The 144,179-nt window shown below is 44.8% G+C and overlaps 1 protein-coding gene and 2 pseudogenes across 1 annotated transcript; all 3 read left to right on the plus strand.

Annotated features, from left to right (window-relative positions):
* Positions 1 to 20,425: 20,425 nt before the first annotated feature.
* On the plus strand, positions 20,426 to 111,274 carry LOC106731171 (annotated as a pseudogene).
* Positions 111,275 to 118,506: 7,232 nt separating this feature from the next.
* On the plus strand, positions 118,507 to 119,571 carry LOC102515924 (ral GTPase-activating protein subunit beta-like). The gene is given in 2 exon segments (XM_032466314.1): positions 118,507 to 119,199; positions 119,202 to 119,571. Coding segments are annotated over 2 exon segments (606 nt in total). The 5' UTR covers positions 118,507 to 118,937; the 3' UTR covers positions 119,546 to 119,571.
* Positions 119,572 to 140,648: 21,077 nt separating this feature from the next.
* Positions 140,649 to 142,029, plus strand: LOC102514105 (annotated as a pseudogene).
* The last annotated feature ends 2,150 nt before the right edge of the window (positions 142,030 to 144,179 follow it).

A 144,179-nucleotide genomic window follows, 5' to 3' on the forward strand; every position in this document is an offset into this window, starting at 1 on the left:
TTCCATCGTATCTTTTCACCTGCTTATGGGCCATTTGCATGTCTTGGGTGGAGAAAGGTCTGTTTAAGTCCTTTGGTCGTATTTAAAATTGGGTTGTTTCTTTCTGTCCAGGATGTGTAAAAGTTCTTGATACACACTGGATAAAGACTCATCAGATATGTCATGTGGAAATACTTTCTTCCGATGTGTGGGCTGTCTTTTCACTTTCTGGATTGCATCTTTTGATGCACAAGGATTTTCAATTTTCAATTCATTTTTTCCCTTTTGCTGCCTGTGCTTTGCCGTCAGAAGTAAGAAATCATTGCTAAACCCAAGGTTATGACAATGCCTCCCCGTGTTTTATTGGAGAGTTTACATGGTCATCCCTCAGCATCAGAAGTGTGAGCTTCCAACTTTGAGTTTCTCTTTTCAAATAGTTTTAGCTCTTTGGGGTCTTTTGAAATTCCATACCGTGGGGTATCCTATTCTGCTCCCCTTCACATGGACGTACCCCAATCTGCTTACACAGTCACCTACTGAAGACATCCTGATTCCTTTAAGGCTTAGGCACTAGGAGTGGGGCTTCCGTGCACAATAGCGTCCTTGTTTTTGTTAGGAATAGTTTTTCAAAGTAATTGTGTAAAAGCTGGAGGCATGATTGATGCATCTCAAGGTGTGAGACTTGTTCAGCTTTGGAAATTACTTCCAAACTGTGTTCTAGGAGGCGGTCTTTGAGTTCCAATCAGCAATGAAGGAAAGTTGCATTTGTTCCCTGTCCTCCAGTAGTGGGTATGGTCACCTTGCAGGGAGGGTAGCAATTCTAATAGGTGTGTAGTGCTGTCTTGTTGTTTTAATTAGTAATTCCCTAATAGTACATGGTGTTGATCATATTTTTGTCTACTTGTTTATTATTTGTATATCTTCTTTGCCAGACATCTGTCCAGATCTTTACCCATTTTCAATGGGGTTGTTTGTTTTATAGCTGTTTGTATAGTTTGAGTACAAATCTTTTATCAGATATGTATTTTTCAAGCATTTTTCTCCCAGCTTGTTGCTTGTCTTTTGACTTTCTGAATAAGCTATTTCACCAAGTAGAAATTTTTAAGTTGATGAAGTACATGTTATTAATTTTTTTTCCTTTGGGTCTTGGCTTTTTGTGTTGTTGAAAGTCAAAGATCATCATCCACATGACAAATGCACCGTCATGTAGGTTTTCTTCTATGCTTGCTTCTACAACCTTTACAGTTTTGCTTTTAGAACTTATCTAAGGATACTTTTGAGTGATTTTTGGTGTAACTTATAAAGTTTGTGTCTGTCTCCATTTCACTGCATATGATTTCTAACTGCTCCATCACTATTTTTTGAGAAATCATAGGATACTTGCTTCCATCAGTTTGCATTTCCAAAATGTACTGTATTCAGCAGGACTGCCAGCAGGGGCCGCAGCCTGCACTGGACTGGGAGTGGGTGCAGCTGCATTTCCCTGTTGGCCAGCAGAGGGTGATGCACCCTGCCTCTCTGACCAGGGCAGCACCTGCCTCTTCTGCCCTCAGACTTGGCTCCCTGCTCAGCTGCCAGGAGCCTGGTCTCCTCCAGACTCGCCAGGGATTCGATGTTATTGTAAATGGAACTGTTTTCTTAATTTCTCTCCCTGATGGTTCATTATTAGCGTATACGAACACAAGTGAATTTGTGTATTGATTTTGTATCCTGCAGCTTGACTGAATTCATTTATTAGTCCTAACAATCTTTTTTTGGTGGTTTGATGCAAAACAAACAAACAAACAAACAAACAAACAAAAAACAACCAGGAATTAGAAACACCACTGTTTCTACCACACCCAGGTCATCCACAACACCCAAGACATAGTGGCTGTTGGTACAATCTTCCCACAGGGCCTCTTCAAAACCACGTGGATTCCTTCAAGGGTGATGAGCATCACCAGACTGGGTGAGCAGAGGCTGGGTAGGGCTTGGCCTCTGTAACCAAGTTCATATCTTTTCTACTTTTCTGTCCTTTTATTGATATGGCTGTTTGGAAAAGGAATTTATTTTCCAGTAATTTCAAATCTATAGACAGTTTTCAATAGCGGTGCACAGTACTCACGTTGGCCACCTCATGCAAAGTACTCTGGTGTGTTTTACCCCAAAGAGGGACACTCTCCCAGGGAACCAGCACATAACCCCTAAGTGATGATTCTTCTAATTTCTTACAATAATCCACCCCACAGGTCCATTTCTTCTATCATCAGCTGCCCCAAATCTACGGAAATGTCTCTTTCCATTCTGATCCAGTGTTCTTTCTCTGAAACCCTGACTGGGACTTTCCCTCAAGTCATACCTTTGATGGATTTCAAGCAAAAGAGGAGCATGTGACCTGGGTGGCCTTTCCTGAATGGCGTCTTTCCCTGAGGAGGTGGTCAGTGTTCATCACCTTGTAACAAGTAACAGGACTTTATTTTTTTCTACTTTGATTAAAAACACATGACACTTACCACTTCAACCTTCTTATATATACAGTTCTGTGGCATTAACTACACCTACCGTGTTATAAAATAAAGTTCTCATTGCCCACCTCCCAAACTTTTTCATTTTCCCCAACTGAAATTGTATCCATTCAACACTGACTCCTCTCAGTTCCTCACAACCACATTCTTTCTGTCTGACTCATCTGCAGCCTTATGTACGCGGAATCATAGAACATGTCTTTCTATGACTGACTGATTTCACTTAGCACAGTTACTTCAGTAAGTTCATGCACCTTGTAGCAAGTGTCAGAATCGCCTTAGTTTTCAAGGCTGAATGGCATTCCCTTGTGTATAAATACCGCATTCCATTTATTCATTTCTTCATCAGTGGACACTTGGGTTGCTTCCACCTTTGTTACTATGAATGATGCGAGGACATGCATCTGTTCCAGCCCCTCCTTTCCAATATTTTGAGTGCGTGCCTTAAATGGAATTGACAGCTCATATGTGAACTCTGTGCTAAACTTTTTGAGGAGCTGCCATATTGTTGACTCCAGCATCTACATTATTTTACTTTGTTCATTCATATTACAGAATAATATGGCAGTTCACGGATGTCCTGCATTTTGCTCATTTATTTACCCATTGATGGACATTTCAATTGTTTCTACCTGTTGGCTATTGTGAACAGCGCTGCTATGAATACTCATGTACAACTTTTTGCTTGAACACTTGTTTCCAATTCTGTGCCATCTATCACTCGATGCGGAGTTGTTGAACCATGTAGTACTGTACATTTATCTTTTTGAGGGAATGTCAAAGTATTGTACCTGTAGGCTGCACCACTTTACATTTATTTCCACAAGCAGTATTTAAAGGTTCCTTTTGCTCTACATTGTTGCCAATATTCATTCTCTTTAAATTATTCTTCATTACAACAATTGTAGTGTGTTTGAATGGGAATTGTATTGTACTAATTTGCATCTCCATCATGACTACTGATGTTTGACATCTTTTCATGTCCTGTTGACCACTGTATGCCTTGTCTGGAGAAGAGTCTGGTCAAGTCCCTTGTGCATCTGAAAAATTGTGTCTTCTGTGTTTTTGTTGATGAGTTTCTTGATACATTCTGGATAACAGACTCATTAGATATATAATGTACAAATATTTTTTTACAATATGTAGGCTGTCTTTTCACATTCTGGATAATATTTTTGATGCAATAAAGTTTTTAACTCTGAGAAAATCCAATGTATCTGTTTGGTTTTTTCTTTCTTTTTTTCTTTCATGCCTGTGCTTTGGTCATGAAGACTCATTCACTGAGTTTACTTTAGAGATTGTGGAATCGTCCCTCAGTAGCCAATTTGCTAGGGTTTAGGTCTGTGATCCTAGTCCGTGGCAGGGTTTAGGGGTCAGGGTTTAAGGATATGGTCAGGATTGGTGAGCCAGGGTAGAGGGTGATGGTTACAAAGGGTCAGGGTCAGGGATTAGAGTTTAGGTGTCAGAGTTGAGGTCAAAAGTCCAAGTTGTTAGGTTTAGGTGGTTAGGGTTTTGGTTATGGGGTTGGGTTAGGGTTAGGTCTAAGCATAACCCACCCGCATGCCCCTTCCCCCTGTCCACCTCTCTGAGGCCTCCAGGATGCACAGCGTTCTCCCAGGGTCACACATGAATCAGATAAGTGAGCTGTGTCATTGTTTTTCTCCCCTAACCCGCCAAGTCCTGGTCTCAGAGAGAAAAATGAAATGTCTGTCCTTCTGACTGTTTCTGAAGGGTGTCAGAAGTCATGCAGGGTGTTTCTCTGTCCTCCCTCCCACCTGGAAAGGGTGCTGCTGGCCCCACTCTGCTCGAGGGATCCCAGTGTCCAGCACAGCTCTGACACAGGGCACTCAGAAGACATGTGCGGGTGTATTGAGGACTGGGTGCAGGGACCACTTGGCCCTCAGGGGCTGCCTTCTTGAGGGCTTATGGGACCCTCCTGGGACCTGATGAATCATTTGTCCCATCTGAGTGGGCATCAATAGAAAATCAAGTCTCAGACAGGAAGCCCTTAACCTCTGACCATCTAGGCAGGCACTTGTGGTTTCCCAGCTCAGGCCAGCCTGGGCCCTGTCAAGCCTCATGGCCAATTACTGAGCTGACCATGCTGCGGGGCAATTGAACAATGACCCAGGCAGTACTGACAGACCCGTGGCATGTTTACATGACCAACATCCATGTGGTTGAGAAAAGAGTCTCCTCCCTAACAGCCTCTTAACCTGCCGAGAAGGGCACTGGCCCTCCAGATGTTGAGGGCCATGACGACCATACAGCAGGTCATAACCCTGTAACTTCTGGGCCTTCCAGTTGTTACAAACTTTTCATACTTTATGGAATTCATTGCTTGCTCCATTCCAGCCTACAGATGGAGTAGTTTCCGTATTGCCAGCTACCACCACCGTGGGAAAGAACTTAAGAGTCCAGTATTTATAAATGGCACAATTTGCATCTATTCTACAGATTTTGTCCATTTCCATAGATAATTAGGTCAAGTGCATTCTGCCCCACCACCAAGAGTGAGTTTTTTCATACATCTCTTTTGTACTTCCTAAATGAATTAGACTCTTTGTCACATTCTCTGTTCCATCCTGTGACACTCTGATATCATTAAAAAAAAAAAAAGAACTAAATTTGAATACATTATGATTTACTTGTTGGGTAAAAAAAAAATATGTTTAGACCAATGCATAGTGGCAGGTGTCCATATCTACAGTATCATCTGGAATATTTCCAGCCCCCACCCCATGAACTGTTCACCATCTCTGTTTTGCCTGTTCCAGAATACCATATGAATTGAGCCATACAGCGTGTGGTCTCTGCAGACTGAATCCTGTCACTCAGCAGTATACATGTGCTGTTCATCTATGGTTGTTACATTGAGTGATGGCTTATTCCTTTCTATTTCTGAGTAGTATTTCATTGCATGTGTAGGGGAAGAAAAATGGCTTTCCCCTACCCTTCTATGTTCTTAATTGTGGACTCCCCCCTTCCCCCTGAAATAAAAGACATACATAATCTTACAGACAAATGCAAATACATATAATAGCTTTCTTTCCAAATTTCAACCATGAGTCAGTAAAACTGAGTCATGCAAAATCATCTGTTTATATAAAATAGTGGGCTCTGAATTGTGTTTCTGGCAGATGGAATAGGAAAGATTACTTGCTTAGTGAGAGCTACAGGTTTGTACTAATTTTTGTGGAGAAGACCCAAGATTGAGATTTACCCTGGTATGTGAATATTTATGGAGGCTGCAGACTAAATTCTAAACAAAGGATTTTTTGGAAATAACATGTGGCCATCCTGATGTTTCTTAAAAGCCAATCTGAGTGGATAAAATATCCAGTTAGTCTATAATTAGCCTTTCCCTCTCCAGTCTCAGGTGGTGATTTTAGTGGACTAAGTTATTTCAATGGCCAGGTGTGTAAAGGAAGAAAGCATTGTGATGTTGAGGGAGTGATGGGGAAGGAGATTTTCATTGCACTTACCAGGTGAAGAAAGAAATGTCTCCCATTTTATGACAGGAGGTATGAAGCACAATTAAAAGCAAGGCACCCTCAAGTTACAGATGTTTCCTTGGATGTTCTTGCTTAAAGGCCTGCTTCTCAGGACCTGGAGAGCACAGCTCTTGCCATCACAAGGGCCTGAGGAAGGATGTAAGCCTTTTAAGGGAGAAATTCTGGGGCATATTCCCTAGTGTCAGAGGTGTAGGGCAGTTACTATTTAAGTGTTTTCTTCTTTCTTGAGTGTAGGAGAGTTCTTTCCCCAATGCCCTGGCAGGAGAAGCAGGTGGAGGTGTTGAGGTCAGTAAGAAGGGTGGGTGGGCTTTGAATCACCCCCCTAGAGCCATGTTTCTGTTTATCTATAGATGAGGTTAGTAAAGCAAGAATGGTTGTTTTGAATTCTTCAGAGAATTACAAATGCTCCTCAATGATAAGTTCAAGAGGCCGACCTGCCCATCCAACCTCAACGTCTTGAATTTGCTTCTTCCTATCATGGAGGAGATTTCCAATGAAGATGCCAATCAGCAGATCCCTGTGTCCATATTTAGACCTGTGTGTGCCTTTGGGGTGTTCTCAAACATCCACCCACAGAGGCTCTGCGTGCTCTCTCTCTCTTTCAGAGCCCATAGTTCCCTTTTAGCCCAGTTGCTCTTAGCAGAGGAAGCCTCAAAAATACCTTGTCTTAAGCCGTGGATATCAGTCACCAACTGGACCAAGTTCTGCAAATGAGCACGCGGTCCTGGCAAAGGCTCTGGCCATTTGTGCTCTTGGTGAGGATTTTCTCCAGGCGGACCGTCTGGAGGGCTGCAAGGGGGTGGTTTACATACGTGTGGCAGGGTTGATGGTGTAAATGGGTTTTGATTTTTGCTCTGAATCTGATTTCTGTCCTTGTGTTTGTTAAGGAAGTGTTCTTAGGTGAGATGTGATTCTCCTTTTTTTTTTTTTCAATTTGATCATCCAAGAGGTAGGTATCTAGGAACAAAGAAACGGGTGGAGGCTAATAGCAGCCGGCATACACACCCCTAGAGCCACAATTTCCCACAGGCCATTATATCCACACTCCTAGAGAGACACACAGGCCTCAGCAGCCAGTGAAGTTCTCAGCAACAACTTGACTGTGCAGGATCGGCAGAAGGTGCACAGCCCTGAGACTGCCCCTTCAGGAGGGAAGGATGGAGTGGGGGTGAACCCATTGTCTGGGCATCTCAGTGTACTGCCATGTGAAAAGGGGCAGGTGACTCTTGGCATTCAACATAGCTCTGTAGAATAGAGAAAGGACACAAAATTCTAAGACATACCCATCAGAAGGGAGGGAGGGAAGTGGTGCTTGCACATAAAGCCCTGGCCTAGCAGGGCACTCCCCTAGGGAAAAGGAGCAGGTAGTTCTCAGCACCTTACACAGCTCTGTAGGATTAAGACAAGGCATACAGTCCTAAAACTATCTCCCCAAGAAAGAAGTGAAGGGAGCAGAGTGGACATATCTATAGAAAAAGTTTGATCAATCCCCAGAATTTCTAGCCGGCTTGTCTGGTGAAGGTCTTCCCCTTCCAGTGGCAGTGTGTGAAGCCTGGGAGGGGTGATTGCTTCTTCAAGTGTGCAGACGTCGGCACAGGAGAAAGGATCATGCAGGGTCAGGGGGACATGGTATCACCAAAGAAACAAAACAAAGTTCCAGTATCAGAGCCCCCAAAACAGAGATCTATTAATTGCCTGATGAAGATTTCAAAATAACCATCTTAAAAAAAAGCTCACTGAGCTATAAAAGAATGCAGATAGACAACCAGACAAAACAGAAAATTCATACATGATCATAATGCACATTTCAACAAAGAAACAGAAATCATACAAAATAACCCAAACACAAATTCTGGAGCAAAGAATGCAATGACTTCACCAAAAAATTCAGTAGAGAGCTTCAACAGCAGATGTGACCAAGCAGAAGAATCAAGTAGACTTGAAGACAGGTTGTCTGAAGTGCTCTGTTCACAGGAGCAAAAGTAAAAGGGAATGAAAAAGAGTGAACAAAGCCTACAGGACTTACAGGGCACAGTCACGATAAACAATAGGTAATGGGAGTTTCAGAAGAAGAAGGGAAAGGAGAAGAAAGCTTATTTAAAGAAATAATGGCTAAATTTTTCCCAAATCAGGGGTAGGAAAGTTACTTCTAGATTTATAGATCCCGAAAGACTCCAAATAATTTGAATGTAAAAGAGGTCTACACCGAGGCACATTAAAATTAAATTGTCAAAAGTTAAAAAGAGAATTTTCAGAACAGCAAAAGAAAAATGACTCATCAAATGCAATGAAACTCCATTAAGACCATCAGCAGACTTTTTAGCAGAATCCTGAAGGCCAGGAGAGAGCGGGATGATATATTTAAAAATGCTGAAAGAAATAATCTGCCAACCAAGCATACTACACCTGGCAAGACTGTCCTGTGCAATGAAGGAGAGAGAGACTTTCCCAGACAAACAAAACGTGAGTGTTTCTTACCACTAGACCTGCTGTACAAGCAGTGCTAAGGGGGTGGGTTGTCAAGCTCAAACAAAAGGACACTAAGCAACAACACAAAAGCAGAAGGAAGTATAAATTGTACTGGAAAAGGTAAATATATCAAGAAATACAGAACAGTGCAACACTGTCATGGTAGTGCAGTAAACACTTTTAACCCTAGTTGACAACTGTATTAAGAATAACTATAAGTACAATAATCAACTAATAATTACTTTAAATTTAAATGGATTAAACTCACAAATTAAAAGAAAATGAGTGACTGAATGGATAAAACAAAAAGCTGCACGTGTACACTGTGCATAAGAGACTCACCTTGGCTTTAAGAACACCCAAAGTTTGCACGTAAAGGGATAGAAAAAGGTAGTCATGCAAATGGTAACCGCAAGAGAGCAGGGGTGGCTATACTTCTAGGGGAAAAAATAAACTTAAGAAAATGCTACAGGAGATAAAGAAGATAATTATATAAAGATAAAAGGGTTTATTTAAAAGGAAGATATAACAATTATAAATATACAAACACCCATTCCATTCTTTGGTATATATCTGAAAAAAAAAAAAAAAGAAACCACTAATTTAAAAATCCCAATGTCCACAGCAACAGTATTTATAATAATCAAGATACGGAAGCAATCTGAGGGTCCATCAACAGATAAATAGGGAAAGAAGATACTGTGTGAATTGTGCGTGTGTGTGTGTGTGTGTGTGTGTGTGTATAAATAAATCACTACTCAGTCATAAAATATGCAGAACTGTTGCCATTTGCAGCAACATGGATGGACGTGGAGGGCGTCATGCTAAGTGAACTAAGTCAGACAGAGACAAGTGCTGTATGGTGTCACTTATATATGGAACCTAAAAAACAAACAAACTACTGAATATAACAAAAATGAAGTACACTCACAAATATAGAGAACAAATAAATGGTTATCAGGGGACGGGAGGGGAAATTTTGCAATGGGAGAGCAGGAGGAACAAACACCTGGTTTTAAGACAGGTTCAAGGATGTATTGAACAACATGCGGAACATGGCCAATATTTTTTACTAACTGTAAATGGAAAAGAACCTTTAAAATTATATAAAATATTTTTAATACAAGAAATATATACGCACCCAACACCAGAGCTCCCAAATATATAAAGCAGATCTAACGGGATAAATAGAAAGCCATACAATAATAGGAGGAGACTTGAATATTCCCCTTTCAATAATGGATGGGGCAACCAAAGGAAAATCAGTAAGGCAGCAGCAGAGGAGAACAGCACTGCAAACCAACGGCCCAGACAGCGGTACCCCGAGCATGCAACAGCAGCAGGGCGCACGTGCCCCTCAGGCACACGTGGACTCTCCAGCGGAAATCACCTTACAGTCTGCAAAACAAGTCTTAACAAATTGAAAAACATTGAAATAATTCCAAATGTCTTTTCTGACTGATGAATATTTTATTTTAATTAAAACAGCATTTTTATTATTTGAAAGGGAAATCCAGGGGAATTAAAGATGTGATGTGCAAAATGAAGCCCTTTTAGTAACTCTGCGCATGATCTCGGGATAGACGCTGCTGTTCCCCCTGTGACACCACAGCCAGGAGACAGAGGGGGGATGCTTAGCTCTTCCTGTGGCAAAACCAAAGCCAAGCAGATCAAAAAATAAGTAAAAGCCCAGAAAAACAGCTGGAAAGACAAACCACAACCTGGAAAAAGCGTTCATCATGACCCAAGGTTGGAGAAAGGTTTCACATCCCTGTGGTCCAAAAACCTCTCGAAACCCAGTGTTCTCAACAGAAACTGAACACACACGGGCAGTTTCAACAAGAGGCAGCGCAGGTGGCCAGTGTGTGCTAGATATGCTTGACCTGTCGGGTGAGGACACAGGCAGACGGACACACTGTGGGACAGCACTGGTCACCATCACACTGGCAGGACTTTAGCCTGGTGACAACCATCCCTGGTGACAATGTGAGGAGGCAGAGGCCCCAGCAGGTCCCCTGGAGGGAAGAGCAAACGGACGCTCCTCTCCAGGGGAACAGGGTGCAGGACGCATCAAAGGGCCACAGGCGCACCCATTCCCCAGCAGCACTGGTCCTTAGCGCTGATCCCACCAAAGTGCTTGCACAGCTTTCATGGAGGTTTTTCCTTCAGTCAGATGAATTCAAAATAATATGTCATCAAGGCATTTTCAGAAGTGACCTTCCCTGGGTCCTAACAATACACACACATAAATACAAACAAATACACATAAATATACACACATACATACAGGAAACAGACAGACTGAAACAAAGAGAAGCAGAGGGAGAGACAGAAACAGAGAGAGAGAGAGAGAGAGACAAGACAGAGAGAGAGGCACTGAGAGACAGACAGAGAAAATGAATGCTGGAGCTGGGAATGAGTGGAAGTCACGCACATTTTCGTAAGTCAGTCTACATGTCAGAACCTGGACCCAATGTCCATCGACCCTGCAGGGGAGAGTGTGGAGATCACACAAGGACATGTGTCTAGAAGGCAAAAAAGCAGGGAGCCATTGTGGGGCAGCCCACCCCAGAGGCCGAGATGGGACACTGGGCCTGAATCTGAACAAGACAGAATGACCTAGGAGGTTGTATGCCCGAGCGGACGGTGTCAGAGTTGTGTTCAATTTCAACCCCCCGACAGGGAGCTGGGAAGAAGACGGCAAGGAGGGCAACTTTCCCCAGAGCTCAGGGCGGACCATGGCCTGTGTGGGGTGCGCTCTGTGCTCTGCCAGCCTTATGTGGGGCCCTTCCTTTGCTGAATCTGTGCACGAGCTCCCCGTGATGCCAGCCTGTGGGGGGTGACTGTAGGTGTTTATGTGTCTAAGGCATGATGGCTTCTCCAGGAAACAGGGGACAGAATGATCCCCACTGTGCCGATGGGGTACTGGGGAGACCCTGAGAGGCAGGTGGCTTGTCCAGGGTGACAGCACTGCTGTGGGGGGAGCCGGGCCTGAACCCAGCTGTGTCCTCAGAGCTGGGGCCCTGGCTGCATCCAGGCCTCCGCAGGGTTCTGGGGAGGGGGGCTGGGTTGGTGTCACTGTGTGTGGACATGGCATGGGCTGGGAGGTGAGCCGTTGGCAGCCCAGAGAGGCCCTTGGGGAGCTTTGTGTAAGGAGGAGGCTTGGGGAAGGGGACCCCAGGAAGTGACCTCGCTTCCCTGGCAACAGAACCCAACAGAACTTAGAACCGAGGTCACCAGGCACCCACTCTGTCGAGAAGCCCCTACTCAGCTCACTTGGTTGGTGAACTCAGCTCAACTCAGTCATGTTCTGCTGCGTCCCAAAACCCCGAGGCCGCAGCCCCTGGAAGGCCCGCGGCGAGGGGCTGGGCCAGCGGTGCCGGCGCTGAGTCCAGTCTCACCCCAGGCGCCTCTGGCCTTTCGGCCACAGGGACCCAAAGGTAACCCAGGGAGGCCCGGGGCAGGCCCGCCCAGGCCGGTCCACCACTCAGACCCCACCTGGGTAGCCCCACATCCCCTTCCTCGCTGCTGGAGGTGGGCAGTCATGTTGGGGTGGGGTAGGGGGGCCCTGCCTCAAGCACGAGCAGGTCAGAGGCCTGGGGGGCCGGTCACGTCCGCACCCCGGGTCCCAGCTGGCGGGCTGGGCTGTGGCGAGCCTGGCAGGGCCCTGCTGCCCGAGTTGAAGCCTGTGCCCTCTGGCTGGGTCTCTTCCCTCCCAGGTGGCCGTCTGAGCTGACCAAGGTCCCAGTCCGATCTGGCAGCAGAGGGTCGAGCGGGCAGAAGCAGGCGTGGTCCTGGCCGGGCAGGGCTCTGAGACCTCCAGGCCGGGCTGGCTGCCGGTCACTGTCATTGCAGAGCCGGACACCGCAGGAGCCGCTGCGTGAGGACACCCACGCCGCCTCCCCGAGCGAGGGGCCGCTGCACGCTTCTCAGGGCCAGCACGAGCTCTGGGTGAGTCTGCACAAGGAGGGGTCCCCGCCACCACGACGGCCTCCTACCCCGAAACCGCCCAGGCGTCACGCCAGGGTCCTGCCCGTGGGTGACAGGCAGCTCGGCAGACCCGGCTCTGACCTGGAGCACCTCCCTGGGAGTCAGGTGGAGGACCGGGAGCCCACCGAGGCAGAGCCCGAAGGTGAGAAGGGCGGGGCTGGTGCATGTGCGTAGGTGAGGGAGGGCCGAGGGCTGGGCCACACAGGGAGGCGTCCCCAGAGGCTGCTGCTGGCACCAGAGCAAAGACTGGCCTCAGACCATCTGTCTGGAAGAATTCAGTCACAGAACACATCCTGTGGGTACTTGCTGGGTGGGAGCTGTCTGGAAAGCTCTGGGAAGATGTCTGTCCTTGAAGAGGCACATGGAAAGGGAGGCACGTGGGTAAATTTTTCCTCTCTCACAGCATGAGCACCTCCACAAGGCTGAAAGCTCTCTCCACTTCCAACAGTTACAGGTCCGCAGCAGGCGGGGGCAGGGGAAGATGCCAGAGACCAAAACCAGGACCATCAGGATCCAGCAGGAGACCCCGAGCTCCCTCCTGCTGCTCCTGCAGCTCGTGCTGCTCCTGAAGCTCCTGCACCTGCACCTGGACCGCTGGGCCACGGAGAACCAGTCCAGGCATCACCAGCCCCTGGGCCTGAGCCCCCTCTGTGCCCACCCACACCTTCTTCTCCAAAATCCTACCATCAGTCCCCTCCCCTACCCGAACTTGACTTCCCTTCCCCTGAAGATGTTTGTGTTTGGTTTTTCTTTACTTTCCTTTTTTTGTTTCACATCGATTATGGCATCTTTTATTTTGCTGTTTTAAGTTTTCTTTAATAAAATATAGATTTTTTTCCCCTTTTAAATTGTGCAATTCAGGAGCGTTAAGTGCATTCACAATGCTGTGCGACCATCACTACCATCTAATTTCACACTATTTCTTTCCTCAAAGTACAACCCTGGATCCAGAGCGCGCACTCCCCTCCCTCCCTCCCCAGCCCCTCTCAGCCCCGAGTCCTCTTCGTCTCTGGGGGTCTGTACCTCTCCTGGGTGTTCCCTGTCAATGAAACCATATGAAAGGTGGCTTTTTGTGCCTGCCCACATGTTTTAAGCTGGGGCTGGTGATTTTCTTTTGTTTTTACTTGAAGTAGCATTTTTATTATTTGAAAGGGAAATCCAGGGGAATTAAAGATGTGATGCACAAAATGAAGCCCTTTTAGTAACACTGTGCATAATCTCGGGGTAGACACTGCTGTTCTCCCTGTGACACCACAGCCAGAGGACAGAAGGGAGACGCTTAGCTCTTCCTGTGGCAAAAACAAAACCAAACAAATCAAAAAACAAGCCAAAGCCCAGAAAAACAGCTGGAAAGACACACCACAACCTGGAAAAAGCGTTCCTCATAACCCAAGGTTGGAGAAAGGTTTCATGTCCCTGTGGTCCAAAAACCTCTCGAAACCCAGTGTTCTCAACAGAAACCGCACACACACGGGCAGTTTCAACGAGAGGCAGCGCAGGTGGCCAGTGTGTGCTAGAGATGCTCGACCTCTCGGGTGAGAACACGGGCAGACGGACACAGTATGGGCAGCACTGGTCACCATCATGCTGGCAGGTCTTTAGCCTGCTGACAACCAGCCCTGGTGACAATGTGAGGAGGCAGAGGCCCCAGCAGGTCTCCTGGAGGGAAGAGCAAACAGATGCTCCTCTCCGGGGGAAAAGGGTACAGGACACATCGAAGGGCCACAGGTGCATCCCTGCCCCAAAAGTGCTGATCCTCTAGACGTCATCCCAGTAAAGTCCTTGCACAGCTGTTCAAAGATGTCTTTTCAAGGGTGTTCATCACAGCACTGGTTGAAACAGTGGGAATTAAAGCAACACTAGGTTGATGGAGAGGGAATGGTTTCCATCAGTTCTGGTTCACGTGGATGAATGAATGGTGTGCAGTTGGAAAAGTGGATGTCGGGTTTCTACCCGATGTCAAGGGAGGCCTCAAGGTGGAAGTATGCAGACCCACTCTCTGCATCCTGGGTCCCATCTGCACGACCACATATGTGTGAAATCAACATAGATGTAAATGAATCTGATTGTGAGTGTGTGAGAGACAGAGATAGAGAGATACATACTGAGAGACACAGAGACTGATAGATAAGCACCAAATCATTCATGACAGTCACCTCTGTGGGTGGGATTTACAAATCTCTTCTCTTCTCTTTTAGGCAATGTTTCAATTTTTTGTTATGTGTATTGCTCTACTAATTCTAAAAGGATTAAAATCCTATGTGAATGTGACCCATCCATTACTCATCTATGGAGTAATTGAAGTACATTAATCCTATATTTAAAAGATTTATTATGAGGACAATAAGCATTTATGAGAGTAAAATATGAATTCTACAGGAGTTAAGAATCTGTAAAGAATAAAGCCTTCTCAGGACTCAGTTCCAAGTCAGCTCCATGGCAGTAGAGGTTCTCCAGGATGTCGTGTCCGTTCTGCATCAGCATCCCACAGAGGTGAGGAAGTACCAGGCTTGGCCACTGAAGGCTGCAATAGGTGAGAGATTTTGTTGAGAGAAATTAAGACCTACATTCACAGAAAATAACCCCAAATTCATGGAGCGGACTACTAAGATGACAATAGTCCATGAATAGATCTAAGGATTCAAAGAATGCCTGCCCAAATCCCAGGTGGTGTTTTGCAGGAATTGACAATCAATCTGAAATTCACGTGGAAAATCCAGGGGCTCATAATAGATGAGTGAATCTTGAAAAAGAAGAACAAAGTTCGAGGAATGGAAAGTCAGATGGAACCCATGGCTGATACAAAGGCACTTTAAGCTGAAGATGCCTGAGATTCGATAGATGCAGAAGGAAACCTGTCATGGAAGCCAGTTCTTTCCTCTCCCTTTGCCCTATTAAGTTAGGTTGATAAAAAAGCCTTTAACTTGCACCATGTAACATGTAGTTACTTTTCTGGTTGGCTCCTGCGTGTGTATAAGTAAACTCTTTATCTTGTTCATCTCCTCTTTACTTCTGTGGACTCTTTGGGAGGGACTCTGGATGATGGGGACCTGCTCTTATCTCATCTTCTTTAGTGACATCTTTTGTCTGTTGCTATTAAGGACCTGGGAGTTGATGTTTCTGTATTTTATAGATAGTAGTGTGTATCTGTACCTGCTCCTGGGGCACGTATTGTCTTTCCTGCCAGCCGAGCCACAAAGGAGCGCGAGGCTCTGAGCACGGAGCAGCAGGTGAGCGAGGGGGCAGAGCTGCCAGCACGCCAGGATGGCTGAAGGCACCCAGCGAGGGTGAGTGGTGGGGGGCCGGGTGCGGCTCAGCCGGCCGGTGAGTCCCCTGGCCGGCAGGGCCGGTGGCACCTTCCCTGTGGCCTGGCACCAGAGCCACCATGTCGTTGGCCCTCGAGGAGATAGTCGAGTTTGACTGGGTGGCCATGAGGCCGCATGGGCTGGAGGAGCAGGAGAAGCACAGGTTTGTCTCTGTCGTCTCCCGGAATGAGACTGAGGCTAAGTTTGCCATAAGCTGCCACAACCAGCCGGCCCAGAGGCAGAGGAGCAGCATCCAGCATCAGGCGGGTGTGCAAGGGGGCGCCGAGCCTGGCGCACCCACATCCGACAGGACCTGCAGGCCGAGCTGCCCAGTGAGCAGGGGCCTGGCCCGAGGCCACTGCCTCGGTAACACCGGGCAGGAGCCTGGGGCCCCCGGAGGCTCCCGGCCTGGGCGGAGGGCAGCTCTCCTCGGAGCATGTGCAGCCTTCCAGGGTGCCCGCTGCCATGGAGTTTGGCAGGAAAGGAGGCGGAGAGTCCTCTCCAGAGCCCAGTGCGGGCCACGTCCAGCCCGGCCCGGAGTGCATCTGGAGGCAGTAGGTGGGGCGGGGGCCAGCCGCGATGGCGCCCTAGGAGGCCCCGGTGTTGTCAGTGCGGGTAGTGAGCGCCTGCGTGACGGTCACCGAGGAGACTGAGATGCTAGAAATGGTGAGGGAGGGCGAGGCGGACCGGGCATCGCTGGGCTCTTGGTGGCGGAGCAGCTGCCACATGGCAGGGAGCTGGAGTCCCTGGCGAGGAGCTGGGCTGGGCGCTTCCTTCAGCATCTGCGCGGCGCACCAGCACCCCAGCTCCGTGCGCTCGCAGCTGGAGCCATGCCTGCCGGTACTCCCCGCGGGGCTCTGGGGCGTGTGGACAGTGCTGTCCGGGGGCGCCCCAGAGATGACTGAGCAGGAGGTCCCCATTCTGCGTTACCAGCTCCAGGTCTCCCTGGGCCACGCACTGGACACCTCCAGCTGGAAGATCCTCTCCCAGGTGCTCTTCATAGAGACCCGTGACCCAGAGGGGTATTATGAAAGCCTTAGCGAGCTGCAGCAGAAGGGCTACAGAGAAGAGCTTCAGGGGGCCAGGGAGCACATCCAGGAGGTAAAGACCTAGTCTGGGCTCCAGTCATAGCTTTTGGTTACTCACTGCCGAAGGCTGGAGCCTAGGCCTAGGCTGTGCGCTTCTGGGACACTTGTTTTTCTAGACAAGGGAAAAGGAAAACCTGCTTGTGTATTTTCAATTTCTTGTCCACTAGATGGTGGATCACAGTCCCTTATCCTAACAACAGAGTTCTTTCTCACAGGTTTGCGTTTCTCTCACAAAGCCCACACTGGGCTTTACACGTGGAAAGTGCAAATTGGAAATCATCCAATACATTAAAAAAATTTTTTACAGCCTTCCCCTTGGAAAGCAGAAAGCTGAAATGACACGAGGGGGAAGGTTAGGAAGAGGAGATGAGAAGGGATGAGAAATGTGGGAATACACGGACTAGCAGAGCTAAGCTACACTACCCAGGAAGCCACGGGTGGGCCCACCACACCTATCACGTCTGTCTGGCTCCTGCAACTCTGTCATCCATGCATGACTCCCAGGACATCCATGCATGACTCCCAGGAGCGCAGAGAAGAAGGCCGTGGAGTCCCCAGCAGTGCAGCAGTGACTGCTCCCACCTGCCAGATTATCCTGGGAAACTGCGACCACACCAACCTGCACCTGGAGAGGTGAAAAGACACTACCCACTGTCCCCAGTTTTATTAATGAATTAAAAATTTCTTGTCCTGGGCTTACTGGCCAATAATTGTGCAGATGAGCTAAATCAAAGGAGAAATTTCTAAAGTTCGTGACTGGCTGTTTTTATGATGTGATATTCCTTGAATGATGTGGATTTCCTTCAAGGCTATTTGTTATCTCTTGTCATTTAGTGTTTCCAATGTTGTAAATACCTTGGAATGTTTACTTTGGGTAGTGACAACGATTGATAATGGCGCACTATTCGAAAGAATAGCTGGATAAAGACTTTGAATAGTTCATGAAATAGGTAAGTTTCTATTTCTAAAAGCTATATTGTAATCACATTTTTTTCATTATAGGTTACTACAAGATATTGAATATAATTTCCTGTGCTATATAGAAGAAATTTGCTGTTTATCTATTTTATATGTAGTAGGTAGTATCTGCAAATCTCAAACTCCCAATGTATCCCTTCCCACCAGTATACGTATGTATGTGTATGGCTGGAACGTTGTGCTGTGCACCAGAAATTGACACACATTGTAAACTGACTGTACTTCAACTTAAAAAACTATACTGTAAGTTTGTCTCATAAGCAACTCCTTCAGTTCTTGCTTTCATCTGCAAGATACAGTCAGTCTGTCACCAAGCTCTGTCACCTCTGTCTCAGGAATATATCTGTCATCCCTCTAGTTCTCTCCCTCTTTACTGCCACCATCCTAACCTAGGACACCGTCATCTCACCTAGGCCACTGAGACAGTTCCCAAGTACTGTCCCAGTGTTCCTTCACCACAGTGCAGCCAGCCTGGTCTGTGACATAAATCAGACTGTGTTCCTCCCTGATATAGAACACTCTGTTGGCCTCCCATCACATGAGAATAAAATCCAGACTCCTTGCGGTTTATAAAGCCCTGGATGGGTTTGCAAGCATCCAACTCGCTGACTTTATACCACTCTTCCCCCTTGTCCACTTGTGCTACAGTGGCCTTTCTTCTCCCCTAGACATGCCAAGCTCATTTCATGTTAGGAGCTTTGAACTAACTGTTCCCTCTGCCAATAATGCTGTTTGTTTCCCTGTTCTTTACCTGGTAGGTGAATATTTCTCTTTAAAAATCACTACCTGAGAGAGGTTATTTTCTGTTGATCCAGTAGAAGAGTAACCAAGTCACTTCTTAGTACACTGTGTCCTTCATTCTCTATGCAGCCCTTGGAACCACTCACTGTTTGACTTTTTCAGCTCGATTTTCTGCCTCCCGTAAGAATGAACGGTCCATGACATGATGGGTATTTTTTTTGTATTGAAGCATGGTTAATGTACAAGATTATATTAGTTTCAGGAGTACAACATAGTGGTTCTATATTTTTGTAGATTATACTCCATTTAAAGTTATTATAAAATGCTGGCTATATTCCTGTGCTGTACAACAAATCCTTGTAACATTTATTTTATACACAGTAGTTTCTACCTTTTAACAGCTACCAAAATTAGAAATGTAAAAATAAAAAAGACTAAATCTCCCCACCTAAAAATGAGAGTGTTAACAACCATTTACATAAATTAAAAATAAATGAAAATAAATGTTCATTAAAAAAAGTAGACTACAGTTTAAAAAAACTGTTTGCCTCCACTTCCTCTCAAAAACCCTTAAAATAACAAAGGAATAAAAAGTACAAAGAGAACAGGAGATGAAGTGACTACAGAGAGGAGATGTCAGGAAATTCTAGAAGATAGAACGTAGATAGACAAGGAGTAACTAAGGAAAAATGGAGCAAAACCTAAGTTCCTGCGGCACCGTCCAGCAATGCCCAGCCAACCCCTGATGTGAAACCCTAGAAAAGGTCAGAAATGAAGTCACTAGTCGCCCCCAAAGGCATGGGCACAGGGCAAAGTGGAAACCAGGCTTTTTCTCCTGTATGGACAGCCCAGGATCACCAGACATTTGACAGAAGTCTAAGATGAAAGCAAAAAAGAAAATTAACCTGGAGAAAACTGAGACAATACACAAGAAGAAAAGGATCACAGACTGTGTTAAAACTTTAAGATGGAAGGCACGGGATGGTTGGTTGTGCTCCTGAAGCTGAGTGTCACCTGTTGAGGAGCACGAAGAACGTGGCATCACTTTTGGTGATGTTCCTGCCAAACTGAAGGCTATTCCACAAAGTAACTGGCTGCAATCTTCAAAAGTATCAAGGTCATGAAAGTCAAAGGAAGACTGAAGAAACATTTCTGACTAAAGGACACTAAAGAAATGTGACAAATGCAATACACATTCTTTTTTGTTTGTTTTGTTTTGTTTTTTGTTTGTTTTGGGGGGGAGGTAATTAGGTTTCTTTATGTATTTTAAAATTAATTTATTTTTTATTGGAGGTACTGGGGATTGAACCCAGGACCTTGTGGACACTAAGCACCCAGTTTACTGCTGAACAACACATTCTGAAGTGTATCTTTTTTTTTTTTTTTTTTTTACTATAAAGGATATTACTGGGATGATTGATGAAATCTAATAAAGGTCTCAGGATTGGGTAATATGAATGATCTATGTTTAGTTCCTGATTTTGATGGTTGTGTTGTGATTATGTAGGAAGATGACCGAAGCACCCCATTAAGCCTTTGGGGGTGATGATAAAAAAAAGTTCTTTATATTGTACTTGGAATTCTGTAAGTTTCAGATGGCTTTAAACTAAAAAAAATAATACTTATTTGTGGTTTTAAAAGGGAAATGAATAACCATTCTTACACATGGGTCTAAAAAATTTAAAATGTCACTAATAAGATGTGTTTTGCAATGATGTAAGAGAGTAAAAGCCAACCATCTGGAGATCACCAATTCATTTATTAAAAATGATCCTGAAATTACATTGCTTTAATTTTTAAACTACAAGAAGCCAAAAGGAAAATTCTATGTATTACCGATATTTGCATGCCAAGCATTAGGGAAATTGCTATTCAAAACAAAAACCATAGTAGCAATTTCTCTGTTTTATAACATTGGCATTTCATCTCTGGGGTAGATGGGCTTCTTAAGAAAAACATCTTTAAGGGCGTTATGGACTGAATGTTCACAAGTTGAAATTCTATTCTGCCCCTCCACCCCCCTTCCTTCTCCTCCTTGCGAGGTGCTAAGAGGTGAGGCCTTCGGAAGGTGATTAGGATTAGACGAGGTCGTGAAGGTGGAGCCCTCCTGAATGGGATTAGTGTCCTTATAAGTGTCATCAGTCTGCACCGCTTTCCTTCCGCCCCTCTCTCTGGAGAGAGGGGGGAGCCCCGCCCTGAGCGAGCAGCACAGCGAGCTGAGCCGCCGCCGCCGCCGCCGCCAGGAGAGCGAGGACACCCGAGGACCCAGCTCCGGGCACTGGCCGCCGCGGAGACCTCGGACCTACCTGCGGCCAGCGGGAGCCGCGGCCGCCCCTCCGCCCCCACCTTCCCGGCGGCAGCGGCGGCGTAGGGAGCAGGCTGCACACGTCGGAGCCCGCGCCCCGCGGCGGGGGGGCAGGAGCGGCTGCCTCTGGCGGGACTAGTCAGCCACTCCGCGGTGAGAGGACGCCGCGGAGGGGCGGCAGCTTCTGTCTCGTCCAGAGGCGCGGGGCGAGGGACCCCCCACAAGGTGGAGGGAGGGGGTCGCAGCCGTAGCTACACGTGCGGGAGTCGGGAGCGGGGGCGGTGCCGAGCGGGGCGGCACCTCGGCCACCCGCCCACGGCCGTAGCATCTCGCCCTGGGGAATATGAGCCGGGACCCCCAGCTCGGCTACCCCGACCCCGGCCCCCGGTGTTGGGGGGGCTGATGTGAAGCGGCAGCCGGGGCGGCGGGGACAGCAGGCCCCGCGCCGCCGTCCTTTCCTTCCCTCCCCCCGCCCCTCCGCCCCCTCGGGGACTTCTCCCTCGGCCAGTGGCCGGCCCCCAGCTCCGCGGCAGGACTGCGGGGCAGGTCTGAGAGCGCCCTCCCCCGCCCCAGCCCCGAGGGCGGCGGGCCGGGTTGGGGCACCCGGGGGACCCGCGGCTTCTGCCCAGAGGAAACTACGGAAACGAAATCCGGAGCCTCCCAAACGTGACTGTCCGGGAACAAGTGGCCCGGGACGGGCCGAAGACCCAGCCTGAAGAGATCCAGGAAGAGGAGAGGAGGTAATTGGGGCCGCCGCCTCCTCTGCTCCGCGGGCGCGGAAGACACCCGGGTGGCCGCCCGGCTTAGCGGTACCAGCCCCGCTGCTTCCTCGGTAACGCGCGGGCCTAGCCGCAGCTGCCGCCTCGATCCCGGAGGAGGAAGGGAACCAGCCCACTTCCAGCGCTCCGCTCTTCTCTAACGTGTGAGTGGCCCCGGGAAGGGGAATTGGGGGTGAAGGGAGGGGGAGGAGGCCCGCGCATCCCGCGGAGTTTTGCCGACGTTTTCCCGGAGTGTGGGGAGTGTATAGGTGAGCGGGGAACCGAGTCCTCGCTGCGGGCAGAAGGCATCAGGCAGTCCTGTGTTTCGTAACCTTTTAGCTCTCTGTGCGTGTCATGTGCCAGCCTGCAGGTTTCTTTTCGAGGAGTTCTGTCTTTCCCCAGAGTGGACACTGGTAGGTTTCTAGACAGTAATTGGCAGAAGGAAACTGAGGAAGCCAGAGCGTGTGTGCGCACAGAGGACATCCCTGTGTATGTAGCTTTTCCTGGTACACCGGGTGGGAAACAGCGCTGTAGTTTTTGTTTCTGGGAAACTCTTACTTGGGCTCCCAAATGGGAGCCTCTGAAATTAAAATTCCTCCCCTTCTCTGCAGTCTTCCTTGAGAGTTTTTCTTTCAGTACAGGAGATTCTTACCCTCTTGTTTCCTGGGTGCAGTTCCTGCGTTATCAGGAGGACACGGTAACTGAGATCAATTACTCGGGAAATTCAGAGTTCTTAGGAATCACAACTGATTTGGGGGAGAGCATTTAGCACTTTAACCAGTTTATTAAAAAGTTATTAGACTTTTTCCTTACCCAAATGCTTTTTTTTTTTTTTGAGTAGCATGTTCCTAATCGATAGCACATTTTTATTGGTGGGATGACTTGTGACTTATTTGGGTTGTCTTCTCTATCAAATGAGGATGATTTTTTTCGCCTTGTGTTATTTTAAGAAGTTGTAGAATCTTTGATTTGTATTTTAGGTATCCTCTCAGAGTGCCAAATTACGGTGCAGGAAAATAATGAACATTTCGTATATTTATACAGACCTTAAGGATTAAGCATAGGGTGGCATTTTGTATAACAACATAGACAGTACTATACTGAGAATTACAGGCCCTCTGGGTGACGTGTGGGCTCACGTTCTTAAGCCACTGCTGAGAGAGGCTTTATGGAATAAATTTAAGTCGGGTTATCTGTGCTAAATTTCCCATTCCCGATCTTGATTACACTTATTTAAAACTTTCTCAAACACTTTTTATTCTGTACTTTTTTCTTCTGAAGTAATGAATTCTACAAATTTATTGGCCCATTTGTTTATTAACAATTCATATATTTTCCTCAAATCAGCCTCTTTAAAGTTCCAGGACGCATCCTGAGCTTGTGTTTTGAGAAATGCTAGAATGAGCTGGAGTTTGCCTTTTCCTGGTTTTGTAGATTCTCATTGTTCCTCTTTACTATCATCTTCCCTGACTCTGTGTCTGGTTTAAAATAATTTCTTCCATCCCTTTGATCACTTTGCCCTCCTCTGGAACTTCTCCAGGTGTCTTGTTCTTTATATGTCTTGTTCTTGTTATGCTTTTGTTAAGAACCTTAAATTCTTTTTAAAATAGGTGCTGACATTAAAAGTATTTTTGTAGTGGATGTAATGTTAGACGTGGAACCAAAGACAAATAATGCTAAATCCTACCTTGAGGAAGTCATGTAGCCCATGTTTCACAAAGATAGGAAGAGAAATCCAGTCTTGCATAGGCTGTTTTTTGGGGGAGGAACAGAGGACAAACCAACCAACTCATTTGAGTGTAAATTCTACTCCATCAGAGTTGCTTACTAAATTTAAGACTTTTATTGCTTTTACTATAGATTGGCTAAAATTCATGTCAGTGTTTTATTGCGTATTTATTTAGGAGCAAAGAAACAACAAAGTAATTGGGGGTCCCTGCCTTTGAGATGCTTTTACTTATGAATGGCAGAGACAATGATACACAGATTGCACAAAACTGTAGGGAAAGGGAAATGGACCAGTTTTTAATCTGTGACCACTATATGACAGAAAGTGATTGGTACATTATAGATGTAAGTATTTGTACATTTTTCATTGGGGAAATGTTGATATTGGACTACACAGAACATATTGGAGTGTCTGAGCCAGTGGAAGGTGTCTTTTAGGAAGAAAAAGGCTGGGAGAGATGTTTAAGACTTTTGGAACTGGAGGATGTGGGGAACAAAGGTAATTAGGAAGTTGGTTGATGGGAAATCACAGGGAAGTTGTTGAGTAGCTTAGGGTCTGTTTGTGCTTGTGTGGGTATGTGTTTACAGCTCAAAGAGCCAGCTGAGAACCATGTTCCTGAGAGGGTGGTTATGACCATTGAGGAGAAACTGTATTTTAAGCCAAGGCATTATACCTGGGTTAGGAGTTTGTTTTTCTAGGGAACCGACATTTTTATACCAGGGTCACTGAAGAGTGACGCAGATGGAGGGGTGAAAAGGAAGGTGCTTCCAATATCTTAGTGTCGTGCTCGTGGTTTCTTATAACAAGTCATTCAGAAATTGGGCAGTGGGCTTGGTTTTGGACATTACATTTTCGAGTTGAAGTTGGATACCGATGAAATCTCAAGACAGTAAAATTATGAGCAATATGCTGAAAATGTAGAATTGGGAGTCATTATCAAAGTATTAAAGTTTCTCAAGAGTGCTGATGGAGAGTCAAGAGCTGGAAAGTGGGTATTTTTACTTGGGGGCAGGGGACTCTGTTATTAGCAAAGATGAAGAAAGAACAGAGATGGATGGAACTCTCCCTAAAATAGGTGTTTTAAAAGTGAGTAAGTGCTGAAGTTGAAAAGGGAGGAACAGCCAGCCTCAGGACATATGGTTATTTTTGAAACTGCTAACAAGCTTTTTGTAGGCTGCGTAAGCCCCACGAGGTTAAGTTCAGAAGAATGTGTAGGATTTCACTGTTAAGGAGCTTACACATAAAAGGACAGGTCTGTCTCACCAGATTGACGTTTTTAAACTTCGCCCTTCATTATCGTTCTGAGCTTAGTCTCTAACGTGGCGAAGTGGGGCTCAAATAGCTGGCAGGGAAGGCCGCGCCCCCTGCGGCAGGTGGCCTCTGTCCTTGTGTCCCGTACACAGCGGAGGGCAGAGCCCCATGCTGGCACAGCAGTGCTGACAATGCCTTTAAAACTCTTTTTATTAAAATACAAACAAACAAAACCCAACTTGGCACTTAAAAAATCCTGACATCTTTGAAGCATGAAATGCTAGAAGACTGATTTTTTTTTTTAAATTTAAAACAATTTTTGAATTTTTGTGGTGAAGCCTGGAATTTGGTGTTGATTCCAGCAAGGAGTGAGGCCTGTGAGGCAGGGAGTCTGCACACCCACACCGCCTTGTGCTCCTTAATTTGAACTCACTGCCTCCCTAGTAGTTTTTTGGCCTCTTAGGAGTGACAGTTCACACGGCAGGGCCTTCTGGGGAAGAGCGGTTTACACGGGGAGCTAGAATAAGGTGGTTCAGGAACACATGCCATGTGGGTGCCTGCCTTCCTCACCCTCTGTTTTCCAAACTTTTTTTTATGCAAGTGAAATCATGGTTTGATGAACTTTAAAGGGCAGTCTTTTTGGGTTAACATAATTTACCAGTAAAGACAGCGGGAAAGGTGGGGCTCTGGTGGTTGGGAGTGGTAACCGCTCGTGCTTTGCCCTGGCAGCTTCGGGGTTGATATGGGATGATAAAGAGCCTTAGCGGTGTGCGTTTGTGTCTGTGTTTTGACACCAGGTGACCCCGCAGCCCACACGTAGGCTAGCAGCGGCCCAATTCACGTGCGTTGGAGATGGTTCTTGGAGAAGTCTTGTGTTGCCTCCGACATCTCCTGCAGAGGAGGGGTTAGCAAACTTTTTTTTGGCAGAGGGCCAATTAGTAAATATTTTAGATTTTGTGGACCACATGGTTCTGTCATGATGATTCAGTTCTGCTCTTGTGGTGCGAATGCAGCCACAGTCAATGTGCAGTGAATGAAGGTGACTGTGTGCTAGTAAAACCTTAGACGTCAAAACTGGAGGCTGGTTGGGTCTGGCTCGTAGTTTATAGGCCCTGATGTAGACAACTGCCAAGTCAGCTACGTGCAGTCTGAGCTTCACTACTACAGAGCTGAGACTGGCTGTTGTAGCGGGTCCCTGTTTTCTAAATGAGATGTGTTCTTGGGGGCCGTCTTAAAATGATTCTGCGTAAAGCATAGAGCCTGCTGTTCAGGTTACTGCTGCCTCCATAGTGTTGACAACTGTGGACCGAGGAGCAGGGGCAATGCCTTCTAGAATGGATGCAACCAAAGTCAGGGAGGGACTGCTTGCATTTCTTACTCAAAGATGCCAAACCATGAAAGATACTGCATAGTGACACAGCGGCTGTGTATCACGGCCAGAAGTATCTTTGGAGTGTCTGGAGAAACTTCTGGGTATAATCTTGAAAGGTTCTGAAAATAAGTTGTAAAGCATCTACTTCAGATGTAAAATTAGAAGTGTTTATGGTTTGTTTGAATTAGATGAAAATATTGGTCAAACTATAAGAACACTAAGTTTTTGGTTTCTTATAAACATTTTTTTATTGAGGTATAGTCATTTTACAATGTTGTGTCAAATTCCAGTGTAGAGCACAATTTTTCATTTATACATGAACATACATATATTCATCGTCACATTTTATTTTCGCTGTGAGCTATCACAAGATCTTGTATATATTTCCCTGTGCTATACAGTATAATCTTGTTTATCTATTCTACATATGCCTGTCAGTATCTACAAATTTTGAACCCCCAGTCTATCCCTTCCCACCCCTCTCCCCCTTGGCAACCACAAGTGTGTACTCTGTGTCTGTGAGTCTGTTTCTGTTTTGTAGTTATGTTCTTTTTTTTTTTTTTTTTTGGATTCCACATATGAGTGATCTCATATGGTATTTTTCTTTCACTTTCTGGCTTACTTCACTTAGCATGACATTCTCCAGGGACATCCATGTTGCTGCAGATGCCATTATGTTGGTGCTTGTGGCTGAGTAGTATTCCATTGTATAAATACACCACATCTTCTTTATCCAGTCACCTGTTGATGGGCGTTTGGGGTTGTTTCCGTATCTTGGCTGTCGTAAATACTGCTGCTGTGAACATTGGGGTGCAGGTGTCTTTTTGAATTAGGATTTCCTCTGGATATATGCCCAGGAGTGGGATTGCTGGGTCATAGGATAAACCTATTTTTAGTCTTTTGAGAAATCTTCATACTGTCCTCCAAAAGTGGCTGCACCAATCTGCACTCCCACCAACACTGTAGGAGGGTTTATTTCTCTCCACACTCCCTCCAGCATCGTTTGTAGACTTTTCAATGATGGCCATTCTGGCTGCTGTGAGGTGATATTTCACTGTAGTTTTGATCTGCATTTCTCTGACAATTAGTGATGCGGAGCATTTTTTCATGTGCCTATTGGCCATTTGTGTGTCTTCATTAGAGAATTGCTTGCCTAGGTCTTGTGCCTGTGTTTGGATTGGATTGCTTGCTTCTTTGATATTAAGGTGTATGAGCCACTTATATATTTTGGAAATTAGTCCCTTGTCAGTCACGTTATTTGCAAATATTTTCTCCCATTGTGTAGGTTGTCTTTTCATTTTGTTGATGGTGTCCTTAGTTGTGCAAAAGCTTTAAAGTTTAATTAGATCCTGTTTGTCTATTTTTGCTTTTATTTCCAATACTCCAGGAGTGGGTTGAAAAAAAATATATTGCTGTAATGTATGCCCATGAGTGTTGTGCCTATGTTTCTCTCTAGGAGTTTTATGGTGTCTGGCCTTATATTGAGGTCTTTAATTCATTTTGATTTTATTTTTGTACATGGTGTTAGAGAATGTTCTAATGTCAGTCTTTTACTGGTAGCTGTCCAGTTTTCCCAGCACCACTTATTGAAGAGACTGTCTTTCCTCCATTGTATCTTCTTCCCTCCTTTGTCACGGATGAATAGAACATAAGTGTGTGGGTTTATTTCTGGACTTTCTGTCCTGTTCCATTGATCTCTGTGTCTGTTTTTGTGCCAGTACCATACTGTTTTGATTACTGTAGCTTTGTAGTATAGCCTGAAGTCAGGGAGCATGATTCCTTCAGCTCCATTCTTCTTTTTCAAGATTGTTTTGGCTATTTAGGGTCTTTTGTGTTTCCATACAAATTTTTAACATTTTCTGTTGCAGCTCTGTGAAGAATGTCGTTGGTAATTTGATAGGGACTGCGCTGAATGTGTAAATTGCCTTGGGCATTATGGTCATTTAACAATATTGATTCTTCCAATCCAAGAACATGGTATATCTTTCCATTTGTTTATGTTGTCTTCAATTTCCTTCATCAGTGTCTTACAGTTTTCAGCATACAGGTCTTTTGCCCCCTTGGGTAGGTTTATTCCTCGATACTTTATTCTTTTTGGCATGATGGTAAATGGTATCGTTTCCTTAATTTCCTTTTCTGCTATTTCATTGTTAGTGTGTAGAAATGCAAATGACTTCTGTATATTAATTTCATATCCTGTAACTTTACCAAATTCATTGATGAGTTCTAGTAGTTTTCTGGTCGCTTCTTTAGGGTTTCCTATGTATAGTATCATGTCATCTGCAAACAGTGACAGTTTTATTTCTTCATTTCCAATTTGGATTCCTTTAATTTTTTTCTTATCTGATTGGTATGGCTAAGACTTCCCAAACTATGTTGAATAGAAGTGGTGGGAGTGGGCATCCTTGTCTTGTACCCGATCTTAGAGGGAATGCTTTCAGCCTTTCCCCATTAAGTATGATGTGAGCTGTGGCTTTGTCATAAACGGCCTTTATTATGTTGAGGTGTGTTCTGTCTATTCCCACCTTCTGGAGAGTTTTGATCATAAATGGATGTTGAATTGTATCAAAAGCTTTTTCTGCATCTACTGAGAGTATCATGTGGTTTTTAGTCTTCGGTTTGTTAATGTGGTGTATCACATTGATTGATCTGCAGGTATTGAAAACCCCCTGCATTCCTGGGATAAATCCCACTTGATCAAGGTGTATGGGCCTTTAGAGGGGGGCTCGTTTTCATTCACATTCATCTACCTGTAAGAATAAATTACCATACGCCTCTTACAGCTCAGAACTTAATAATCCATTGGAGCTTTGAGTGGAAACAAATACCCCATCACATGAGAAGTTTCCCTGAGTAGCCCTCTGTAGCCTGCCTTTACCGCTGAGAAGGAGAACATCGCCAAGCGCTGTTGTAAACCAGCATAGTTTACTGGGTTGTGTTTATAAAATAACTCAAACAACAGTTAAACATTTGAATATAGTTTTGAGTATTTTGGCTAAAACTAGGATAGGAAGCAGCTTTTGAATTGTGAAAAAATCCAGGGGTGAAGTTTCTGGAGGATTAGATGGATGTGCGTTGTCTGTCTACTTTTAGAAAATTTCTTCCCAGCCTATTTGTCTTCATTTGAGGAAAGTAAAAATATCTATAGGTGGCATTGGAATCACCTATTTTTGTATTTTAGCAAGATAAAAACCTTTAATAATTGTGTGGAAACTATTCACACTCTCACCTATTGTTTCTAGTTGTCTGGGTGGAAAGGAAAGGCCTGCTTAACCAGTGGTCAGGGAATCGTCATTCAGACAGGTACGGATGGACTTCATTTCATTCTTTTCTGATAATATAATAGCATTTAGTGATAGTGCTGACTGATGTTGACTTAAAAAATTACTGTCACGTATAGCCCAGTATTACACAGCATTGCATATTAATTTGAGTCATTGTCTTCCTCATAATGTAAAAATGAAAGGCAATTTAATGTCTGTGTAAGTTTTCTGTGGCGGTAGGGTCAGCCCCCCGCAGCCCCCGTTCTTCTGTAGAATGATTTCGCATTTCTCTGTAGTTTTATGCTGCTGTTTAGACCTTCTTGCAGTAAAGCTTGTCTTACTTTGCACTTGGCTGATGCTTTGTTACTGTCTGTCTTGCTCGGAAGAGCTCTAGGAATGATCTTTGCTCTGGAGGAAAATACGGTTATACCTTAGATTATTATTTATAATGTTAATCTGGCATTTAAAGAGTCTTTGTGTATTTTTAGATGCTGTGGAAAGTAGTATGGTGAGTTTAGATTTCAATATGAATACTCTTCATATATTGTGGGTGGCTTTATTAGCGGTTTTACTTGGAGATGATAATATGCACCATAACTCTAATTGCCTTTGTTGGCTGAAGGAGTTCATATTCAACCCTGTTAGAAATAAAAGTTAGGAAGGGACTTGGGCAGTTGCCATTTGAGTGCATCCTTCCTACAGCAGAGGGAATTGAAGTTCAGGAAGGTTAATTGCCCGAGGTCAACCAGCAAGCAAGTTCTGGAGCCAGATGCTGGTGTCTGTCTGACTCAGTGTCTCTGTTCCCTAACTTGCAATTTGGTGCATCTGAGAACAGGAGTGGGTGCCCCCCACCACCTTGGCCCTGCCAGCCCTTAGCCATGCAACTAACTCTGCTACTGTCTTGTTAATGATCGTCTTCTTAGACCTCAATGTTATTGTTTATGAAAACACTCTCAAAGATCTTTAAAAAAAATCCTCTTTTTGTGCTTAGTTTCTTTACAAATTTAAAAATATGATTATGTTCTTTTTGTGTTAAGTATCAGTGAGCTTTTTTTATTTTATAGGCACTTTCAAATTGAACATGTTTTTGATTCATGACAAAATTATTCAAAATCACAAGGAATCGAGGCCTCGTCCAAGGATGTCTCATTTGCCAGTAATGGAAATACTACTGTGGTGCTGGTTGACTATAAAAGTGTGACCATCGCGGTGGAGAGCGCGGTTCACATCTGTAATAGGAACTTCAGTGGCGTGAATTTTGATTTTACTCTTGTGACTGGTCCCAGCCAGGGTAAAACGCACTTCTGTGAAGATGGTCATGGAAACTCCTTCTGTTCACAAGGAACCGTGGATGACAGACTTGAGGGTTGCTTGGGGAGGTTACAGCCGACTGGCAGGAGGGACGAGGCTGGCGCCCTCTTGATGGCCCCGTGGGAAGAGAGCGCCTGGGAAGCCCAGTGTTCTCTCTGATCCTCACAGCAGCATAGTGGGTCTGATACCATTTTACTTAATTGAAATGTTGTCCTTGTAAAGCAGCAGTAAGTGTCACAGTCATATTGTCTGCCAGCAGGCGAGCTGTTGTTTGTGCAAGGAGCTGTGCTAAACACTTCGCACAGATTTTCACTGAAGCCTCACGGTGGTGTCCTGTGAGATAACTCCTCCTTCATCCCTGTTTTGCTGATGAGGAAACTGAGGCACAGAAAGGCGAAGTGACAGCTAATAAGTGACAGTTTAAGTAGAAGTCTGACCCAAGTTGGGCTGAATCTCAAGGTCATGCTCTTTCTATTCAAACAGGTTGTTCTTCCATTAATGTGGTGAGTAGTGAGAGCTTGTAGTGTTCTTTCTCCGTAAGAAAATGAAATATTTCTTTTAAAGGGGTAGGAATAGCACGCTATTGAATGTTCCCAATTACGTGAGTAATGGTATGTTTGAACTAGTGCGCTCTAATGTCCTAAAAAGTCCTCTCCCGTTCACAGGACTGCTCTCCTTTTGGCGTGTGCCAGTGGCCATGCAGGCGTGGTGACTCTCCTGGTGGAGTGAGGATGCCAGCTCAGTGCACAGGACAGCAGGAACAAGGACGGCCATCATGAAGGTGTGTAGCAGCCAGCCGTGTCCACGTGAGATGGATTCCATGTAACGACTTAAATAAAAAATGAATTGATCTGTTTTAAGTATAATGAACTGGTGGGACTTGTGGCATGTTGGCTTGGAATTCCTAGCGCTTACACTCTGTTTCTTGGCATGATGCCGACAGGCCGCACAGTGCGAGGCGGGGGAGTGTGTGGCCATCCTCGTCAAAAGTGGTGGCAACGTCAGCGCTGCAGACGTCAGCGGGAGCACTGCGCCCCAGTGCGCGGCAGCCCTTGCGAAGGCATTGCAGCAGAGCTGCTGCCCCACCATGCAGACATGGAGGCAATAAACAAGGTACAGCTCCACTACTTTGTTTACAAAATATTTGAAATGCAGGTTCCTTTTTAGCTACAGGTGTTTTATTTCTAATACGTATAAAAAAATTCATCAGTCCATTACCATGGAAACAACTCCAGAGCCAAGCCAAGGGCTAGAAAGCTGGTGCCCACAGAAAAGGCAGAGCTCTGCCTCCCAGCCCCTCCTCTACCCTGGAAGGAACAACTCCCCATCAGGAAGTGCCTGGGAGTGGGTGGTAGGTTCAGAGCCCACAGAAGACGAAGGCCTGGGGGGAGTGAAGTGATGGTGGGGGCTGGCTGCCTTCAGAGGCAGAGGGGCTACTGGGGAAGGCTGGGAGGAGGAAGGAGACCCAGTACCCAGCAGGGGAGCTGGGTGAGGGCATGTGGGCAGGGGAGGCAGCAGGCCACAGGCCCCGAGCACCCCAGGACCCCCAGTTCTAGGATTGGGGCAAGTGAGGTTCAGGTCATATTTGAGAGCCAGCGAGGGCGTTCAGTGGTGCTGGTGGCCACGTGGCCCGCCATGTCCGCCTTGGGGTCTCCCACACTCAGCCTGGTGCAGCGCCTCAGCTGGGGCTGTGGCTGCACGTGGGGAGCAGGTGAGGGCGAAGCCGGCTCTCCTGCTTTTGCACCCGAGGCTGTTGTGCAGAACGTGCCTCCACCTGAGGGAGGGCCGTGCCCAGCTGGGCAACGGGCCGTCTGGAGGACTGTGGGAAGGGCTGCTCGGCTTGCTTCACACGCTTGCCGTCAGGGCCCTGCTGACCTGGTCTCCTGTGATTGCCTGGGCCCAAGACACAGCCTCCAGGTGGCCCGGTCAGGAGGTCACTGCCCCTCTCAGATCCCACTGCTCTCCCCAGACAGCCTTCCCTGATCCACACACCCTAGTCACGCCCAGCCTGTGGCCTGTCCTCCGGCCTGCCCTGTCTCACCCCTCCCCGTCCTTCCGAGGCTCAGGGCAAACCCTGGCAGGTGTTGTGTATTTAAGAGGTCCCGTGTTGAATCATTTTCATAATAAGGGAATTGACACAAGTTACTTTATCTAAGTTTGCTGTCATCCTCCCTAAGGGAATAGGAGATTTATGGGATTGGTGTGGAATGAAGTATCTCCCAGTCACCTTAGGTCACCCCAGGCACAGGACTAGTCACTTGTTGTGTGAAGATGGTTGCCCTCCCTCCTCCAGGGACAAAACAATATCAGGTTCATGCCTGGGGCTCCCTGGTTAGGGCGGATGCTGAGAATTGGTCAGTAGACTGACTGAAGAGGGTGGCAGGACACCCATGGCCGTCCCTGTAGTGCGCACACATGGGAGAGCTGCACGCTTGGTGGAGGGAGGCCAGGAGAAAGGAAGTGAGCATGAATCAGGAGAGAAGTGAGGAAGGGAAGCAGTGTGCAGCGGAACAGAGAGGGAGGGCGGCCAGGTCATGCACAGAAATGCATGGCTGCCGTAGGAGGGGCGGGAGGACACAGGCCTTCATTCCTGGTTACGCATAGGGAATGTGATGGCTGGAAAAGTATAGGAGAGACAGAGACCCACTCACTCCCTGCAGAGGTGGAGCAACTGAGGGCCTGGGAGGACCATGGAGATGAAGACACAGGGGTCCTCAGGTGGGGCTGCACCATCCCAGGAGGGTCAGGGCCCCACATTCTCATTGTGACTCACCGTCTGCTCCCCTCTCCTGGCATCACCCCAGCATCCCGGCGTTGCTGCCCTTGGACACTGAACACTGCTTCGCAGACAAAGCAGATTCTGATCCGCAGAGCCTTAATCTCCATGTAATTGATTTCTCATTCATCTCTTTTTCATTTTCTATTTCTAATTCATAAACTCCTCTTTGTAGCTCTTCCTTAGCTCCTCTTTCCCCTTTCTGATAATTCTCCTCCTTTAGGAGCTGGTCCCGTGCAGGTACTTGGGGTGCCGGGACCTTGTAGAAAATCTTGTAGCCCACCCCCCCACTGCTCTCTCAGCATTGCCCTGGCTCCTGACCCCCTTGTGCACCGCTGAATCTGCCTACGCCCCCCCGAGTGGCCTGAGGAGGGGGCAGGTTGGTAGTCAGAAGGGCTGGACCCACCCTGCCGGAGGGACCCCAAGAATCTGGCTCCTCCCCGGACCCCCCATGTGGCTGTTTTCCTGCCCCGGGCGGCTCTGGACACGTGCAACTCCTCTCTTCCCCCCAGATGGCAGCACCTTCTCTCCTGTTCTTGTTAAGAGAAGCTCTCAGGGAGCAGCTGGTGGTGAAGAGGACCAGGAGGAGGCAATGTGAACATGGAGGCTGGGGAAGAAAGGTAAGGCACCCACGTGCTTGTGTTCTCGCCGCGTCCCTCACTGACTTGGTGGCCGGCAGGGGGAGCAAGCAGTGGAAGCACTGGGGCGGCTGCTGCTGAGCGTGAGCCGGGACGTGGCGACAGAGGAGGGTGGTTGTCACCGCAGGCGGCGCGAGGCGCTGTGCCGTCAGGCAGTGCAGGGCCGTGCTCCTTGTTCTCTCACGTTACAGTTTTCAAAGCTTTTAACAAAATTTCAGAAATTCTGCATCATAGTATTTAAAATTTGCTTTGCATCTTGCTTCTTTTTTTGTTTGCTTCTCTTTCAGGTCCCTCAGTCATTCATATATTAGATTATCCTCTGCTTTTGACACATCCATCAAATATTTTACAATTTCTTGTTTAGTTTCTTTTCCAGGAGAACTTCTCAGTAGTGTTTAATAGTTTCCTCCTTTTCATTTGCTTGTTCTACAAAACATTACTTATCACTTTGTTTTAGCTTAAATTTCATTTAAAAGTGATTTTTCAGTATTATCTTATTCTTTTCTGAGTTCCCAGGCCTTTGTTTCTAAGTTTTTAAAATTCTGATCTATGTTATCCTTTCATTCTTTTATCATTTTCTTTCTTCCCTTTTTTTCCAACCTTCAGTCTTTACTACCAGTCATGTCATCATGCATGAAAAGAGAACGGTCACTCCCGTGGAGAAGTTGCTAAACATTCGTGTAGGGCTTGCTTTTCTTTCTATTCCTTCTTTCTTGTAAGTGTATTTGACCTACAACACTGACGGCTTTAGGTGAACAGTTCTGGTTCGATATTTCTGCACATTAGAAAGTGATCGCCACAGTAAGACTAGTCACCGTCTGTCGTCGTGCAAAGTCGCCACAGTGTCAGTGACTATTTATATTCCCTATTTTGTACGTTTCAGATGCTGGACTCCTTTATTCTGTTACAGAAAGTTTGTGACCCCTGATCTGCCCCACCTGTTCATGACTCCCCCCTTCCCCCCTCTGCCAGCCACCTGTCTGTTTTCTGTATCGAAGAGTCTGTTACTGCCTTTTTATGTTTGGTCATTAGTTTTGCTTCTTAGATTCCACATGTAAGTGACATCACACGATGTTTGTCTTTCTCTGGCTTATGTCACTTAGCATAGTACCTTCTAGGTGGATCTGTGTTGTAGCAAGTGGCAAGATTTCATTCTCACATATGGCTGAATAAATTTCCATCACATATGGGTACCACCTTGTTTGAAGTGTTTTGTTGGCTTGTTCTTCAGTCTGATGCCTTTTTGCCAAAGTTACACTGACAAAGTTACAAGCCCTGTCTGTGTTCAACTACGTTTTTGTTATTGACGTTTGGCATCTTGTGAGGCACTTTTCCACTTCTCGGGGCATCAGGTTTGAGCAGCCAGCTTCGCCTGCTACTTGCTCTCGTCAGTTGCGCAAATGCCGTGGCTTTGTTTGTTGTTTCCCCGTCATGGTGTGTTACACGTCACTCTGCCCTGTGACCCCCACAGCCCTGAACGTCTTCAGTGTTCCTGAGGCTCCTGTTCTTCTGACTCAGACTCAGCTTCTGTCCTGGAGGAATTTGGGGGGAAGGCAAGGGAGCGCATAGTTGGCCCGCAGTTTTCTTTCGCTTTCTCCTGACTTCTAATAAATGCTGTAAGAAATATTACGAATCTTATTCTCTTTTTGTATCCTGAATCTTGCCCAGTAATAGGAAATATTAAATTGATAGATGTTAAATGAATAAAACTTCTATCTCAAGGTTAAAAATCAAAGTATAAACATTTCCTTGTGCAGTTCCTATCAAATTCATTTATCAAATCTTGAATATGACCAACTAAAGTTTTTTGTAAGTTACAATTCTCATCGCTTATCACTTTTTCAATGTTTCATTTCTGTGTGGCTTCATTTAACAAATATTTAAGGCTTTGAATAATCCTTATCTCACTTTTACTTAAAGGAAAGTGAAATTCTAGTACGTCCTTTTTCTTAAGTGCAAAGAGGAGGTCTCCAGAGTTCCTGCAGTTTACATGAATTTGTTGATGCTTAGAAGATCCTGTCCCACAGAGTAATTTTCCAACATGTAGTTTACTTTTGTTTGGTTGAAGATTATTCCTGTGGTCTTTTCAAAGGCTTGATGATTGAGTTTATGTATGTTTGTCACCAATATGTTTGTCTCCAATAACATTATGCATTTTTATACTTAACAAGTCTTTCTAAGCAGAAAACTGAACGTTCTGTATGAATTACTTGATAAACTGAAAACTTATCTTCAGTTAGGAATATGCCATTTTTATTTTGTTTGTTTATTTGAGATACAGTTGATTCATGATATTCAGCATGATTCAGGTGTCCAGCTCAGTATTTTTATAATTTATACTCCATTAAAAGTTACTATAAAGTAATGGGTGTAAGTCCCTGTGCTGTACAGAACACCCTTGTTGCTTGTGTGTTTTGTACGTAGTTGACTATATCTCTTAATTTCATACCCATATCTTGCCCTCCCTTTTGCCTTCCCTCTCCCTACTGGTAACCACTAGCTTGTTTTCTTTTTTGTGAATCTGTTTCTGTTTTGCCATATACATTCCTTAGTTTTATTTTTTAGATTTTACATGTATGTAATGTCACACTGTACCTGTATTTCTCTACCTGACTTATTTCCCTGAGCATGATACATCCATCCACAGTGCTGCAAACGGCAGAATTTTACTATCTCACTGCTGAGTCACATGCATCGTGTTTGTGTATATATACCATGGGTGGCTCATGCCCAAGAAAAGCCCAGACTCGCAGAAATGTTCCAGCAAAGCAGGAGCATTAAAGGCTGGTAGGGGAGGGGGGTCGCAGGGTACTCGATCAGCTCACGCATAATTCTCTGGTTGGTTGGTGTTGAGGTAACAGGGCAGTCAAAACTGTCAACCCCTAGGTGCCAGGATGTCTGGGGGCCACGTGCTCTTGATCACCAAGTAGTTAACTTCTTACCTTTGGTGATGGTTTTGAGCATCTGAGAAACTCAGGAGATCTACATGAGACACTGCATCTGCTATCTGGGTAACTCAGAGAGGAGCCACAGCAGAGGACACGGGCAAGGGGTCTGACCCTGGAAAGCCCCACAGGATAAAACAAAAGTAAATGAAAATCTTGACGTGTCTAAAATACCTTAGACAGAGTATATATTCATAAATAATGGATTAGGCTTAAGATACAGTTAATGTGAACTGGTAATACATTCCTCTGAAACAGGTATCAGTGAATGCCGTCTGAGTATATCTTATTTCTGTGCGAAACATATTTATCAGCCTCCACATATGTCTCTCTAATAAATAACAAAATGATAAGGATTATTTGTTTTATGCAAACCAAGTAATATATTTACTTTCTATAGAGTTTTTACCAGCTTACAAAATTTTCCCCCCAAATTCAATGTTGATAACATTGTTTCTAGTTGTTATTTCCAATATACATGTGTGAATATTGAGATTCATGGCTTGCCCAGTTTTTCACAATTAACCGCTACTAAAGAGCTAGTATTCAAATTTGTGTCCATTCACCATAAAGTGTTTGATTTTCCATTTTGTTTTCCACCCCAGTTTTTATCTGAGAGCCTGCATCAAACTGGTCTCAGTTAAGTATGTTGGATTGAAGTGGATTTATAGGGTTGGCTGAGTACAGAGAGAATAAAAAATGACTAGGCTAGTGACTAACTGAAAAAAGAAGGCAAAAAGATTGTAAAATCTCTTTAAGTTTTATTTCTTTATCTTTACATTTTAATTTCAGCTTTATTAAGGCATAATTGACCTCTAATTGTAGAATATTAATACGATGCTTTGAAGTACATATACACAGTAAAATAATTCTTTCCATCTAGTTAACACATCCATCACCTCAAATATTTATCCTTTTTTTCTCAGTGTGAACACATAGTTTCTGCCCTTAACAATCTCAGTTATACAATACGGTGTTACCAACGCTAGACACCATGTTTTACTTCAGCTCCTGAAACCTTACTCATATTATAGCTGAACGTTTCTATCGTTTTACCAAACACTCATGATTTCTCCACCCTCCAACCTTGGTAATCATTTTTCTTCTCTTTGTTTCTATGAATTTGACTTTTCTTTTTTAATAAAGATTCTACATATGTGTGATACCGTGGGGTCTGGCTTATTTTGATTAATGCCCCCAAGTTGCCACAAGACGACTGAGTAATAGCCCACTGAGTATGTGTGTTTGTGACTTCTTTATCCGCTCATCCTTGGACGGTCATTGAGTTTGTTTCCGTGTCTTGGCTGTTGGGTATAATGCTGCATGGACATGGCTGTGCAGACACCTCTTTGATACCCTGTTTTCATTTCCTATGGCTGTACACCCAGAGGCGGAACTGCTGGATCCCAAATTAGTTCTTGTTTTAATTTTTTTGAGGAGACTCCATACTGTTTTCCGTAAGGACTATTTCAGTTTACATTCCCAGCAGCAGTTTATCAGGATTATCTTATCCTAACAAATACTTGTAGTGCACTTTTTTTTAATTTTTGTTGAAGTACAGTCAGTTACAATGTGCCAGATGTCCCAGCGTTGCATATATATACATAATACTCATTTTGATATTCATTTTCATTAGAGGTTATTATAAGATATTGAATCTAATTCCCTGTGCTATACAGAAGAAATTTGTTTTTTTAAATCTATTTTTATATATAGTGGCTAATATTTGCAAATCTCAAACTCCCAAATTTATCCCTTGCCACTCCCTTTCCCCCAGTAACCATAAGATTTTTAATATGTCTGCAAGTCTGTTTCTGTTTTGTAAACGAGTTCATTAGTGTCCTCTTTATTTCTTTTTTTAGATTCTATATATGAGTGATATCATGGTATATTTCTTTTTCTGGCTTCACGTAGAATGACCATCTCTGGATCCATCCATGTTGTTGCAAATGGCATTGTTTTATTTTTTATGCCTGAGTAGTATTCCATTATAGAAATATATCACAACTTCTTTATCCAGTCATCTGTCAATGGATGTTTAAGTTGCTTTTGTGTCTTGGCTGTTGTATATAGTGCTGCTGTGAACATTGGGGTGCATGTATGTCTTTGAATTAGAGTTCCCTCTGGATATACACCCAGGGTGGGATTGCTGGATCAGACACGGTCTATTTTTAGTTTTTGGAGGAATCTCCTTACTGTTTTCCATAACGGCTGCACCAAACTACGTTCCCAGCAGCCGTGTAAGAGGGTTCTCTTCTCCACAGCCTCTCTAGCGTTTAGTATTTGTGGACTTTTTTAATGATGACAAACTTAATGTGTATTTTTGAATCTTCTGTCAAGCCAGCTGCTTCAAATATTTTCCTAAATTTAGAAAAGTGTACTATTTCCTAACGTCAGGTTTATACACACTCCTCCAGAGAGCAGGCACAGCAAACACACCACACCGCTTTCACTGAAGCAGGAGATGCCACCCTCGCAAAGACGGTACAGGAAAGGGGACTCACAGCTCAGCTCTTCTGAATGTACGTGTGCAAACCTGAAAGCAAATAGGAGAGGCCTAAATGCAGAAGTTTTTTAAAAGGGAAGAGACTGGAATTCCCAGGCAGGATTTCCATGGGTTGATGAAGACAGGGCCACTGTCAGCTTGAGTGTTGCCTGGGAGCGTGGTGAGAAGGGACAGTTACATGAGGTCAGTGGGAGAGTCTGTCTGTTGATCCCCAGAGTCCCGGGGTGGGGTCTTCCGGCTGAGGTCATGGAGGGCACCCTATCACAGGCCATGGTTCTCTGTCCCTGTCGCTCCCTGGTCTAGAGAAGGATGAGGAGTTTATAGAATAGAGCCTCGGTTTTGGTGAAGAGAGACTTGAACTCCTGCCCATTTTCTGACCAGCCTTTGTCCAGGCTACTCGATCAGGTGATCAGATCACAAGTTAGTGAGACGCTGAGTGTCACAGACTTAATTAACTAAGCCACGCAAACAGCAGCCCAGACGGCCACCTCCCCAGGGAATGCACGTTAACTGCTCATCCAGGGTCTGTCAGTTGCAGGGAAGAAACCTTGGCAGAGCAACCACGTCGGTTGAGAACGTCCTGAGCTCTGAGCCAACTGAAGAGCCAAACTGATGACTGGGTCACACAGTGGGGTCAACTGGTCACTCGGGGGGTGGTCAAATGATCACTCAGGTGTGATGTGTAAGGCTTAAGCAGGCGAGCTGGCTCTGAAACAAAACAAAAATCACAAGGGAAACAAAAAGTAAGTCATCACTGTAGGATCAGGCCAGCAAGAACGGCAGCTGCTGGCTTGCAAAAGACAACACCTGGCCGAGCGCAGTAGCACAGTGACCGTGGGCCAGGCAGACGAGCAAATGGACAGTGGCCCCACACCTTCTAAGCGCTAAAGGCCCCCCAATGCGTTAAAGGTCACCAATCAAAACTAACCACCACCCGTCTCCCCCCATGCCTGCGACCCCCACCCTAGCCCTTTTGCTTGACTGGTTGATAATTCAACAAAATGCCGAGGTTGTCAGGAGTTGGGGGGCGATCTGGGTCCAGTGCACTCCTGGCCTCGGATAGGCTGGTAGAAGCGCGGGCCCGGTCCCCTCCCGTCCTGAGCCCGTCTGCCTTGCGCCTGAACACTTGGCTCTCGGCTCTTTCTTCACTCCGCACACAAGCAACTGGGGATGCAAAGTCCAGGGAACCCACGCATGGTGGTCGTCAGAAAAAAAGATAGCTGACAGGTTTTTTAGGGTCCCCAGGTTTGTCGGGCTGGAGATGCTCAGAACCCGAGAAAGGCTTGATCACCCTCGGCCCAGCAGAGACACCTGAGCCTGACAAGTGGTGCCCCATGTGAGGAGCATCTTTCCGGCATCTCGCGATCTTGTGGCTTCTTTCCTTATGAGAATGGCCCGTTTCTTCCCTTCCCTTTGCCTTTTTCTGATAACTCTGGCCTGGCCCACTGGGCTTGCCTGTGGTGGCGCCAAGTTAGTCCTGACGCCCTTGGTGTCCGGACACTAGCCAGTTACAATTTGACCAAATTACGGGGTTGCACAAACAACAATGCAACCAACGCAACTGAAATCGACCCTAAAAATGGGAAATGTGACTTCCGGGCGGCCAGTAGCCCTGTTACAACCATTCTCTTAGTTTGCTGCCTGGGAAACGGCGGCTGTGCGGTTACCGGTGCTGTGGGGAAAACACTAAGCCATCCTGCTCCCCACAACAGCCCCAGCCCGTCATTCAGCCTCCCTGGCAGCCCACCCGGCGTCTAAGGCCCGAGCCCCATCCACAGGCCCTGCACTGCCCTCCAGACCAGCCTGAGGAACTGAGGCACTTTCTTCAGCTCACCCTCGGGAAAGCTCAGTCCACACCCCGATCTAGGGGGGCATGCACGACATGGGGTTTGCTGGAAAACGTGATAGCCAACAAGGACCGCTTGGGATATGGGAATTATGGAAAGGGAACAGCTGAGTCCTGGATGAAAACATTAAATACAAGGAGTGTTTCCCCAGTGAGGGTGCCCTGGAACCCTCCGACTGCCATAGAACAACCCAAATACTTAATAATGGGAAGGCGTAAAGATCTCCCACTACTGGCTCTGGCCAAGACCATGTGGGAGGAGACAAACCCCAGAGCCAACCTGGTGCCGGCTAGAGGCTGCGAGAGAACCTGGGAAGCTGGACCTCCCAGCTCCACGCCAAAGGAGGGAACCCAGGGAGCCCCCCCAAGAGCCATAGATCCAGAGGAATGGGATGGGGATATTTGGAATAATAACCCCAGTCCCTTCTGGAAGGTCCTTGCCACTCAGGCCTTTCCAGTCATCCAAGATGCCCAAGGCCTCCCACAGTGGGTACCTTGGAATACCCAGGCCTATAAAGACCTGAGGGAAACCAAGGAATATGGTCCAGGCAGCCCAGGGTGTGTACAAGTCCTCCGGGGCATCACAGATGCCACCAATCCCACCGGCCTGGATCTAAGGCACCTGCTCAGGGGAGTTCTCACGCCAGTGCAAATGGCGATGGCCACCAGTCTGATCCAGGAGCAAATCGAGCAATGGGTTGCTAGTCCAGCCAACACTCAACCATGAAAGGCAGCACAGTTGGGGGAAATGACCAGCGTGTGCACTCCCTCCCCAGTACAGCTCTTCGCCGATGTTATCAGGACCGGGTTATTGAGGCCATGGAGCGCTGGCCCCAGGGGGGTCTCCGGGAGGCTCTGGCCAAGGTCCTGTGAGGCCCCATGGAGGAGTATTCAACCTTCCTGGATAGGCTGCAAAAGGCGGCGGACCAGGTCACCTTCAACTCAGGGACCCAAGAGATTCTCATAGAGGAACTCTCAGTTACCAACGCCATCAAACCCATTCACAACACCTTTACTGCTCGAGGGCAAAAAAAAGGGAGCCTACCTGACAAAATTTGGGTAGCAAATGAGATCCATCCCGAGGCTGTGGCCCTCGCGGAGGCCCGAACAGCCACAGTGGCCAGGCAAGGTGTCCTGGGCCCAGAGGCCCTCAACCAAAAAGGCCTTGTTTTTATTGTGGGCAAGGTGGGCACTGGAAAAGTGAATGCCTTTGTAGGCACCAAGGCACAGGCAGAAAACCTATGCCTGACCCCACTGTCAGGCCAAAAACACCCTGCCCCATGTGCCAAAAACCTGGTCACTGGGCAGCCTTGTGCCCCGAGAGGCCGGCAAAAAACGGATAGCAGGAGGGCCAGTAAGTCCCCATGGCCCTCCCCCAGATGACTCAGAGGGAGAAGTCGTCATCTGCCATGGGGACACCCCTGCCGTAGCCCTCAAATGTCAAGCCCTGCGACCTGGCGCCCAAGCCCTGTGGCCCATTATGGATGGTGCCGACTGCTTTGATCTCTTCACAGCCATGATCAGAGACTGCCAGGAGCTGGGGTGGTCACCCCAGTCCCCCTGGGGGCCAGTCTGAATATCCCACCAGGGCTTATTGGCTGCGTTGATGTCAGGTGGCCAAAATGATATAATTTTGACACAGGAAACAATTGGCTACTCCCAGGGATTCGGACTGAGGTGATTCTCCAATAAAAAAATTACAATAATCTGGACTGGGACATGCGCACCAGGGATCACTGCCCAACTTGCAGTACTTGGCACTTCCCCCATCTGATGGGGTCAAGCCCAGACATTCCCGGTCCTGGACGTGGATCATCGACCTGTAATCAGAGTATGAGTTGCAGGCCAGGAAGTCTGAGGCCACCTCAATACAGGCGCCGACAGGTCGGTGGTCGGGAAGGACTTGGCTCATGGTACTGGCAAGCCACTGGATCCAGTAGAGGGGGCAGTGTGGGGAATTGGGGGCCTCATGGGACAACTACAAAAATTTTGAGCGCCTGTCACCATGGCCCTCCCAGACTATCAAATAAAGGAAGAGACATAGGACCCCATAATTGTCCCAGACCTGCTCCAAGTCATCATCGGCTGGGATGTCCTAGCAAAATGGGGCATTAAGATCAAAATTCTGGAGGTGGGAAACGAGTGGGGGACCCACTGAAGCTGACTCAGGGTGATCCCCTGACCCTGCCCGGTCGCCTGAGAATCATCTTAAACAACATTGGCTGGAGCCTATTGCTAAGCCCCTGGACACCACCAAGGCAGGACCAAAAATTCCCCAATGGCCCTTAAGTAGGGAGTGTCTGGCCACCATTAAGAACTTAGTCACAGAAAAATGGGGGGCAGGCCAAACTGAGCCCTCAGACTCACCATGGAACACTCCTTGGTTGGAACATTGCTTGCCACAACCTGGCCAGTCCCAAGAGGGCATCCCTTGGCTGGGGAGACCCCCTATGACCCACCCACATGTCTCAATACTAGACAGCAAGGTCGCCTTTTTCACAGTCCCCGTGAAAAAGGGGTACAGGCCTTCTCTTGCATTTATGGTTCCCACGGCCAACTGCGAGGGTCCAGCCCCACGCTCCCCATGGACTGTGTTTCTCCAGGGCATGGCTTTCTCTTCAGAAGGGTGCCAAAAGGCCCTGGCAACCATCCTTGACCCCTGGCGGGAACTGCACCCTCAGCGCATTGTGCTGGCCTGCATGGGTGATACCCTGCTGGCTAGCCAAAATGAGGGAAGCCACAGGACCTAATTGCTACCCTTAATTCCTGGGGCTTCCAAGTTCCAAAAAAGAAACATACAACATGACCCTCCATTCAAATGCCTGGGCTGGGAGCTTGCCGAAAAGTTCAAATGCCCCACCGTCACCCTTGCCAGAGCATCCAGTTTAGTGGCGCTCCAAGGCCTGCTAGGGGAACTCAACTGGAGACAACCTGCTGTTCCTGAGACAGTCTTTATAATGTAAACAAATAAAGTGTTCACCTGAGTTCCGTGAGTCATTATCAACAAGTATTGAACCTACAGGGGAAGGTCATGGGAATCCACTAGTTCGTGGTTGGCCAGGAAGAACCACCAGCATCCCGGGCACCCCCTTTGCAGCTGGTGTCTGCAGGGGGGTAGCGTGGTGAGACCGAGTCCTTAGCCCATGGAGTCTGCACCAAGTTCAGACAGCTCCTAAGCTGAATCGAACTGCTGGACATCCAGTCAGTGTCAGAGGACTGAATGATGTTGGAAAACACACACACACACTGGTGTTAGATGTAGTGTCAGATATTGGCACAATAACCAGCACGCTGCCCTAAGAACGAAGATAACTAGCACTGAGCTCTCACTGTGTTTTCTTCTTTTCTCTTCTAATCCTCAAGGTAGGATTAAGTGGACAAGCTGTTCGCAAGCCCACCAGGAAAACGCAGCTGGAGGGAGGCTGAAGGCGTTCTTTCACAGGGAATAACTAACGTGTCAGGTGCAGAATTCACAACAGTAAGAGTTTCCCATTGCTGCTCTAACAAGTGAGTGCAAACTCAGTGACTTGAGGCAGCACAAGTTTATTATCTTGCTGCTTGAAATCAAGGTGCCCCCAGGGCTGCATTCCTTCTGGGGCCAGAGGAGACAATCCGTTTCCTTGCCTTTTCCAGCTTCTAGAGACCACCTGCATCCTTCAGGGGGAAAAAAAAAGAGGTAGGACACATGAGAATGATGACGACAGGCCAGCTAGCAAATGAAAATAAAATCTGTTTTTTCCCAAATTTTGTGACTTTTTGTGGCATTTGCAATTGTTAAGTATTTGTTTTTTCTCATGCAAAATAAGTGTGTATATATATACACACACATATATATATTTGCATTTAATGTTGTTTTTATATTTTTATATCCTTTTCCTAAAAAGGGCCCTAGGTTGATTAATATCAGGAATCAGGTGACAAGTCCTGGACCTGCTCAGGAGAGCGCTGTGCTCCCCTGTTGCATCTTGAGGTCACGTCCCCTGCTGCTTTTACCAGGAGATCCCTGTAACGAATACTTTTCACAATCTGCCATGCCTGAAATGGTCTCACTCCTCTGCTGTGATACAGTCCTCCCTGACTGGTAACCCCTTCACCTGTCCACTTGCTGCCTGGTGGTCCGAGGACCAGATGGGGGGCCGTCTGTGCAGAGCTGCCTGCTCCTCCAGAGTGGAGGAGCTCCTCCTCTCTGGCTTCCTGGAGCCTGCCCTCCCCTCGCCTGGGCTCTGAGTGGGGCATCGCATGCTCTCCACACTGCAGGCCTGCACTCCTGAAGGCAGGGCGTTGCATCTGTCCTTATATAAACCTAGCACCATGCCCAGCACAGAGTAGGACTCACATTGTGGAGTGGGTGAACAGCTTCCCAAAGCTGGAAGGCCTGGGGTAGGCGGGAGAATGTTCAGGAACCCAGGGTTGCACGCAGGGCAGGCGTGGCCCGTGGAGGCCACGGACGTGAAGGCAGATGCCCGGGGAGAAGCAGAGGCCAGCTGCAAAGCCTAGTTTCCCAGGGCGACCTGGAGGAAGTAACATCAAAAATATATATATTTTTTTTTGGAATGTGCCCAAACCTGATAAGGAAGAAATAAAGATGGCTTTATTCTAATCAGCACTGCATATTATATATTTTGAGATGAGACATTTGAACAACCTTTAATTGGCAGGGGCCTGTGATTACCATTTTATAAAGAAAACTGCCGGTGACTTCCAGGACTGATGTATTTCTCTGTCCCGTTCCAGGCGATGTCCTGACCTGCTGGGACTGAGGGAGCGAGCCTGTGCCCAGGAGTGGGTGACTCCCGCCCCCTCCTGTCACCAAGTCCCTCTCCTTCATTAATCTGTCATTTTTCCATTTGGCCCTCTTCTCTGGTAAAGGAAAGGAGAAAAGCATTAGAAATAACATTCTAGTGTTTTAGAAGTTACAGGTAGATAACATTAAGCATCATGCTTTTTCTTGTGTTTTGTTAAAATGTTCCACGTGCTGCAGGCACTAATGGCCTATATAGGAATCATTAAATGCTCCAAATTATTAAAACAAATTATGAGCACAGGTGCTTCACAAGCATGGAGGTTTAAATTTGGGGACTTTATATATTTCTCACCTGTTACATTTACTGGTATTTCACACACATTAATTTCCCAGCTATTTCTGAATTATGTAAAATGGTGTTTTAGATGACATTGTAAGGATGTTTTTTTTCCTCTGCAGAAAGGAAAGATGATTAATGCAGTTACAAAGATGTTTATGAGAGACAGAAAAGTATTTCTTTGTGGGTGGGAAGTTGTTTCTCCAACCGTTCGGCAAATGTAGACACAATAAAACATCCAGACCAGGCACCAGGCAGGCCATGTGCATTACGCCCTCCTGAGCTGGAGTTTGTGGCAGGAGTTCCAGATAAAAAGAAGGCCCCAAAATCCCTGCAGGCCCCACCCCAGAGCATCCTGGTATGATCCCTTTCCTTACAGGAAAACAGTTTCCTAAAGAAAAATTACTTCCAACACTGAAAAGCTAACTCCAGGCCGGGATTTGGAAATATGAAATGTTCGAGTCAGAAGAGTTTTTACATTTCATCTAACCCAACTCTCCCATTTTACAGAGGAGGAATCAAAGGCCCAGGAAGGGAATCACTTTGCACAGTTTGTAAACGGGGCACCAGTGGAGTGGCTTCTGCGCTGGGGTTCTCTCTGCAGCAGTGTCACGGCGGCCCCCACGTCTGGCCGCCAGCCTGCAGCTGCTGCAGCGGGGCTCCATCACGTCCAGGGAAGCAAAGTTTGACTACAGTTTGGAACTACTGGCCCTTAGCAGGTGTGTGACTTCATAAAAGTTACTTAATCTCTTCGGCCTTGGTTTCCCATCCACCTGGGGCAGAAAGTCATTATTGTCTCCACCCCAGTGATCAGCGCCTGGGAGGGGCAGGGCATCTGGGCCTCGCAGGAGTGGCTTCAAGTAACGCGGCCTCTCTGACTCTATGGCTTACCTATTAGAATCTGCATTTTAAAATGTACCGTGAAGGGACATAATCTGTACATTAATGGGGATGGAAAGCAGAGAAGATAAGGGGAGAAAGGGCATGAAAGAGAATTATTTGTTTAGCAAGAGACTTTTTATTTTACCATTTTCACACAATAAACAGATCCACTTGGAAATTTTTCCTTGGGGTCCCGGAATTCAAACTACACATTGAGGAACTTTGGTAAATTTCTTCAAGTTGTTTGAGTTTCAATATCCCCATTACAATATTGGGATTGAAAAATACCTGGATGCTTTTAGGTTCTTTCCAAAATACAGTTGGGGCCTTTACAGAGAACATTCTCTATTGGGTATCATTGCCCGCATCACCGGGGGGCCTTGGCCCTGCTGGGGAGCACAGCTTCATCCTTCTCTCCTCAGTCCTTTGCCCAATAAACCAGTGTTAAAGGGAAGGGGGAACTAATCCCCATGGGCACCTGCATGTGCCACACCAGCCAGGCTCACATCCTGAATTTTATTTAAGGTTTTGAGTGTGTTCTCATCTTTGTGCAAACACGGCCTGTTACGTAGTCAGAAACCATCACTGGCTAGAAGCCTACCATCAAGGAGGTACGGGGCCTGCTCCCCTGCCCCACCGGTTGGTTCTGCACCGTGCATTGCTCCTGTCTCATCAGGAATGCCTCTGACCTTGCTGCTGCCTTTGCTCCGGGCTCCCGCAAGGGGCACCTCTGTCTGCGTGGCTCACTCTGCACTCACTGAGGTCTTGGCTCTAAGTCACCTTCTCATGTGAGCACTGCAGCCCTCAACACTGTGTTCCACTCTCCTTTCCACCTTTTGCACCCACACAGTGTTCAGAAGGGCCTCTGCTTCACAGCCTCTCGGGACCTGGGGAGGGGGCGTGTGAATGAACCACGTGCCCACAGGGAGGGATGCTGCAGTGTTTGGTGAACAGCACCAATGGTCACCATGACCTGGATCTAGCTGCCAAATACTTTGTCTGTCTCTTGCTCATCTGGAAAGACACACTCCTCCTTTCTTCAGTTGAGGCAACACAAAAGGTCCACCAGTCCCATCCCGAATGTCAAGGTGACCTGTATGTGTGCTGCTCTCCGTATCAAGTTTGAACATGGCTTTCCCTGATCCAGCATCCTCTAATAAACTAAAAAGGAAAGCTGCCTAATCCCTGCCCCATGTACAGTAAGGCTACAAGCACAGAGAAGGGCCAGGAAAGTCACCATCAGCCCGCTGGTTTGCAGCCATTCTGAGGTCCCGGTGGGCAGAGCCTGGGTGGGCTGTGCTCCCTGAGAGGAGAGCGTCTGATTAAGCGTTAATTCTGCTCCCAGAGGCCTCTCTCCCTGGCTCTCGACGCCCTTGTCCAGGAGTTTTCCTTTTCCACTAACTCTTCTGACGGTGGGAAAGTTGGCGCTGGAGAGTAAGCCTCCTTTGTGGTCCCATCATCTTTTCCAGGTCACTATCTGCCCGTTACAGATAAGAATGGCAAACGTACATCTATGTCTCAAATAGTCACAGACTTTCCTTCCTGACTTGAGGTCCTAGGTGGCAGTAGAACTCTCCAAAAACCTAGCCAGCCTCTTACCTCCTAGGCCAGTCTCACGTGAGCATGTTCACAGACCTTGTGTCAAAATAATTCTGAGATCCATGCCATGCCTTTAATTTTGCACACCACAGCCTCTGCCCGGCCCTTTGCTTTCCTCCCACTCTTACTCTTTCTCTTAAGTGCAGGTACCTTGGTCCTCTCAGCTTTCACTGGAAGAGCCACGCATTACTGTCTTGTCCAGTCAGTAGCAGTCAACGGATCAGACATGGCGGGTTTTCACCTTCATTGTTAGTTCAAGGCCCATCATCCCTGCCTGGAGCATGAGGTCCTCGAAGGCAGGAGCTCTCCTGTTGGCACAGTTCTGGGTCTTGAGTGGCTTGCCAGGCCTGACATAGTGCAACAAAGTGATGATGAGTGAGCAGGATGAGTCAGGAAAAGGCTGGGTCTGGTCAATTGAATTCCCTGTCTCAGAAGGTTTCTTTAAATGGAAACTCAGTGGAAAGGATAAACATGGGATTTGTGGAGAATTACTCAACTATGTAAAAGTACATACCACAGAGTACCCTGCGCCTAAGCCAGTCTCTCTGCCCATCCTGCACTGGGGTCAGGACAGTGCCCTCTGGACCCTGCCCTCCCACATCCGAGTCCTCTCTGTTCTAAGGGTGTCTGTCTCTCACTGACTTTGCAGCATCATATCTCCTTCCTGCACCTCCTGCCCTGCTCTTGATGCGGCCTCTCCTCATTCTGCTCCTTTTGCCTCAGGGCTTCCCCATCACTTTACCCAGTTTCCACTTCCCCGCTGGCTTAGCTCATCTGTTCCCAGGACCTTAAAAAGCCATATCCATGCCTGAGGATTCCCACATGTTATTTCTAACCCTGAACTTCCCTTCTAGGCACCAGATTCTTGGAGCCACCTGCCCGTGGGATATCTCCTCTTGAAAGCAGCATTTCAAATTCAGCATGCCTCAGTGGAAGGTGATTTTCCAACACCTCGGATAACGGCCCTGTGCCCTCCTGGCTCAGCGAACACCACCAGCAGCTTCCAAGCACACCTCCCTCCCCCCGCGTACAGGCTCATGAACTTTTAACTGCAGGTGATTTGTGGCAGTAAGGAGGATCTGTAACTCATATGGGAAACAAGTATCCACAGCACAAAGGTACAGATTCATAACCAAATAAGCAGGAGGTCAGAGAGTTTTAAAGTTTCAGGGAAATAACAGTTTTGGCAGGCTGGGAACAACAGCAGAAGAGGCCAGGAAAGGGAACTCTGCTGCTGAGTTAGTTACATTTAGAAAACTGGAGTTTAAAATGGCTGTTTCCTCGTCAGTCTTAAAGGGATATAAACAAGACTCTGAAATGAAGGTGAGCGTCAGCAAATGATAATAGAGACATGCTCGGTCCTGGGGTCCTTTATAGAAACTCTGACCCCAGGGTTGCCTACTTGGAAAGAGTCAATAAGCACATTTAGAGCAGCCACCATCTGCCTCGTCGAATGGGAGAGATGGCCAAATAGGAAATCCTCCCTGCAAGTGGATTAACTTGACAGTATACTTACTTAGGCAAATACATCGCTTTCAAAATGAAGGGAGGATTTAATTCCATCAAACAGATTGTAACAAGGACATAGGGACACAAGGACACCTTGTTTCAATATGTTTCCTCTCTTACTGGGGTTTATTTCTTGACACACTTAGGAATTCTACTAATGGAAATTCTCTCTGCTTCAGATAGTTAAAAGCAAAACAAAGTAACACAATACAAAAACAACCAATAGTCTCCTGCATGGAGGGTGCCCCTCCCTGTGGTGACCCCTAACCCTCCTGCCCACCACGTTGTGGCGGCGTGCCCGCTCCAGCTTTGCTTGGGGCCTTTGCTAGGTTGTCACTGGCTGAGCACGACAGTGATGCTTGGCTCTCTGGCAGGCTCACCATAAACGCAGAGCGCCCCTGCCGCTGCACACGTTCCCCAGGGATGCGGGCCCCTGCCGGCTGCTGCTCTCCAGCTGTGAGTGCGGACCTGGGTGTGGATGCCGTGTAAAGGAGCACTCAGCCTGCGCTGATCTTTAGCAGTCACATAGTTGACTGTAATATCCCTGCACAGCCAGAGAAAACAAATAGTGGTTTGGGGTCACATGGGTGTATTGACTCTAGAATTTATTACATAGGACCCGTGTTACAAAATAGGTAGCTGTGATAAATCCTTGAGCAACTTAACCATTTGTTATAATATTGAAGAACTCAGAAATTGATGAACATTTGACTTACCAAGACCCTTATGCTCATGAGTGGTGCGTATCACTTGGAAGTATACAAAATTCCTTGGCAGTACTTTTAGGTTTAATATCATCTTCAAGCCAGGTGATCTGTCTCTGAAATAAAAAGAAAAAATTTTACTTAAATTATATTTATATTTGTCTCATGACGCTATAGTAGATGTCATTTTCATAGTTTTTTATTCTCCAATAGTTTACTTATGATTGATAACAGAGCTAATGAGTAATCATTTACAAATTCTTAAAGACAATATCAAACGCTAAGCACAAGGATACATATAAAAGGAAACATCAAATTTGCTTATAAACTTTTCACACCTATGGGCTGGACCTTCCAGACGTTTTGACTATCCAGTTTATAACCTTTCCATTTGCTAGTTTCAGCCATTGCCCATTATCTCACCTGATACACCGGTGGTCGCAAAAGAACAGCCCGCAGGTTTTGATTGAATGTGAAGTGGCCGTAAAAGCCCGCTGAAGCCATGCTGTCACTGACAGCATGCCCTCATCGGGTGGCTCTAGTGCGTTACTTACAGCAATGTGGTTTTGCTTGGTTTTGTTTTTTAATGGAACTACTGGGGATTGAACCCAGGACCTTGCGCATGCTGAGCACGTGCTCTACCCCTGAGCTATACCTGCCCCTCTCCTCCGTATGTTGTTGTTTTTTTTTTTTTTACATGACTAAACAAGTTTCTTTAGAGCTGGAAGCCGGGGTCACACAGTTTGGGCCAGAGTGGCCAGGCAGTGCACATGATGTGAGCTTTGAAATCAGGGTAGATTCGAAAGTTCAGACTTAGGGCCTTCAAGGACCTTGAACCGTGGGGCCACTTTAGAGCCTCCATTATGACCCTGAAAGATAATGAATTTCAGAATCTCATTTTCCTCTCTGTTAAGTGGCAGGAATTACTCCTCAGTCCCCAGAAGTTGCAGTGGTTGTTGGTGCAGTGAAGTCCTGGGGTCCGGCCCCAGCATGCCAAGGGGAAACAGAGCCTCCTTTAGACTAGATTTGGCCCCTGTGTGGTCCGTCGCACCCCCAAACCTGGATTCCTGCCTTCTGGGGTTCAAGCCCAAACACTTGTTTCTAGGGGAAGAGTCGACAGCATCCTCTCCCTCACGCATTCCCAAGGCCAAGGGGTTCTGGTGCCAGAAGAAATGAGTCAAAGCAGTGGAAACCCCTGTCAATTCAGAGCTGGGCCCACCAGCATTCGGAGGAGGGGAGGGGAGGGGATGGGAAGGTGGAGATGGTCCTCCAGAGAACGGGGTGGGGTGGGCAGGGTGCTGCGAGTGTGGGATTGGGCAGCCACAAAGCAGCCTTGTGGCTAACTCACGCTCCATGTAGGAGTCTGAGAAATGTCAGGGAGATGATTTGAAGAGGCCGCAAGTTGGAGATGTAGCCTTAAGAGAATGGCTCAAGCACAAAACTATCAATTTATAAAAAGATGAAATTATATCCCAATATTATGCCTAATTTAAAAAAATTAACCCCAGATGATTCAAGGATTTAAACATTAAGATAGAAACGCCAGCATTCTTAGTGGAAAGGAGAGTGAACGTCTCTAGACCTCAAGGCAGGGAAGGATTTCTTAAGCAGAACAAGGAGTGCACTTACCATGAAGGCTGATGAATCTGACTATATTAAGATTAAGAACTTTATTCATCAAAAGACACCTTGGGGGAGGGTGTAGCTCAGTGGCACAGTGTGTGCTCAGCATGCACAAGGACCTGGGTTCAAGCCCCAGTACATTAAAAGATACATAAGAATCCCACTTGTTGGCATGTGAAGCTACTGAGCCCATAAAAACTGGCAACACCATGCCTCGCGGCCTCTCTCGCTCCCTCTCTCGCTCCCTTTTCTTCCCAGATAACACGCACTCTGTCTACAGAGTCTATATCTACTCTTACTTTAACCTGAGCGCACAACCGCCACATCTCATGGCCTTTCTCTAGCCTTCTGAAACATGCAGTATGTATCTCTCTAAATCAAAAAAAAGATAAATAAATAAGTAAATAAATAAATCTAACTACCTCCCTCCCCCAAAACAAACAAGACACCTTAAAGAAGGTGAAAAGCAATTTAAACTAAAAGATATTCACAATACATACAGTTGAAAAAAAATTAGTAAGAGACTGAGACTTACTTTATAACCCCAAGACCTTTTTTTACAACTTGCACGCGTTATTATGTTGATTTTTAACATTAAATTGGAGAAACAAAAAGATTCAGTAAAGTTAGATTCATTATCTCCTCTCAGATAACTGTTGGAGCCTAGGTGATGTAATGAGGGAATTCAGCGCATTAAAATTATCCCCTTTATGTAAATGACTGACACTCTCCATTTACAGGATTTAAAAAAAAAAGCAAACACATCATAACTAATTATAAGAACAAAACTGTTTGCATATCAGATGCCATTTATTCTAAACCAACTGCCAAAGAATATTTCTGCAAATGCACTGGAGAAAGTAGCAGAACATACATGGGAGACGCACACCAACTTCAGGACAATGACTCCCTGTGGGGACGGAAAGGAAAGATGTTTCAGTGGTATCTATTTTAAAGAAGAGAGTAGTGAGGCAACTGTGGAAAATGCTAACATTTTAAGTGGGAGGGGGTGGTACATGAGTCTTTGTTATACAACTGTTTTGAATGTGTGAAATTTTTCATAATTTAAATTGGGGGTGGGGGGTCCAGGGGGAGGTAATTAGGTTGGTTTATTTATTTACTTAACAGAAGTACTGGGGATCTGAACCCAGGGCCTCGTGCATGCTTAGCACGCGCTCTACCACTAAGCTATAGCCTCCTCCCCCGTAATTTAAATCCTTACTTTAAAATTAAGCACACTGGGGAGAAGTGTGCATCAACACTAGTTGTCTCAGGATATTGGAAACAGGATTTGTCTACACCAGCTCATTTTCTAGAATGACCAACTCTGATGTTTATATTTTAAAATTTGACACACCTGTATGAATGATTATGAATTGGTAACAAAGCAGAGAATCAGAAGATCACAGGTTGCAGAAGACACAAGATGTAGACTCCGTGAGCCTGCCCTCCACCTGCCCCACCTGCCGACCCTGCAGAAACCTTCATGCCAGCACTGATGGTGACTGCTGCCCCTTTCCCCCTTGGTAACCGTAAGTTTGTTCCCTATGTCTGTGAGTCTTTCTGTTTTCTAAGTAAGTTCATTTGTGTCTTTTTTTTTTTTTTTTGATTCCACATATAATGATACCATATGGGATTTTTCTTTTTCTTTCTGATTTGCTTCACTTAGAATGATGATCTCCAGGTCCACCCATGCTGCTGTAAAGGGCATTATTTTATTTACTTTTTATGGCTGAGTAGTATTCCATTGTGTACATATATCACATCTTTATCCATTCATCTGTCAATAGATATTTCAGGTTGTTTGCATGTCTTGGCTATTGTAAACAGTGCTGCTGCGAACACTGGGGTGCATGTGTCTTTTCAAATTATACTTTTCTCTGGATACATGCCCAGGAGTGGGATTATTTATTTATTTTTAATGCCAGTACTGGGTACTGAGCCCAGGACCTCGTGCTCGCTAAGCAGGCACTCTGCCACCGAGCTGTACCCTGCCCCTTTATTGACTTGAATTGTCTAAGAGACCATTGTCCAGCCCTGTCTCTTCTTTGTAGCAGTAGATTGAGAAGAGAGGCTGGTCGATGGCCAAGCCCACAGACATAGCCTGGTTACAGATCCCGGTGGAGGGAGTGAGGAAACTGCTTCTCTCTGTCATTCCTGAGACAGGGGTTACATTTATAAGAACAGTTTATCTCCACTTGAGGGCATTGATAATGCTTTTTTTTAATGTGTTAATAAAAACATTACCAATTGGAGACGGGGAGGGTATAACTCAAGTGGTAGAGCACATGCTTAGCATGCATGAGGTCCTGGCTTCAATCCCCAGTACCACCATAAAAAAAATAATAAATAAATGAATGAATAAATAAACCTAATTACCTTCCCCCACCAAAAAAAAAGTAAAAACAAAACAAAATATTACAAAGTGGTCAACAGGATCACGAATAGAGCAAATGAAAGCTTTTAAAAAAATTCTTGGGGGGAGGTAATTAAGTGTACTTATTTATTTTTTTAATGGAAGTTAAAACCCTGGCTCCACAGAAGGGCAGCAGTCACCACGGTAGTCTTTTACGGTTTGTGACAAAAGCAAAGCAAAAAGAATGACATCAACAACCAACAACAAAAAACACCCCAAACTCCCTGGCACTTTCATCATCCTGGGCAGCTTTATTCTCTGTAAATGGCCCTCTTTGTTGGACTTTTTCATTTATTAAAATATCTCCCCAGAGGGGAGAGGGTACAGCTCTGTGGTAGAGCACGTGCTTAGCTTGCATGAGGTTCTGGGTTCAATCCCCGGTACCTGTGTTAAATTTTTTTTTTAAATAATAGTAAGTATTTCCCCAGATTTCATTATCATCTTCATGGATCACAGTTTAGGAGACTGGTAGGGAGGGAGATTTACTTTCCCATTGCACCTAAAAAGGATATACTTTATTTAAAACAAAACTTTTCCTCGAACAAGAGGTGATTTTTTTTTTTAATGTGGTGAGTGTGCGTGCCACACTGTTCCCCGCATGTGCTAGGTAAGCCAACCACACTGCTAAAACAGAAGGGGGGAAACTCACGGATTTATAGCCTGCCTGTTACACAGAAGCCTATTACTCTGTTTAGGGATTAAAAAAGATACCTTGAGATTGGAGGATTAACTAAAAATGTCGTTGTCATTCAAATAGACTTTCTTCCTTTGTAGGAAGTGCACCAAGTTATCCAATTAATGTTGTATTTTAAACACACAAATACAAATATAAACAGTATGGAAAGATATAAGATGGCAAATAATACTCCCCTTTCTAACTTATCTTCATAACATACTCAAACTTTTTTTTCTTTCCCATATCTTGGCATATAGATTTAACTCATTCCTTTCAATTAAACTTTCTATTATGAAAAATAGATCAAAAGGAGGTAGAGAAACAGTGTAATGAGCCCAGTCTATCTATTGTTCAGCTTCAAAATAACCAGTAATCTTGTTTGTATTATATTTCCTACACTTAGATTGTTTAGAGGCAAAGTCTAGATGTCCCATTTCATTTGTAAATGTTTCCTGATCACCTTTGACCCTTGACCACACCAGGATTAGGAGAACCGACCCGCCGCACAGTGGAAAATCCACTGATAACTCAGAGTCACCCCTCTGTATACCAAGTTCCTCCCTGCCTGCCACTCAGCAGATGGAGTCAGCCAACTCCCAAGCTTACTTAATACTGAAAAAATCTACGCACAAGGGGACCTGTGCATTTCAAACCCGTGTTGTTAAAGGGTCGGCTGTATTTAATTTTACTACTAGATCTTAACGTTTTACAGCAGTGTGAGATTTATAGAAAAACTGAGCAGATAGGAGAGTTCCATATTATAGCTTCAGTTTTCCCTATCATTGCATCCTTTATAGAGTGTATTGTACACACTGGTAATAATCTTTAAAATCAACAACCAATAGTGACACATTATTATGAAGCAGTGCCTACTTATTCCCATTTCCTTAATTTTTACCATGTATTCGTTATCTGTTCTAGGACCCCCACGTTGCCTGTCATCATCACCACCTCCTTAGGCTCCTCTTGGTTGTGACATTTTCCCAGGCTTCTATAGGTTTTGATGACCTTGACAGATTTGAGGCGCACAGGATGCCCCTCGTGGAAATCGTGTAAGGTTTTCGCCATGATTGGAGTGGGATTATAGGTTCTAGGCAGGAAGATCAAAGAGGTCAAGGACCATTTTCATCACATCATGCAAGTTTTCCTCTCTCCAAACAAGTTGTTTCAGGTATTGGAGCATTCGTTTTCCGGAAAGAGGTGTTGAATGGTGGGGGCAGGCACTCAGCTGGGCTCAGGGTCCCACCGCCCGCTCCGTGAGCGGCTGCAGGTTCCCCCGTGGTGGGCAGGTGTGGTTCCTCGGGCTGGGGGAGACAGCCTGGGGAGAAGGGCCTTCTAGGAGACATGGAGGCTTTGAGGATGGTGGAGTCTTCCAAGGCCGCGTGGGTTCCGTTCTTCCGCCGCCCCGCTTCATCCCCTGCTCCCATTCCCGGATTCCCTCCACTTGGCACCCAAGGAGCCCCATCTGTGCAGCTGGCCAGAGACCCTGGCAAACTCCAGCCTAGCGGTCCTGGGGGTTGTTCCAGGCCCCTTAGCCCGCAGAGTTGGTGACTGACAGCGTCCCTGCTCGGGGATCGCTGGTTCAGAGAGGCGCTGGGACGCGGCGGCTGCGGTGGGACGCGGTGGCCCTGGGGGACGCGGCAGTTGCGGCGGCCCCTGGGGAAGCGGCGGCTGAGGTGGGACGCGGCGGCCGGCCCCGGGGATGCAGGTCTGGGGGCGCGTGAGGGGCGGGGCAGGCCGGGCAGGAGGAGGCCGCCCTCCCCAACTCCCTCCCTCCCTGCACCCCGCCACGGGCAGATGCTGCTCCCGGCACTGCTCCGGTGCCTGGGGCTTCCTCGCGCCCTAAGTCTGAGGTAGATTCGAGAGGACAGGCAAGTCACAAACCAGAGATCCTCTACGCAGAGCTGTGGATGCTGCCCGTGCTGTTCGGTGAGTGAGCCGGGAGCCCGCGCCCTCGGATGCCCGCAGGTCGCATCCGGTCTGGTGCCGCCCACGTCACTCCTCAAGGGTGGGTCTCTGTCGTGCCCCCGAAGTTCCCCAGAATCCTGGACCCTCCTTGGGCCAGTCTGGGCGGACTCCGACCCCGAAGGCCCCTTCCCTTCCTGACCCTGGGCCCCGAGGCTCAGCACCCCTCCCCTCCCCTCCGCAGGCCAGGACGGCGAACTGATCACAGCGCTCCACCGGTGGTTCGGGGTCTCACTCGCGGTGAGCGCGGTCCCAGGATGCGGAGTCCTGATCTTCATTATTGGACCGCCCTTCTACCAGTATCTTACAATGCTCCTCATCGTGGCGATGTCTTTCCAGCTTCGGATCGGCGACAACCGAGGTAGGGGTTTCAGGGGCCCCAGCAGGGAATGCTTCCTCTGCCCAGGAGCCCGGGAAGGTGGATTTCGCTCCCCGTATCTTTGCGGCTCATTTCAGTTCTTTAGTCTGAGGGCCTCGGGCAGTTTCGAAAACAGCCACCAAGTCTTAAAAACCCCCTGGGTGTGGGTCCGGGCTCCTGAGCAGGGAGAGCGAGAAGAGTTTGGGAAGGAGTCGGTGGCTAGACCCAAAGGTGAAAATCTAGCATATCTGTGCACTCTGGGGCGAGGGTCCTCGGAGCAGCATCTTTAGGGGATGTCTTCTGCGGAGTCTCTTGCAGGCCTGCCCTACCACTTAGATAACCAGGACAGCGGGTTTCCAAGCATAGTAGTCCCCGGACCAGCAGAATCAGCACCACCTGGGAGCTTGTTCGAGCTGCAAACTGGGGCGCCCACCCTGACCCATGGAATCGGAAACTAGGGGTGGCACCGAGTAATCTGTGTTTTAACACGCCCTCCAGGTAATTCTGATAAACACCGGAGTTTGAAAACCATAGTTCTGGGGTCATTTCCTCAAGGCCTGCACCCAACCAGCTGCTTTCTTTTTATTTCAGCCAGAGCCCGGGTAGACGGGTGCTAAAATCTGCGCGGGCCTCGGGGTGCTCGGTTTAAGGCTGCGGCCGGTCCTGAGTCCCTTATCCAGAGGTCGGCTGGTGGCGGACCTCACCACAGGGCGGCATTGCTGGTAGATGGAGGCCAGGAGGCTAAGGCTCCATGAAAGATGCGGATGACGATGGGAGTAGGGACCACCATCCTAAATTCTGTCACCTTCAAGTTATCACAAGCTCAAGCTTTTAAGGAAAGTTTCAGTGGTTTTATAGTAAATGATCTTTATTGATTTCGTCTTTTTTTGTTTTGTTTAAGAGAAAGCAAGTTTACTTAGAGAGACAGACACTCCATAGAGAGTGCCAGTGGTCTCAAGGCAAGGGAGAGAACAACCCATTGGTTTCATCTTGGTCAGTGTTCTTTCCAGGTTATGATGGGGAAAAGAAAAAAAGACAATTTCAAAAACTGGTTTCAGCTCCTCATAGTGTTAGGGGAGGGGGTGATGGAATCTGAGGAGTCCCCAGTACCCCGGCTCTGGAATCAAGGTGGCCTTTCCTGTCTGGGTCCCCACCAGGAAGAGGGGGGAGCATCAGGGAGGGGGATACCTGTTTGGGGGGATGCAGCCCAGCAGTCCAGGCAGGTGAAGGCAAACAACTGTTCCTTGGTTGGCATACCCCCCCACTCTCTGCTAGCTTTTCAAGAACAGTTCAGCTGCAGCTGTCAGCTCTTCGAAGCCAGTTTGGAGGGAATTGAATTTAAATGGAAACGCATGTGGAATATATCTAGTGGATGTGTTTGGTAAGCGAAGTTGATGCTCCTGGATGGTTAAACCTGGGTAATCTTTGAAGAGGTGGAGAAAAGAGAAATAGCTGGTGATGGAGAGGGCACTGAGTCAACAATGAGTTTATTTCCCCCTGTAGAACAGGGCTGGATGGTGGCTGGGTGTGATGCTGCGGAGGTAGAGGCTAACAACCGAGAGGCAGGTGGGGATGATAGCGGCCCTCAAGCCCTGTGAAAGCAAGAGGGAGGCAAACCCAGGGCCCTGGAGGAGGGGCCGGCTTCTGGAAGGAGGAGCATATGTAACAGGAGGCCCACAGGGCAGGACTCTGGGAGCCTTGTGGAGAGATTCCTTCTGCCTGAAGAGAAAAAATACTCACTCTCTCTTTTTTAATTGAAGTATAGTCAGTTTACAATGTGGTGTCAATTTCTTGTGTACAGTGTAATGTTTCAGTCATACACATACATACATACATATATTCTTTTTCATATTCTTTTTATTATAGTTTACTACAAGATATTAAATACAGTTCCCTGTGCTATATAGTAGGACCTTCGCTATTTTATATATGGTAGCAGTAACTGTAAATCTCAAACTCCCAATTTATCCCTTCCCACCCCCTTTCCCCTCAGTAACCATAAGCTTATTTTCCATGTCTGTGAGTCTTTCTGTTTTGTAAGTAACTTCATTTGTCTTTCCTTAAAGACTAAATACATAAGTGATAAAATATGGAATTTTTCTTTCTCTTTCTGACTTCACTTAGAATGAAGATCTCCAGGTCCATCCAAGTTGCTGCAGGCATTTTATTTTTTATGGCTGAGTAGTATTCCATTGTATATATACCACAACTTCTTTATCCAGTCACCTGTTGATGGACATTTAGATTGCTTCCATGTTTGACTATTGTAAATAGTGCTGCTATGAACGTTGGGGTTCATGTATCTTTTCAAATTATGGTTCCCTCTGGGTAAAACGCCCAGGAGTGGGATTGCTTTATCAAATGGTAAGTATATATTTAGCTTTTTTAGCAATTGCCCTACTGTTTTCCATAATGGCTGTACCAAACTGCCAAGAATACTCTTATTTACACCTTCCTTGAACTCTGATTACTTAATCTGTGACTATTAATCAACATTTCTCTAAGGAAGAAACGTTAAATACTTGTATACTGCTCTCACACCTGATAAACCAAAACTTACACTTTTACAAGTGTAATTTGCTCCAATTTTTAAATGAATGTATATATTGAATGAAACTTGTACAATTTAACTAAATCACAAATCTGATAGATTCTCTTAAATGCTAAAAGTGGCTAGAACATTTAAAAAATATATTTGCTAACATCTGAGAGCTTAAGTACCAGGTCCTGTTCAGCTTTAGATATGTGATATTATCAATATTCAAAATGTCCCCATGAGATAGATCCCCTGATTACAGCCTTGAAATTCAGACATGGAGAAACGAAGCAACTTGCTCACGGTCACACAGGCAGCTGGGACTGGAGTCCAGGGTCCCACGCCATGTGCCCTTTTATCATTGTAGTGAATACCAAATACATTGTAACAGTTTATTAAAACCAGTTAGAGAAATGCTAATATCTTTTATAGTAATCACTTCCTTGTTTCTGTTTGTAGCTTCATCATCTAAGCATTCGCTCCTGCACATTATATGTAAGTTTTACTTTATTTCTGAAAAAGTAGAAAAATACATATTGGATGATGTTGTGTCCATCACTTTATTCAGCATGGTTTATGAGATTGATCCATTTTATTGCCTGTAGTTGTGTTTCATTTATCTCCTTGTTGTGTAGTCTTTTTTTTCCTTTATTTTTTTTTATTTTTAATTGAAGTATAGTTGGTTTATAGTCCTGTGTTCCTTGTTGTGTAGTCTTTCACTGTATTTATGCTCGTATATATACATTTATATCACTAATCATTTATCCATCCTGAAATTGATGGGCTTTTGGGTTTTCTCCAGTTTGGGCTAGTGTAATGAATATGACACTGAACAGTCTTGTGTATGTTTCTGTATTTATCAGCTCAGGATACAATAACAGAATAACACGTTTATTTTCTCACGGTTCTGGAGATTAGAAGTTCAAGTTCCAGGGTGCCACTGTGGGTGGTTTCTGGAGTGACCTCTGTCCTTGGTCTGCAGATGGCTGCCTTCTCTCTGGGTCCAAATGGCCTTGGATGAGCTGAGGAGGAGGAGTGGAGGGGTGGGGAAGAGAGCGGTTCTGGTGTCTCATCCTAGAAGGACACCAGTCCTATTAGATTAAGGCTCTACCCTGAGGACTTTGCTTAACCTTAATTTGGCCCCCTCTCCAGGTACAACCCCACTGGGGGTGGGGCTTCTACAAAGGAACTTTGGGAAGGGATACAGCTCAGTCTGTAGCAGTCTCCCGGGGCACACGCATGTAGTTTTGCCTTTTGCATTTAAAATTTAACTTACAAGTGTACGGTGTTTTACTGTGCTTTGCTTTATTTCACTTTGAAGATACTGTGTTAGTTTACAAATTACAGATTTGTGGTAATCCTGCCTTGTCAGGTGATGGTCAGCAGTTTTTAGCAAGAAAATATTTTTTTTATTTTGGGGGGGGATTAGGTTTGTTTGTTTGTTTATGGAGGGACTTGGGATGGAACCCAGGCCCCGTGCATGCTAAGCACGAGCTCTACCACTGAGCTCTGCCCTCTTCCCACCAAACATACTGTTAAATTAAGGTGTGCATGTTGTTTTTTTAGACAACTCTCTTGCACATCTATAGACTACAGTGAAGTATAGGGGTCCCTTTTACATGCACTGGGAAGCCAAAACTTTGTGTGACTTGCTGTATTGCAACATTTGCTTTACCACATGGTCTGGAACTGAACTTGCAGTATTTCTGAGGTCTGCCTGTACCTTGAATTTAATAGAAAATTGTATTGAGTTAATTGCAGATTCCCATGCAGTTTTAAGAGATAGTCCAGAGGGGGAGGGGATAACTCCGTGGAAGAATGTGTGCCTAGCAAGCACGAGGTCCTGGGTTCAATCCTTAGTACCACCATTAAAAATCAATAAATAAAAATGCAATTACCTCCCCCCAAATAAAGTAATAAATAAAAATATAATAATAAAAATCCAGAAAGATTCTTTACACTTTTCCCAGCTTCACATAATGGTGACATTTTGAGGAAATGTTGTAAACCTTCACAACCAGGACATTGACACGGGCTTTCTTCCCTAGTTTCATTTGCACTCATTTGTGTGTGTGTGTGAATTAGGGTCTACACAATTTTCTCACCTATGTAGGTCTGTGTGTCCACCGTCACAGTCAGATCCTCGATGTTGCCTTCTTCATAACCCCAGCTGCTTCCTTGCCCCCTCTCAGCAGTTGACTTTTGTATGAGGTAGCATCACATTTGTTTCCATTTCTTTTTTAAGTGGTCTGTATTCAGTGGCCCTGGCATCCTTTACTCACAGGACCGCCCTCTGCCCCCTTCCCCGAAGCACCACCCCTGCTGTAAATCGTCTCCACGTGTGTATGAGTCCACCTTACGGTTCTTCCATTCATTGGCCTGTTTCTTCTCACATCGGAACCGCGCTGCCTTAATTACTACTGCACCTTTAAAAGGTGTTGCTGTCTAGTAGGAAAAGCTCTGTTTCTTGTTTTCCTTCTGCAAACATTGTCTTGGCTATTCTTGGCCCTTTCTACTTCTGACTAGTTTCCTAGGGGGGACGGTAGAGCTCAGTGGCAGAGCATGTGCTTAGCATGCACGATGTGCTGGGTTCAATCCCCAGTCCCACCATTAAAAATAGATAGACAAACCTAATTACCTTCCCCCCCTCCCTGAAACAAGAAAGCTGACTAGTTTCTGAATGAATTTTCCACAGCAGGACCAGTTAACATCTCATTCTCAGAGCTAGAGGGAACTCACACTGTCGTTTCTTCTCTCTCACAAAAGGGGGCTTCAAGGCAGCAGCTGTGTGTTCCCCATCAATGTTGTCATGTTCATCTGACAACAGGATGGTTCTTACAAACCTTTGGCTCTATAACCTCCTGCCATGAAATGAGGAGTGAAAAAGCCAAGCTATGTCAAGTTTAGATTCCCCCCTCCCCTTTTCTGAATGTAGAAACTAGTCATCTCTGGTGGAACTGAGCTGGGAGTGGCTGTTGGGAGCCTTGGGCCCTCTTGCCTCCCATGTATTGCAGTGGGTCCCAGGGTCAGCGTCTGATCTGCAGCGGTGCGGGAAGGGACAAAGCTCTCGGGCTGGAAGGGCCCTCCAGAATTGTCCTAAGTTGGGGCAGTAGGGCTGAGCCCAAAGCCCCTGCATCCATCCGTCGCTGGAGGTGGGGCTGCTCCTGAAGGGGGCAGGACCCTGGGCGGAGCCACCATCCTCAGAGGAGGTGATCCTTCTGACTGGCCTCAGAGCTGCTTCCTGGTACCTGTGCTGCCTGCAGCCCAGGGATGTGCTCTGGGATCCTGGAGGGTGGTCCTGGAGGCGCCGTTCACATCTACTTCTCAGGTGTGCACTGGGAGCAACAACTCCAGCGCCCCGGGGGGTCTCACTTCCTGGGATAAACTTACAATGGTTTATCTGTCTAAGGACTCATTGTCCCCTCCTGTTCTGTCTTTTGTAGGTTCCCCTAACCCTCATTTGGCGCCTCCGCTGGTCTCAGTGTCTTGCCTGGATGTATGACCCTGACCTTCATCCCGGAGAGGCCAGCATCCCCTTCTTGGGTCTTGCCTGCTGTACTTTTCCACGCAACCAACACAGGGCCGGAGAGCAGCAAGAGAAGGCCACGCAGAGCCCGAGACCGCACCCTTCCCTGCCCTCCCTGTCGACACCGAGTCTCCCTCCTCCCAGGCCTCGCGGTGAGTCATCCCTGTCCAGGTGCTGACCTGCAGATCCCAGAGGGCTCGGATAGCAGCTGGAGTGCCATGTGCCCTGGTAGAAGTGTTCTCACCTTTTTCAACCAGGGTGGGAAGCGGAGGCTGCAGGGACAGGAAGCACCAGGGCCTCACGTGGGTCGCTCGGTCAGAGTAGGGCCTCCTTTCACCTTTCTGCTCCTCTGCCCTGAGTTCTGTCGGTGATGGAGCGCTGCATACATGTGACTGACGTGAATATACACAGCTTCCTTGGGGAGGGCAGCTCAGTCCTGGGCTGACACTGGATCATTGGTGGAGGTGTGGTCCTAACAGCTGCTTGGTGCCAGATCATGTGATCAGACCCAGTGGGTCCCCTGGCCATGTTGCCCACTCCTGCTCTTTTTGACATAAAGTGGGTCCCTTGGTCTGAGGTGATACCATGTGCGACCCTGTATTGGTGGTTTCAACATTGTTTAGAGATGCTGGCTGAGGTCCTGTGGGCAGACTCGTATCTGTAAAGTGTCTATTCCCATCAGAATTAACTGCTACCCCTTTCAGGATAGAAGGGACTCCACTGGCATCAGCTTTGTTGATGCTGCGACAAACAGGGGAGAGTTACCCAATCGGAACTCGTTCTGCTCGCCGCACGACAGCCGAGGTGTTTGGGCAACGAATAGTGAGTTTATTTGCAAAGGCCGGCAGACCCAGAGGATGACAGACTAATGTCTTGGATAGCCATCCTGCTCCAGTCAGAATACAGGCTCATGTTATTCACAAAACAAAACAGGGGAGAGGGTGTGGTTGGTTGTTGCAAACTTCTTGCTGCAGGCATTCTTTGTTCTTTCAGCCATCCATGTGGGTCAGGTCATGCTGTCCTTGTAAACCTCCAACAAAACAAAGCTTATTCTGAGGTTTGCAACTTGCTCTCTCAATGTAAGTGCAGAAGAGCTACCGTCCTTAAAGGTCAGAGCCCCGAGAATAGGCTCTCCTGTAGACTTCAGGCTAAAGGCAACATTGTTTCACAAAATGTCCAGAGCTGGGAAGACTAAACCTGGAAAGCAGGGCAGGCACACTGGTTAAAATTAAAGGAACGGATCCAATGTAGAGTCAGATTTGTTCTCTATTACAGCACTAGGAAAGCATTTGCTAAACATTCACTCTTAAAACACTGGCTGTGATCCAGCATCCAAGTAGCCTGGGAATCAGCAGTTCTACACGTCTCTTGCACTACTCACCACAAGCTTCACTCACTGCATGTCACTTTTTTCAAGGAAAGAACAGTGTCTAAACATTCTTTCCTAGTGCTATTCAAAAGTCTTCATATATCTAATGTGGGGACATTCTTTTAAATGAGGAGGGATTGGCTTTGTCATTTATTGGCTGTGAAACCATTGGTTGTAACAACTTCTCATTAGCAAGAGCTCTGCTGCCTCAGGTCTTCCATTCAGTTAGCTGTGTGCGTCACTCACTGGGTGCAACGCTTCCCCTGAAAGACACTGTGCCTAAGAGGTCCTGCGTCCCAGCTGGTGACAGCAGCGCTCTGCCCACTGTGAAAGCAAGACTTCGAAGCCGTGCAGAAGGCGGTCTCATCTGTTCCCTGTAAGGGCACTGGGCATGGTGAGGTAGACAAGGGAACCTTTCAGAATTCTGAGAAAACAGCTTCTTTCCACCTGTTAAATGATTTAGTCCATGCTTTAAACTCTGGAAATAACAATATTTCTGTGAAAAAAACCTCTGAGCTTGAGATTTCTATTATGTAGCCAGCAAGAACATCTAAATATTGAAAATCTAGGAACAGGATTTTACATGCCCTGGAAAAGGCTTTCCCATCCATTCACTGATAAAACATCAGGTATGGCTAAGCACCCAAGCAGCCAGAGAAAATGAACCGTCCAGGGCTGTTAATCTATGCACTGCTAGCTTCATTCACAGTCTAACTTTTTGTGACTGACAGAATCGTCTCAACTTTCTTCCATAGAGTACTAGTAAGTCTATATGTGTGTGATACAGGAACAAATTTTTATGTGCAGAAAAAAGGCTTTCTCACCCATGGCCTTTAGAACACAGGCTGTAACTAGGCTTCTGATTAGAGAAAGATTACAGGGCCCGTATTCACTGGACTACATACATCCCTCACTGAGCATGACTTTCTTCATTGTAAGAGCATTATGTCTACAATTTCTCTCCTATAGGTGGTGACAACAGCTTCCAACACTGAAGACTTTGCATGCAAAGTGAAAAAATGTCCTTTGTATTTCCTGTCAGAACACTGGGTATAACAAAGCTTGAAGAAACCTAAGAAAATAGTTAAATTTTTTACTACATGCATGACTCTGAATCTATGAACTTTTCTGTGAAAGAACTCTGAGCTTCAGATTCCTACCGTGTAGTCAGTAAGAACATCTGTATGTTGGGAACATGGGGAGAGGACTTGGAAAGTCTTTCTCATCCATTCAGTGTTAAACGTCTCGATGTGACTCAGCATCCAAGTGGCCTGAGGAACAGCACTTTGGCAGGTCTGTTCAACAGTTCACCACGAGCCTCACACCGTAGGTGCCTTTTTTCTCCTGAAAGAGCACTATGTCTAAAATGTCTTTAGTTTAATTTTAACCAAGTCCGTATATACCTAATATGGGGGCAAGAATTTCCACTAGGGGAAGACTTTCTCACCTGTGGGCTCTCAGACATGGGGTACAGGGAAGCTTCTGAGGAGCAGGAGAGGCAATGCTGATCCAGGTCCTTATGCAGTTGGCATCATGCACCTCTCCTCGGGCATAATGTCAGTTCACTGAAAGAACGCGCGTCTGAAGTTCCTTTCATATAGCTAGGAGCAAGAGCTCTGAAACTCTAATGTGGAAGCAAAAGTTACACAGAGTGAAAGGATCTCACATGTTTCCTGGGTATAGTGAAGCTTGAAGAAACTTGAGAAAACAGTTTCTAGAAACCTGTTAAGAGATTCACTATATGTACGACTCTCTGGGCATAACAGCATTTCTGTGAAAGAACTCTGAGTTCACGATGCCCTCCACGTAGCTGCTAAGAACTTGCACACACAGAGAATGTGGAAACCGTGTGACACGCAGTCAGAAAGGCTTCAGCACCCATGAACTGTTACCACTCTCAGTATGACTCAGCGTCCAGCTGGAGGCTCCTACATGCTGGCTTGTAGGAATCTTAGGCACAGAGTCCTTCCAGAGAACTATTGTTAAATCCAGAGAGTCATCAGGTAGCGAATCTTTTAACAGATTTAAATGCTGTTTTCTCAAGTTCCTTTACTTCCGTACAGCCAGTGTCCTGAACGGAAGTAGAGGAGGCAACCGTTCAGCCTGTATGGGGAATCTTGCTTCCATATTACACTGTTTGTAGCTGTTTTTACTAGCTGTGTGAAAGACAGTTTTAGGAGAGATTTCTCCCAGTGAGCGCAAGTTATTCCCAGAGGGTGGTGCGTGTAGTCAGTTGAATAAAGAACCTGTAAGTAGCGCTTTTCTTGCTACTTAGAAGCTGCCCTGCACCCAGTGTTCTAACAGCTCAATGGACAACTAAATCCCTCTCACCGGCATGTAACAGCTTGTTGCATTATTAGTTATGCATTGCGCTTGTTATTACTCTGCAAGAGGGTGTTGACTTTGTGACTTTTCAGTGGCAGGAAGTACCCGCAGTGAGTGAGGCTGGCAGTGAACGCTGCATCAGACCCGCAGAACGAGTTTCCAAGGCCACCTGAAAGATGATTCACACCTTGGTTTTAAGAGGGAAGGTATGTGAAAGCTTTCCAAGTGCCTCAATGCTTTATTCCCATATTACATATAGAGAGATTCTGTTACTAGACACAGGAGAGAAACCATTGGCACATTGTTCTTTCTGAGAAACATTTTTATACACAGAGAGTCATGCACGTAGTAAGTCATTTAACAGATTCACAGAAGCTTATTTCTGATACTTCTTCAAGCTTTGGTATAAACCATTTTCTTACAGGCAAGAGATGAATGCTCCTTTCGCCCTGCACGTAAGGTCCTGATTCCGTGTTAGAGACAGACAGCTGTTAGCAGCGCTATGAAGGAAATGGTAGGCTCCGTGGCTCTTCCAGTGAATGGAGCTTATACCCAGTGAGTGATGTACACGCTCAACTGAACAGAGGACCTCGAGCAGCAGAGCTCTTCCTGCTACAGAGAAACCTCTTCGCTGTGCTCAGCCAGCCCCCAAGTGAGAAACTTCCTCATGTATGTGTAAAAGCTCGTTCCCTTATTAGATATACACAAGCTTGTTAGTTTGCACACATCTGTGTATAAATATGAAAAACTACACGCGTCCCCATACAGGCTGAAAGGCCCCTCGTCTACTTCCTTTTAGGACCCTGGCTACGGGGAAGCTTAAAGAAACCTGAGAAAACAGCATTTAAATCTGTTAAAAGATTCGCTACCTCATGACTCTAGAGTTAACAGTAGTTCTCTGGAAGGACTCTGTGCCTAGGATTTTTGCAAGCCAGCAGGTAAGAACCTCTAAGTATAAGGAACATGGGAGCGGGAGTTTACACGGACTCAGACCGTCCCTGCCGCCCACCCAGGGGCAGAGTTCTAGGCGTGAGCCAGCGCCCAGGCAGCGTGGGCATCAGTGATCCCACAGGCCTGTTGAACCACTCGCTGTCAGCCTGCGCATTTTTGTCCTTTTTTTCACCAAAAGGAGACTGTCTAAACCTACATTCATGGACTATTAGCAACTCTGTACTTACACTGAATGTGATAGCACGGCTTTACACGCACATGGAAAGGCTTGCTCATGTCAGGGCTGTTAGAGCCCTGGGCAGCGGGACGTGCCTGCGTAGCAAGGAAAGAAATGCTGCCACAGGCCCTTTATTCACTCACCTCATGCTTCACTCACTGGGCAAACTTCCTTCCACTGAAAGAAAACTCTGCCTAAGGTCTGTGTCATGGAGACACTAAGGACAGCTATTTGTATCTAATATGGGAGTAAGATTTTAGATGCAGGTTGGAAGGTGCTCTCACCTATTTTTTGTTAGAACACAGAATAGCAGTGTGAAGAAACCCAGGAAAACAGCTTCTATAAATCTGTTTAAATACTCACTGCATGCGAGACACTCTGGATACAACAGCGTCTCTCTGAAAGGACACTGTGCCTGTACTTTTACTGCGTAGCTAGTGACAGCATGTGTGTATAAGGTACATTCAAGCAAGACTTTCCTGAGAGGCTCTTGCACTATCTTCACCGTTAAAACCTGGCTCTGACTCAGCTTCCAGGAAACCCGAGAAGCAGTAGTTGGACAAGTCTGCCAAACACGTCACTACCAGCATCACTCACTGACACTAGCTCTGCTGAAGGAACGCCATGTCTAGACTTGTTCTGTAAAGTCCCACTAAGGCCACATATCTAATCCAGGTACAGTTTTTTACATGCAGATGAAGGGCTTTGTCATCCAAGGCTGCTTAACAACCTGGATGTAGCATAGCCTCTATGTAGCAGGAGAAGACCTACAGCCACCTGGTCCTTCACTCAGTCGACTGTGTGTATCACTCGCTGGTTATTTGATTCATTCACTACAAGAACACTGCACCTAAAATTTCTTTCCTACAGTTAGTTACAACAGGTGTGCCTGTCTATGTAGCATGAAAGACAGACCTCGCATGCAGAGTGATGGAGCTCACACCTATTGTCCGTAAGAACACTGCATATGGCAAAGCTTGGAGACGTCTGTAAAATCAGATTCTATAAATAATGTTAAGTGATTCACCTCGGGGATGACTATGTGTAACAGCATGTTTCTCCAAAAGAACGTTGTGTCTAAGTTTTCTGTCTATCTTGTTGTTTACGTTCACACAGGAAGACTTTCGTCTCCATTCACTGTTAAAAGTACATGCATCACTTACTGGGTACAGCTTCTCCCTGAAAGAACCTTGTGCCTAAATGTTCTTTCATATGGTTAGTTACAGCAGCTATACATCTGTATCTCTTTATATATACCTAGTGTGGAAACAAGACTTTTCATGCAGAGAGAAGGACGCTCTCATTCTCTGCTTCTTAGAACACCATGTATAGCAAAGCTTACAGAAGCCTTGGAAAGGAGTGTCCAGAGATTTCTTAATTTACAGGTGCATGACTCATTCTGTACAGCCATATAGCTCTGAAAGAACACTGTCTCCCATTTCTATCATGGGGCTCAAGACAACATCTATATATAATCAACATTTCAACGGGACTTTTTATACATACTATGAAAGGCCTTTACATCCATTCACTGTTAAAAGGTTTTGATATGACTCAGCTTCCAAGTAGGCTGAGAAAACCTAACTCTACAGGTCTGTTACACTACTTAATCCTCGCCTCACTTATTGTGTGTAACTTTCTGTCACTGAAAGAAACACTGTGTCTAAAACTACTTTTATAGATCGTTTAAGAAGTATGATTATCTATCTATCATCTATCTATCTATCTACATGGGAACAAGGGTTTACATGCATCTGGGCAGGCTTCCTCATCTATGGAGTGTTAGAATACAAGGTGCAGAAAAATGTCTAAGTTCCCTAACAAACACTACTTCTACACGTCCTTTTATCAGTTGACTGCCTGCCTCACTTACTGAGTGTAACTTCCTTTCCAGAGTGCAGGAACACTCTGACTAAAGTTTAAAGTTTCTTTCACATAACTAGTAGCAACAGCCATATGTATTTATGTGTCCCTGACACAGAAGGAAGACTTTACATGCATAGTGAAAGGGATTCTCTATTTTGTCTTAGAACAGTGGTTATAGACAAGCTTAAAGAAACCTAAGAAAACAGCTTTTTACAAATCTATTAAATATTTAGCAGATGCATGACCCTCTGAGCATAAGAATATTTCTCTGACAGAACACTGTGCCTAAGATTTCTATCTTGTGTTCTAGTAACACCACCTATGTGTAACTGCCAATTTAACCCTCCCTCCTGCCTTCTCCCTGATAACCGTGTTTGTTTTCTACATCTCTGAGTCTCTTTCTGTATTGCAAATGAGTTTATTTGTTATTCTTTTAGATTCCAGATATAAGTGATATCATATGATATTTGTCTTTGAGTTAATTTACTTAGTATGATAATCTCTAGGTCCATCTATGTTGCTGTAAATGACATTATTTCATTCCATGTTATGCCTGAGTAATATTCCATTGTGTATGTATACAGCATTTTCTTTACCCATTGATATGTCGATGGATGGTTGCTTCCATGTCCTGACTATTGTAAATAGTGCTGCTATGAACACTGGGGTGCATGTATCTCTTTGAATTAGAGTTTCATGTGGATATATGTCCAAGAGTGGGATTGCTGTATCATAGGGTAATCTATTTTCAGTTTTTTGAGGAATTTCCTTACTGTTTTCCATAATGGCTACACCAAACTACCTTCCCACCAGTGGGGTAAGAGGGTTCCCTTTCCTCCACACCCTCTCCAGCATTTATCATTCATGAACTTTTGAGTGATGTGCATTCTGACTGGTGTTTTGTAGTTTTGATTTCCATTTCTTTTGATAATTAGTGATACTGAGCGTTTTTTCAAGTGCCTATTGTGCATTTGTAGTATTCATTGGAGAAATGCTTGTTTAGATCTTCTGCCATTTTTGGTTGTTTGTTTTTTGTTATTAAATTTTATGAGCTGTTTATATATTTGGGAAATTAAGCCTTTGTCAGTCAAACATTTACAGATATTTTCTCCCATTCCACAGGGTGTCATTTTGTTTTGCTTATGGTTTCCTTTACTATGCAAAAGCTTATAAGTTCACTTAGGTCCCACTTGTTTATTTGTGCTTTTATTTCTATTGCTGGGGTAGACTGCCCTGGGAGAACATTGCTGAGATGTATGTCGGGTAATGTTTTGCCTATGTTTTCTTCCAAGTGGTGTATAGTGTCTTGTCTCCATGTTTGTCTTTAAGCCATTTTCAGTTTATTTCTGTGTAGGGCGTGAAGGGGTATTCTAACTTCATTGATCTAGAGGCAGCTGTCCAGTTTCCCAGCACCATTTGTTGAAGAGACTGTCTCTTCTCCATTGTATATTTTTGCCTCCTTCGTCATAGGACGCGGGAGCGCGCCCAGAGCATGTGGACGCTGGGCGGGAGCCGGGAGCTCCTGGACCAGCTCCCGGAGGAGGAACACGGCCTGGGGTCTGGGCCTCCACTTGCTGTCACTTCTGCTGCCGCTGCCGGGCAGTTAAGGGGGCGCTGGTGGGGGTGCGCAGGTCGGGGAGCCGGCGAGTGAGGCCTGGGCTGTGCAGCTGGGGAGGCGCACAGGGAGTGGCGCTTAGGTGAGGTCCAGGCCCCGTGTCCCCATGCGGACCCTGAGGCAGGTCCCAGGCCACTGCTCTGGTTGGGGTCCCCCCCTCCCCCAGATTGGTAATCACTGAATCCTGCGTCTTTCTTGCTGCAGCTCATATGTGGGTTTGGGAAAGTGGCTGAATTATTATGGCTGAATAATATTCCTCTGTGTGTGTGTGTGTGTTTGTGTGAGAATCACAGTTGTTATCCATTCATCCACTGATGGACACTCAGGTTATTTTCGTATCTTGGCTATTGTCAATAATGCTGCAATGAACATGCGGTGCAGTTATCACTTCATAGTGTTTTTATGTCCTTTGGACAAATACTCAGAAGTGGAATTGCTGGATCCCATGGATCTATTTTAATTTTTTAAGAACTCTCCATATTTCCATCATGGCTACACGAATTTACATTCCTATGAATAGTGCACCAGGGTTCCCTTTTCTCCACATCCTTGCCAAGTCTTATTATTTCTTGTTGTTTTGCTGACAGCCGTTCTGACATGTGTGAGGTGATCTCTCATTGTGGTTCTGATTTGCATTTCTCTGATGATAGTGATGTTTTGTCCCTTTTCACGTCCCTGTTAGCTGTCTGCATGTCTCTTTTGGAAAAATGGGTATTCAGATTTTCCATCAATTTGTAAATCAGATTGCTTGTTTTCCCTATGAAGTTGCACGAGTTCTTTATGTATTTTGAATATTCACTCCTTGTCAGAAATAGGATTTGCCAATCGTTTCTCCCATTCAGTAGGTTGCTTTTATTTTGCTGATGGTCTCCTTTGCTGTACAGAAGCCTTTTAGTTTGATGTAACCCCAGCTGTTTACTTTTGCTTTTGTTGCCTTTGCTTTGCAGTGTTTAACATTAAGTATCATCATCAGGACTGAAGTCAAGTTGTTTATGCTTAAGTTTTATTGTAGGAGTTTTTATGATTTTAGGTCTGATGCTGGATCGCTTCATGAATATGTGTGCATCCTGCTCAGGGGCCATGCTAATGTATCTTTCCAGTTTTAGTATTTGTGCTTTCCCTAAATGTGCACTTCCCACCAAGGGGAGATTTAAATTGACCTTATCCTCTGCTAGTCAAACTTGAAGAACATGGATTTGTAATCTCTCTTAGTGTCCCCTCTTTAAGCACAGGACTGAAGTTCAGAACCATTTTTCTAAAGAGACTGTTTCCCCCAACCGCATTCTGTAGTCTTCTCTATCCAAGGATGTGTGGGATATTGTTCCTGAGAACACTGAGGACAGGGTGACAGTCACAGCACTGTGACTGATTAGTTGAATCCTAAGAGAAAACTCTAGAATGTGCTTAGGGAAAGGTAGTCACTTTCACTAATTAGAAGAAAAACCATTGTAGATTCCTTGATGATGGCTGATCACTAAAAATATCAATATGATAAAACAGGCTATGTGCTTATTGGTCCCTCACAACATTCCTAGTAGACGAGCACCTTTGTTTTTTCTCTTTAGGGTACAGAATTAGCTTTATTCCTCTACTAATCTTTGGACAAATTTTCAAGATCCAGTTGCTGGTTCAGTGGAAAAGTTGACTTGGAGCAACTTAGAAATGTATAATGTGACTCTCACTTAAACAGTTTTGCATGTATGTTCATTAATGCGTTTTCATGAGATCTTACATGTTCAAGAACTTCCAGTTCATTTATATAACAATAAATCTTCAAAGAAAGTTTGAGCACAGCAAAGCAAATGCACTTTTGCATTGCTCACTCTTTTCAATATAAAGCTATGCTGAAAGAAATTTTCTGGAAGTACTTTTTGGTCTCTGGCTTGCCTGGTATTCATCTACAAGCATGTCCAATGTGTTGTTTGAAGATTTTTTTTCCTTTCTTAGCAATGAATACTATACCATTAATTATTTTCTTTTCCACGTGAAAGTTTATTTATAGTAATTACACAGTAAGAATAAAAAGGAAACGCTAGATAAACCTCACAAGATTTTGGTTTGAAGCTGATAGACCAAGGCCTGATGTGACGGGTGCACTTTGGAAGACTGAAGCTCTGAGCAAAATGCCCTGGAGGATAATCAAACTCTGGGAGAGAGGATAGTGTGTGTATGGGATGATGAATCTGTGACCTGTAAAACTGACTATAAATTTCAACCCTCAATCCAGCACTAGGAACGATTCTCCTTCCCTAATGGGCTTGCTGCCCTCTTATGAAATGACTGGTCCTACAAGCCCATTAAGGAGCATTGAGGCCTCTGGAAACGTAGTTCACACAAGAGAAGCAACTTACCCACGGGACTAAAGATCTGCTGGGAAAGGATAGAAGGACACATCTGGCCTAAATTAAAGCCCAGAGCCCATTAAAGAAATCAAAGCCCATTAAAGAAAGGGAAGAGGTGGCTGTAACCAGGGACTGTGGCAATGGGCACAGAGGAATAACCAGGACTCCTTAAATTACAGAATTGAAGCATGTCACTTGAAATACATAATGAATTGAGTTGATACTTGCATTAGATTATTTATGAGTGGAATTTTAACTCTAATTATTAGTGTATTAGATGTATATTTCCATTTCAATCAGTATATTTCTATTTATATTTTATTTCAATGTATATTTCTATTTCAATCTACTTCTATTTGACTTTTACATGGAATAATTTGTAAAAATAGAAACGAATTCAAAAGAACTCTTTAAAAAATAACTTTTAGATTTCCTTTAAAGGGACAAATGAATTAGACATCCTTAATCACTATTTCATATTATTTATATATTTTAAATTATAAGATACAAATGAAGATTTATGACATATATACACACAAGATACAAATAAATGTATCAATAATAGCAGTGGTGATAGGCATGTATACCCCTGATCAATGAAAATGAACATCCCCACACATCCACCACGTGCCTCTCCCTGATTGTGTTTCAGTTCCCACTTGGTTTTTGTGTTTCTTACCTCTAGACTAAGAATTGCTCTATGTATTCAGTATCATATATATCTTATTATATTTTACTCCCTGTGTAAAAAAAAATGTGAAATACTTCACTTCATATATTCCTAAATGATGGACTCTTTACTTTTCTATCTTTTAACTGTAGCTGGAAATTATGTTATTTTATCACTTCATTATTCAGCATTATCTTAGTGAGTTACATCCATGTTGGAATATGTAGAAGTAGTTTTCCATTTTCACTTCCTGAATGGAATGTTGTATGAATCTTCCATAGTGTATTTATCCATCCACCTATTCTTCCATGATGAGCACCTCGTGTGTTCCCAGTATTTCTGGTTTGCTTTGTGTTTGTGTGTGTGTATGACATAAACACAACTATAACATTTCTTACAGTATATGTTTATAGGGATATGTGCCAAGACTTTCTATACCCAGAGGTATAACTGCTGGAATGTAGAATATGTGCCCCCTGAACTTCAGTAGATAAAGACAATTTGCTTTCCTAACGTTGAAAAACTTTACAAGAATTTCCATTGTTCTTCATCCTTGCCAGCAGTTGGCATTGAACTTTTCATTTTTTGCTAAATTAATAGATGTAAGTTGATACTTTATTTTGATTTTGAATTTCCTCTTTCCTGATGCTAATGGTTTTGAGCAAATTTTCATGTATTTCCTCATCATTTGATTTGTTAATTTGTAAAATTCCTTTTCTTGTATGTAGCTGACTGATTTTTTCACTCCCCTGTAATATTGTTACAGATGTCCTTGTTAGATGAGTACAGCATTCTGCTGGAAGGGGTGTGGTTTACTTCCTCTAGCTGGTGGGCTTGGTCAGCCATTTGTTTTGGCCAGTGGTATATAAATGAAAGTAATGTGAATAACAACTTGAAGTGTGCTTGTGTGTCTGGGCTGGCCCACTAGAGCATTTGGCCAAGCCATGAGATTAAAAACTCCAAGTAGCCATTCTTTATACTATTTACCAGCTTGGACCCTAGAATGAAACACATAGTGTAGAGTTGCCCCAGCTGACCCGCAGACATGAGTGAGAAATAAGCACTTATTCTTGTGTGCCACTGAGGTCTGACACCTGCTTGTTGTGCAATATTATTAAGGCAATGACTAATAGACATCTGCCATTTTTTCTATTGGATTGGATGTCCTTTTCTTATGGATTTATGAGAATTCTTTATTTATTCTGAGTTTGAAATCTTTGTACTCCAAATTTGTTGCTTCTTTTCACTCTTTTTTTGATGTAAATATTTCTCCCCAGTTTTATTGAGGTATAATTGGCAAACACCACTATATAAACTTAAGATCTACAACATAATGATTTGACTTACATGTATCATGGAATAACACAGCAAATTTAATGTCCTTCATCTCATATAGATACAAAGAAGAAAAAAAATAATTTTCCTTTTGATGAGAACTCAGAATTTATGATCTTAAAAACTTTCATACATACCACACAAAAGTGTTAACTATACTCATCATGTTGTAAATTACATTCCTAGTTCTTATTCATCTTATAACTGAAAGTTTATTTTTAACCAAGTTCATTCATTTCTTCCTTTCCTTCACACATGGCCTCTGGTAACCACAAGTATGATCTCTTTTTTTTTTTTTTTTAATGAGTTAATTCATTTGTTTTAGATTCCACATGTAAGTAAATTAATGCAGTATTTGTCATTTTCTATCTGACCTATTTCACTTATCACAGTGCTCTCAAGGTCCATCCAAGTTGTCACAAATGCAGGATTTCCTCCTTTTTGATGGTTGATTAATATTCCATTAGGTAGATAGATAGATAGATAGATAGATAGATAGATAGATGATAGATAGATAGATAGATGATAGATAGATACATAGATGGATATCACCACTTCTTCATTCATTCATCTTTTGATGGACACTTAGGTCATTTCCATGTCTTGGCTCTGGTAAGTAATGCTACAATAAACATCGGGGTTCAGATATCTCTTTGACATAGTGTTTTCATTTCCTTCAGATACATACTCCAGAAGTGGAATAACCAGATCATATGGTTGTTCTATTTTTAATTTTTTGAGGAACTTTTATACTGTTTTCCATAGTGGTTGTGCTGGTATATGGTCCCACCACCAGTGCACAGCAGTTCCTTTTTTTTTTTCAAGTTCTCACCAGCATTTGTTATCTCATGTCTTTTTGACACTAGCCATTTCAACAGGTATGAAGTGATATCTCACTGTGGTTTTAATTTGCCTTTCTCTAACGATTAGTGATGTTGAGCACATTTTTTTGTGTACCTGTCAACTATTCATATTACTCCTTTAGAAAAATACCTTTGTGGGTCCTTTGTCCATTTTTAAACTGGATTATTTGTGATGTTTTGGTATTGATTTGTATGATGAGTTCTTTATATATTTTAGATATTAACCCCTTATGAGATATATGGTTTGCACATATTTCCCATCCCATATTTTGTCTTTTCATTTCATTGATTTTTTGTTGTGTTGTGTAGAGTTTTTTTCAGTTGACATAGTGTTACTTGTTTATTTTAAATTTTGTTGCTTATGCTTTAGGTGTCACATCCAAAAAATTGCCACAACCCATGTCAAGGAGCTTGTTCTCTTCTGTTTTCCTCTAGGACTTGTGATCTTACATTTACATGTTTTAACCCATTTCAAGTTAAGTTTTGGTCGTGGTATAAGATATCAGTCTAGTATTACTCCTTTGCATGTAAATATCCACTTTTCCCAACACCAATTATTGAAGATACTGTCTTTTCTCCATTGAGTATTATTGGCTCCCTTGTCAAATATTAGTTGGCTGTATGCATGGATTTAGTTCTAGGCTTTCAATTTTGTTCCATTGGACTATGTCTGTTTTCATGCCAGTACCATACTGTTTTGATCACTATATTTTTGTAAAATAGCCTGGAATCAGGAAATGTGATGTCTTCTACTTCATCCTTTCCCAGGGTTGCTTTAACCATTTGAGGTCTTTGTAGTTCCATATACATTTTAGGATGTAAAGATGTCTTTAGAACCTTGATAGGGTTTGCACTGACTCTACAGATTACTTTTGGCAGAATAAACATTTTAAAACTCCTCTAATTCTTCTAATCCATGAACATAGAATACTTTTGCATATATCTGTGTCTTTTTCCATTTATTTCATCAATGTCTTATAGTTTTCAGTGTAGAGAGATTTCACCTCCTTGATTCAATTTGTTCTTGAGTCTTTTTGTTTTGATGCTAATATAAATGAAATTGTTTTCTTTATTTGTTTTTCAGATAATTCACTGTTAGTGTATGGGAATGCTACTGATTTTTGAATGTTAATTTTGTATCCTGCAACTTTACTAAATTTGTTGATTAGATTTAAGTTTCTTGGTAGGTCTTTAGGGTTTTCTATATATTAAATTATGCCCTCTGCAAATACAGGCAATTTACAACTTCTTCCTTTCCAATTCTGGGGCTTATTTCTTCTTTCTTGATTGATCTAGCTGGAACTTCAAGTACTGTGTTGAATAGGAGTGGTGAGAATGGACATGTTTGTCTTTTTCCTGATTTTAGAAGAAGAGATTTCAACTTTTCACCATTAAGTATGATGTTAGCTGTAGACTTATCACTATGGCCTTTATTGTAGTTAGGTGTGTTCCTTCAATACCTAGTTTGTTGAAAGTGCTTATTTAAACAGATTTTGAATTTTGTCAGCTACTTTTTCTGCATCTATTGAGATGATTATACAATTTTTAAATTCATTTTATTAATGTAATTTATCACAAAATTGATTTGCATATGTTGAACCATCCTGGATTCTCTGGGATAAATCTCACGTGATCATGGTAAGTGATCTTTTTAATGTGCTGCTGAATTTGATTTGAAAGTATTTTATTGATAATTTTTTAACATTTTTTATTGATTTACAATCATTTTACTATGTTGTGTCATATTCCAGTGTAGAGCACAATTTTTCAGTTATAAATGAACATATATATATTCATCATCACATTTTTTCTCTATTTTATTGATAATTTTTGCATCTACCATCATCAGGAATATTGGCCTGTGTTTACCTTGCTGGTAATGGCCTTTTCTGGCTTTGCTATCAGGGAAATGCTGACCTTGTAGAATGAGTTTTGGAGTCTTCTCTCCTCTGGGCTTTTTTGCGAAGAGTTGACATTAACTTTTTCTTTTAATGTTTTGTAAAATAAAAAAATGTGAAATCACTTGGTCCTGGGCTTTCCTTCGTTGGGAGATTTCTGATCACTGATTCAGTCTGCTTGCTAGTATTTAGCCAGATAGATGCTGTATTTCTTCCTGATTCAGTTTTGAAATGTGTATTTCTAAGAATTTTTCCACTTCTTCTAGGTTGTCCAGAATATCATTGTTCAAAGTAGCTTCTTATTATCCTTTTTATGTTTATGGTATCAGTTGAAATATCTCCTTCATTTAAAATTATTTGGGCCCTCTCTCTTTTTTCCTTGGCTAGTTTAGTCTAGCTAAAGATTTGTCAATTTTGTTTAACTTTTTAAGAATCTATTCGTTTTGTTAATCTTTTAAAATTGTTTTCCTGTTCTCTATTTCACTTATTTGTGCTCTAATTTTTATTATTTCCTTCCTTCCCTTACTTTTGACTCAGTTTTTTTTCTTTTTTTAATTCCTTAAGATATTTATTTCTACTTTCATACCATTGTAGTCAGAGAAGATACTTAGTATGATTTCAACCCTCTTGAATTTGCTAAGAGTTGTTTTGTGACCCAGTGTATGGTCTGTCATAGATAATGTTTCATTTTGCTTAAGAAGAATTTATATTCTGCCATTGTCAGATAGAAAGTTCTTTATATGTCTTTTTGGTTGAAATCTGCTGTTTTCTCACTGATTACCTGTCCAGATGATCTGTCCGTTGCTGAGGGTGGGGTATTAGAGTTCTTAGCTGGTACTGTTTTGCTGTTATTTCTCCTTTTAGCTCCATTAGTTCTGCTGCATATGTTGGAGCACTTCAGCGTTAGGTGCATAAATACGTACAAGTGTGATACCTTCTTCATGGATTGACCTCTTTGTTATTATTCAGTGACCATCTCTCTTCATATCATTTTTGTTTAAAATATATTTTGTTTGATTTAAGTATAGCTACTTCCACTTTTCTTGAGGTGTCATTTAATTAAAATATCTTTTCCTTCCTTTCACTCTATGCATGTCTTTAAGGCTAAAGCAAGTTCTCATGGGGAGTGTATCATTAAAACTTGTTTTTTTCTTTAATCCGTTCAGCTATTTTATGACTTTTGATTGAAACAATTAATCTATTTACATTTAAAAGAATTATTGATAGATAAGGACATTCTACTGTCATTTTGTTAAATGATTTCTGGCTGCTTTGCAAATGTATTGTTACTTATTTTGTATTCTATTGCTTTTTTGTCTTCTGATGTTTTTTGGTATTAACGTTGTTTGACTGATGTATCATCTTCTTTTGTTTAATTACTACAGGTTTTCCCCTAATTATTACATAAAATATCTTAAAATTATAACACTCTATTTTGAATTGATGAAAACCTAACTTTTCAATAGCATTACTAAACTTTATACTTTTATTTCTTCTTGTTCTCACAGTTTTAATTATTGATGTTACAATTATTTTATATTTTATAACTAATAACATTGTAGTTATGAATATTTTACTATGTTTGGTTTTTAGCTTTTAGACGAGTTGTAAGTGAATTGCACATCACCATTACTATATTACAGATTCTGATTTTGAATATGTATTTACTATTGACAGTAAGTTTTATCCTTTCTTACGTTTTCACAAATTTTATTACCATCTTTTTACCTCCACACAAAGAAATCTCAGCATTTTTTGTAAGGCAGGTCTGGTTGTGATAAACTCCTTCAGTTTTAATGGTTTTAGAATGACAAGGGCTTTGTTACTTTTTCATTTCTGAAGGACTGCTTTGCCAGGTGTAAAATTCTTGGTTCACTATTTTTTTCTTTCAATGTGTTGAATATATCACCCCTGGCCTAAAATGTTTCCCTTGAGAAATCCACTGATAGTCTTACGGGGTCTCTTCACATGTTGTTTCTCATGTTTTTCCTTGCTGCTTTCAAATTTCTTTCCTTGTCTTTTACTTTTGACAGTTTAATTGTAAGAGGTCTTGATGTAGGCCCATCTGGGTTCAAGCTATTTGGGCCTCATAGGTCTAGATGTCCATTTCTCTCCCCAATAAGTTTTGAGCCATTATTGCTTTAAATATACTTTCTATGGTTTACTTTTTCTTGCTTTCTTAAATTCTATAGTTATATACGTAACTCTACATATAGTTCTTTATAGTTTTTTAAAATTACTTTGTTGAATGTCTCATTTTATTTATGCATTGTTTTCCTGATTTATTTAGCTGTCTGCCTGTGTGTTCTTGTAGTTCACTAAACTTCTGTAAGTGGACACCTATTCTGAATTCTTTGCCTGACAATTGATAGATCTTCATTTATTTGGTGTTCGTTATTGGAACTTTATTATCTTCCTGTGGTGGTTCTAGTTGGGTGCCCGAACCCTGTGGGTGGCAGGGTGGGGGCGTTGGGGTTGGGGACCCAGCCGGCCTGGTCCACCAGCTTGGCCAGCCCCGCCGCCCTGCCGCCCCAGCGCCCGGCCCCACTGGCAGCGTCCCTACTGCAGGAGCCGCAGCCAAGCATCCGCGCTGCGGGCGGGAGGGGGAGGAGCGCGCCCAAAGCGTGGGAAGCTGGGTGGGAGCCGAGTGCTCCTGGACCAACTCCCCGAGGAGGAACGCGGCCTGGGGTCTGGGCCGCCGCGTGCCTTCACTTCTGCTCCCGCCTGCCAGGCAGGTAAGGGGGCGCTGGTGGGGGCGCGCAGGTCGGGGAGCCGGCGGGTGAGGCCTGGGCTGTGCCGTTGGGGAGGCGCACAGGGAGGGGTGCGGAGGTGAGGCCCAGGCCACGCGCCCCGTTAGGACCCTGAGGCGGGTCAGGGGCCGCTGTCCTGGTTCGTGGTGTCCCCTCCCCCCGCCTCCCCACATTAGTCATCCCTGAACGCCGCGTCTTCACTGCCTCTTACACCCGGGTTTGGGAAAGCAGGTGAAGCTCCGGGAGGTGAGAGGGCTCTGGACTGCCAGGGAGCATCTCCGACTGGCCTTCAGGCCACGGCCAGCTCCTGGGAGGAGGATGCGTAGCTGTCGCGGGTCCTGGCGGTGGCCATGGTGGCATGAGGGCTGCCCTGTGCAAGCCCCTGGATTTTCTTCCCTATTCCCCCGCAGCCTGGACTGGGGCGGCCTCTGCTTCCCCATGTTCACAGGGTGCACGTCTGGTGGTCAGCCTGCCCCTGGGAGGCAGACGCTTGCTATCTGGGGGTGGGGGGCGGGGGCGGCATCATCATCTGCAACAGCGGGGAGAGGGGTCTGTCCCTGGGATCCTGTGGATTTGCTCCCATCTCCCCCATGGCCTGAGGGCTGCCTCTGCTCCCCCAGGTTCGCGGGTCACAGGTGACAGGTCAGTCTGCTCCTGGGAGGCGGGCTCGGTGTGGTCAGTGTGCGGGGGCGGCAGCAGCGACAGCGAGAAATGGGAGCAAATCCCCGCACTTGCACAGGGCAGCCCCAATCCCGCCATCACTTCAGTAGCCCTCTGACGGCAGGGCGCCTGCCTTCCTGGAGCAGGATGACCTGTAACTTGAGTCCCGGGAACCTGGGGCAGCAGAGGCTGAGCCCAGGCCATGCCGCAGGGGAGATGGGGGCAAATCGCCCAGCTCACCAGGGGTAGCGCGCCTCTCCTTGCAGCTGCCCCAGGTTCCTGGGACACTGGTTTCCAGGACAGTGGGCTCCCAGGAAGCAGTGGCGGTGCGGTTAGGAGGCGGCGGGGAGGGGGGCTGCCCCCATGGGGCAGGTGGACTTCCTCCCATCTCTCCTGGGGGCGGGCTGTGCTGCCGCAGGTTGGCAGGACGCATATCTTCACGTCAATCTGCTCCTGGGAGGAGGGCGCCGTGTGGTCGGGGGGGGCAGTGCAGCAGCGGGCCCAGGACTTTAGGAGTACTGGGCTAAGCCCAGGATAGCTCACTCACCTTTCTTCTCTTGCTTCCTCAGTTGGTGGCTGTAGTGGCTTTTCCATTAGAGGTTATTATCAGATACTGAACGTAGGTTTCTGTGACTAACATTTGTAAATCTCAAACTTCCACATTTATCCTCCCCCCACCCCTTTCCCTGGTAACTGTAAGATTGTTTACTAACTCTGCAACTCTGCTTCTGTTTTGTAGGTGAGTTCATAGTGTCTTTTTTTTAGATTGCACATACAACTGATACCATACAGTATTTTTCTTTCTGTTTCTGGCTCACTTCAATTAGAATGATGATCTCTAGGTCAAACCATGTTGCTGCAAATGGCATTATTTTATCCCTTTTTATGGCAGAGCAGTATTCCATTGGATAAATATACCACATCTATATCCAGTCATCTGTTGCTGAAAATTCAGTTAAGTTGCTTCCATGTCTTGGCTATTGTATATGGTGGTGCAGGTATCTTTTTGTATTTGAGTTCCCTCTGGATATATAGCAGAAATGGAATTGCTGGATCATAGGGTAAGTCTATTTTTAGTTTTTTGAGGAATTTCCATACTGTTTCCCATAATGGCTACACCAAACTACATTCCCACCAGCAGTGTAAGAGGGTTCCCTTTTCTCCACACCCTCTCCAGCATTTATCTTCATGAACTTTTAAGTGATGGACATTCTGACTGATGTGAGGAGATACCTCATTGTAGTTTTGATTTGCATTTCTCTGATAATTAGTGATACTGAGCATTTTTTCATGTGCCTATTGGTCATTCGTATGTCTTCATTGGAGAAATGCTTATTTAGATCTTCTGCCCATTGTTGGATTGGATTCTTTGTTTTTTGTTATTAAGCTTTATGAGCTGATTATATAATCTGGAAATTAAGTCTTTGTCAGTTGAATCATTTACAAATGTTTTCTCCCATTCTGTAGTTTGTCATTTTGTTTTGCTTATGGTTTCCTTTGCTGTGCAAAAGCTTGTAAATAAGCTCAGTTAGGTCCCATTTGTTTGTTTATTTGTGCTTTTGTTTCTGTTGCTTGAGTAGACTGCCCTAGGAGAAGATTACTGAGAAGTATGTGAGATAATGTTTTGCCTTTGTTTTCTTCTAAGAGGTTTATAGTGTTGTCTACATGTTTAAGTATTCAAGCCATTTTGAATTTATTTCTGTGTAAGGTGGGAGGAAGTATTCTAACTTCATTGACTTACATGCATGCTGTCCAGTTTTCCCTACACCATTTGCTGAAGAGACTGTCTTTACTCCATTGTATATTCTTGCTTCCTTCGTCAAAGATTAATTGACCAGAAGTTTGTGGGTTTACTTCTGGGCTCTCTATTCTGTTCCATGGATCCTGTAGGTCTGTTTTTGTAGCCAGTACATGCTGTTCTGATTGTAGCTGTGTAGTGTTGTTGAAGTCTGGGAGGGTTATTCCTCCAGCTTTATTCTTTTTCTTCAGTTATGCTTTGGTAATTCTGGGTCTTTTGTGATCCATATAAATTTTAGGATGATTTGTTCTAATTCTGTGAAAAATGTCCTGGGTGGTTTGATAGGGATCACATTAAATCTGTAGAATGCTTCGAGTAGTATGTCCGTTTTAACCATATTAATTTTTCCAGTGCAAGAACATGGGGTAGCTTTCCATTTCTTTAGGTCTTCTTTAATTTCCTTAGTTAGTGGTTTGTAGGTCTCTGCCTATGTCTTTCACTTCCTGGGCCAGATTTATTCCTAAGTATTTTATTTTTTTTGAATGCAGTTTTAAAAGGAATTATTTCTTTCAGTGTAAGGAATGTCACTGGTCTCTGTATGTTGATGTTGTGTCCTGCTACCTTGCTGAATTGTTTTATTAGCTCTAGTCATTTTTGTTTGGAGCCTTTAGGGTTTTCTATATATAGTATCATGTCATCCACACATATGACAGTTTTACCTCTTCTCTTCCAATTTAGATCCCTTTTATTTCTTTTTTGTTGTTGTTCTTATTGTTGTCTTATTGCTCTGGCTAGGACTTCCAATACTACATTGAATAGAAGTAGTGAGAGTGGGCATCTTTGTCTTGTTCCAGATTTTAGTGGCAAGGTTTTCAGCTTTTCTTGGTTGAGTATTTTGGTAGAGTATTATGCTGGCTGTGGGTTTATTATAAATAGCTTTTATTATGTTGAGATATGTTTCCTGTATACCCACTTTGGTAAGACCATGGGCTCAGTGTGTTCAGGGGGCTAGGATAATGGTAGCAGAGGTAACAGCGGCAGTGGGAGGAGAGGGGCTGCCCCTTGGGAGCCAGTCACTTGCTCCCATCTCCCCTGTGGCCGGGGCTGGGAGCGGCCTCTGCTGCCCCAGGTTCACTGGACCCTCATCTTTAGGTGAGTCACCTCCTAGGAGGCTGACATGGTGTGGTCAGGGGACGGGGGTGGTGGGAGGGTGGCTTCCCCCTGCAAGCCCTTGGATTTAGTGCCATTTCCCTGTGGCCTGGCCTAGGGGCAGTCCTCTGCTGCCCCAGGTTTGCAGGACTCACATGTATAGGTCAGCCTGCTCTCTGGAGGCCTGTGAAGTTTGGTTAGGGAGCGAGGAAGACAGAGGCGGCAGCTTCAGTGGCAGGAGAAGGGGGCTGCCCTGTGCCTCCCTGTGGGTTTGCTCCCATCTTCCCAGGGGCCTGGCCTGGTGGTGGCCTCTGCTGCCCCAGGTTCCCTGGAGGCTTGTCCTAAGGTCATGCTGCTCCTGAGGGGCGGGCACTGTGCATTCAGTGTTTGGGGGCTGCAGCGGTGACATGAGAAATGGGAGCAGATACCTACTATAGCGTGTGGCAGCCCCAATCCTGCTGTTGCCACTGCCAAGTCCCCTAAACCGCCCCACGCCTGCCTCTCAGGAGCAGGCTGACAGGGAGAAGTGCTTTGCAAGCTGAGGAATTGCAGCTGCCTCCAGCCCCACCTGCCCGCGCCCTAAGCCTGGGACAGCTGACTGTGCACTGCGCACACGCTCAGGATCCTTGTTTGGTGGCTGTCACCATGGTGATTGGAGCTGGACTGCCCTGCCCGCGCGGGGTGAGGGGTGAGAGGGTCAGCTTGGGTTAGGGGTGCACTCGGGGTGAGGGGGGAAAGGCTGAGGGATGAAGGGCTGCTGGGAGTGAGGGGACCCCACTGAGGGGTGGGCGGTAGTCCCAGGGTGAAAGGTGAGGGGGACCATCTTGAGATGGTGGAGGGGACCCCGGGTGGAGCATGAGGGGTCAGTTTGGTGTGTGGGGAGTGTGAGGGCAGGGACCTCAATGTAAGGAGAAGGAGCTTTGTCTTGGGGGTCCAGGTCAGGGACCAGGCCTGGCCAGAGGTAGGGAGGCAGTCACTAGGTGGGGCACTGCAAGCAGGGGGGTGCGGCTGGGGGTGTGGTCTGGTCCAGGGCCCGTGGTGGTACTGGTTGAGTATCAGGACCCAGTCGATGGCGGGTGGGAGCATTAGGGTTGGTGGGGACCTGGAGGGGTGGGCCACAGGGTCGCCCCTCCCCACCAGCCCTCCCCGCCCGGCCCCACCCAGCCCCACTCTCCTTGTCCCACACTGCAGGAACCCCAGCCTGAGCTTCCCCTCTGTGGTCCAGCAGAGGCGGGGCAGGCATGCAAGCCTGGACGTCTGAGCCCACCCAGATCAGTGGAAACTGGGCAGGAGCCCGGTTCTCCTGGACCAGCTACCCATGGAGGAACACGGCCTCGGATCTGGGCCGCCTCTTTCTGTGGCCTCTGCTGCCTTCACCCAGCAGGTAAGGGGGCGCTGGTGGGGGCGTGCAGGTCAGGGAGCCTACGGGTGAGGCCTGGGCTGTGCAGCTGGGGAGACGCACAGGGAGGGGTGTGTGGGTGAGATCCAGGCCGCATGTCTTGTTAGGACCCTGAGGCGGGTCCGGTCCCCCGCCCTGGTTCGTGGTGCCCCAGCCCCCTCATTAGTAGTCTTTGCTGCCACTTATACCCGGGTTTGGGAAAGCGGGTGCAACTTCTGGAGGTGAGAGGCCGCCATACAGCCAGGGAGCACCTCCCACTGGCCCTCAGGTTGTGGCCTTCCTGTGTAGGTGGACCAGCCTGGCCGGTGGAGGCCACCCTGGACCTTCTGTGTCACAGTTGACCTGAGGCAGAATAAGGGGTGAGGCCTGGGCCTTTGGGAGCTGGTCACCCTGCCACCAAGATCAAAAGCTTTTGAGAAGTCTATTTTTAGTCTTTTGAGGAATGCCCCTACTGTTTCCCACAATGGCTGCACCAAACTGCATTCCCAGCAGCAGTGTCAGAGGCTTCCTTTTCTCCGCAGCCTCTCCAGCATTTCTCCTTTGTGGACTTTTGAATGACAGCCTTTCTGACTGGTGCGAGGTGATGTACTTCGTTGTAGTTTTGATTTGCATTTCTCTGATAAGTAGTGATACTGAGGATTTTTTTTCATATGCCTGTTGACCATTTGTATGTCTTCACTGGAGAAAGGTGTGTTTAGTTCTGACCATTTTTGGATTGGGTTGATGTTTGGTTATTCAGTTGTATGAGCTGTTTATATATTCTGGAAATTAACCCCTTGTCAGTCTCATCTTTTGCGAATATTTTCTCCCATCTCATAGGTTGTCCTTTTGTGTTGCTTATGGTTTCCTTTGCTGTGCAAAAGCTGATGAATTCAGTTTGGTCCCATTGGTTTGTGTATCTGTGCCTTCATGTCTGTTTGCTGGGGTGGACTGCCCTAGGAGAGTGTTGCTGACGTGTGTGTCAGATGTTTTGCGTATGTGTTCTTGAAAGAGGCGTGTAATGTCTTGTCTTATGTTTAAGTCCTAAAGCTGATTTTGAATTTATTTTTGTGCACGGTGTGAGGGAGTCTCCTAATTTCACTGATTTCCATGCAGCTGTCCCGTTTCCCCTGTGTCATTTGCTGAAGAGACTGTCTTTACTCCACTCTATGTTGTTCCTGCCTTGTTTATCGAAGATGAATTGACCAGAAGTTTGTGGGTTTTCTCTCTGGACCCTATATTCTGTTCCCTTGATCCGATGTCTGTTCCCTCACCGCCCCCCCAACTTTTCCAGTTTTATTAGGTAGAATTATTACAGTGCAACTGCACATACACGTTATATTGCATATAGATATGTATATACAGTATACTGCACTTTTTTTTTTTAGTTTACATAAATGTACTACTTACCATTTCTAAGAAGAGATTAGGTTTTTCAACTTGCATATTTATCAAAGGACTAAAGCCAACTCAAAATAAGAATCAACAGAATATGGTAATACGATCATAAAGGACAGTCAGATGTGCTTACACATATTGAAGAAATCAAAATGAAAACTAGTCCTTTTGTAGCCTTATTATTATTGTTATAATTGTTTTGATTCCTCATATAAATAATAACATATGGCATTTTTCTTTCTCTTTCCGGCCCACTTCACTTAGAATGACAGTCTTCAGGTCCATCCATGTTGCTGCAAGTGGCATGGTTTTATGGCTGAGTAGTGTTCCATTGTATATATGTACCACGGTTTCTTTATCTAGGCATCTGTCGATGGACATTTGGGTTGTTTCCATGTCTTGGCTGTCGTAAATAGTGCTGCTGTGAACATTGGGGTGCATGTGTGTTATTGAATTTTATTTTTCTCTGGATATGTTCCCAGGAGTGGGATTGCTGGATAATGTGGTAGGTCTGTTTTCATTTTTTTAAGGAACCTCCATACTGTCCTCCAACGTGGCTGCACCAATCTACACTCACACCCACAATGTCGAAGGGTTCCCTTTTCTCCACCCCCTCTTCAGCATCTGTCACTTGTAGACTTCTCAATGGTGGCCATTCTGGCTGGTGTAAGGTGATATCGCATTGTAGTTTTGATCTGCATTTCTCTGACAATGAGTGATGCTGAGCATTTTTTTTCATGTGCCCTATTGGCCATTTGAATGTCTTCTGTGGCGAATTGTTTGTTTAGGTCTTCTGCCCATTTTTGGATTGGGTTGCTTGTTTCTTTGCTATGAAGGTGTATGAGCTGTTTGTATGTTTTGAAAATTGGTCTCCTGTCAGTCATATCATTTGCAAAGGTTTTCTCCCATTCTGTAGATTGTCTTTTCGTTTCGTGGATGGTATCCTTAGTTGTGCAGAAGTCTGAGTTTAATTAGATCCCACTTGCTTATTTTTGCTTTTATTTCCAGTAGTCCAGGAGCTGGTTTAAAAAATACACTGCATTAATGTATGTCCATGAGTGTTGTGCCTGTGTTTTCCCCTAGGAGTTTTACAGTATCTGGTTGTACATTGAGGTCTTTAATCCATTTTGAGTTTATTTTTGTACATGATGTTGGAGAATGTTCTAATGTCAGTCTTTTACAGGTAGCTGTCTGGCTTTCCCAGCACCACTTATTGAAGAGACTGTCTTTCCTCCACTGTGTGTTCTTGCCTCCTTCATCATGGGTTAATTGACCACACGTGTGTGGGTTTATTTCTGGACTTTCTATCCTGTTCCATTGATCCCATATGTCTGTTTTTGTACCAATAACGTGCTGTTTTGATTATAACTCTGTAGTATTGTCTGAAGCCTGGGAGGGTTATTCCTCCAGCTTCGTTCTTTTTCTTCAATAATGCTTTGGTAACTTCAGGTCTTCTGTGATTCCATATAAATTTTAGGATGGTTTGTTGTAGTTCTGTGAAAAAATGTCCTGGGTAATGTGATAGGGATAGCATTAAGTCTGTAGGTCGCTTTGGGCAGCGTGGCCATTTTGACATTATGGATTCTTCCAGTGCAAGAACACGGGATGTCTTTCCATTTCTTTAAGTCCTCTTTCATTTCCTTAGTCAGGGTTTTGTGGGTCTCCACATAAGAATTCTTTCACTTCCTGGGCCAGATGTATTCTTAAGTATTTTATTTTTTGGATGCGGTTTTAAAAGGGATTATTACTTTCGTGTAAAGAAATGCCACTGATTTCTTTATGTTGATACTGTCTTCTGCTGCCTGGCTGAGTTGTTCGATTAGCTCTAGTTGTTTTTATGCAGAGGCTTTAGGGTTTTCTATATATAGTTTCATGTCATCCACATATAATGACAATGTTACCTCTTCTCTTCCAATTTAGATCCCTTTATATTTCCTTCTGTTGTCTAATTGCTGTGGCTAGGACTTCCACTACTTTCTATGTTGAATAGAAGTGATGAGAGAGGCCATCCTTGTCTTGTTCCCAATTTTAGCGGAAAGACTTTCAGCTTTTTGCTGAGGAGTGTTATGCTGGCTGTAAGTTTGTCATAAATAGCTTTTATTATGTTGAGATATGTTCCATCTCTACCCACTTTAGTAAGAACTTGGGCTCATGTGGTCAGGGGGCTTGGGACGAAGGTAGAGGTAGCAGTGGTGGGAGGAGGAGGGCTGCCCCTTGGGAGCCAGTCATTTGCTCCCATCTTCCCCATGGCCTGACCTGGGAGTGGCCTCTGCTGCCCCAGGTTCAGTGCACCCATGTCTTTAGGTCAGTGTGCTCCCAGGAGGCTGGCGTGGTGTGGTAAGCGGGTGGGGGCAGCAGTGGCAGGAGTGGGGCTGTCCTGTGCAGGTCCTTGTGTGTACTCCCATCTCCCCAGTGGCCTGGCTTGGGGGCAGCCTCTGCTGCCTCAGGTTTGCAGGACTGATATGTGTAGAAACAGACTCATAGATATAGAATACAAACTTGTGATTGCCAAGGGGGAGTGGGGTGGGAAGGGACAGACTGAAAGTTCGATATTTGTAGATACTGGCAGGTGTATGTAGAATAGATAAACAAGATTATACTGTATAGCACAGGGAAATATATACAAGATCTTGTGGTAGCTCACAGTAAAAAAAAATGCGACAATGAATATATGTATGTTCATGTATAACTGAAAAATTGTGCTCTACACTGGAGTTTGACACAACATTATAAAATGACTATAACTCAATTTAAAAAAGTAAAAACAAAAAGAATAGGCAGACAAAAAAAGAATAAAATAAACCTAATCACACTCCCCCACAAAAATAATAATTAAAAAAGATTTTACGGAGCAACAAAAATCACAAGCAGGAGTGACCTGCAAAGATTACAAAGTCTTACAAAGTTCTTATTTCCAGGTCCCTGTGTTTTAATTCGTGATTCTCTTACAAAATAATAAGTAATTGGAAGCCTCCTTTGATTTCTGTCTTTCTTTTTTATGTCTGAATATGAGACTTAGAAAATCTCCCACTTCTTTCCTCTAGCTAGATCTGAAGTGGCCCATCTTCCTAGGGCACACACAAAAGTTGTACTATTTTAAAAATCCCACTCAGTAGGTCTCCTGACTAGCAACAGAGTCACAGGTTATCCCCCCTTAAGTGCCCTCTGGGGCATTTAATCTAGACAGAGATAAGTTCAACACTTGGCACAGAGCGTCTATTCAGAGAGAAGCCAAAAACTGAAAAGAATTTTTTTTAGAAATAATAAGATACTAAGTTCCTATCTTCTTTCATGATGAGTTATTATAGAAAAATAACTGCATAATTTAAAAAGTAAGAATCTAATTTTCAAATAGGTGAAATTAACCTCCAGCTCTCACAAAAACATACTTCAAATACAGTTTAGCTGAATGTATTTCCAGGGCCACTGAGCTTAGAATCCACACCTTTGATGAAATTTAAAGTGTGATTGAAAATTAAAAGGATTGTGGTGGTTGAATGGAAACATTTATAGATTTTACTATGAAAAGTTTTATTTTCTGTTGTATAAATAGACCAGTAGACATATGCTGGAGATGCCAGTCAATGTTTTGCATCCACCACTCCCATCCTGGCTCCTGCTCAAAAGGTGGACCTAGGTAACTGTTCTTGGAACTAGTGGCCCTGACTTCCCAGTGTTAAGAGTAATGCAAGCCTGTATCTCACTCTAGTTGGGAATGTTCTTCCTAAATGTATACTGGCTCATTGAGCAAATAAGCTAGTATTAACTCCATTGAATGTTTACGATTATAAAAAGTGTAAATTTGTGCTCAACCAAATCGAATTATTATTCTGATTTCCAAGAGTAGTTACATTTTATAGTTTGTTAGCTTGAAGACTATATTTAGGTAACTTAAACCTTAGACTTAAATTAATTCTCGGGTATTCATTGGATGCCTAAATCATTTCTAAGATATGACAATGAAACATTGGTTACTAAGCATACTTTTCAGTTTATATGCTTTTGTTTTATATTTTAAATGCTAAAAAGAGGCTATTTCTTTGGGTCTGTTAATTAATGTGCTTATTTTTGCAACTTTGAGAAGCCCTTAGAAGCTGTAGAAAGTTGTGTTACATGCATTCATAAGCTTTGCTCATCTGCTAAAAAGTCAGTGTATATCATAAAATTCACAATTACTTACCCTCTAGTTTTTTGTGAAATAAAAGCTATTTTGGTTAAAAGTTACTGTTAATACAAATGATTGCAACCATATACTTTGGAGCAATAGTTTCAGAGAAATACAACTACTATGCACGTGCTTTTGTTTTTCAAGGAAAATAGTTCTTTCCTAACGCAGCCATTCTCAGGGCTTTTGATCTACAAACTCCTCTGTACCACATTTCCACCAGCAATGTATGGGTGATATATTTTCTCTGTATCTTTACCGGCATTTGGTGTTATCATTATTTGTTATTTTAGCCGTTCTGCTAGGTGTGAAGTGATATCTCATCATAGTTTTGGCTTCTATTTCTCTAAGGGCTAATGCTTTTGAACATCTTTTGATGTGCTAATTTGCCTTCTGTATAACTTCTTCAGTGAAATGTCTCTTCATTTTTTGTGTATATATATATATATTTTTTTTTTTAACTGAAGTATATAGTCAGTTTACAATGTTGTGTCAATTTCTGGTGTACAGCACAGTGCTTCAGTTATACATGAACATACATATATTTGTTTTCATATTCCTTGTCACAATAAGTTACTGCAAGATATTGAATATAGTTCCCTGTGCCTATACAGTATAAGCTTGTTGTTTATCTAATTTATATATATTAGTTAGTATCTGCGAATCTCTCAAACTCCCAACTTACCCCTTCCCACCCCGTTCCCCCATTCAAGGCCCAAATGTTAAGAGAGTCCTGTCTCTTTGGCATCTTTTGTCCTCTGGCAGCATCTCTTTTCTCCACTCTATTCAGCATAGCATGTCCTGTTCTAGCACACCAAATCCAACAGAGGGAATTTTAGGTATAAACGGTATGTATTGGCATATTTGAGACATAACACTAACATGGCTTTAAATTGTAGCATTGTGTATCTGGGAACATGGTTAAAGCGGTAATTCCTTCTAGTGTGTTCTTGACACTGCTCACCTTATCCTCCTCTTTATTAAAAAGCCATTAGATTGCCCTTTCTCCAATGAGGCTCTGAACCTTAGTTGCACGTTCTTCCGGATTAGAATACCTAACACATGAACGCAGAGCTCACTATATGTCAGGCACTGTATTAAACACCCTACATGCACTGTCTCATTTAACTTCTTATGGCATCATTATAAGAACATTACACAAATATAAAATTGGGATAATAACAGAAAGATGAGAAAGCTAATTTCAAAGAAGTTAGATAACTTGCCTACATTCACACGACTAGTAAGTTTTTGAGCCTGCACGAGGCTTGCCTGACTCTCCAACTTACTCCCTTACCAGTACATTAATCCTACATTATGCCATCAATTCCAGAACTAGCTGTTTGTTTTAGCCTGTTAGTATTTGAAGAACAGACCTTTGTCATTTGGCCATCGTTTAAGCACTGCTCCCTGCCTAACCCAGCTAATGTCCCCACAGCTCAGTTTCCAGGCAGCCTAGCCTGTCTTTTCTGTAGCTTGTCTCTCCTCTAGATCTCGCTCAATATCTGTTTCTCTGTCCCTGCTGTTAGATTAGTGGATTCAGACATTCTGTTTCCTCTCCCTCCTTTCCCCTGTCTTTCCTCTATAATTTTCCTTACAAGATTCTCATACAGTTTTCATATGCTCATAAGACAGACTCATTCACAGTATTAATGTGTATGTTAAAAAAGACAGTTGCCATTTTGGAGGCAATTTTATTTATTGCTTTTCTTGCTACTTATTGTTTTCCTTAAACTATTATCAGACTTAAGATTCATCCATTTATATATTCAGTATATTTTTAGGGTTTCCAAACCAGAACCCAATTTATTTACCTATCATTCCAGAGTGAAGAAATATTCTGAATATTATGTAAGTGTTATATTCTATTAACAATGCCAATATTGAATAAATATTTATTCTTAAGTATTTACTGAATGTTTATATGTCAGCAACTACCCTAGATAGTACTGATTACCCTTCCACACAAGCTTTTTTGGTGAAATAATTTTTTTAATGTTAAGTTTTCTCAATATGATAATACCCAGGTTCATTTTAGAAAAATAAAAAATACAAACAAAAAAGAATTAGGAAATACATACCAACAACAATCACTTTCAATACTTTGAGGACTATCTTTCCAAAGTTTTATCTGTATTTTTGAACTGTTGAATTTTTTTTCAGTTAACACTACATCATAAACATTCTTCTACATTAATGGTTGTTAAAGGTTGATGAGTTCTTTTTTGGGTGTACGATAGTTTTAAAATCATACTTTCAATGTTGGACTCTTAATCTGTTGCTAGTTTTTTTTTTTGATTACATGTGAAGACCATGATGAACATCATTTAGGTATTTTTCTTTTCATATATCATAGGCAGGTTCCTTGAAGCCGCAGAAATTGTATTTCTACTGGGCTAGGGGACATTTTTCCAGCTCTCAAAGAATTATTACTCAATTGGTTAAAAGTCTGCAGACTATATACATTCAAAGGCAATCCCTTCTGTTTGAAATTCAGCAAAATCCAGAGTTTGTGCAAACCTTTAACTCTTGCAGAGTGTCTCCTTTATTTGGTACATACTGATAGAAAACTGGACATGGGTATACAAATATGAATAAAAGCCTGTGCAAGGCAGATAGCAAAACAGACTAGAACTAATAAACAAGTTTAGGAAGGTAATAAGAAGCAATATTTCTTATGAAAATCAATTGCATTTCTATATATTAGGTACAAAAATATGAAAAGGAAATTACCAAAATAATTTCATTCACAATAGCTTTTTAAAAGAATAAAATACTTAGAAATAAACTGAACAAAGATGTGTAAGATCTATATACCAAAAACTATAAAATATTGCTAAGAGAAATTAGAGATCTAAATAAATGGAGAAATAGATTTTCATGGATCAAGAGATTTCATATTATCAAGAAGGCAACTTTCCTCAAACTGATCTAAAAGTTCAATGCAGTCCTTATAAAACTTCTAGCCGATTTCTTTTGGGTAGAAACTGACCACCGATCCTAAAATTCATATGGAAATGCAAAGGATGCATAATAGTCTAAGCGGTTTGGCAAAAGAATAAAGCTGGAGAACTTTCACTACCTGATTTCAAATTTTACTGTAACACGTATTAATCTAAACATTGGGCTTCTTGGAAAAGGATAGGAGCACAGTTCAATGGTGAAGAATTAAAAATCCAGAAATAGAACCTTACTTTTTATTATGAATTTATTTTTAACAATGGTCCCAAGACAATTCAATGGGAAGACTAACCTTTTTTTTTTAATCAAGAAAAGGTGCTGGAGTAAATGGACACCCACCAGAAAAGCAACAACACACACACACACACACACACACACACACACACACACACACACACACAACCCCAAAGAAATAGAAACTTATATCAGACTAGAAAAAAATGAACTAAAACTTGATCATAGATCCAGATGTAAAAAACAACTTTACATTTCTCAAAGGAAACATAGGAGAAAATCTCCATAACCTCTTAATATAACATCAAAAGCATGATGTATACAAGAAAAAAATTGGTAAATTAGACTTGATCAAAATTAAAAACTCTTGCTCTTCAAAATCCCTGTTAAAAGAATGAAAAGACAAGCCACAGACTTGGAGAAAATCCTGCAAATCACGTATCTGATAAAGAATAAAATCTTGTAATTTGCAACATCATGACTAGACCTAGAGGATATTACACTAAGTGAAATAAAACAGAAAAGACATACTGTGTGATTACACATATTTGCAGAATCTAAAAAAATAAAACAAATGAACAAATATAACAAAACAGAAACAGAGTTATAGATACAGAGAACAAACACGTGATTGCCAGAAGGGAGAGTTTTGGGAGGAGGAAAGCAACAGGTGAGGAAGAATTAAGAGGTACAAACTTCCAGTTGCAAAACAAATGAGTATGAAGTGTACAGTGTGGGGAGTATAGTCAATCACTATGTGATAGATTTGTGTGGTGACACATGATAACTGCAGTTACCATTTTGAAATGTACAGAAATACCGAATCACTCTGCTGTGTAACAGGAACTAACATAGCATTGTAGGTCAATTATACTTCAAAAACAAATACATAGAAAAAGAGATTAGATTTGTGGTTACCAGAGGCAGGGGCTGGGGGGGCAGGGAACTGGATGATGGCAGTCAAAGGTACACACTCCCCAGTTATAAGATAATTATTACAGATGTAATGTATAATGTGATAAACATAATTAACACTACTGTATGTTACATATGAGACTTGTCAGAGTAAATCCTAAGAGTTCTTATCACAAGGAATTCTTTTCGTTTTTTAATTTTGTATCTATACAAGTTGATGGATGTTCATTAAATTTATTGTGATGATCATTTCATGATGTATGTAAGTCAACCCATTATGCTGTACACCTTAAACTTTTAAAAAAAATTTATTAATAGATGAATTATTTTAGAGCAGTTTTAGGTTCACAGAAGAATTGAGCAGAAAATACAGTTTGCACATAGCCCTCCCCTCCCACACATATATACTCCCCTACCCTCAGCATCTCTTATCAGTGTGGCATATTAGGTAAAACTGATGAACCAACATGGGCACATTATTATCAACCAAAGTCCATAGTTTACATTAGGGTTCACTCTTGATGTTGTACATTCTATGGGTTTTGACAAATGCATAATGACATGTAGCCACCACTATAGTATCATACAGAATAATTTCATTGCCCTAAAATCCATTGTGCTCCATCTATTCATTTCTTCCTCCTTCTCCTCAAACCCCTGGAAACCACGATCTTTTTATTGTTCCTGTAGCTGTGCCTTTTCCAGAAGGTCATTTGGTTGGAATCGTACAGTTTGTAGCCTCTTCAGACTGGCTTCTTTCATTCAGTAATACATCTTTTAAGTTTCTTCCATGTCTTTCATGATTTGGTAGCTCATTTCTTTTTCTTTTTACTGCATATATATTTTTTAAATTTACATCTATGTACTGTTCGCTGTTTCTAAGAACGTTTAGAACTTTCTCTTTTTAAGCTTACATAGTTATCAAAGGAATAAAGCCAACCACAAAATAAGAATTAATTAAAAAAAGATACATACACCCTGCTATTAACAGCAGCATTATTTATAATTGCCAAGATATGGAAGCATCCTAAGTGCATGTCAATAGTTGAACAGATAGTGAAGATGCAGCATACATATATGTAATGGAATACAGCTCACCCGTAAGAAAGAAGGATATTTTGCCATTTGCTGCCCTTCTTTCACTTTTTTTTTTTCACTTCAAAAACCAGAATTTTATAACCGGCATAAACATTTCCATTACATGGAAAACAGCAAAATACCTAGAAATAAACTTAACCAAGGAGGTTACCTGTACTCTGAAAACCAAAATGACACAAAGAAATGGAAAGATTTCTTGTGCTCTTGGATTGGAAGAATCAGCACTATCATAATGGCCACACCACCCAAAGCAACCCACAGATCCAACGCAACCCCCATCAAAATATTCACGACATTCCTCACAGAACTAGAACAAACAATTCCAAAATTCACAAGGAACCACAAAAGATCCCAAACAGCCAAAGCAATCTTTTGTAGGTCTTGTTTTTTACTCTTTCTTTTTTTGTTCTCTTTTTTGATGGCTTGATGACTAGAGAAGATCCTTTAACATTTGTTGTAAAGCTGGTTTGGTGGCGCTGAAATATTTTAGTTTTTGTTTATCTGTGAAGCTGTTGATTTCTCCATCAATGTAAACTTCAAACCTTAAAAAATGAAAAAGAGAGGAAGAATGGACTTCAGTTAATATTAATGTGTCACTATTGGCTCACCAATGGGCTATAGTAATATAAGATCTTAACATTAGGGGAAACTGGGTGAGAGGGATATGGGAACTCTTTGCATTGTCTTTGCAACTTTTTCATGTATCTCAAACTATTCTAAAATAAAAAGTGTATTTAAATAAAAATAAAGAAGGAAATAAAAATGTACTGAAAATCACTGAATTGTCCTTTGTAATAAGTGAGCTTCATGGTATATAAATAACACCTCAGTATTAAGTCATATGAGCTGCTTATATATTCTGGAGATCAAGCCTTTGTCAGTTTCATTTGAAAAAATTTTCTCCCATTCTGTAGGTTGTCTTTTTGTTTTACTTATGGTTTCCTTTGCTTTGTAGAAGCTTGTAAGTTTCATTAGGTCCCATTTGTTTATTCCTGCTTTTATTTCTATTGCTTGAGTAGACTGTTCTAGGAGAACATTTTTGAGATGTCAGATAATGTTTTGCCTGTATTTTCCTCTAGGAGGTTTATTGTATCTTGTCTTATGTTTAAGTCTTTGATCCATTTTGAGTTTTTTTGTGTATGGTGTAAGGGAGTGTTCTAGCTTCATTCTTTTACATGCTGCTGTTCAGTTTTCCCAACACCATTTGCTGAATAGACTGTCTTTATTCCATTGTATATTCTTGCCTCCTTTGTCAAAGATTAGTTGATCAAAAGTTTGTGGGTTCATTTCTGGGCTCTATTTTCTGTTCCATTGGTCTATATGCCTGTTCTTGTACCAATACCATGCTGTCTTGATGACTGTAGCTCTATAGTATTTTCTGAAGTCTGGGAGAGTTATTCCTCCAGCCTCTTTCTTTCTCTTCAGTAATGCTTTGGCAATTCTAGGTCTTTGATGGTTCCATATAAATTTTATTGTGATTTGTTCTAGTTCTGTGAAATATGTCCTGGGTAATTTGATAGGGATTGCATTAAATCTGTAGATTGCCTTGGGCAGTGTGACCGTTTTAACAATATTGATTCTTCCAATCCAAGAGCATGGGATATCTTTCCATTTTTTAAAGTCTTCTTTAATTTCCTTCATCAATGGTTTATAGTTTTCTGTGTATAATTCTTTCATCTCCTTGGTTAGATTTATTCCTAGGTACTTTATTACTTTGGGTGCTATTTTAAAGGGGATTGTTTCTTTACTTTTTTTCTGTTGATTCATCATTACTGTAAAGAAATGCAACTGATTTTTGAATGTTAATCTTGTAACCTGCTACCTTTCTGAATCCTGGGCATATATCCAGAAGGAACCCTACTTCAGGATGACACCTGCACCCCAGTGTTCATAGCAGCATTATTTACAATAGCCAAGACGTGGAAACTGCCTAAATGTCCATCAACAGATGACTGGATAAAGAAGATGTGGTATGTTTATACAATGGAATACTACTCAGCCATAAAAACCAACAACATAACGCCATTTGCAGCAACATGGTTGTTCTTGGAGACTTTCATTCTAAGTGAAGTTAGCCAGAAAGAGAAAGAAAAATACCATATGAGATCGCTCATATGTGGAATCTAAAAACAAAAACAAAACCAAAAACAAACAAAGCATAAATACAAAACAGAAATAGACTCACAGACATAGAATACAAACTTGTGGTTGCCAAGGGGGTGGGGTGGTGGGAAGAGAGACTGGGATTTCAAAATTGTAGAATAGGTAAACAGGATTATACTGTATATAGCACAGGGAAATTTATACAAAATCTTATGGTAGCTCACAGAGAAAAAATGTGACAATGAATATATATATGTTCATGTATAACTGAAAAATTGTGCTGTACACTGGAATTTGATACAACATTGTAAAATGATTATAAATCAATAAAAAGTGTTAATAAATAAATAAATAACAACTCAGTAGAGCTCTTTAAAGTTAATAAGGGCAGAATGGGATCAGGGATGGACTCGGGCAGGGTCAGGGCCCAGGCTCAGGGGCCACTCAGGGCTGGGTCAGGGCAGGGTCAGGTGGGGGGTCAGACAGTGGTCAGGCGGGGGTCAGCAACCTTGACAATGGGCACGGGGGCGTGGCTCCCCGAAGGCCGAGGCCAGCCTGCGGCCCTCCTCTGGCTGCTGCTGCTGCTGCCGCCAACAGCCACCCTAGAGCTGCGGGGGTCCTCCGCCAGGGCCTCGGTGGTGCCCGGCCGGGCCCCAGTCGCGGGGCGGCCGGAGGACGGCGGCGCTCTGACCCCTGACGCGCAGCCGTTGGCTCCGGGGGCCGCAGGTACGTTGAGGCCTCAGTGCAGGGCTGGGTTGGGTTACACAGGAGGGCCTCAGGGGGGCGCGGCTGTGACCAGGGCCTGGGGGCCTCGTCTTCTGTTGCCCTTCCCTCCAGCCAGGCAGCCCAGAGATCACCTCAACACAGGTGGGTCAGAGGCCCCCACAGTGGGGTCTCTGGGTGGGAACCGACCCAGGAGCTTTGTGGGGCTGTGAACTGGGCAGGTAGCAGGGTCTGGCCCTGACAGACAGCTGGGAGGCTGTCTGGAAGGAAGCACCGGGACTGCTGAATAAGTGGCCCTTAGTGTGGGGCCCAGGGGTCTCACTTCCCTCCATGAGGCCCTGGGAGCACAGGCCCTGGACCGGCATCCCCACTCTCAGGGGGCCTGGGCACACCCCTGCCCTCCCAAGTGTGGGTCCTAAAGCCAGGGCTGTCTTCATTAGTCCACTCCCTCTTTAGAAATGGAGGATCCTGTCAGAGAGGGGGAGTGACTTTCCTCAGGTCACACAACACCACAGAGCTCTGCCTGTGAACCTATTTCCCTGAGATACTGGGATGACGTGGAGGGGGCACAAGCCCTTAGCAACCATGATTGTGAAAAAATAACATTGGCAGCTTCTGAGGCCTGCAGTTCTTGGCTCTGCAGAGCAGGCACTGAGGAGCGCTAAGTGAGGGAGTAATGGCTGTGACAGCCCAGACCTTGGCAGGCTCACTCAGGGATGTCTGTCACCCTGGAGATGCTGCTGTCACCTGCTGTGGCTGCCCTTGTTCTCCCCACCCACCCACCAGACCACTGAGCCCTCATCCCCACAGGGCTTGCTGGGTTGTGCTCTGCTGTCCAGTTCTCAGTGGCACCCTGTCATTTTGCTAGGCCTCTGGACGCTTGGCCTTGGTTTTTCCCATCTATGAAGTGGACGGGGCCTCCCTGGCAGTGGCACCTGGGCACTACCTGTGTCTCTGTCATAGGAGGCAGGGGCGTCTCCACTGTATGCGGGAAACCCAAGGTGATAGGGAAGATCTACGGTGGCCGGGACGTGGTGGCAGGCCAGTGGCCATGGCAAGCCAGCCTGCTGTACCAGGGCACGCATGTCTGTGGAGCCACACTCATCAACTCCCGTTGGCTGGTTTCTGCTGCCCACTGCTTTCTCAAGTGAGTCCTCCTGCCTCGGCTGCCAGCAGAGGTGCTGGCTGGGGAGGGGGGTGCAGGAGAGAGGGAGAAAAGGGGTGATGGGTATCCCACAGCAGTCCTCTGGGCTTTTCTCTGGGGCGGTCTGTGGCCTTCAAACGCATGTCATCCCTGCCTTTGACCTGTGTACCCTCCACCTGGACTGTCCTCCTTGTTCACCTGTCTGATCCTCATGCTCTGCCCTCAGCCCTTGTGCCTGTCCCCTAACACAGATGTGACCCAGGAGAGTGGCAGTGTTGGTCCTGGCTGCCATGTGGTGTGGACCAACCTCAGACCAGAGCTTTTTCTCAGTGTCCCCACATTCCTGGGTGTCAGACTCTAGGCAGGAACTAGAACTGTGTGTATGGCCATCAGTTGGGCCATTCTGCTCACTTGTGCAAAACTGAGTTCCCAGGAGAAGCTGTGGTCACTGGTGTGAGCGGGGGGACCCCTGCTGCCAGGCTGCATAGGTGGGAGATGGGGCTCCCTGGGAGAGTGACATGACTGTGGAGGAGTCTAACTCACTGCCCCTCCTGGGCCTGGCCCAGTTCCCAGCTTCTGAACACATGAGGAGGGGTCTCCAGGGAGCAGGGGCATCACAGCCCAGGGCCAGGAGCTGGAGCTTTGAGAACCCAGAGTCCTGTCGGCACCTACTCTGTGCCACGCTGTATGCACACCCCTCTGTGGCATCAGGGGTGGTAAGACCCCACCTCACCGTGTCTCTATCTTGTCCAAAGAGAAAGCCCAACCTGGGTAAGAAGAGCAGACCACATGGTGGGGGGGCAAGTGAGAAGCTCCGTGCTCCAGTGGGCGTGGAGAGGGAGGGGCTTGCTGGAGGGGGGGAGGGGGAGGGTGTCCGGGTGGATGAGCCATCCACTCAAGGTCAGGGAGGTGGGAAGTTTCACCACCCATACTCAGGGAACAAGGCAAGGTTCCATTCCCTGCACTCATTTGCTCATTTAACAGTCTTTTGTGAGCGCTTATAACTAGTGGATAAGCAGCCCTCGGGCAGGAAGATGCTTAAAGAGGGGTCGGGAAAGGTGCGGGGGCCAGAAGGTGGGCTGCAGGGAGCCTTGGGAAGGGTCAAGTTAGAGCTGGGACTGAACCAGAACTCCTCCTGTGTACAATCACAAGGCCTTCATTTGATGACCCCCCCTACCCCACCATCCAGCACTAGGATTCAATGCGCCTCCAATTCATGGGTGTGATGGAGAAGCCATATGCTGACATTGTAAGTAGAGTATCAATTAGCCTCAAGAAAGAAGGGCTCCTGACCATTAGAAATGGGGAGACAAAAGCTGCCTGGCATCATGGTGGGCAGAGGGGTCCAGAGGGGTGTGGGCAGTAAGATGAGGATACAGGGAAAGAGAGCTGGCTCACACTCAGAGATGATGGTGACTACGCCTCCTTCCTCCTCCAGAAAATCTCACGTCCTGGAGAACTACCGGGTTTTGTTAGGAAACACCCAGCTGTACCAGCACACCAGGCACACCCAGAAGATACCTGTGAGCCGGATTATCATGTACCCAGACTTTGATAAATTTCATCCCTTTGGGAATGACATAGCCATGTTGCAGCTGCTCTTTCCTGTGAACTTCACCTCCTACATCATCCCCGCCTGCCTCCCAGCTCCTGGCATGCAGCTGCCCAGTAACTCGTCCTGCTGGATAACGGGCTGGGGGATGATCAGTGAGGAAAGTAAGAGGGCACGGGAGAACCTGGAGGGTGGATGAGGGCAGGGAGGAGGGGCAGGGAGGGGAGGAGGACAGAGGGGTCCCCAGGCAAAGTGGCCGCTGGACCTTGGCTAGCTGTGCCTCATTTCCAGAGGACTGGGCTAGTCTAGTTCTAGTTCTGAAAGTGTGTGATCCTAAAGTTTCAGTGCTCCCTGAGTACAGATCTCCGCAAGTCTGGGAATCTTTGACTTTTGGACTCAAGAATTGGGTTCTTGGAGTCTTTCTAAGGCTTGACTCCAGGATTTTAATCAACCATGGATGTCAGATGACTTGATTCAACTCAGACGTCATGGTTGGGGCCTGGTCCATTCCAGGCCACTGACAAATAACCCCATTTCCCATTGCCATGGGAGGAACTTGGGAAAAATGGAGAGAAAACACATTTATGAACTCTGACCTCTGACCTTTGAGCCTGCAGGATCAAGTTAGAATAATTATGACTTGAGAGTGTTTGACCTCTCTGAGCTCACTGTGCTCTTCTCCCCACCAAGGTCAACTATCTACTTTGTAGGCTTATTCTGTGAACTGAATAATACGGGAAAAAGTTTGTGTTTTTTAGGATTGAAAAAGGAGAAGTGTAGGCAAAGACTTATGAGCAAAAGTCTTTATTAAAGAAATGAATGTTTATGGTTTGGGGAAATGCTTATGGTGCAAAATTAGGTGGAAGAAGCATATATATTTGTAATTATTTGGTACAGTGTTTCTCAGCAGAGGTGCTGCAGGCATTTTGGATGGACCCTATCTTCACTGGGTAGGATGCACCTGCTAGTGTGTCAGTTAGTCTCCCTGTCATAGGACAACCAGGTCCCCAGTATTCCCACACCCCACACACACACACACACACACAGAGGAATTACTCACACTGACACAACACACCACACTCACACCCGCAGATACACACACAGAGACTGCTTTCTCCTTGAGGGCAGGGACCCTGTCTTGCTGGTTTAATATCCCAGCCTGTGCCCAGGGCCTGGCCCCTGGCAGGTGCTCTGCTGCTGCACCCAGGTCCTGGAGCCCGTCACTTCTTGCCTGCACCTCCAGACCGGTCTCCCAGCTCCACCCTGTGTGCTCTGCTTTAGTCCCCACACAGCTGGATGTGTGCTTCAGAGCAGAGGTAGTGCCAGTCCCCTGCTCACTACCCTCAGTGCCTTCTCACTTATGCTTTGAAAAAAGTCCAGATGCCCTACCTCGGCTCTGCATAACGGCCTCCATCCCTCTGTGCTTATCTCCTGCTGCGTCCCTCACTCATGCCTCCCCAGCCACCGGCCTCCTTCCTGCTGTGAATGTGCTGCACCCCCACCCGCCTCGGGCCGCCGGCCGCCATGGCTGAGCTCCCGGTCTTGCTTGCTCTGCCTGCTCTCCTGGGCACGACTTGCTCATCTTGGCAGGTCTCATTTCTTTACATGAACAATTCAGCTCCTCCTCTGAGAAGTTTTACTGGATCACATGAGCTAAAACAGACAGCCCCTAACACCACGGCTCCCTGTTGCCTTTACACCACTTACTAGATCTAAAATCATTCTACTATTCACTTCACTTCCCTGTCTCCCCCAACTGAGTATGTTCCCTGTATCACTAGTGTCTAAAAGACACTAAACACAAGGACAGATGAATAAGTAAGTGAGCAGATGAGAGGATCGATTGGGGAGGGGAAGGATGAGTGAGGGGAAGGGAAGATGGGGGTGCGTAGGTGAGAGGATGGTGGGCAGACAGATGGGAGTGAGTGGACACATCAGTAGGTGGAGGGGAGAATGGAGAGATGGGTCAAAAGATGGGTGGATGGGCAAATGGATGGAAGGGTGAGTGGGTGAATAGGACAAAAGGAGAGCTAGGTAGACGGAGGGAGGATTGGTGGGTGGAAGGAAACGTTAGTGATAGACAAGTGGAGAATGGATGGGATGGTTTGTGAAAGGGCAGGTAGGCTGGTGGATGGTTGCTGAGCACCCGTGTAGGGTATGTGCCAGTGGGATTTGCGGAATAATAGAGGTGTGGTCTGTTGCCATGAGAGAGGTGGAGGGAATAGGATGAGTTTGGAGGAGTTCAGCAAACAGGAGGGGGCTTCTTAGGCAGAGGTAGAACTGGGACAGCGCTGCAGTGCAGCTGTGCCGAGACAACCCCGGGCTCGGGGCGCAGCGGCGAGCAGGGCAGAGGAGCGGGGAGCGCGGAGCGGCCCAGAGCTGAGCTGCAGTGCACTTCACTCGTGTCCTCCTCGTCCTTGCAGGGCCTCTGCTTGAGCCCTTCCGTCTCCAGGAGGGAAAGGTAGGCCTCATTGAGAACAAGTTCTGCAATATGTTATATGAACAAAGAGTTGGCCAAGGCAGGAACTACTCTGTGCACGATGAGATGCTGTGTGCTGGGGACTTCTCGACAGGAAAGGCCATCTGCCGCGTGAGTGAGGCCATTTCTGTTCCTCCCTTGTGTGTTTTCAGGGCCTCAGCTTCCTGAGGGGGGCAGGGGTGTTGCCTCTGCTCTCCTTGTGGAGACCCCTGGGATGTCCTGCTTCCTCCCTCTCTGTATCTTCCCGGGCTCCAGCCCTTGGCAGCGTCCCCCCAGCTGCCCCTTCCTAAGCCCATTGTCCCTGAGAGCCTTACTGGCAGGACCTCAGACAGCGTCTGTTTTTGAGGCATATTTTACAGTTTTGATTGAAGTGTAACATACTTACAAAAAAGTATATTCATAGTGTTTTCATAGGTGTGGGGTGGACGAATCTTCACATAGTGACACAACATGTGACCAACACCCCGGGGCCCCACTCGTGTCCCTTTCCCATCACCAGCACTCAGGGGAAACCGCCACCTTCACTTGCAACCCCTCAGTTTAGATCATGGGTTTTCTGTAAGTAGAATTTATTTCCAGTTGTCAGTCTGTGGCCTCGCTTTCTGTGTGTGAGCTGCATCCCTGCTGCCGCCTGTAGTGAGTTTGTTCATCCTCGTCACCTCCCAGGACTCTGCTGGAGGCACTGAGTTCTGTGGTCCGTTCTGCTTTTGATGGGTATTCTAGCAGTTCCCAAGCTTTCTGTTTCATTTCGCTTCCAAATGTTTCATAGTCTATTTCATACAAGCCCATGAGGAGAACTGTTGGATTAAAAGGTATGTGTGTGTTCAGCTCTCGCAGATGCTACCAGACTCCCCCAAACTGCTCACCACACGCCCCCGTTCAAGTCGTGGGTGAGGCTCTGTGTCCTCGCCCACACTTGGCACTTTCCATCTTTTCTCATTTTGATGTCTTATTGTGGTTTTAATCTTCATTTTCCTGATGACAAATTAAATGTATTTTCGTATGTTTATCGTCATTGGATCTCTTCTTCTGTAAAGCTTCCCTCCCAGTTCTTTCCCCTCTCATCTTCCTCTTGGGTTGTCTGTCTTTTCCTTGAGGGGCTCTTGGTATATTTGTATATTTTTCTATATTCCAGATATGAGGCCGCTGTTGGGTATATGGAGTGTGGAGCTCTCTTTCTGCTCTTTGTCGTGCCCCATGTTGTAAGTGGGCAGACAGGCCCGGAGAGGGAAAGCTGTACCCTAATATAAGGCAGTACAACCTGACTCCAAACCCACTGCCTCCCCCGCAGGGCCCAGCCTCCCAAGCAGACATCACATCTTTCACACAGATGGCACCGTGGGGTGGAGGGGAGAGTGTTGGGCTCGAGTTAGAGACACTGCTCTGCCACGTGTCCCTGCCCTGTGACCTCTGTTGGTCTTTTCACCCCCTGAGCCTGTGTCCTCATTTGCAGTGTGGGACTCTGAGGTCTCCTTCATGGCGTTGTGGAAAGGATGGTGTAGTGGGTTGGATAGTGTCCCCTAAATTTGTATCCACTTGGAATCTCAGAATATGACCTTAATTGGGAATAGAGGCTTTGCAGATGTGACTAGATAAGAATCTCAAGATGACACCATTCTGAATTTACCGTGGGCCCTGAATCCAATGACTTGTGTCCTTATAGGAACAGAGACAGACACAGAGATGCTCGATGTCAGACTTCTGGCTCCTGGAACCGTGAGGGGACACATTTCTGTTGTTTGCAGAGTCACTCAGTTTGGGGTGATATGCTGTGGCACCCCAGGAGACCTGCACGGGAGGGGTGAGGTGCGCCTGGCCCATGGGAGAGCCGCGCTGATGGCAGGTTCCATGACGGCCCAGTGAGCTGCTGAGCCCGAGGGGGGAAGCTTGGCCACCTGCCCCCTTGGTAGGAGGTGGACCCAGGTTTCCCGGTTCCCAGGCCCTAATCAATGGTGTGGACTTTCTGACTGTCTGGCCTGGCCCATCCTTCTCACAGAGTCAGCTGCACCCAGAGGTGAAACAAAGGGCTCAGCCCACATCCTCCCAAGTCCCCATCTGGCTGTCACTCTGGACCCCACTTCCAGCCTTGTTCTCCACCTGCCCTCCCCTGCAGAGGTCATGCCCATTGAGCACAGGGCTGGAGCCCTTTGCTTGCCCACTGGACATGCACAGTGCCCTTGACCTCTAGTCCCCCTCCCCCCAGCTTGAGGACACCACTGAGCTGGACACCCAGGAGTCCCAGCAGATGACCCCCTCCTGCCTCTCTCAGCCTTTCAGTCACCCAAGCCCATCTGAGAGATTCCATCTAGATTCATCTTCTGCCATGTCACCTGCTCTGGCCCCCACCCTCCAACAGGGGGCTCTCTTCTCTCCCCTAAAGTGTCCCTCCCCCTGCACAGGGCCCCCAGAAACAGGTCTGAGGAGAGAAGGGCCACAGGGGCACTCAGCACTCAGACTGTGGGGCAGGACAGACCTGGTTCCAGGCATTAATCTGTTGTTTACGGGGATTGTGGCCTCAGCTCAGTTTCCTCACCCATGAAATGGGGTCGCTAACAGCCTCCACTTAATAAGGTTCCTATAACTATTTGAGAGCTGTGTCTGGCACTCAGTAGGTGCTTGACAAGTGCTGGCTTTCATTCTCCTGGCCTGGTCTGCCCACCTCTATCTTAATTGTACCTGTTCTGGGCCTGTCTTAGACCTTCCTCTCAAGGTGGATTCCACTGCCTGGCCCCACTCAACACACACGTGCAGGTGTGTCTGTGCATGCACACACACACACACACAGTTGGCTCTGTCTTTACAGCAGTGCAAACCACAGCTCACTTCTCATGGGAAATACTAGTGTTGGGGTTCCCTCTGCCTTCTGAGAGCTCCCTAAGGGCCAGGAGGCTATTGGAGCCCTTCTCATCTCCTCTAGACTGGCCCAGAACCCATCATAATATTGGCAACCACATGGCTCATCTGTGTGAATCCTCGAGGCCTGCAGTGGACAAGGACCAGGCCTTCTTCTGACCTTGAGCAACTAGGAGTGGGTACACGGTGGGGAGGCCGAGGGCACTCCAGGCAGGGACGACAGGGGGAGGAGCTGAGAGGATGACAACACATTCCCTGTCTCCAAGGAGCCCCATGTATGACTTCTTGGGGCTGCTGAGACAAACCACCTCAAAGTGGGTGGTTAAAATGACAGTAATTTGTTATCTTAGGTTTCTGGTGGTCAAAGGTCTAAAGCATAGGTGCTGGCCAGGCACGTTCCTTCTGGAGGCTCTAGGGGAGAATGTGTCCTTTCTTCTGGCTTTTTAGGGGCCGCCCACATTCCTTGGTTCATGGCCCCTTCCTCCAGCCTCAAAGCACATCGCTCCAAACTCTGCTTCTGTCATCACATCTCCTCATGTGACTCTGGACTCCCACCTCCCTCCTTCCCCATGAGGACCCTTGGGACTACCTTGGGCCCACCCAGGTAATCCAAGATGAGCTTCCTACTTCAAGATGCCCAACCCCACCACATCTGCAGAGTCCCTTTGCCACATAAGGTGACATAACCACAGGCTCTAGAGATGGGCATCTCTGAGGGTTATTTTCGGCTGGCCACGTGATGTACCCCTCTCTCTCCTTCAAGCCACCGCTTCCCCCACCCTCCCTCTCAGCTAGAGGTCTTGCTTCTTATTTCACTGAGAACATCAAAGCGAGCAGTCAGACGAGAGCCATCCACCTTCCCAGCCCCACAGCCCGCTCCCCGCATCTGCCAGTCTGGCCCATCCCTCTTCTCCTTGCCTGCACTTACCGGTCCCTCTGCTCCTGCATCAGACAGTAGGTTGTTTCCTGTTTAGAGTCTTAGCTCAGGAAGTCTTTGTGCCCCCACCCTGCCTGTCCTGTCCCTTCCATGGCTTATTTCTACACGTCACATCTGACCACAGCAGGCTAGCTGGCTTAGTGACAGAAGTGCCATGGGGGAGGGGGCTTGTCCTTTCACCCCCATGCCCAGGGGCAGAGGCTGCCCTGGATGCTTGACGTGCGTGTGGACAGGTGAGCGGAAGAGCGGCAGGCATGGCTGTGGCCCCGCTCCACTCCCCCCATGCCCAAGGGTGAGACCCTCCCTTTGGGTGATGACATGAGAGGAATTTTCAACCAGATGGTCCTGCCCTGACAGTATTTTGGGACTCCAGTGATTCCCAGCAGATTTCTGGGGACCCCCTCCCACTCCCTGAGCAATGCAGGCTGCCCCCGCCAGGCCTGGGTGCGAGCATTTTCTGAGGCTGCTCAGAAAGAGCATCTCTCTTTTCTCTCAAGAGGTTGAGAGAAAGCCAAAGGCCTAAATGAATGAAAAGGGGGAGGATCCAGGTGGGGATGTGTTGCTGCAGGACAGGGTTTTGCAAGAACTGGGGTCTGAAGTGGCTTGACCTGACCAGGCTCCACTCACAGACCAGTCCTCCTGGGCCCTGTTGGGGCAGCTGTCCCTTCTCGGCCTTGTCCTGGACCACAGTGGCCTCCCTGGGTGCAAGTGTCCACGTGTTGTAGATTTCAATCCACAGCCATCCTGGGGGTCAGTCAGAGCTTCCTGAAGTGTGATGCGAGCGCCTGCCTGCATGACTGTGGCTGCAGGGGGACACTGGTGTTTGGGACTTTCAAAGAGGTCCACCTCAGTGAACCTGGATGCCACACACTCATGAGCCCGGCCTTGCTACCTGGTCTTCTCAGCGCTGGCCCAGCCGCCCACACTGACTCCCCTCTCTTTCCTAGGGTGATTCCGGGGGACCCCTTGTCTGTGACCTCACCTGACGTCTGGGTTCTGGTGGGGCTGGCCAGCTGGGGCTTGGACTGCCGACATCCCATCTACCCCAGCGTCTTCACCAATGTCTCCTACTTCATTGACTGGATCGATGAGATCCAGAGGCTCACACCGCTCCCTGATACCATGTCTGCTCCTCCTCAGACCCAGTTTCCACACCAGCCTCTGCAAGCTGCTGGCTCACTGGGGCCTGGCACAGGCTTTGTGCCCCCACAGCCCTGGCCCCTGCTGCTGTTCCTGCTCCAGGCCCCGCGGCAGGCCCTGTGGTGACCCGCTAAGCCCCTCTGCTCCTTCCTTCTGTCTCAGACCCCAGTCTCCTTGCTGGAATTTTCCACCCCTCCCCTCCCCCAGCCCCATCAGCTTTCAGTGGATCCTTCTTGGCTTTCCAGTCCAACAGCTGCCACTCCCCAAACCAAGCCTGAAAAATCAAATAAAAACAAATGAAAGACTTATCCTGCTCCTGTCTTTTGGCCCTGCTGCCCCCCCGATCCTCAGCACTCACCCCTTTCCCTTGAGGTCTGTTGTCTGGCTCCCTGGACAAAGAAGCAGGACTTGGCAGAGAGACTGTCCCAGGAGGAAGACAGGGGTGAGGATGCTGAAGGAGTTCAGCTGGGGAAGGAGAATGATGTGTTCATTTGCAGACTCCACTCCTACCATGGGAATGCACAGGCCTTCAGAGGAAGTGTATCAGTCAGCTCCAGCCACTATAACAAATACCACGGGCAATGTGGCTTAAACAACAGGAATTTATCATCTCATAGTTCTGGATGGGGCCCAGAAGTCTGAGATTAAGGTGCAGGCAGGGATGATTCCCCCTGAGGCCTCGCTCCTTGGCTTATAGACAGTCATCTTCCCCCGTGTCCTCACATCATTTTCCCTCTGTGCATATCTGTGTCCAAATTACCCCCTTTTATAAGGACACCAGTCATAATGGATTAGGGCCCACCCAAGCGACCTCATTTTAACTCAGTTATCTCTTTAAAAGCTCTACTCCAAATAAAGTCACATTCTGAAGTACTGGGGGTTAGGACTTCAGAATATGAATTTAGGGGGACACAATTCAGCCCATAACAGGAAGTTGGACATTTTGCCAGGTGACTACAGTGCAGGGGAGTAACAGCTTTCTCACAGTAAAGAAACATTACCCCTGGTGTTTAGCAAAGGTAAGAACAACTGCCCTGTGGAGGTAGAGGGAGATTCCCAGGGTGCAGGACCACTGAGCTGGACTGGAGTGCGTGACCCGGCCCGTGAGGAAGAGGGCTCCACCCTGCAGCGTAGAGGGCTCTTGAATGGAAGGGGTCTGGGAGACGGCGTGGGAACAGACAGCGGAGGCCCAAGGCCAGGCTGTGAGCTGGGGTTCAGGCTGGCAGTCCTCAGACCTCTGCTCCTAGAGTTGACTCCTAGCACCTTCCTCACCTGCCCTCATGGCCCTGCTCTCCCCTGTCTGAAGGGGCCCAACTCACTGCCCACCTTCCTAGCTCCCAGCCCCACCTGACCCTTCTCCCTTCTGTCCAAGGAACCAAGTCATCCTCCCCCAAGTTGTTCACACACCTCCAGGAGTTGGAGCCTCATTTCTCCTTTTCTACTTAGCTGACTCAGAACTTAGCAACCTGGCAATAAGCCTTGAAGCAATGTTCTCATTCTCCCTGCCCATCTGCCTGACACACAGTCCTTGTGCAGCCAGAAGGATCCCAGATGAACACCTGTATGGCAATTAAAAAAAACTGGACAACTTAGAAGAAATGGACAAGTTTCTAGAAACAAACTGTCCACCAAAACTGAACCAAGGACATATAGATCATTTGAACAGACTGATCACTAGAAGTGAAATAGAATCAACAATAAAACACCTCCCTGCAAACAAAAGTCCAGGACCAGATGGCTTCACTGGGGAATTTTAACAAACATACCAAGAAGAGCTCATACCAATCCTTCCCAAACTCTTCCAAAAGGTTGAAAAGGAGGGAATGCTTCCAAGCTCATTCTGTGAAGCCACCATCACCCTGACACCAAAGCCAGACCAAGACACTACCTAAAAAGAAAGCTATAGGCCAATATCATTGATGTACATAGATGCAGAAATCCTCAATGAAAAATTAGCAAACAGAATCCAACAACACACAAAGAAGGTCATACACCATGATCAAGTTGGGTGCATCCCCGGGACACAAGGATAGTTCAAAATACGCGAATGAATCAATGTGAACACCACAGAGAAAGGACAAAAATCACATGAGCATCTCAATAGGTGCAGAAAAGCCATTTGATAAAATTGAACACCCACTTATGATTAAAAAACTAACCAAAGTGGGTATAGAGGGAACATATCTCAACATAATGAAAGCTATTCATGACAAACCTACTGCCAGCATAACACTCCATGGTGAAAAGCTGAACGCCTTCCTGCTAACATCTGGAAGAAGACAAGGATGCCCACTCTCACCACTTCTATTCAATATAGTATTGCAAGTCCTGGCCACAGCAATTAGACAAAAAAATAAAAAAATAAAAATAAATAATAAATAAATAAATAAATAAATAAATAAATAATAAATAAATAAAAGAGAGAGAGAGAAGAAAGCAATGAAAGGATGAAAGGGATCCAAATTGGAAGAGATGGGTAAAATTGTCATTATATACAGATGACATGATACTATATAGAGAAAACCCTCAAGGCTCCACACAAAAACTACTAGAGCTGATGAAAGAATTCAGCAAAGTAGCAGGATACAAGAGTAACATACAGAAATCAGTGATGTTTCTTTACACTAACAATGAAATATCAGAAAAGGAAAGTAAAGAAACAATCCCTTTTAAAATTGCATTCAAAAAAAAAAAATTTAGCAATAAATCTGACCAAGGAAGTGAAAGACATATGTGGAGAAGTACAAAACACTGACTAAGGAAATTAAATATGACTTAAAGAAATGGAACAGTATCCCATGTTCTTAGATTGGAAGGATTAATATTGTTAAGATGGCCATACTACACAAAGCAATCTACAGTTTTAATGCCATTCATATTAAATTACCCAGGACACTTTTCACAGAACTAGAATAATTTATCCTAAAATTTAAATGGAATCACAAAAGACCCAGAATTGCCAAAGCAATACTGAAGAAAAAGAACGAAGCTGTAGGAATAACTCCCAGACTTCAGACAATACTATAGAGCTACAGTCATCAAAACAGCATGGTATTGGTACAAAACCTAGACATATGGATCAGTGGAACAGAAGAGAGAGCCCAGAAATAAATCCACAAATTTTTGGTCAATTAATCTTTGACAAATGAGTCAAATACATACAGTGGCGTAAAGACAGTCTCTTCAGCAAATGGTGTTGGGAAAACTGGACAGCTGTATGCACATCAATGAAGTTAGAACACTCCCCCATGCCATACACAAATATAAACTCAAAATAGCTTAAAGACTTAAACATAAGACAGGACACTATGAACCTCTTAGAAGAAAACATAGGCAAAACATTCTCTGACACAAATCTCAGCAATGTTCTCCTTGGGCAGTCTACCCAGGCAATAGAAAAACAAAGCAAAAATAAACAAATGGGACCTGATTAAACTTATAAGCTTTCACAAGGCAAAGGAAACCATAAGCAAAACAAAAAGACAACCTGCAGAATGGGAGAAAATATTTGCAAAACATGAGACTGACAAGGGCCTAATCTCCAGAATATATAAACAGCTCATATAACTTAGTAAGAAAAAAACAAACAACCCAATACAAAAATGGGCAGAAGACCTAAACAAGCAAGTCTCCAATGAACATATACAAATAGCCAATAGGCACATGAAAAAAATGCTCAATCATCATTAATTATTAGAGAAAAGCAAATCAAAACTACAATGAGATATCACCTCACACTAGTCAGAAGGGCTGTTATTCAGGAGTACACAAAGGATAAATCCTGGAGAGGCTGCGGAGAAAAGGGAACCCTCCTATGCTGTTGGTGGAATGTCATTTGGTGTAGCTGTTATAGAAAACAGTATGGAGATTCCTCAAAAGACTAAAAATAGACTTTCCTTATGATCCAGAAATCATTGGGGCATATATCCAGAGGGAACCTTAATTCAAAAAGATACATTCACCTCAATGTTCATAGCAGCACTATTTACAATAGTCATGACATGGAAACAACCAAAGTGTCCATTGACAGATGACTGGATAAAGAAGAGGTGGTATGTTTATACAATGGAATACTACTCAGCCATAAAAAGTGATAAAATAATGCCATTTGCAGCAAGAGGGATGGACCTGGAGAATGTCATTATAAGAGAAATAAGCCAGAAAGAGAAAGAAAATACCATATGATATCACTTATATGTGGAATCTTAAAAAAAAAAAAAAAGACAAATGAAGTTATTTGCAAAACAGAAACAGACTCTCAGACATAGAGAACAAACGTGGTTATCATGGGGGAGGTGGGGTGGGAAGGGATTAATTGGGAACTAGAGATTTGCAGATACTAACTGATACATATAGAAGAGATAAACAACAATTTCATGCTGTATCTGGCAGGGAACTATATCTGATACATTGCAGTAACTTATGATGAAAAAGAATATGAAAACAAATATATGTATGTTCATATATGACTGAAGCATTGTGCTGTGCACCAGAAATTGACACAACATTGTAAACTGACTATCCTTCAATAATATGTGTGTGTGTGTATGTATGTATGTATATACATATATACAAACAATAAAAGAAGATCCCAGGAGGCCTCAGTGCACTCATTCCAGCCCTTAGAAACCATGATAATGTGGCAAAGTCCCCATTTAGCACATATCCAGTATGGACCAGATGACATTCAAACAATTCAGTGCAAATTCCTTCCAGTCCTGGCATTGCCCAGGTAGTCCTGGACCCTCACTGGCAGGTGGGCACAAATGGACGCACATGCACATTGACACCGGGATCTCACCGGCTTGAGCAGGAATGTGCACAGGAACCCCCTTCCCAAGATAATCTTGGGAGGCCTCAAGAAAGTGGTTTCCCAGTGTCCACACCCATCTAGGCATTGCCAGCAGTCCTATCTCTGGCCATCTGTCTAGTTGGAGCTCTACCACTGAGGTACCACTATGACTAGCTATGTGCCCACCACCAGCATCTGTCCTTAAGAGCTCAGTGTCTCTGGAAGGGGGAAGACAAACATTCTCTCCCTTGGTGGTAAACTCAGTTATAGGGGTCTCAGGCTGGGTTGTTCAGGCCCTGGATGTCTGGTGAATTACTGAGATGACATTTGTTCACCCACGCTCTCCACTGGATCGGGGGAGCTCAGGCAGTTCAGCCGCAGTAGTAGCTATTCCACTGGCCCTAAACTCCTATTCTGCACCCAACCACAGCAGACCTGGGCTGGCTGTGCACTGGGGGCCTGGCCTTCATATACCCTATTCCTGAAGTTAGGTGATTCTCTGCCCATCCTGTATGCTCTAGCCTCTAACCAAGGGATCCCAATATATATCTTATCTGCAAAACACACTGACCAAAACTTCAGCTCCAGCCCAGTCAGTTTCCCCATTGCCTGGAACCAACTTAGTGCTTAGTATTATTATCCTGGTTTAGTTTTTTTTTTTTTTTTTTTTAAGATAAACTGAAGCCTAGTAGGTTTTAAGTAGCTTTTCAGAGGTGACATAGGTAGGAAGCAGTGGAACAGGAATTCAAAACTTGATCTCTCTTGAGAGAACTTGAACGTCTTTGTCCTTCTCACTCCTGCATGTTGTACCCAGATGCCTGTTACCCTGTCTGACTTCCCCTCATTCACCTGGGGAAGGCTTACTCTAACCTGTCCCAAGAGCAAACCCCAGATGCCCACTACTGAACAGAGAGACTAAGGTAGGGGTGGAGGGAAAGGACTAAGCAGGGGACAGAAGGAGCCAGTGAGCCTGGGAGTGGGGCCTGGACTGTCACTGAAGTCACTGGTCGGGTAGAGAGACTTGAAAGGTCTGTCTTCAGGGACTCGCTGCCCTCCCAAATGGTGCCCTGGCATGAGCTGCTGGTGCTCATTGCCAAAGTCAAACACAGACAAGCTACTGGAGGGGAGAAGAAACTAACAGAAATCATAAGCTTCCAGGTTTCTAGTCTAGGGTGCGAGGAGCTTGGAAGTCATCCCTCCCATCCTCAAAACAAGAAAAGATGAACAGACCGAAAAGAAACAACTCTTCCTAGACCCATCAGAGGACTGAGGTCACAGGGCAAACCACCTGCCCTGAGAATTGGAGAAGCAGGCAGACGCTTTATACAGTATGATCAGAGAAGCCCAGGCCCAGTGTGGGCAGGGGCTGGAACCAGCACTGTGACACGCAGGCCCCAGGTCCAGCTTCTCCACGGGATGAGCACTCCAGATGAGGGAAGCACCAGCCTCTCTCCTGCTGGTCAGGGCTGGCACAAGCTGTGGTCGCCAGCTGTAATGCTCAGCCGACCCATGGCTGAGTCAATGGGCAGCACTTACCAGCCTTGACAGCTGTGAGCCTCGGCCATGGTCCGTGCCCATGAAGTCTTGAGGAAGGCCAGCCTTCCTCCTGCAGGGAGGCAATCTTGAATAAGTAAACCTTGCCCTCTCACTACTTCAAGAATCAAAACCCAGCCATGACAATCTCAGGTATATAGCTATGAGAAATGAAAACATATTTCCGCACAAAAACTTGTATACAAATGTTCACAGCAGAACCTTATGATATAATACATAATTGTGAGAACAGTGGGAAATAAAGTATATTTTCATTTTTGCTTGTATCTGAAACATTGGAAATATCATATAAGAAACTGAAGTAGTTATCTAATGATGGTAGGGGAACTAAGGTGTCATAAGGGTGGAAGTGAAACTTCTCAATGCACAGCATTTTGTTATTTTACCTTTAAATTGTGAATGTGTTCTAAACTTGAAACAAATTTTTAGAAACCATAGGAATTATAGTTACCAACTAGACTTGAAATATTGTAAACATGAACAATGTTTTTAAAATATATGTAACAATTCAAAATATGAGTTGGGAAGAAAAGGTGGTAGAAGAGAATCTGTAAATTTTCAAAACAGACTCAATAGATAATGACTAAATTGGAAACACAGAGTTTAGAAAACACATAATGTCTTTAATTTATTTCACAACCTCTTAATGCATTTCATAATTTCATTTATTTACTTATTTATCTATCTGTTTGTTTGTTTATTTATTTATCACTAACTCTTCTTGTACCTTATAGAGATCTTTTATGCAAAAATATTTCCCATGACAAAGGTATATTTATTTGAAATGTGGTAATTCCTCCAGTTTTGTTTTAGTTTTTTTCTTCTATGAAGTTCAAGTAGAATTACAATGAACAATTTTGGCTTTAAAAAAACTTATATACAAATGTTCTCAGCAGAATTAATCCTAATAGGAAAAAAGACTACAAAAAATTAAGGAATGGCATGGCCCAGCAAATTGCTTATGAAACACACCTTGAACAACAAAGTGAGGAGGAATTGCAGAAGAGAAGTTTTCCTGATCCAGTTACAGACTGTAAGCCCCCACATCCTGCCCAGGAATTCCAAACAGCACGTCTTTTCCTTTCACATTTTGGATTTTTGTCCTTGGAAGCTTTGAAGGAACCTGCAAATAGTCGTCTACCTCCTCACCTTATTGCACTTGATTCTACTGATACCTGAATTTTTTTATTGACATTGGATATCTGGATCTCTTTCCATGTCATCCCTTTGACACAGTTTTTATTTTCTATATGAAGCCAGGTCAGAAAACAAACCAGGAAATTTTAAAGAATATGGAGTCTTCCAGAAATGTTCTGCCACATTTCCTAGAATTTTTGCTTTCCCTTGGCTGGTCAGTAGATGTGGGCAGACACCCTGGTTGGACTGGTCATGTTTCTACCAGTTGGTCTATTAACAGTTGTGACGATGGTGAAGGATCTGAACAAGATGAAGTGATCTCCTCTTAAGACATTGGGGATAGCTTTTTCAATGGACAGAAGAAGGTGCTGTATTATGGTGATGCCCTTACAAAAATAGCTTTTGTGGTTCCTTCTCCAGTGGAGTCATTAACTGATTCATTGGAAAGTAACATCTCAGACTAAGACAGTGATTCAAATATGGATCTTATGCCAGGAATTCTGAAACAGCCATCCCTAACACTTGAGCTTTTCCCAAATCATAATTCCTCACAGAGGCTCAGTCTCAGTTCCAGAATGAAGAGGCTGCCTCAGGGTCGCCCTGTGCCTCCCCTTGGACGTGAGACAAGAGTTTCTGTAGTCTGGGTGGAAAGCTATGATGATACAGAAAACTTTCCCCTCTCAGACCTGATGACAGAAATCAGTACTGGCGTGGAAACTACTGCAAATGGTAGCACTTCTCTGGATCTACTACTGTTGAAAAAGAAGTTCCTGTCATCTTCATCCACCCTTTAAACACTGGATTATTCTGGATAAAAATTCAAGGAGCCACTGGAAAATTTAGCGTGGGCATCCCTCTTGTGGATGGCATGATTGTCAGTAGGCGAGCACTCGGTTTTCTGGTGATGCAGACTGTAATTAACATTTGTAGAAGAAAGAGACTGGAGAGTGACTCCTACAGTCCACCACTTGTCTGCCGAAAACAGAAAATCACCGACATTGTCAACAAGTACCGGAACAAGCATTTGGAGCCAGAGTTTTATACTTCACTTTTTCAGGAGGTTGGACTCAAGAACTGCAGTTCTTAGACCACTGTCTGTCTAGGACTACTGTACTCTAGTTTGGGGCTATAAGATCAAAGTAAAACAATTTGATAGGTGATCACTGTAAAAATAAAACAAATCACTAGCCCCCTCTCCAAAAACAAATTCTGATAGGCAAAAATACTACAAATCTATGGGGACACCAGACCCGCCCCCGGGGCCACGAGAGCCAATCCGCGCGCACGCTTCCAGGCCCCGCCCCGGCGCCCTCCTCCGCTCCTCCCCGCCCCTCCCTCTGCCCCCCCTAAGGTCAGCTTGTCAGGCAGTCAGGCGGCAGGCTGTCGGAGCAGCTGGCGGTTCTGCGGTTCTCCCGGGCGGCGCCGGCCCTTCTCCCCCGAGCCAGCTGCAGCGGCAGCAGCGGCGGCAGCGCAGTCCCTTCGGGAGGCGCGGGGCTGGCCGAGCGGCGGCCGCGGAGCTTCTTGTTCAAGCGCGGCGGCGGCAGCGGCGCGGCCCCGAGATGGTCCGCGGGCATGTGTTCGACGTGGGCGGCGCTCCAGCAAGCTGCTACACCGGCGAGGGCTCCCCCGGCGTGGTGTGGTGAGTGTCCGCGCCCCGCGTGCCGCCAGCGCCCGCCCTCGCGGCCCCCCGTCCGGCCTCGGCGGGCGCAGCTGCGGCGTCGGCCCCCGGACCCGCGACCCCAACCCCGAGCCCGGCCCCGACCCCAGCAGGGCTGCCCCGCCGTCCGCGCACTGGGGGTCTCGGGCGGGGCCGGGCGGCTCGCGCTGGGGCGATGCTCGCGGCACTTCCCGGGCCGGCCGTCGCTGGGCGCGGGGAGTGGGGGATTGGGAAGTCGGGGAGGTGGAGGCCGGGACCCGGGCACTCAGGGACCCCCAGAACGGTAACAGGGCCCCAATCCCCGGGCGCTCCCCTCGCGGCCTTCCCTTGACGTCGGACTCTGAAGTTGCGAAGTCCTTCAGATACTCGCGGCGGGGCCGTGGTCTGGAAAGCGGTCGGCAGCGGCGTGTGTGCACAGCCCCGAAATCATCATCTCGTTTGCCCCCGTCGCCTGCGTTTTCCGCTGCCGGCTTTGCTTCAGCCCCTTCTGTGCTGCCAGGGCTGCTCTCCTGCGCAGCCTTTCTAAGCATGAGCGGCACCAGTGTTGGTGTGAAATGTTTCAATCTTGAAGTTTTAAAGTGGACTTTGGTACTGTTCCCATTTCAGGAAGGTTGAGTTGGTATTCCTGTCATGATTTCTTAAGGGGTCATTTGGAGTTGGGCCTAATTTGACTTTTTTCCCCTTGTGCCCCGCGTGAGCTCCAGTACTAGCATAAGGGCACTCAGACGCTTTAGCACCGTGACTGTGGACTTTTCCAGTTACTGCTTTAGTGCTTAGTATGTATGCAGCCTTGATGGAGTTCTTGCAGAACCGCATGCAGGCTCCCTTGTCTGGCTTCAGATCCCTCAGAAAAGTTCATGGAATGCGGGGAGGGTGTTTTTTTTTTTTTTTTTTTTTTTACTAGAACCAGCTACCTGTGGTATTTTGTGCTGATGGAGACTTCTGGAGCTGATATTTTTAAAAGCTTAATGTTTCTCGAAAGACTTAACGATTTTAAGGAAGATTTTTTTTTCATTTTCTGAACCTTTTCATTAGGAATTTGCCTTTTCTGTGCAAAGTCCTTTCCTAATCGTTCCATAGAGGATTTAAAGAGTGGAGTTTGAATTGAGCCCTTTACCAGTGGGTGTGGTTTTGATATGAAGACAGGTGCAAGTGACAGTCTAAGCTGTGGAATCCAATCCTGGAAAAGGAATTAGGTGGCAAATTGTGGAGGACTCTGTAGGCAGAACAGAGTTCAATTTTATATTTGTGCAATGGAGAAGCATCAGAGTATTTGAAAAGAGGCAGGCACACGATCAGTTTTGAGATATTTGGAGAATCTAGATAAACACTGGTGGAAATGAGAAAACTGAGGTGAAGAATCAGACTGTGTGACCTTCTAGAGGTGAAGTGATGTAGTGGCATGGGAAATGGAGATGTTAGAGTCAGTAAGGGGCTATCAGAGGAGTGGTGGACTTTTCATCATGGAAGGTATGGGATGAAGCAAAGGATGATGAGGTCTTACAGGGTAAGAGGCTGAAGAGGTGGGATTTGGATTTGGGAGAGATCCTGAGACAGGACGTGGTTGTGTGGTATGAGGAAGGTTGTTAATTCCAAGGCTTCTAGCTTGGGGGCATGGTGGAAGGAATACTGTAGGCAGAGGAAGTTTGTTAAGGAGAAATACTGCGTTCTGGTTTGGACTCGTTAAGTTTATGATGCTAGTTTATGAGGCCCTTTAGGCTATATCTAGAAGCATCCTGAAAATGAAAGGGATATAGCATCTAGATGAAAATTTGTGTAAGTGGTAGTCTCGTGTGGATGAACACAGATTCTTATTTGAGGTCATTGGTTAGGTGAAATTGCATGCATATATTCTGTATGTTTATCTTTTTAGTAAATAATCCATAGCATTTAGTAGATTTTCAAAGCATTCATTATCCCAGAGAGTTTAAGAACCAGGGAGACAGAACAGAAAGAGCAAAGAAGGAACCGTGACAAGCAAGTAGTTTTAAGAGGTGGGCAAAGAAGAGGAAGCTGAGGACTGGTGTGATGTATAAGACTCAGGAGAAAAGGAAAAAAAAATGGTATGAGAGAAGCTGAAGCTGTATGCTTCATGACCTAATTAAGTTAAGTATGTTGGATAAATTCAGCTTGAAATGTTTTCTGACTGTGACTGAGAAGTCGTGGGGTCATCTCCATAGAGATCTTAATTGAAGCCTTGAGAGGGCACAAGATGAGAAAAAATGTGTGAGCTGAGCCGAAGGAATGCCTGACTTCAGGTGTCCATGATGGGCAAGCTAGAGGAGGAGGTGTGGTCAGAGACCAGAGACCCGGGAGTCCACATTGTCAGCGGAGCCGGGGGACATAGTGGTCACTAGGGATCTGTACTGAGAACTGTAGAGAGCACAGCGCAGCTGGAGGACAAGCTGTTGGATTTGTTGACTTTCAGCTCTCCTAAAAACATAGTTTTAACCAAAATTTCGTTGTACTCACATTCCTGGTAGAGTATCCAGTCCTGTTAAGGTGTCTGTGATTGCGGCAGGCTAGTCAGAACTGCCATTTAGCGCACACTTCCTCTTTTTTTTTTTTTTTTTAAGCATGTCAATTAGTCCTCTTACCCACACTGCAGGGATGTTTCCTTTCACTAAGTGGAAATTTGAGACACAGTGAGGTTACTTCATTTGCCCACAGATACCAAGCTAGGAAGTGGTAGAGCATCTCTGTCTGGTTCCTGAGTGATACTCAACCAAAGATCAGAGTTTAGAAAATACATGCTTTCAATAGTAGAAAATATCTATTGTCTGCTTTCTGTGTGATTTGCTTTGTTAGCCTTTTACAAGAACCTTTCATGCAGGGTCATTCACTTAGAATTCATTGAGCGCCAGTTCCCTGCAAGGACTCAAGGGGCGCCTGCCCTTCAGTAGCTCCTGCTACAGACAGTGGGGTGCAGTTGGGTGGGAGCACAGAAGGCCCGTGGGGAGTGCTTTGGGGACAAAAGGCTGGGCTGGTGTGGGGCTGCCTGTGTCTGGCTTCGCAAACCTTGGCGCTGGGTGTGGATGTATGACTGGGAGTTTGCCTTAAGAAGTGCACTCCAGGTAGAGGAGAATGCACATGACAAGGCACGGAGGTCTGAGCGCGGCACATCCGGTCAGGGAAACCAAGAGTTGTCTGGGAAGGGAGGGTGTGGGTGGGCACCTTGGGGAGAGGGCTGGAGGGGAGGCAGCTGGGATGGGCCGGGCTGAGTTCTGAAGGACTTTGTTTTCTAAGCAGCTGGGACTTGACCTGGTAGGTGAAGGTCATTGAAGGATGCCTTTTTTCTGCTGGTTCCTCATCAAATTTTGTGTTTCCCTCATCTCTCTTTGACTTCCTACCTACCGTGCTTGTTCTCTCTTCTTTCTGTTTATTTAAGGGTACACAGTGGGTGTGATTTTTTTCCCTATCTCCAGGGGCATTTTAAAATGTATGTGGGTTTTGTTTTGCTTTTTGCTGTTACATTGATTGGAGGTGTTATTGGCCTTCGGTGTGTATGTGGTGGAGGTGGACGTGCCAAATGACCCGCATGCAGTGCGCATGCCACACAGTCAGTCCCTGCACCCGAGGAGCATCCTGTTAAGATGCCAGTGGTGTTTCCCTCCAGCCCATTCTCAAGAAAGGCTGGGCCCTGGGCTGGTCCTGCCTCCTTCTGAGTTTCATCTCCTCCATGACCTTGTCCTTATTACTCTCGGCTCTAGCACTCTCCCCACCCCTCCCTGGAACTTTGCTGGGTTTTGGTACCACCTGTTTGGAAGGCAGGACCAGCAGTAGTATAAATCCTCTACAGACGCTCCAGACCAGATTCCTAGTTGTGCTGGCTTAACAGTTAATGTAACTTTTTAATAAAGAAGCCTCTTGTTTGGTTTTTGGAGCTCAAAGATTTGAGGAGACCATCTTACATGAGCAACAGAAAATCCAGAGTCTCTGAACAGTTTTGAGCACAAGTAAAATGCAAACAAAATTCATTTTGATGTTAGTAACATCCCTAGTAATGTACTCCTGGTGGTTGGCTATAATTGGCTGTAATTGATATGCCATTCTGCTGAATTTAATTTGTATGTTCTCAATTCTCAAGCATTAATAAAAAGATTTTTATGAAAAGCGGCCAAGTTGAATTTTCCGGGAACTATATATAGTTTATTTCTTAGTTTGCTCGCAGTAATGTACCTACTAAGTAGAAAACAACCGATTCCCCAAGAAACATCTAGAGCTACCCCACCCTGTGTCCAGCCTGCTCTGCCCACCCACCTCCTAACCCTGAGATGCTTTGTCTTCCTTTTTGTTTGTCTTTTCTCTTTCACTTCTTGGGGCTCCCATACATTGGAAAGCCAGCAGGATAGATGTTCTCCAGGGTCCCTCAGATGGGCAGTCTTAGGGCAGGCTCTGGGCTCTGAAGCCGGCCGTGGCTGGTAGGAGCTGGGGGTGGGGTGCAGACCAGCTGACTAACAGTTGCAGGCTTGCCTTAGATGCTATGGTTTCAGGGTCATTTTCATCCTCATCTTTGAGGTTTGTTTGTTTGTTTTTAACCTTACAGATAAGGAAACCAGGTCTCAGGTGCCTTGTCTAAGGTTCACAGCCAGTAAATGTATAGCAGAACTGAGATTTGTCTAGACCTCAAAACATGTAATTTTTTTTTTCCTGAACTACTGTAGACTTTCCTCTACTACAGCAAGTTACCTTGAAATGTGCTTCCACCAGCCTGGGTTCCTGAATGTGTTGGCACCAAAGTATAAAATGATGATTGTCATGACCAACTTGGGCCTGTTGTGGAGATGGAAGAGGGAGGAACCAGAAACTTGGAAGGGGTGAGGGAGGTAGGGTCAACGCAGCTTCATTTTTATCAGAACGGTGTTCATCAGTGTTTATCCTTCTCACTCCTCTTATGTTCCCCACCAGTTTCTTGAGCTTCATTCGCTTCGTAACGTTATTGAGCGCGTACCTGACGTATGTGCTAAGCAGTAGGATTGAAGTAGTTTTTACACTTTGGTGTTTAGAGCCTAACAGGAAAGTAATCCCATTTACTCAATATGACGAGGTGCAGAGTGCTCCCTTTTATACCCATCAAAGGTAGAACAAAGGTTTGAAGAGTAGTCTGGGAGGGATTCCTGGAGGAAATACTGTTTAAGCTGGGACCTGGAGAATGACGTGGAGCTAGCTGGGTGAAAGGTGGGGAAGGGTGGTAAAGCATTTCAGGCACGACTTGTAGAAAATGGGCTGTAGAAATCGGGGAGTCTGTGATTAAGATCCAGGGATATTTCTCATGGTGTTGCAGGGACAGGAAGAGCAGTTAAAGCTTCAGGTATGGATGTAACCAGGAACTGAAAACTAGACCAAGGCAGCTACTCCCCTCCGTCTTTACATTTACAAAATCTTCTTGCATCCTGCATCTCTGCACAGCTGTTTTCTTCTCTTTTACCACATCCCCATGCACTTGGCAGAAGAGAGCTGACCCTAGCTGCCCAGAGGTATGTGTCTTCAGAGCACTCTGACTCCTGGGGGAGAGAATCTGATCCAGCTTGGGCCAGTGTCCACCACTGGTCTGAGCACCGGAGGCCCAGGTGGCATCATTTGATAAGGCTGGGCCTCTCTAAGGTGGCGCAGTGAGGTGGGGGTGGTCATGAGCTGTCTCCCGCTGACCTCTGACTTACCAGGTTAGTTCTTGGTGCTGCTTCCCCTGCTCTTCTTGTGCTGGGCCGAGGCCTGCTGTTGGGCACTGGGGGGGGGGGGAGGAAAGAAGGGGAGGGCAAAGTCGTTTAGGCAGGAGAGGGGCTTTGGGTTGGTTTTAGGGCCCTTCTGCCTTCCTGTCTCTGGCAGTGTGGGCGTGGCAGCCAAACTGGGTGGCATTCTTTACAATTCATTGGATATTGGATACATATGTAACATCTGAGTTATGCAGCCTAACAGTAAACACCCAAGAACCCACCACACACTGACTGAGTTCAGAGCAGATTATCTGAGGCCATGGCTGGGAGTCTGTACAGTACAGCAGGTAAGAGTGTGGGCTCTGGACACCTGTCTGTGACCTGAGCTTGTTTTTCTGTCCTGTAGAGAGAGGGTAGTGATACCCACCTCAGGGTTGGGAGGATTGGGTGAAACATGTAGGTGAGCTGAGCCCTTAGCCTCGGGCTAGTGCTCTGGTCGTCACTCCCTGGAAGTGAGCGGGCCCGGCGGAGCCAGGGTCCATCACCTGTCTCTTGGACATTATCCTGGAGTGCAAAGCAGAGTCTGCGGAAGTGAGACTGCTAGACTTGGGTCACACAGTTGTGTGGTCTAGGGCAGCCCCCTCTCCTGGTGAGATTTAACAGTCAGAGCATCTTCTCTGCCAGGCCCTGGTCCCGTTCCCGGCCTCCCTGAGGGATGCTGCAGGCCCTGTTGGAGACAGACTGATAAGGAAATAGATTACTGCATCACTCTGTGAAAACACTGATAGGAGATCATTCTGGACAGAGCTGCTAACTCCACCTGGGCTTCCCAGTTACTAATTAATTCAGCAAGTGGTATGTGTGTGCACTAGTACACAGACTAGGTGTTCAGCTACTTCAGTGAAAAAAACACCAGGTCCCGAGGCAGCTCGTGGTCGGTGGATGCTTGGCTTGGAGAGAGGATTAAAAAGGCTTGGTCAGGCCTTGGCTTTAGGTTCCTTCTAAAGAGTTTCCTTTTATTTCTCTTTGTTATAGCACTTATCACAAACACAGGTCTAAGATACTTTTTTTTCAGAGGTTATTCATAAGTCATTTAATTTTAAGTGACTGCCTATTTTTCTGCCTTTGGAAAACTGATAAAGGTGGCTCATGCACAAACCTATTTTTAAAGTGGGTTATTCTTTTTATCGTTATTAAATGAAGATTAAACCACCTCTGAGCAGTTCCTGGAGTTAGCAGATACTTTTCTTTTTGTTACATATGCCCCATAAAATAATTTTGAGACTCTGAAGCTGTAATATGATTGTCCCCCCTATTTAAGAATTACATAATCTGTTGTAAGATGTAAAACTATGGTTGAGAAATAAAAAAGTTGGTGGCACATCCTAACCCAGAAAGTTAAGTTTTTTTTTTCAACCAGTCAGAATCTTCTACACAAATTCAAACTTTTTCGCTGTAGTTTGCATTTAGTGCTGGCACTGATGGATTTGTATTTCCAAGCCCGAGTACTCCCAGAGCCTCCTGCCTGGCTGCTGGGGGGATGCTGGTGGTGGGGTCCAGTGCAGACTCTGAGAATTCCCTTTAAGGCAGACTGGAGGGGCCGGGCTTAGGGAGAGAGTTTGAGACTGCAGCTGCTGCTAACTGTCAGGGTCCCACATCTTGCAGTTTGGACTTCATTAATTCATGTTAACAAACTCCTTTAAAATGCTCATCCCACTCTTTATACCATACTGGTTTTTTAAAAATTGACCAAACAGCAAGCAACAGGAGGCTGTCCCTTGTTTTCTACTTTAAAACGACTATATCAACATAGTATAAAATTTAAATGTTCAGTTCACTGCAGATTTACAGAGTTGTGCAGTCATCACCACAGTCCCATTTTAGAACATTTTCATCATTCCAAAAAATTTTTTACCTAGTGTTTTCATATAGTATTTTGAGATTCATCCATGTTATTACCAGGAGAAGTACTAATGTTGCCTTTTGTCATCAAACAGTAATTACTTGGATGGCTTCACTGGATTATGGACTTTTGGAATGTCTCCAGTTTTTGTCTGTTGTCTGTTGTGAATGATTCTGCAGTATACATTCATCTCTAAGTTCTTAGGTAGACATATATTTTCACTTCTCTTGGGTACACAGGGGTAGAGTTGCTATGGGCAAGTGATGTGTGGGTGTTTTGAGGGGAGGGGATGGTAAATGATTATATTTTAAACCATAATGAGACTGCAGGTTAGCTTATTGAACAAACATGAATACCCTGTGCCCTGGCCACTGTGCGGGCACTGGAGCAGCCTGGGGACCAGACCCGGCCCAGTGCTTGCAGGAGTTTACTCTCAGCGGGGAAGGTGGACTGTCCTGCACACATGATGCTTCAGCTACCCGTAGGTGCTGTGAAGAAAACCAAAATGTGATTAAAAGGACAGAGAGTGGAAAGGGGAGGGCATGATTTTTTTTTTCTGTAATAAAGTCTTATTCCAATAAATTGTGCAGAAATTCTTTTAGGACAAGCATATCATCTGAAAATCATGACAATTTTGTTTATTTTCATCACTTACACTTTTTTTCTTTTCCTGTCTTAAGAGCAGTGGTGAGAGTGGGCATTGCTGATGTTAAAAGTAAAGCTTTAATTGGATGAGAAGGGCTGTCCATTCTTTTGGTGTTAGTATAGTTTTTCTTATTCATTTTTTATTTTCAAGTTTTTCAAAGTTTTTTAAAATCCTGAATGATTGTTGATTTTCTGCAATGCTTTTTCACTGCTTCTCTGGAAATTTTCATGTGATTTTTCTTCTTTAATCTATTCCAAATTTCAGATAACATTAAAAGGTTTCTCTAATGCTGAATCAGTTTTATGTTCCTGGGGTTAAGCCCAGCGTGGTCGTGAGGGACCATCGCTGTCATCTGCCCCTGGCTTTGGTTTGCTCATAGATGCTCGGGGTTGTCTCCTTGTGTTCATGAATGACGTCGTCCTGTGGTGTTTCCTTTCTCAGGCTCTCCTCTGGTTTTGGTATCAAAATTAGACCATCTTTACAAAATTAGTTAAGAGATGTTCCTTCTTTTTTTGTATACTATTTCTGTTTCTGTAAAATTGGAATGATTGAGTCCTTTAAAGTTTGGTAGAACTTGTTTGTAAAGCAGTCTGAACCTGGATTTTGTTTGTTTTGATGGGAACATGTTAAACTACTGATTCAAAAATTTTTTAACAAATCGTTACTTGATTTTATATTTTCTATTTCTTCTTGATAATTTATATATTTCTAGGTATTTATTACTTGTTTTTACATTTATTGGAGTATTTTTTTGCCACTTCTAATTTCAATTTGACATATTTAAACAAATGCAAAACATACCTTTAAAAAAATAAATTAATAATGTAATTATTGTGCAAATTGTAGAATAGAATATTGTTAGTTCTTTAGAAGTATCTTATCAAATCCCCTTCTAGAGGTGACTGCTATCCTCAGTTTTGTGATAATTGCCCTTTTCTGCTTTTCTCCTTTTTATGTTATACTTTAAATTTTTAAGTTTATTTTTTAACTTTTGACTTCAGTTGAAGTGTAATATATATGCAGAACAGTGCACATATTATAATCTTACAGACTAAACACATGCATGCAAACTAACCAGTGCCCAAATCAGCGCTCAAACCCCAGCACCTTAGAAACCCTCAGCTGGACAAGATGCTCCCACACAGCAATCCCACAAATCCCACAGCAGCGCCTACTTTCATTCCCCTTTTACACACCTTTAACAGGTCCCCCACTGAACTTCCTCTCAGCCCATTCCGTTTGTGTCCTTGGGATTAAGAGGGAGCTGCCTGCACCACTCCCCAGTCCCCAGGTTGCAGGAATCCCAGGAGACTAGAGGAGGCTCCCTCTGCAACGGGGCAGAGGGGCAGAAAGTCCTGTCTCTCAGGCCCAGGCTCTTCCTCTCTGGTCAGGACACCCAGACTGGAAGCCCTGGCCTGTCATCCGGCCACTGCAGGGAAGCAGAGAGAAGCTCCCCAAAGACCAGGGCTGTCTCCAGGCTGCAGTCTAGAGAACTGGTGAGTGTCCAGAGGCCTGAAAGACACAAAAACAGCTCTCTGTCCCTAGTTTGTTCAGGGATGCAGATGATGATGGGATGCCCCACAGGCCCGTGGCCAGTCAGGGTTGAGAGAAGAGGACAATGCGGGGGTTCCTGGGGACAGTGAGTGTTGGGGACTCCCAGGAGCATCTGAGGACCCCGTGTCAGTGTGGAGGAAGATCTAGTCGGCCACCTGTGGATCCATAGCTTCTGAGACCTCCTCATCCTCCCTCTCAGGACCCCTCTCTGTGGAGTAGGGTAGACATGAATAAGACTACAGTGGCCTGAGAACATTTCCAAACAAAACTGTTTTTATTCACATTTTACACATCCCCCCAAGGTGCTGCTCCCACCCACAGCCACCCAGACCCACCTCCCCCACCCTGTAACTCCCCACTCCCCTCCAACATGGCCCTGATGGTCCCACCCTCCCCAGCCTGCCCTCCCTCCCTGCCCCCTGCATCACCCAAGATCAGCACTGGATGAGGAGGAGCCGCTAAGCTCCCCTGTCGGCCCCCTGGGGGGCTGGCACTGGAGGGCTGGCCTGCTGTTTCCTACTGACTGCAGTGCCTCCTTCCTCCTCCTCCTCCTCCCTGCAACAAGTGGGCCACACCTCCTCTTTTCTGGCTGTGAGGGTGAACCAGCGCCAGAGTCAGGCTGGCCTCCCAGAGATCCCGAGGTCAGGCTTGGGCAGGGGCAGCTTCTCAGCAGACACCTGGCCTGCACACAGAGCCCACGTCCTAGACTTGGCAGCTCATGGAGGAGCTGGGCTGACGCCGACTCTCTGAGGGGAGGGGGCCTGGGGAGCCCCTCGACCTCCAGGGCAGACTAGTCTCAAGGGCTCTGGGGCAGAGCTCTGAGAGGCCAAGATAAAGTCCAGGCTGGGGGGCTCCTCCTTGTCCTCACCAGACACATCCTTTGGTCCTGGGGCCTTCCTAGCAGGAGAGGTCTCTCTGAGATCTGAGGCATCCCTGGGTCCCAGGCTCGGTGCAGTGCACCTTTGACCCTGGGGAGGAGAGAGGGGCTGTCCAGCCCAGGATGGAGGGAAACGCTGATGTCCTGGAGAGAAGAAAGGGTTTGGGCCTGAACGGGCCACTGTCTGTTCGATAACGCCTTATATGTTCCTCAGAATCAATCTCTGGTTGTCTGTCTTCATCTCTGACCCCTAGCTGGGGGGCCTTGGTCATGCTTCATGTCATCTTGGCTGACGTCAGACTCACGAGGACTTGAGTCCAAGTGGGTTGCACTGTGACTGGTGGGTGCCTGCACACCCGACTCCTCCTTCAGGTCCAGGAGTTGTTTATGCAGCAGCTGGTGGGAGGGAGGTGGACAGTGACTGGCCCCGCATACAGGACTGACAGGGAAGGAGGGCTGGGCAGTGGGATAATGGCACTGGGGGGCAGGAAGGGCGGATGTCTCCAGGACTCCAATCAAAGTACAGACACTATAGCAGTCCTGCTGTCCTCCTGGGCCTTATTCCCAGCTGTGTGTCCTTCCCTTCCCTCCAGGCCCCCATCCTCTCCTTCCTGTGGTCCTGCATTGCCCGCAGTCCCTAGTGGGCCCCCCGCAATGCCAGGCCTTCCAGGCAGGGGAGGGCCGTATGGGCTTCCTGTTCTGGGGTCCCATTTACTACAGAAAAACGTCTTATTCCAGAAGTTCCCTCCACATTACAGAGAGGCAGCACAACTCATGTGTGGCTTTTTAAGCTATTTAGTTAATTGTTTTTAAGTTGTTTTAAAAAATATAGTCAGTTTGCAATGTTGTGTCAATTTCTATTGTAGAACTTCCATCATACATTGATATACATATATTCATATTCATATTGTTCACTGTAGGCTACAAGATAGTGAATATAATTCCTTATGCTATACACTATAAACTTGTTTGTATTGTATATACCAGTCAGTATTGCTGATCTCGAACTCCCAATTTATCTCTTCCCACTCCCTTCCCCTCATAACTGTAAGTTTATTTTCTTTGTCTGTGAGTGTGTTTCTGTTTTGTAAATAAATTCGTTCACATCATTTTTTTTTAAGCTTCCACATATGAGTGATATCATATGGCATTTTTCTTTTTCTTCCTGGTTACTTCACTTGGCCATATAAAAAATTTCATCTACGTACTTGTAGATGAGTGAATGCGAAGAACCTATGAGGAACGCACATTTCTTAATCATGAAGCAATTTGGAAGATTAAAGGGGTTGGAGAAAGATATTGAGATACCGAATTGCACACAAGGCAGGTGCCATGGAGGAGGCAAAGAAGCAGGGCAAGTGTTGGCAAAGTGAGGCAACAGTGGGTATACAGGCTATTCAGATAAAACTGAAATCTCTGGTTAGTGCTACAAAGTCAGTCACCTCCTGACTTTATACTTTTCCCTTTATCAGCATATCTTGGTTTTATTCCCAGAAAGAATTAGCTCAGCACACATTCATTAAGTGGCTTATGTAAGCCAGGCACAGTGATAGAAGGGACTGGAGTCTGAAGATGTCAGAAATAATCTGGGGATGTTATTTTAATCTTTGATAATTAAAGCTAAAGTGGTCATTGAGATTTTCTAGCCCATCATTTTCCAAACCATGTGTCTTCGTTTGGATTTTTCCTGAAACAGACCCTGAGACAAAAATCCAAAACTAAGTATTTTATTTGAGAAGTACTATCAACAGTGGCAGGAGATGGAGAAGACAGACAAAGAAGGAAGGTGGACAATTAAGAGTGATGGAGTTAATTATCCTACGGAAACTTTCAGATGACACTGAAAAACTTCTCTTGGATGTTGGTTGAGGCTGATTCCAGGGAGCTAAATTCCATGATAGTCATAGCTTGCAATATAAGCAGGAAAAGTGTGCGTTGGAAGAAAGCACCCCCCCCTCCCCGGCAAAGAAATGTGGGTGATGGGATTCAGGTGTGGGATTGAATTGCATGGAAAGACTAAGGTGAGAAGATATGGACAGGCCAACATGATGATCTTTAAATATGTGTTAAGTAGGTGTTAATTTATAAAAAGTACTTAATAGTCTAAAATATTTTGGAAAAAGCTAGGGTAAATTCCAAGACTTCTATTTTTCTATCATTTGTGATTGTGTAGCTTCAGCATAGAAACACAGTGATATGCTGGAGCTGGCTCTTACCGGTTGGTGAGAGTTAATTGCCAAATATTCAGAAATTGTATGAGTCAGTTATTAAGCTGTTGGTAGCTTGACATTGGGCACTGTGGGAATATTTACACCACAGAAATTGGCAGCTGTCATAAATCAGCCTTCACCACTCCCAGAGCCTGTTTATCAGCACATCATCAAAGTCATGCAGATTTTCTCAAACTATTTAGACCATCAAACTCTTAAATGATGGGAACATTGTATGGAATCAGGCTGCTGTGTGGACTTCACTGACCAAATCCTATTGCTTCTTTTTACAAATGAGGAAAATTAAGTCCATATTGATAGTAATTTGTTCATTAAAAACATTTCCGTCGTACGTAGAAAGGGGTGAAGCAAAGTGGACCCAAATTATGTGGTTTGCAGTTATTAATAACCCTGTTAATAATGTCTTCATTGTTTTTGACAATTTATGTAATAGCTTTTATTCCTTTAGCTTTGTTTCCTGAAACAAGACTTTGGAATATAGAAGTGACCCCAGACAGGCTATTAAACAGCCTTGGTCCTCTCCTCAGAAGGGTCTCTCTGGTAAGATAAGCCCCTTATCCAGTCCTCTATGGAATCTCCAATCATGTAGGAGTTCCTTGAAGGCTAGAGGTTGGCTTAAAAACAAAACAATAAAAATTAAACTGAAAGAGGCATTTCATTAATAACTTTATAAAACATATTGGAGTGTGAACAGACTATCCCTCAAAGAGCACAGACCAAAATGAAGACAGCGGTGCTCTAGATACTCCACCCCAGCCACTCCTTGGTTATAGCCCATTATGATGTCCAGGCTCCCGACACTGACTGGAGCCCTGGAAAATGGAGCTGAGGTCAGAAGAGAAATAAAAGCTCTGTTATCAGATAGGATCTGCTTCACTCTTTATTTTGAAGTGTGATTTTTTAAGGAAGCTTAATTACACTTTGCATTGTCAATTAGGTAGGTTAGTTGTGAAGCAGAACTTAAGATACTGGAAATAGAAATAAAAACAGTAGTGAATATTTTGAAGTCTTTCAGAGTTTATACAGCCCTTTCACCTTTATGATCACCACCAATTGTAAATTTAAAAGTTAACCATGGAGACAAGTAATACAGGTACTCCAGTAATGTCCTTAAACCCAACGAGTTCAAGTAATTTGGGGGGGTTTAATTGAAATATAGTTGTTTTACAATGTTGTGACAGTATAAATTCTAATAATGTTTAAGCTCATGCCTCTGGGAAGGTCACTAACATGTATCTTGTATTTATTTAAGCTTCTGCCTGTATTTCCTGTGTACTCAGTTCTGAAGGTTGGCAAATTTCAATACTCACATAGTCTTTCCTGTAGATACTATCTCACAAAATGAGGCTTAGAAAATTTAATAATTTTTCTGCCAATTTGTAGAATGAAGCAGCAGGTTTCAAACCCAGCTTCTGATTCCAAAAGCCTAATGTCACAGTCTCCAGTGTAGATAAGCTTTAGGATGCAAAGCTAAAAATCTAATACCTTGATTTAATTAAAGATCTTCTATAGAATTACTCTGTTGTGCACACTGCAGGAATAAACCTCTCTGGTTCATGCACTAATGTAAAATGTAACTGTGTTTGTAAATTGGCCTCCACCACTCACCAGGAGGTTGGATTTCTACAATACTTTACCTGTGATGTACTTAACAGTCAATTGTAACAAATATTGGATATCAATTATAAAATCAAGAAAAAAGCTTTTTCAATTTAAATTCTATGTGTGTGTATTTCAGTACAGAGTAATCAATTATATAAAATGACAACAACTGCAATATAGCCAGCTATACATGAGAGCATATGCTTGTTCAGTTAGCATTCAGTGTCACATTCTACATATAAGGAGTCCCTCTGTTTGAACAAATAACTATATAAAAAATATGCTGAGAAAGATCTACACACAAAAAATGTTTTTACATAGGATTTTCCTTTCCATTAAAAATCATGAGATTCCCCCCCCCCCAATAGGCTTGGAAATCATACATATAAGTTGAAAAATATGAGAGGACAGAACCAGACTTGGTAGAAATTTCCATCAATAAATTGAAAGACACAAAATAAATTCTGACATATTATTGAGTTATAGAAATGACCACTGAAGAAATGGCCAGGGTGCTAGAGAACTAAAAGATGATTTTACTAAAGAGATATTTTCTTTATGAAGTTTTCCTAGAGATACTATTTAATTAGAATTACTATGGCTGAAATTATAGATGAGAAATTGTTTTAATGGTTTATAGTCATTTCATTTTATTTTGGCAAATGAGTGAAATCAGTCCTTTTGGAAAGAGAAAATACAAACCTTTTAATGTATCACCTGGCCATTAGTAAGTTTTCATATTATGAAAGGATGGTATGGTTCAGCTGGCAAAGCAAAAGCTTGGTATCAGAGAGAGCTGTGTTTCCGTGTGAGCTCTATCACTTATTAAATGTGTGATTCTAAAGCTGTTTCAAATTATTTTTGCCAAAATGCAAAATAAAACCAAACAAATAAGTGAATAAATTTAAAAATGCATATTAGCTTCAAAAATTTTACAACCATCAAGTCATTCAAATGCAGAGTCAGAAGGGTCTTGCGGATTACTGAGGAAGCAAACTAGCACTTTGCTGACAGGGCACAGGTGGGCAATGAGGTGGTTTTCTTTCACTCTGTCAGCATCCCATTCCTGTTCCCATTTTAGCATCTTCTCACCGGAAACTGCCGCCTCAGATTCCAAGGACATGTTTTCTTCCTTCATCATCTCCCCTTAGCTGTGAATACTCAAGTGTTTGGAAGAAACAGATTGCATAAGAATAGTACAGTCGATTCCCACAGTAGGTCGGTCATGGATAATGGAGGAGAAACGTGATAATTAGCTTTCTTAAAATCAGGGACTTTAACTTTTTCTTTTTATTCTCCTTTGTGAAAAGGGACAAAAGAGATTTTTAAATTTTACTTACATGTGTTGTGTCTTTGTATATGTGTGTGTGGCTTGTGTGTGTGTGTCACTGTGAAGTAGTTGGATTTTGTCAGGTGACCACCATATAAAAATGAATTATAATCATATAAATCAGGAGAGTGAGTGAGAAGTTTGACTTGCTTTTTAAAATGTTTTTGATGATTTCATCACTCTTTATTAAAGTTTCCATCTTTGCAATTTCACAGTAAGATAATCAAATACAAAGTTTTAAATACTGAATTTTTCTTTCATATTTTTACAGTGGGGGGAAAGTAGCTGTTAAATGCTGTGAAAGTGCAGTGAAGTCCACAGAAATGGTTTTCCCCACTAAATACTGAGTACTAGCATTTAAACTGCATGAAACTGCAGAGAAACAGTTAAGTTTACAAGTAGTTGTGTTCTGGGTTGTTGACAGTCCCTTTTTTTGTTTGTTTGTTACTTTGTTTTTTCCTTTTTATGAAGTTACTGGTATCTGGTTAGTTTGTAGATTTCAGAATTGGGAAGTATATTTGTAAACCTCAGGAAAGCAAAGAAGAAACTTAATCAGCACACATACATACACACAATTCAAGTTTATTTATAGATTTCTCCAAATTTTTGTCATTTTTCTTGAATTGTAGTTGACAAATTAGTTAAGCCATATAAAACTGTCATTTTTGTAAGTTAAAAATAATAAAAAATTAGAAATTTCATATGATTCAATCAAAAAGTTAAAACACACAGCTGTTTTAAGGATACACCTCAATATATAAGCCATTCTTTTTTTTCTGATGTATTACTCATTTTTTATTGAAGTGTTGTTAATTTACAATGCTAGTTTCAGCTGCATAGCAAAGCGATTCAGTTATACATATACATACATTTTTTTTTTCAGATTCTTTCCCATTACAGTTCATGATAAGAAATTGAATATAGTTCCCTGTGTTATACAGTAGGTCCTTGTTATTTATCTATTTTATATATAGTAATGTTAATCTGTTAATCCCAATGAGCCTTTCTTTCTGGATGGAGTTCCATAAAACCTGATTAATATAATATATACAATTTCAGGCCATTTTATTTAATTGTAAAACTAGTACTGCTACAACAAATATTTAATGCTTATCATGTGCCAGAATTAGGAAACACTATTTAACAGAGTAGACAATATACCTAATCTCATAAATTTTACTTGCTAGCAGATAAAATTTTAAGATATATAGGTAAAAACTATAAAATAAAATGAAAAGTGGTAAGGACAAAAATAAATCCAGGATGAGGACTTTTTGTGAGAGTGGGATTGCAGTTAAAGGGGGAAGCCTGGGAAGGTCTCAAGAAAAAAATGAAACCTTAAGGGAAGGGAAAGGCATGCCATGTCAATGTCTGCAGAGAAACAGCAGCCCTTAGGCACTGCAGGAGGTCAGTGCAGGGGTCAGCGAGGCTGCAGTGCATGCTCAGAGGCACTGATTGCCGGCCACTCAGCTTGTTGCTCCAGGGCCCTCAGCTCCCACTGGGTTTCCTCTTTCAGCTTCTCTCAGTCCTGGACCAGGACCTCCATTGAGAACAGTACCAGCTTTTTCTGCAGGTCACACTCATTACTGAAGTCAGAGACAGTGAGAAATAGACAGGGTCTCAGTTTGTTCACACATGTCCAGTTTGGTTTTGCAGGTTTGGGCTTGTTCTTGAGGGCTCTACTTTTCCTTGCTCACCTTCTTTCCCTTCCAGCATTCTCACTGACTGCCAGCCCTGGTGTCCTGGTGGGACAGTAGGCTCACCATCAGATTCAGAAGTAGTAGCCTTCCATAGACTCCTTCACCAGAGCCCGTAATTGGGAAAGGTCTAATGCCTGAAATAAAGTCCATATTCCCTATCACTAGTACTGGTTTTGCTTCTTTGACTCTAATAAGGACACTATATAATGAAAAAGAATATGAAAAGGAATATATGTATGTATATGTATGACTGAACTATTATGTTGTACACCAGAGATTGACACGTTATAAACTGACTATATTTCATTTTTAAAACTTTCTAAAAAAGACTATTCAAACTTTAACATGTAATAGGCCCCTCAATCATCCATAGGGAGTGAATGTAGATAAAAGAGAGAAGGGATCTCAGGGTACTTCCAAGTTTTAAGGTCAGACAATGCAGAGATCCACCAAGGAAACTTAGAAGAGCCAAAATGTGGGGAGAAATTCATGTGAGTATGGGAACCTGAAAAACCGCATGAAACCAACACACAAAGAAAAAGGTGATTTAAGGAAGAGAAAGCAATCATTTGCTTTTTCTCCCCAGGACTGATGAATTACTTCATTGGGAAAATGGACCACAGTGTTTCATCAGAGTTGCTTACCTGCATGAAATAAAGAATGTATGGCAAGTCCAAACTTAGAGCTTTATTCAGTGGTAGAAATTTGTAACATGTATTTTCATGTTACTTTATTGGGTTGGATTGCAATCTGATGTTTGATGCAAAAATCAAATATGTGGTGAACATTTCTCTCCATGTTTCTATGGATATTTCACTGATGTTGAGTATCACCTTGAAATTCTTATTTATTGAGTTCACAGGTCAGTGGAAAACCTTGCCTAGGATTAAGGAAAAAAAGTGGCTGTATTGAAAAAGCCATCTTCAGTTTCTCTTCTGCTCCTGAGCTCCTTGTTTACTAGTAAATGAAGACCCCAACAACTCAAGCCACATGAAATATCAATAACCATCTGCCAGTTGCTCTTACACATAAAGAGCGGATTCCAGAGAGGGAGCTATTATTTCCTGTTCCCCAGATGAGTCACTTAACCTCTCTTTACCCTTTAAATATAGGAATACATTTTTAATTGGCACAGCTTATGGAGCTAATGTAAATATTGGTGAGATGACGTCTGCAAAGCAATCTGAATGTCACACAAGAAAAGATGAAAGCTGATTCTTCCTGTAGGTTTGCATGTATTAGGGATGAAGATAGTTTTTTTGGACTGCAAAAGGGAACCAAATGATATATTTTTGCCCAAAGGATTAAGGAATAGGGGCTGTATTCTTTGAGAAATATCTAGTGAATAGCTGATGCTTTCACTGGGCGTATACATTATCTTAAAGGTGCACATGGAATCCTTAACGGCCGTAAACCTGAGGATCCGGAGCTTTGGAAACAGCTTTCTTCCTCTTGTGGCTGGTGGCACACGTTATAGCACGCTACCCAGGTACTATGCCTGAGTCATTCTAGTTCTTTCCTTCTGCATCCACCACATTCTGTCCCTCTCCAGATCTTACCTACTCTTTCTCCTCAGCTTCTTGCCGATCACCAACTGCCACATGGATGCTGTTTAACCTCAGACCAACTAGTCTTTCATGTTGGCTAACGTGGTCATCTGCCATCCAATCTCCTGGCCTATAGCCTTGTATTTTTTTATTCCATCCTCAATATGCATGGCGTACACAGTCTACCTTGCCTGGTCCCTGCTTCCTTTATCCCAGTCCTATGCCTGTCACTCCTGAAACAGAACATTTGCTCCACACATGCTGAATTACTCAGTGCTGTTTTGCATGTCTGGCTCTTGAATATTTATTATCTGAGACACCTCTCCATTCTACTCGTGGGGCAGCAGAGTATAACAGACAGAGATTTTTGGCTTGTATTCAAATCCAACTTGCCATTACATGACCTTGGGCAAAATTCTAAACTTTTCTATGGCTCAGTTTGTTACCTGTGAAGTTGAGAAAATGGCACCTACTGTCATGAGTGGTTGTCATGAGGTTTAAGTGAGATGATTACTTTTTGTAAAGCGCTTAACACAGTGCTCAGCACCTAGCAAGCAGTCGGGAATGCTAACTATTGTTGTTATGTTTTGGCCAATTCCAACTTACACACTGTGTGAATCAAAATTTGCTTATTTCTTTTCTGGGAAACATTTCAACCATCTGTATTCCTCTGACTTCAGGAATTAATCACTTTTTTGCTATAATTTTCTACATTGTAGATAATACTGATGATTGAAATGACTTGTTTATGTATCTGTCTAGTTCATGGGACTGTGAAAACATTTATCCAACCTTGTTTCTTGGTCTAGATCCTCACACATAAGAGGTAATTCATAAATATGTATTGAAGGGGTGAATGACGAGTGAGATCGGCGAAAAGTCCAGAGGGATAAGAAAGGAGCCGTCCTCTTTATTCCTGGAGAATATGTATGTGGTCTCAAAGTCTTTGTGGAAAAAAAATGAACTTTCTGATACATGTGGATGTTCTCTTTTGTGTTCTGGTTTTAATTGTTTATGGAGAACAGCTCTTTTCAGTTTTTTCCTGGAGAAACTCCTCCCCTTATTCCAGCTTATTTCTTCATTAGCCCACGGAGCTAAAGTGGTTTATTCAGCCCCTGGCCCAGAGAGCTTGTGGTAGATGCAGCTTAGCACACTCAAGGGGGAAGATTTACATCCCCGTGTGTAGGGAATTTCTCAGTTATTACTCAGGAATGAATATGAGAAGGAAATCAATTATTATTTTTAAGCTGCATTTCCTAACCACAACAATAACAATAACAGTCTTTGTTATTTGAACATGTTTTAAATTTAAAGTGGATAGCGGGGAAGGGACCCGGGCTTAGAACAACTGTCTGCAGAGGAGGGGGTGGCACGCCTGAGTGTGAGCAGAATGAGCTCGGAGTGCTCAGGCCCCCGGCAGGCAGCTAGAGTACCGACTCCCAGCTGGAGTCCCCACCCGGCCTTCTAGGGGCGGAGGGTGCATGCGGCAATGGGGAAGCTGAGGCCCAAAGAATTTGGGTACACAGTCACAACGCTGAGTCCCTCCCACACTCTGGCACCTCCACTGTCTCCACCACCCAGAAAAGTCTTTCTCGTCCTTATTTTTCCATTCTGTCCTCCCTGCTTCCTAATAAGCACACAGCCCCAAGACCACCTCTGACTAGCTTCCTAATAAGCACACAGCCCCAAGACCACCTCTGACTACCTTCAGCCAAGCCCTGCATGCCCGAGGCCCCAGGGCCTGCTGTTCCTGGCGCTACCTCTTGCTTCCTCCATCCTGATGCTGCTAACGAGCAGCCTCTGGTTGCTGGGGGCTGGTCCCAGCCTGGTCCTGGCCCCAGAGCTGCTACTGGACCCTTGGCGGGCTCACCGGCTGCTGACACACGTGCTGGGCCACACGGCCCTACCCGGCCTGCTCCTGAGCCCGCTGCTCCTGCCCACGCTGGGCTGGCAGCAAGAATGCCACCTGGGCACACTGAGATTCCTGCACACCTCCGCCCCGCTCACCCTGGCCTCTAGGGTGATGGCTATGCTGCTGGTAGGCCTCTGGGTGTCCAGTGCAGCTGGTGGCTGTGGATACATGCCTGTCCACCTGGCCCTGCTGGTGGGGCAGGGTTACCACCCTAGACGGCCCTGGGGGACACGGCCACCTTGGCTCCTGCCATGGCCGCTGCTCACCCTGACACCACTTCTCAGCCCTGAGCCACCTTTCCTGCAGCTCTTCTGTGGCCTCCTTGCTGGCCTGGCTTATGCAGCTGGGGCCTTCCGGTGGTTGGAGCTCTCCGAGTGGTGGCTGCGGACACTGCAGGAGGGTGTCCTGTGCAGGGTGCTGGCCACTCCAACTCCTTCCCACCCCAGGCGGCCTGGCTGAGGTGCCTGTCACCCATCCTGCTGGACGCGCAGATGCTGCAGGAAGGGATCCAGGCTGCGCTCCTCGAGGGACCAGCCCAGGGTCCCGAGAGCCCGCTTTAGCTGCCCAGGTCCTCCGTCTCCTCTCCGCGGCTGCAGCAGCTGGAGCGCACGGCTTCCCCACAGAGCAGGCAGTGGTGGCCCTGGCGGCCATAGGCCATGTGGAGAGTGCCATGTCACTGCTGGTCAGTGGGAAGGTGGGCACCCAGGTGCTGGTGACTTGGGAGGGTGGGCCCACTCACCCCAAGGGCCCCAGGCACCCCCAGCACAGGCAGGCCCTTGGGTGAGAAGAGGCCTGGCCTGTGGGCGGGAAGTCTGCTGAGAGTCATGGTGGGGTTCAGGAGTGGCCTCTCCAGCTCCCTGCCCTGGTCCTGTTTAGAGTGAAAACCAGTTCACCTTTCAACCTGGACCTCCTTGGGTGCAAAAATAAATCAAGTGGATATGTATTCAGTTTTCTATAATTAGACCCCCTTGCACAAATTTCTTTATAAATGACATATTAGTGGATCTGTAACATTATTTCTGTAATTTACAAAATGTTAAGTTATTGCCAATTTAAGTAAAAGAACTGCAAATCAATTGCTCACCTGTTTTTAATTCTTACATTCAGTATTTTTACTGTTTCTAAAAATATTTTCTATATGACTTTGGTGCACGCTGAAGGAAATTGCAAAAGCGTATCTCAGATGATAACCGAAAGGCTTAATTAGGAGTTCAGCTTTAGGCATTTTGAAGACTAGTGAATAAGGTTTTCTAAGATATCAATGCTTGACTTTCATGAAGAGTTTTAAAAAGCCATCAGTAATAAGTTTTATTTGATTGCATAATGTAACTCTCCAAGCATTGGAGATATAAATAAGAGTTGAGGGTAGCTTATATCTAGAAGTTTCTTGCTTCTTTCTGACCAGCCTTTAGCAGCTTAAAACAGCAAGTTTCTCTTAAAGGGCAGAGAGTTCTGTTTTCATCCTCCAGACCTCTCAGCCTCCACTCAGCTCAGTGAACCATCTTCCCAGAGGGCTGACAGCTCTTCATCATGAATTTCCAGGTGCATAATGCTGTGTATTATTAAAACAGCTTGTCAGAATGTCCTTATAAAAACATGGTAGTGATGCTCAGTTTCCATCCCAGACTGAGTTATAATTAGAGCCACAGGATACAGTCCAGGTGTATTTAAAATCTGAATAGCTAAAGCAGTACAATGGATGGGATGCCAAGTGGGAACGCCGATGTCTCTGCCAAGGAGTGAGGTTGGTTTGTGTTGTTATGTCTCTCTTCTCTTTTCTTTCTAATAAATAAGCTCTGACTTTTATGAACCCAATACTTTCATTTATAAATATGATGATTGGATCATATTAGCTCTAAAATCTTTTATTTTTTTCAGCTATAACATTCTGTACCCCTCTGTTAGTGACATCAGTAAGGCAAAAATTTAGATCCCAACAGTGAACTGAGGGGATTAAGTGGAAGTAAGTGCTTTTAAGCTCCTTAGAGCATGATTAAGATTTGAAAAAAAATCTAGTCATGCTAAACTAGGACAAGAACTCGTAAAATTTAGTGACAAAAAAGTACTTTTCTTTTTATACTAGAAAAATACCTTGGATTTCATTTAATACTAATATGTTTACATATATTTATATATACACACATACATACAAGCTATTAAAATGTTCCCACAAAAATATGATACAGTAAATATCTTGCCCCAATCAAAGATTGATTTAAAAAAAAAGATACTATGAAATCAAACATCTGGACTCAAGAGTTTGCTCTGTAATTTGGTAAGCATTGTGTTACGTGTTTTATAAACATTATCTCCCTTAATTCTCATGACAACCACAGAAGTAAGTACTATTATTACTTTAACTTTTCAAGGTGATAGGTAACATATAGGACATGTAAATGATAGTGTTTCTGTAGTAAAATTTGCTTTCCTTTTTTAGTACTATATACTATTTATATATATATATAGTTTTTTAGTACTATATACTATACTAAAATTTTTTAGTATTTTATAACAATTGTATTAATGTTTCATCTGAAACTAAGAAAGAAAGAATATCCTATCATATGCTTTAAGACATAATCACTGCCCTCAGGGATTACATTTAGAAAGATAAATTCTTAGCAAATCACTTGAGAACTATACAACAAAGTGGTTATGTGCTGTATAAAGTCAGACATCTGGGGTGGATGGTGCAGCTTAGTGGCAGAGTGCATGCCTAGCATACACAAGGTCCTGGGTTCAATCCCCAGCACCTACAATCAGTCAATCAATACCTAATTATCCCCCCCCAAATTTAAAGTTAAACCTCTGGATTCACATTTGATCATTTGGTAATCTGATAAATAATAATAGTCCCCTGATGACCATTTTCATTATCTGATTTATATTTTAATTTTGAATATTTTGTTGTAAGCAGTAAATTGTTATTAATAATAAACTTTATTTAGAGATTCATCAAAATGTAGTAATAAGAAGACAGAAAGATTTAAAAAAATTGAATTTCAGATTCTAACTCTGCCACTTATACCCATGTAACTAGGGAAAGAATATGAAGGCATATACTACCCTAATTTACAAATGAGAAACAGCCTCGGAGAGGTGAAACGG

The sequence above is a fragment of the Camelus ferus genome, chromosome 2 (genome assembly GCF_009834535.1).
Source record: "Camelus ferus isolate YT-003-E chromosome 2, BCGSAC_Cfer_1.0, whole genome shotgun sequence".
Classification (NCBI taxonomy): domain Eukaryota; kingdom Metazoa; phylum Chordata; class Mammalia; order Artiodactyla; family Camelidae; genus Camelus; species Camelus ferus.